Source organism: Stegodyphus dumicola, chromosome 3 (genome assembly GCF_044657685.1).
Source record: "Stegodyphus dumicola isolate Sdum_Otavi_A_Nest chromosome 3, ASM4465768v1".
Lineage (NCBI taxonomy): Eukaryota > Metazoa > Arthropoda > Arachnida > Araneae > Eresidae > Stegodyphus > Stegodyphus dumicola.
This window is the reverse complement of record NC_140770.1, coordinates 243354800-243498978: the sequence shown is the minus strand read 5'-3', so window position 1 is coordinate 243498978 and position 144179 is coordinate 243354800. Positions and strand designations below refer to the sequence as shown.

Below are 144179 nucleotides of genomic sequence, written 5' to 3'. Positions count from 1 at the left end.
CATTTTAGCCTAAACACCGATTCTCGCCGTACTTTCGTATGGGGAGAGCCAGGGACCCGCTACCTACCTTCCAATGTCCGCTAAATCAACAATTATCGCGGTGGCGGTGTAATGGTCTGGGCAGGCATCATGTTGGATGGCCGCAAACCTCTCCACGTCTTTGACAGAGGCTCTGTGACGGGTGTGAGGTATAAGGATGGGGTCTTTGTGCCCTATGTTCGCCTTTTTCGTGGTGCAGTGGACTCCGAGTTCATCTTACAGGACGATAACGCAAGGCCACGTAGAGCTCTTCTAGTCGACGAATTTCTCGAGAGTGAAGATATTCTCCGGATGGATTGGCCAGCCAGGTCTCCAGACCTCAATCCTATAGAGAATGGCTGGGACACTCTGGGGAGAGCAATTGCAACTCGCATTCCCCCTTCGAGAACCATCTAGGAACTGAAAGCAGCGTTGCTGAATGAGTGGGACCAATTGCCATAGGCACTGGTAAATTTATTTCCACTATGACATCACGCTGCGAGGCCTGTATGACTGTAAGAGGGGACCATACCCCCCTATTAACGCATTTTTTTTTGTGTGTCTTCTGCAACCGCTTTTTCAAAGCTTCAGACTCCCATGAGTATTACACACGAACATGTGTGTCTACTATAACTGCTGAATGTTTATTTTGTTCGTATTATATCAACCTATGTTCACACCAAATTTTATTAAAATCTGTCCAGTAGTTCTGGACACGGTAGATCAAATATGAAAATTCTCTTAATTTCTTTCACCAGTGTACAAACCGCTTGCTAATATTTCTTTCATTTTTAATGTTGAAGAACCTCATATATAATTTAGAATTCTGCTAGTTTTTTTTTTTTTTTTTTTTTTTTTTTTTTTGAATTCTTTCATTTTCCTCGAAGTTGAAAATTATCACATATGGGTGAAATGAGACAAAGCTGTAAACTATGCATAGGTGTTGTGAGCTATCTACAGTTACATGGCTAACCACTACAAACTGAAGTATAGTTTTAAAAACTAGCTTTTTATTAACATTGATTTCGAACTATTCTGTGCCTTGGTATTGGTCATAGAAAATCAAGATTGATGTACAATCTTGTAAACTAGGTTTTTATTAGCATTGGTTTCGAGTTATTCTGCGAAGAGAACACATTGGTAATTGGTCAGAGAAAATCAACAATGCCATTTCTCAAACATAGGCTTGCTGTGCCGTAATTCCTACAAATTACTGCTAATATTTACTTCCTTAACCATTAATATCTTTCTTAGATAAAATCTGTCAGAACATCAAAGACTCTAGCAACAGTGCAAACTCAAGATTGTATACTATTGCATAAATTATTCCGTAATACTCAAAAACTGCCACTCCAAACTTTAAACATTCACAAACAAAACATTTTGTACCATCCAAACTTTTAACATCATAAAAAAAACTCATTCCTTACTACAAGAAACTTAAAAAACCTGAATTATCAATGCACGTTCTAAATGTAATCTTGAAGACGGCTGAAATTTTTATCAATTTTAGCTAGCAAGATTAATTTTATCGATTTAACTGAAGAGTTCTGTTACCCGCTCATACGAGAACAGTCGATAGAGTGGTATGGCGTAAAATAAAAATCGGGGTATCAGAACCACCGCCAACAGGAGATCTTGGCTATGTTAACTACCACAGTCAACTCTATAATTAATTTTACTCATATTTATTTTAAGGGAAAACTATTTTTGACAAGTTAAACTTCGCGATTATAGTGAAAAGAAAAAGATCGACTATTTTGATCACGTGACTTTCCAAAACTGATTTCGCTTCAAGGCCATTACAAATTGACTCCATAGAAGGCGTCTGATTCTTCCGTGACATTCTTTGCTTCAAATTTGAATATGGGAGTTTCGTTTAATGTTTAGATTCTTTTGTTTTTAATAATGCCAAGTAATTAAATTCCCCGAGACTTACGAAAAAACGTATATAAAATTTCGTTATTTTTTTATAGTTAAGATTGTTAACTTAATAGGTATTATTAAAACTCCTCTTTATTTAAGGAATATTCATGAAATTTTCTATCCACTTTTTCACGATATGTTTATACTGTAGGAGTAATTATATTTTAGGATTTGCTGAAAAACAAAGTTTTAAAATAAATAAATAAATAGAGTTGTTATTTATTAACACAAATAAATAATTACAGTCTTATTAGTTTTATTACTAATGTAAATAATATTCTTTAATAAATATTCCGAAGTTCACGTCAGAATCTCGCAGCAGCGGAAATCTTTTTATCCAACTTCATTGGAATCGAAGAGAGCTTCTTCGACGAAAACGAGTTCACGAATTCCTTTGCCACAAAGGCGGAGTGCTTCCCTTTCGAAAAAGCAATTTAACATTCACCGCCTAGGGCACAATTCCAAATTATAGGTTAAAGCATATTTATGCTACATACACTCATCGACTCACAGTGATCTATGGTCTACAAACGAAACTTTTAAAAAGTCTTCAGCTATTAATGAAGCGTAAATATGAGCCCGTTCTCCAGTAATTATTTCGGAAAAAAAATATTGGAGCATTTCTGACTTGAATACCATATTCATTTTTTAGTTACTTATAACTAAAAGCTATGGAAAATAGTGCTCTGACTAAAAGATATTATGACAATTTTTAACTAAATACATGCGGGAGTTATATAATTTTTAATTAATGACCTAAATGAATTCCGTAGTTATAAGTACTTTAACTGTTGGACAGGATTATTAGATTTAAATCCAAAAATTGTTAGATCCAAAAATCTGGCTTATCTTAATCTTGTTAAATCAAAAGCTTCAAAAACAGTTTGGATCTATTTTTATTAAAATGACCGCATGGAAATTAACCCGCGAGCGCTCTCGCTGGGTCCAATGGACCCGCCCGATTAAAGAAATCTTTCTGAAAAAATTACCCTATTTTTAACAAGTGGTTGTGGTTCAGTGTAGTCTCCTCCAATGCCATCCTCTTTATGTTTCCGAAGTTTTTCGCCGGAAATTTGATTCGAAGTTTTGTTTTGATCGGATCGGATCTTTTGCTGTAACATAGTTCATTTGTGGTAGCACAGAAAGCTACAAACATGTCGCGTAATTTATCCTATAAGGAAGAAATATTACGTTTGAAAAAATTACTAGAAGATATATCAACTGTTGAAGACCCCATTGAAGAAACTAATCATGAAAGTTATAGTGAATTTTTTAGTTCTCATGGTTCTGATTCAGAAATCGAGATGCATTCTGAAAACGAAAATGAGTATGACATTTATTGTTTTATTGGAAAAGACAAAAAAAAAAAAAGTTCAGAAGAAAAGCCTAAAAAAGCGGTTAGGGTAAAAGCCTAAAGTTGATGTTAGAACTCCTGCTCAAAATATTATAAATAAATTGTCCCTGGAAACATCGGTAAGGCAAAATATGTGCAGACTCCAAATGAATCATGGGAACATTTCCTAAGTGAACAAATGCTGCTGAAAATCGTCAGTTATACACATACACTGGTTATATAAATTAAGAAAAATTCACAAAAACCACGATTACTGAAAAAGTTACATGTAGAATTTTATAAAACTTACCCACAATATACAACACATAGTAAGGTATCAAATAACATAAAAAGAAGTTACCAGACAATTATGGCAGTATAGAAATTAGCACATGTATAAAATGAACAAATCGAAGTTGTCAGTTTGCTATAGTAAAAGTATCTTCAATATGGAATAGAATCGCCTCTAGAAGCAATACAGCACATTCAGCGATGTGTGATACTTTCTATTATGCTGTCTATCAGTTCCATAGGAAGCGAGAGATATCGCTCTTGCAAAGCAATTGCAAGCGCGGCAAGGATCTAAGGGGGCGGATTGAAAGCAGCTAGACATCTCCCTAAAGCATCCTAAACGTGCTCGATAGGATTCAAGTACGGGGCTCGAGCTGGCCACGCCATGCGCATAATTGTTTCCTGATAAAGATAATCATCTACGATGCGAGCCCTGTGTGGTCTTGAGTTATCGTCCTGTAACAGGAAAGCATCACCTATTGCCCTGGCATATGGGCGCAAATAAGCATCAAGGACGTCATCTCTATAAACATGAGCATTCACGGTTTCCCTTGAAAAAACATGGAGGTCTGTGTGTCCACCCAAAAAGATGCCACCCCAAACAGAGACACTGCCTCTTCCGTATGCGTCTCTTTCACGGTTGTTTGACGGATGATAACGGGTTCTAGGTTCTCTCCATATCACATAACACCTACTATCGCTTTCTAGACTAAACCTGGACTCATCCGTAAAGAGAAAAGCCTTCCATAGCTCAGGCGTACAGTGGACATGTTGTCGTGCCCACTGCATACGGTCCCTTCTATGGCGTGACTTGAGCGGCACGCAAATGGTTGTTCGCCTCGCATACAGACCAACTTTGTGAAGCCTTCTACGCACAGTTGACGTTGACACCAACCTTCCGGTGGCTGCAGCAAGGGAGGATCTAAGAAGAGTCGGAGTATCGGTTCTATTCCTGAATGCACATAATGTCAAATATCGGTCATCGGCGCTCGTCGTAGCAGTTAGCCGTACTTGGCTGAACCTCCTAGGTGCCGAATCTGTGATTTGAAATTGCCTCCAAAGTCTATGAACCACAGATAGACTCGCATTTAGCCATCTGGCTACTTCTGTTTAACTTTGTCCTGACTCCAGTCTCCCAATGGCTCTCTATCGTATTTCTGCAGGCAAATGATGCCTGGAGGTCATTGTTACGAATTGGCTAACTCAGATTTCTGATGTCACTATCACAGTGAAATATGTGGGCTTGCTCTCAAACATGGACTTTTATGCTCCTTGCAGATCACGTATTCCGAGTGCAGCGCCACTAATTTGCCTATTGGAGTTTTACTCAGCTACTCTTACTTGGCAACATATTCAAATTTTACACGGTTTGGCTTATTTTTGAGGGAGTTATCGCTATTTTTGTGATTTTTCCTTAATTAATGATAATCAGTGTATTTATATTGCATCTATTCCTGACAGCTAAGAGAGAGAGAGATGCTCGTCACACAGCTCTAACTGAAATTCGCGCTTTTATAGGTCTTTCATATTTTTGTAACATAAGTCATCTCATGTAAATGTGTGGGATCTGTGGGCAACAGACGGAACCGGCTTGGAAATTTTCCACAAAACTATCTGCTACAAACCTTTTCTCTTTTTATCAAGACGTTTGCGTTTTGATGGCATAGAAACTCGCGTCACCAAGAAAGAATCAGATAAACTGCACCTATAAGAGAGTTTTTTAGTCCAAAGGGATTTGAATCCCGAAGGACTATTAGTTTCGTTTTGGCATTTTGCGTCGGACTCATAAATGTCGGTTCACTTTTCAAACTGTTGCCACAAAATGTTAGAGTCCTGCATTATATTTGAAGAAATTAAATAACGAAAAATCTGCATAAATGTATGTATATTTCTCGTATTGTGATAAAACAACGGTACATAGAGTCATCGAATTTTGAATAACGTAATCCTCCAACGAATATGAGCATGTGGAAGACCAAATTTGAAATTTGAAATTTGTTTTATGATCGATTTCCTATTTTTTAAAACTTTGACGAATTTTTGATTAACAAACTCAAGGATTTCAAAGCGAGCAATGGCAACGTTGTGCAGAAAAAACATTTTTATCTCCAGCGCGTGAGTCTCTGTATCGGAAATTTTAAAGATATGCTCGTTTTAAAACTATTTTGCGATATTGCTGTTGCACTGGATCTTATGGTTTAAGTGCGAGGAACATGATATTTAGTAAAGAAAGGTAACACACAAAATGTTAAAAAACGCCCCTTTGGACGTAATTTTGGTAATAACTGCCGAAAATATTACATTGTCGGTGAGTTCATAGAAATTGATGAAAAACTTGAAGATGTTCTTTCAGGCAATACATTCCTAATAAACCTCAATAATAATTCCTGAATAACCTGAATAATAATATAATGTATTCCTAAAAATTCTATATTAATATAATACTTTTTTATATTTCTTTAAAAACATATTATTTCATAAAAATATCACAGAAATTAAAATTTTAATTTTAATAATAATAAAAAAATGTGCAAATTTTTATAATTTGCATATTTTTTAAGTTTGATCATGATATTTTGGTATAAATATAGCACTTTTACCTGAAGCGTAACAGTTTTTTCTTCAAAAAATACGACCAGGGCCTTTTGGACCCAGGGCGTGCTCTCCCGGTTAATATGCAATGTTTATAAGCTTTCCATAAGCATAATATTTGATCATTTCAATAGGGAATCGCTGTTGTCCACAAACAAACGTTATTTTCCACAAGCGAAGTTATTTCAACCATTAAGTTTTTAATAGAGGCAATCTTTTGTGCGTAACATTACGATAGAAAATTAGATAATATTACTAATTATTAATATAATAGAATAGTTAGTTATATTTATAGTTATTAAATATAATATTTTTCCTACTAATTTTGAAAATTCCTGAACCTATTATTGAAAATAAATAGTGCTTTGCGAATAAAATGCTTCCTCTAATATCCACAATTAAATTGAAATTAGAATCATAGTTAAATAGAATATTTTCTTTTATATCCTTATTTACAGCAAAAAACGCAGAAGATATAGTTATAAGATAAGAATTGTCTGGGCAGAAGTCAAGCTACTGGCGCCAGTACCTTAAACTTCTGTCCAGCCGTTCTTATCAACTTTTGTCCTTCTTAACATCTATCCAACCATGCTTATAACCATATCATATCGTTCATTTGCACTTAGGCAGCTGAGGCGGATGGTTCTGTAGTTAAACCATCGAATTTAGTCCTACAAAATTTGCAAATATTACGTTGATTCTTGATGTTTGACTTCCCCAATAAACATTGTAATAATTCACTGCTCTAAACCATATGTTGTGAGAATTTCAATATATCATCAGAAATGTCAAATATGTTTACAGAGATATTACATATGCTATGTTTAAATTCCTTTCGGTTAAGTGGAAATGCCAGTTGATTATCTAAATTCGCAGATTTTTAGGTGTTGATTGAACGAATATATTTTTAGTTAAGCTATCTTCTTCTGGTGATGATAGGAAAACTAATTTGTATTTTCCCAAGCTCTTTACAGTTACTGATTATCTTTCAATCATTAGTAAACATCTCGAAGAAAATCTTTAGAAAATGTTGATTTCTTTCCGTTAGTGAATTTTGCGTTCTAGTAAGACATCCCACTTGAGGAAATAAATACTTGCAAGGCTCGAATGCAAGCATTCCAATGAAAATGTATAGCCACGTCTTGATTTATTGAGTCTGTTCTGTATTAACCAAGTGCACAAATCTCTCGTGGCATTAATTTACTCTAAACATAATACCACAAAATTTTTTTTCTGTCATTTGTCTATTGCCATTTTTGCACAGCTGATCCTTCATGTATAAATATTCATGCTTTATAACTTTAATTGATGGTGTACTAATTCTTAAACTAATATATATATTTGCTTAGTTTAAAATTGCTTCAGACTTTAAACTGAAATCTGAACAGCAAGATCGTACTGCAATTTCTTTTTAATTTTGTAACTTTTTATATATACATTACTTATACGTTATTAAATATATGTTATTTATGCATTATTTTTAAACTTTCGAAAACTTTAATCACACATTCTTCTACATCTTACACAGTAATTTTACATTTTCAGATTAGTATATTTTTAAATCTCTCAGATCTTATTGTAGAATCATTCGCTATAAGTCACCAGCTACTTTAAAAGAAGTCATTTTATAATACGGTAGTCTTTAGTGAGTAGTTCAATTTGTATGCTTAGTTGCTACTTTCTGAATAAGTTAAATGTTCCCCCAAGAGAAATTTGTAAGCTTATTTAAAATGTTTAAACAGCTATCCGAGTATCAAAAAACATGAAAATCTTCGCTGTCCGTGTAGAAATATACTTAATGCGCTTAGTACATTCAGTAAAGCGCTTAAGAATAGAGGTGAAACAGACACTTACTCCTGTAAAAGCACTTTATCCTAGTGAAAACTGCCATGTACAGCATTTACCGAATTGCGTTCTGTAAGCTTTTATCTATTATAAAGTTTTGTTAGGTTACTTATGTTTTATACTTATTCATATTTCCTGAAATGAATTTGCCATTTCAATGCACTCATTTTATAAAATATACGAACGTAAAAATGTATTTATAAAAAGTCTTTATATTGCATTGTTTACGTTAAATGCATTAAAAAAAGTATAGAAATATCTGAAGGATTTCAAATTTTAAATTACATCCAAAGGGGCGTTCTTTTAACGTTTTGTGTGTTACCTTTATTTATTAAATATCATGTTCTGCATACTCAAATCATAGAATTCAGTTCAACAGCAATATCGCAAAACAGTTTTAAAATGAGCATATCTTTAGAATTTCTGATACAGAGTCTCATGCGCTGGTGATAAAAGTGTTTTTGGTCCAAAGGGATTTGAATCCCGAAGGACTATTAGTTTCGTTTTGGCATTTTGCGTCGGACTCATAAATGTCGGTTCACTTTTCAAACTGTTGCCACAAAATGTTAGTCCTGCATTATATTTGAAGAAATTAAATAATGAAAAATCTGCATAAATGTATGTATATTTCTCGTATTGTGATAAAACAACGGTACATAGAGTCATCGAATTTTGAATAACGTAATCCTCCAACGAATATGAACATGTGGAAGACCAAATTTGAAATTTGAAATTTGTTTTATGATCGATTTCCTATTTTTTAAAACTTTGACGAATTTTTTATTAACAAACTCAAGGATTTCAAAGCGAGCAATGGCAACGTTGTGCAGAAAAAACATTTTTATCTCCAGCGCGTGAGTCTCTGTATCGGAAATTCTAAAGATATGCTCGTTTTAAAACTATTTTGCGATATTGCTGTTGCACTGGATCTTATGGTTTTGTTAAATTGCTTAAGTTCACGCCGGGAAATAATGTTATGAATCTTAATTCACGGCACCAATGTTATATGAAGTTTCTATACCACAGTTAAATAGCTTTACTTCAAGGTACCATGTTATATCTGAAATTCCTATATGTTAAATGTTAAATATGAAACTACTTGCCGTGAAAAGGTTTCTACTTCCTCTTAGGGAGGAAAACTAAACTCTTAAGAATTTGCCAACTAACAAAATTTTAGTGATCGTATAGTGAAACGTGTACAGCATTTTTGCGTTGTGAAAAAAAATGCATCCCGGGACCGCGCCGTGAGAGGATCGAAAACATAAGAAAAACATATACAAGAAATATAGGAAAAAACATATTAAATATATAAAGAAAACATACTATAAGAGGTTCCAGATTAAATATCAGTTTATTCAATTACATCACAATAAGAAAAATCTTAACCTCATCTGAGAGTCTTTTCATTTAAATTCATAAAAAAAACTTAAGGTTTGTCAGGTAATTTAAAAGAAAGGAAAGTTTGTACAAGATTTACAAATAGAGGAAAATAAATAATACTCTTTTAAACTAAATAATATTTCCAGAAGCATCTGTTTTTCCCCAAAATTAAAGCCTTAAAATAAATAATTCAAAATCAAATAAAAATTAAGATTTCCATAAATCATAAAATCATTCACATAGTTTTTATAACGCTATCAGATAATTTCTCTACATAACATTCCTTTCCCCTAAGGAATTAAATTTTGGTTTACCAAAATTTAGCAGACAGACACTTCTTGAAATACCATGACTCATACTGTGCAATAAGGCTAAAGGATAACATAATGTAACAATATTTCACACGACTCCTTGGTAACAGTGACGTTACTGACACATTAAATTTCAAGTCCAAAATGTGCAAGTAAGACAACAAGATTAATCAAAGCAATTACTAATTAAAATACTCAAGGAAGATCGTCAAAAACAATTAATCAAAAACATCAATTAAATCACTTAATTAATTAAACCTAGAAATACTCAGAACACATACAAAAATAAAAATAAAAATAAGGCGTTAATCACAAACAAAATATGTCTAAGATCAATCTGAAATTGATCTTAAAAAAATTTCTCTTTTTTTTTTTCAGTTCATTACATCACACTAGTGTTGCAGTCTCTGTGTGGCCACATTCCTGAACGTTTATTTATCTATTCATTCTTTTTCAGTCCATTAATGTAAACAATTTCACCTGAGGTCGAGCACATTCTACTATTGTGACAATTTCTGCTGAGCACAATCATGTAGTACATTAACTGAGTACGGAGTTGTCAATGCAATCGAGGGAAAACCCTGTAGTTAGAAATCATTGTGTTAGCCACTCCCCCCTGCAGCCTTCAACGCGAGAAAATGAAAGCAACCAACCCCGGAATGTGAACTCAGCACCACAATACTCCTTAGTAGAGGAACTTGATCTTAAAAGAAACCAGATTTCACCCTCCTACGTCTCACCTTCGACCAAGGAAGAACAATCACTCTTTCAAAGTTGAAGAAGACTTTATCTTTCAATTTTCCCCTTACGATAGATAAGCCACTGAATGTGTTCGGATACTCACACCCGAAGAAAGAAATAATCTAATCTAATTGTTCACACCAAAAAAATGAAATAAATAAAAATAAGATAATCAACGCGCCGCAGATACATAAAATACATTCCTGAGAAAATAAACACACTAATAATTCAAACAATTCCAAATAAAATATGTCACATGAACGTATTCAAGCCAAGAGTAAAGACCCCCTTAAGTACTACGAAATTGAATAACTTCCAGGAATGAATCCCAGACAATCACGTCTAAGAACAGAAGCGGCCTGATCAGGGCCAAGCATTAGAAAAGAAAAGAACGTTACAACACAAGGAACCTCGGAACCAGCCGAAAATACCCCACACAAAAAAAATCAGAAAGATAACGTGATTGCCCAAAAATTCAATCCAACCAAAATCAATTCCGAAAATAGCATCCAGAATACGCTGTGCAAATACAATTAGAATTTTATCCAAAACACACAAAAAAAATAATAATAATAATACAACCTAATGCATATACAAAATAACGTTTGGCCAATATTTACAGATACTACCAAGATACACATATACACATCAAATGAAAATACAATTAAACTGTAAAAATCTCGTACATAAATCAAATGAGCAATGAGATCCGTGATACTTAAAAAAAAATTTTTTTAAACTGCAATACCTAAACAAATACACAAATAGTCATTACGTTAAACCATATCAAGTCAAAAATATTTCACTGTAATTCAAATCAAGCCAAAAAAAAATCAACCAGCAAGAGTGAAGTGTCGCTAAAAAATTTCAAACCTCACGGTAAACACTAGTGAGTAACAACACCATATTTAAGTCCCCTTAGTAAGACAACGAAAATTTCAGTAATTCTAAAAAATCCCTTAGGTCCACAAAAAAAATTCACCTAGTCAAAGAAATCAATCAAAGCTGGACTGAAGCCGTTACTAGAACACTAAATAACATATCACAAATCAACAAAGTGTTCAAAACAAACCCCCAATTTAGGCAAAAACTGAGATCTATTCTGCATCAAACTTCCAAAACGTTGTATAGTAACCTAAGTAGCAGCCATCAGCAACGCCTCCAACCAAACAAAAGAAACAAAGTATCTCTTTACCGCGTCCATGTAAGCTGAGAAAAGCGCTGTATTATAAATGACAGACTCAAACTTTACGTATCAAGCAAACCCCCAGACACGTTGAAAGAGAACATAAGATCTCTAATCTCGGAAAGAAAAGTGCGCTGACTGAAACGTTACCATTCTGAACCAACACAATGAAAAAAGATACAACAATAGATTTCTCAGATAACAAGTTCCTGTTTGCCCCGGTGTAAGAGGTCAAGTGCCACCATGAAGTGCAAGTATTTACAAGAAAACGAGCTTTACAAGAAACAGGACATTACAACTTCACGCAAGACCTAACTGCAAGCAACAAATGCAAAGTTCTCAAAAGTGCTAAACTAAAAAAAAAAAAAAAAATACTCATAACTCGTAACTCAAAATCCCTAAAAATCACACAAATGAAATCCATAACTCAAATTCTTCTATTTTCCTATGACCACAGAAATCTCAATTCTTCCACAGAAACCAAACATCAGAGAACTTACATTTTACGGACCTTGGCAGAAACCACCAAAACAAAACAAAAATCTGATACAACTATCTTGATACTACCAATTCAAATACAAAACTTAAGCCAAAACAAGAATTAACCCCAAATTCAGCAACAAGTCCAACCAAGAAAGAAAATTCAATAACTCAAATCAATCTATTACGATTCACTAGCAAATTCAAGACAAACTACTTGTAATCAACAGAAAATTCCCACACATGAGTACAGAGCAAAAGTAACTAATCTTCTCAAACTTATCTAAAAATTTCCACAAAACAAATTCCCGTTGTCACCAAAATTCTCATTAAAATTCACTTTCTACAATTCACAAGACTAAATTTCTACTGTTTAAACAATTCTCACATGACAACTCTTCACAAACTTAAAACTCAGAAGATAACTAATCTCAATTACTCTGACTCATTAAACTAATTAGAACTTCACTCAAGCTGATGAATTCAATCCAAGAAATATTAAATAACCAAACATCACTATTGCTGATCTCAGGCAAAAATTCAAATCTAACCCATGTTCACTTTAAAACAGAATTTTGCAATTGAAAAAAAAAATCTTCAATTTTTCTAACTCATTCATTTGTATCATTATGCCTTAAGAACTTATAAAATTCATTGCTCAATACTAAATTAAATTTTCTAACACATTACACAATATACTGGAATCATATCAAAACAGTGTAATCAAAAAAATAATAAGATACTTGGTAAACTAGACAATCATGAAAACATTACATACATTTCACAAAAGATTATTCAATTAAGTCAAAAAATCAAAATTTCTCTAACGTTACCCCTCACAATTACACATTTCACAAGATTCTAGGTTAAAAAATCAGCAAAAACACAAAAAAAAAAAAAATTTCTAGCTACGCATAGCTATGGCTTGTCTCATTCAGTAAAATAATTAGAGTCTTTAATCTCTTTCTCTTAGAAGTGCTCAAAAAATGAGTCCAGTTTTTAAAGACAAGCACTCGAAACTTTATACAAGGATACACAAATAGCATAGGATTATCGTGAAATAATTCATTTTCCATCTTGTATCAGAAATCAGAAATCAAAAGTATACATGCAGAAAACACTCAAGGATTTTCAACAGTAAAAATGTACAGTACCTATTCTGCTACATTAAAATATATATTTTTCCTAATTTTAAAGTTCAATTCTGTTTGCCTAACGTTAAAGTCCAAAATTTTTGAAATTCACACACATTTTCAAACTTTATCACTCTCGTATTAACAAATAAGCAAACACAAATCAAAAACTCTAATTAATCCTAGCACATAAAATTTAACACCTTCTTAAAACAGTAAGTTATACGAAATAATAAATTCAAAAAATGAGTTACCGATTCGATCCTTCACTAAGCAGAGGTCACGGCACCAGTGTTAAATTCTGCCGTGAGAGGATTTAAAGTTCAAACAAAACAAAAAAAATATAAAACTTATCTTGAGTGGACATCTTGAAGGTCGACCGGGCTCATCGTTACACTGGTATGTTATTTTTCCACTGTAGAACAGAAACAGGAGCACTGCTGCCCAGGACGGCTATCCGCTTGGTCCTGAAAGTCCTATGTTAACACGCAGGTAACTCGTTCAAATTTCGCCTCTTTACCAGCACGCCGCAAGGAAGAGTGTTTATAGCTTCAGGCCAGAAACGTTTTTTCTAGGCAATTACGGCTCGCCTGTTCTTACTCATTCCAAGAGCAAGCTTCACGAGTAACGTTCCAAGTAAGTTCCACCCGCCAGTCAGCAAGAGTCTCTTAACCGCCAGTCGCCTCTTAACCCAAAACGCGGCCGGGGAGCATATTTGCCGCTCCCCGCCGGGAAACATCTCTCGTAATGAACTACATATTGTCGATCTCTTTCCAGCCGGTTTTCAAGAGCAACGTCCACAAGTCCAGCAAGCCCGAAAGTCAGCGAGTCCAAGAAGTGAGTCAAGGAGTAAGTGTCCAAAAGGTGAATCCAACTCGAATTTCCTTCGTCTCCTTCACAAACGCGGGCTCCCACTATGGCTTCACTTATCGCCCCCTTAATTATGGCAAAATCTTCGTTTTCAACTCCAGAATGCGGAAATAAGGGTGATCGCGCATGCGCGCCTTTCTTCACTTAGCCAACAACCGGACCCTCAATCGCCAAAACCTGAATGACTTACATTGAAAGACAAGTAGCAACCTTTCACCTTTCCGTCACGTACTTTCCTCTCTTAAGGTCAACTAACAATGAAAATTCTTTCTCGAACATTCTAAAGGACAAAGCGCGCGAAATCATGACTTGGCAACAATTGCCTCCCTTTCCCTGCTTCTTTCACAATGAATAAAAGTTTGTACAAGATTTACAAATAGAGGAAAATAAATAATACTCTTTTAAACTAAATAATATTTCCAGAAGCATCTGTTTTTCCCCAAAATTAAAGCCTTAAAATAAATAATTCAAAATCAAATAAAAATTAAGATTTCCATAAATCATAAAATCATTCACATAGTTTTTATAACGCTATCAGATAATTTCTCTACATAACAGTTTAAGTGCGAGGAACATGATATTTAATAAAGAAAGGTAACACACAAAATATTAAAAAACGCCCCTTTGGACGTAATTTAAAATCTGAAACATTTCAGTTTTTTTTTTTTTTTTTTTTTTTTTTTTTTTTTCTCGTACAGTGTTGCCATTGCTTGCTTTGAAATCATGGAGTTTGTTAATAATAAATTCATTGAAGTGTTACAAAATATGAAATCGATAATAAAACAAGTTTCAAATCCAAATTAAGGTTTTTACAGGCCCATATTCTATGGAAGATTACGTTATTCAAATTTTAATGGCTCTAGGTAGCGTTGTTTTATCAAAATACAAGAAACATACATACATTCATGCAGATTCTATGGCATTTACCACCAATCGTGATAATCCTTTAGGGCAAATTTCCCCTTTGAACTAATAATAAATAAATAAATAATTTTAAATATTTTCTGTCAAATTGGCACAAAAACCAAAAATCTTTGTTTTCGTAAAATGACAGAAATTAAATAAAATTATCGAAGAAAAATTTTAATGAATTAAATATTATAAATCTATTGTATGGCATTTGCCTCTGTAATTTTTTTAAAGTTTTCTTAATGTCACAGTCAAGTTCTTCTATAAAGTTTTGGTGACGTATGACTAAGAATGCTCTTATAGCCAAGAAATTTATTACATTTTTCCTTTTGGTGCGTTTAATTCAACTGCGTAACTCAGAAGTTTTATAAATGTAAGCATGTATGCATACATAAACACATACACATACATATGTGTGTGTATATTCATGTACACTCTGCCAAAATAAGAATAGAAAAAAAATCGGAGAGTACTATATCTCGCGTTCTAATGGACCGATTGCCGAAATTCAACGTATTTTTCATGTCTCGAAAGCGCGACTTAGTATATATATTAGATTTATATATAGCAATGTTCTAACATGGTTATTTTAACAAAAAACCGGTTTTATTCTGAAATGACATATCTATTTTTTATCATAGTTTGATTCTGCGAATGATATAAGGCCTTACTATTACCTTTTGTGAAATTCGGTGGAAATTTACTGAAAATTTCAACAATTTATCATCGCGCATTTTTTTCAAGTTGCGCCAAAGTATAATTCACTTAGAGAAATTCTTAATTTATAGTAACTTATTTTCTTTTCCTTTCATTGTGTACAAGACGTAAAAAAGAAGCACCTTTCATTTGTTCAAATAGTTTAAAAAAAGCGTAAACCACATTCGGCCATATTATCGCTTATAATAAATATACTAGGTTTCAAAACTCGCGAATACGTAAATTCGCGTATATCTAGCGAAATTTTGAATAAAATGCTCTGATTTTTGCAGGTACGCTTAAACATTAAGATCATGGTAAAAATATTTATAGGTTTTATTCAAAAGTTTTTGGAAAAATTTATAAAAATTACTAAAAATACAAATTTTAAAAACAAATCAGAAAGCAGGTGCGAATTTAATTTTTATTTAACCTAAATTATGATCTGAAAGACGGAATCAAGTAAGTTTAATAAGAAAACAGATATTAATAAATATGTACCAAATTCAATTATTATTTTGAAGATAAAATTTTGAAAGCTAATTTTTTTAAAAACTACTCATGAGGCATTTCCAAAACTTGGCACTTTGGCATAATTTGTGTCGTAGAACTGATATATGGAAAAACATAGGTGCGCCATTTCAGAAATCTCCTATTTTATGTCAGAATACCCACGTTAGAACATGCCATATATAAATGTAATATATGTCTTAAATCACGCTTTCGAGACATGAAAAATGCAAGTTGAATTTCATCAATCGGTCCAGTACAATGGAAGATATAGAAATGTACCTTTGCTTTTTTGGCAAGGTGCACGGATGTAATTAAATCTGACAGCTGAAGCGGAATGAAGTGTGGTAGAACATGATATTTAATAAAGAAAGGTAACACACAAAATGTTAAAAAACGCCCCTTTGGACGTAATTTAAAATCTGAAACATTTCAGTTTTTTTTTTTTTTTTTTTTTTTTTTTTTTCTCGTACAGTGTTGCCATTGCTTGCTTTGAAATCATGGAGTTTGTTAATAATAAATTCATTGAAGTGTTACAAAATATGAAATCGATAATAAAACAAGTTTCAAATCCAAATTAAGGTTTTTACAGGCCCATATTCTATGGAAGATTACGTTATTCAAATTTTAATGGCTCTAGGTAGCGTTGTTTTATCAAAATACAAGAAACATACATACATTCATGCAGATTCTATGGCATTTACCACCAATCGTGGTAATCCTTTAGGGCAAATTGCCCCTTTGAACTAATAATAAATAAATAAATAATTTTAAATATTTTCTGTCAAATTGGCACAAAAACCAAAAATCTTTGTTTTCGTAAAATGACAGAAATTAAATAAAATTATCGAAGAAAAATTTTAATGAATTAAATAGATCAAACTTTAATGCAGCTCAGAATAACGAAATAGAATGCAAATATCGCAAGATTTGTGTGTCATTAGAATACTATACATATGCAGGTGAACAGTAAAATTGAAATCAACACCGAAGTTCAACAGTACCCGTTATCAAGTAGTTATATTTCATGTTACGTCCCATTACATCAAAACTTTTTAAAGCAATAAAAAGAAAAAAATGCTGCAATACTAAGCGAAAAGCAGTAGTATGTCAGAACATAATGATTACAATTGAAATTTGAAATGAATGAAAAAATTGAAGAAAATATATACATACATGTGTGCATGAAGGAGAGAAATAAAGAAAGAATCACCTCTGAATTCTTCTAAATTCTTTTGAATCTGCAGTTAGGAAGTATCTGACGTCGCATTTCCTTCTTCGTGACATCACATTTCGTTCAACATAATATTTCACATGGTGTAAAACAATTCTAAGGTAATAAATTAAAGACATAGAACATAATATCGCATATTTAAAATGACAGAGCCAAATGCTAAGAAATAAAATCATACTACGATCAGCGTGATTTATCGATAGACTTTCCAAGACGTAGAAATGCATTTATTTCATTCATCATTTTCCTAGGAGCCTTACAACAAATAACATTTCTCTCAAGAGCAGGGACGGGTAGGGATGATCTCGCCGGACCAGTGAGTTTGAAAAGTATTGCCGGCACCTTTTTTGTAACCTTGTTTGCCAAGATATCGGAGTGCATCGCCATAAAGATACAAAGGTATACGGTACCTTTATAAAGTTCAGATTATATCACGAAGAATGCAGTATCCATCAAGATACTTGGATGCGCATGTAAAGGTCTTGGCGAATAGTCACCGACTTGTTCAAAGATATCAGCATACTGGTAGTATATCGTTGTAAGATTGTTGGGAAGATGAAAATTCCCTTCTTTATGTTACAAAGAATAAGATTAATGATGGGTTTAGTACGTTTGCCACTAGTTTAGGGCGGTGGGATGAATTAGCCATTAAATATTTTTCTTTCAATGAATTTATTGTTTTTTGCTTCAGGAATCCAACAATTATTATTAATGCTTCATCCTTTCTAAACCATCCATACCAAATGACATAGCAGCTCTATGGCCGCCTCTGCCTCGAAAAGCTTCCCAAATTCCCAATAACCTCAGTGGTATCTGCTCAAGATATTATATTTTGCAAAAGCTGTATATCCTCTAATGGAGAACAATATAATAAAACTTATTTTGAAATTCGCTGCGAATTCTGTAAATTATGACTATTGCAACAAAACACCATTTTAAACCTTTTCGACTCTCTGAGGCGGCAATCACACAAATCTTAAGATTAAGATACAATAACACGCCGAACAAATATTAACTTAGAAGCTAAACAACAAAAAATCAGAGTTATATTTTCAAATTTTCACAGGACTCCTGTCCAGGCTTTCTTTTTTAATTTCCGAAACAATTTACCGAACCATCATCCTCAGCTGCAAAAGATAAATGAACGAGGTAAGATATAATGACTAGATAAGATAAGAAAGCCTGGACAGGAGATAACTACTGGCGCCATCTGTTGATGAAACCAGAACTAAAACATAAATTCTTTAAAGACTAAAGGCAAAGATGAATTGGAATTAGTGTCGTTAACTAGAACAGAAAGATGTTTTGAATGTGAAATGCCTCTAGAAAATCCAATTCATCAATGGAAGATGTTTTTTTAAACAATTTTGGCAGCAGAAAGTGGAAAGTGTCGGAATTTTATGATTCTCCCATCAATAAAATTCCCAGTTCCATACTCAAGGATCCCATCCCGGATATGAATTTCTAGGGTATTTATAGGATTCCTTGCCAGTGTAGTTTAATTTACATTGGCCAAACTAAGAAAGCCTTAAAATTGCGCATTAAGGAACATGAGGCCTATGTTAGAAAAAAACACAGAAGTCTTCTGTTGCCCAACATTGTTGCTCCGAAAATCACACATTTAATTTTTCTGCTGCCAAAGTTATTCAAAACACATCTTCCATTGGTGATCTGGATTTTTTAGAGGCATTTCACATTCAAAAAAATCTTTCTGACCCTAATTCCAATCCATCTTTGCCTTCAGCCTTTAAAGAAATTATGTTTTAGTTTTGGTTTCATCAACAGATGGCACCAGTAGCTTACCTCCTGTCCAGGCTTTCTTATCTTATCTTATATAACCATTACATCTTACCTCATTTATTTACGATTTTGCAGCTGAGGATGATGGTTCGCTAAAACCATCGAAAGTAGTCCTGTGAAAATTCGAAAGTATAACGCTGATTTTTTGTTGTCTGGCTTCTAAGTTAAATCTTAAGATGTTTAGATTTATTGTTAAGTAAATAACATTTATTTATTTAAAATATCATGTAACTAAATATGCGAAAAGTATTCTCTATTAAACGAAGGAAATTTTAACCCAATTTTGTACAAAAATGAGGTATAGATATCCTTGTGTTTCTATCTTAATCCTTGTGTATGTACACTGTTTGAACAAAATAGATTTCGCAGAAGAGCTTTAAAAAATAATACCAACATTTGAAAAAAATCTTCGAGAAACCAATCTAAATAAAATAATTTGTAACGATGAACTCCAAATAAAAATACTAATTAATAACTACAAATAACTAAAAAATACTTATTTGCTATTCCCGAATATATTCCGGAATATCAAGTTAAAATTTTATTTTTTTGGTGCAAGTGCTTTTTTTTTCTCAAGCCAGAAATTGTCGTGCTAATGTACGGACGATACTAAGAGCAGTCAAGAACAATAGGTACAACTGTTTTGTGAGGAGAGGTTTAGTAGCAGACCATCGAAAAGAAAGACTGTAAAAGACGTATGAATAATACGTGTCTTCTAAGCATGGTCTTTCGCATCCCTTCTTCGAAAATTTTTATCCCTTAAAGGTATTGCTACTCTCGAGATGGGATTTTGAGTTGACACTGTAGACGCCAAAAATAAGATAAAAATAATAAATAAATAAGACGCCATTTTTCAAAATTGTGGTTACCAAATATTATCGTCCTGTATTAATTTTAAAGAAATTAAATAATGAAGAATTTGCATGTATTTATGCATGTCCCTCCTGTACCTGGAAGCTTAAATTTCGAAACTCTTTAACTATACAAATATGAAATATTCTTTATTTCATATTTGTAAAACTTTAATAAATTTGTTATTAACAAATTCCAGGATTTGAAAACGAAAGGTGGCAACACTGCTTGAAATGAAACATTTCGATCTCCGGCGAGAAAGGCCGGTGCCATTCGAAAAAAAATGTAAGGTGTTTTTTTTTTTTTTTTTTTTTCAGTTGTAATTAGCAGACTCGACTAAGTAACGTGTGTCGCGGCCTGAAAGAAAATATTGCTATGTTCCACGCGCTAGCTTGTTACCATTCAAGTAAAACCAAAGGTACTTTCAAAGTTAATCTAGACAATGAGTAATAAATTAAGCCATTTAAAAGCAATAATCGCAGTTCTTAAGAAATTGTTTTCAACTTTTCAATATGATTGATTGGAATAAACATGTATTAATGTAACTGATTTGAATAAATGCCTCGTAAAATTTCATGAGATGCCTAATTAGAAATATTCAGTACTTTATGAAATTACATTAGCTGAACTCATTAAAATCATTGTACGCTGTTTCTTTTTTATGATAACTATTCTAGACGGCCGGCCCCAAGCTCGGCTAAGTTCTTAATGAAATAGTATGTCGAATATAAAAGTATGTATGGCAACCTCTAACTCAGTGTCGGGAAATCTAAAAATATGCTTTTTTTAAATAGCTTTAAAAAAACATATCTTTAGATTATTTTTAAAGATGCGCTATAGAAGTGAATTTTAGGTTGCGTAAGGGCGAAGAACGTGATATTTGATTAATAAAGTTAACACTTAAAAGTTAATAGTAAAAAGGCAAAAATTATTTTTGCTAGCAATTCTTACTAAGAAAACTGAATACTGAGATGATGAACTGAGAAAAGACCGAAAAAATATAAAAATATATCCCAACCCTGCATTGGAAATTCTAAACATATGCTGCTATGCAGCTGTTAAAAATTTTGTGATTTTGTGGTTGAACGGTATGTAGCATAAGTGCTAAAAAATGATACTTAATAATAAAGACAAAAAAATTCTGGAAGTTTTCAGATTTTACATTACGCCCAACAGGGCGTTTTTTTAAAGTTTTCTGTGTTACCTTTATTAAATTATATTATTATTATTTAGTACAGTGTTGCTATTGTTCGCTTTGAAATCATTGAGATTCTTAATCAAAAATTCGTTAAAGCGTTAAAAAACGTGAAGTCGATAATAAAGTAAATTCCAAACCCTAAATATGGGTTTCCAGATACCCACATTCGGAGGAGGACAACGTTACTCAAAATTTAATGGCTCTAGACACCGTCGTTTTTCGACAGAACATACATACATATACATGCAGATTCTTCATTATTGAATTTCTTTAAATATAATAAAGTTATGTAATATTTGGTGGCAGCAGTTTGAAAAGGGAATCAACGCAGAAAGTGATTCGACGCAAAATGCCAAAACCAAATTAATAGCCCTTTTGAGTTAACACTCCTTGGGCTAAAAGAATGGGTTAGCAGGAGTTAGGGGCAAGAGTAGATTGGTTCACTGCAAGTTTGGATAGAGCGTAAAAAAACCTTAACAGGTCCTTTTGCACAACTGTTAAAATTTAGATACCTTTCAGAGTTTGTTTTTTTCTTTTTTTTGGATGGCAACGGCTGATAAAATTTCCTAATTTTGATAACGTTTTTCCATCAGATAGCGTTGAGCTTAATATTTTTCTTTCCAGAACATTTATTTTTGAGCAACAAAATTATATCGTACTTAACGTGCATGAACAGCATTTTGTTATGCTTAATTTTTAATGATTCAGTATTATTTTTAACGCAGTGAACACTTGGAATTGTGTGTTTTCTGACATGTATATTCCGTATTTATTTCCTCTGTTTTAGATAATAAATGAGTCTTATATTTCAGTCTGAGCTTTTAAATTCCTTAATTTTTTTCTTACTTCTCAAACATAATTTAGGATAAAAATTATCTTACCCATGCTTAATTTATTGCCTACGATTTCAAGCGGTAATTACTTCACTAACTGAAGTCTTTTTCCTACTTAACACTTCAATATTCCTTAGCTATAAACACTGCCAAATCTTTTGAATACTTTGATTTATGCACCAACTAATCCCGAAATATATTCCGATATCTAAACGTCTGCTCTCAGAAAATTTATGTCTAAGAGGAAACTCAATAAATCGTGCTATCTTTTAGTTTAATGGCAACCATGAATTTCAGGCTAAAGAGTTTCCGGCAGTTTTAGAGTCGTTTGCGGGCAGATATTTGCCTTATTCTACACTTAAGAATGGATATTCTTTTGGTATTGCTAAGCCATAACGACATCTTTATACGTCATCCCAGACGTTGCCATTACAAAATGAAGCAATAACTCAAACAAATTGACAACTGTTTTGGAGAAGAAATGTATATGATATGGTATTCCTTTTTGTGTTTTGTTTTGCTGTTTTTTCAAAATATAGCTCTTTGGAAGATGCATTTTAACTTCAATTACTCAATTAGAAACCCACCTTCCAATTGAAAAATACGCATAACTGGATGCACATGATCTCCTGGCATTGAATAAAAAAAATGTATATTATTGAGTGCATAGGGGTTCATAATAGATTGAATGCACACAGAATCGTTAATAGTTTGATGAAATTTATTTTATCCAAAGAAACACTTCACAGTTCTGGAACTTCCCGCAAAAATACACGTACAATTTTTTACAGTTTCACAGAGTGCTATCAGTAGTTACTCTTCAAACTATTAAGATCGTTAAACACAACGCAATGCAAAACGTATCTAAAACGGCGAAGTTCTCCCGGATATCTCAGTACGCCGAAGTCACTCTCAGCTAAAAACTACAACAACTAATAAGCTGATGCGATCTCCGGTATCCTATAAATATTTTCATTTAGCGACCGAGGTATTTCTAGTATTTTCTGCTCCTCGAAATTACTGGAAGGCATGTGAGGGACGCTTACAGTTAATACAAGATTCAATTATAGTTATTCAACCGCAATATCTATTACAATTATACAGAGACCGGGCTGAAATGTCGCCAAGTTTATCGACATTTGGCGATTTCCTTCGAATTTGGCGACAAATCAAACCGTTGTCAGCTTGGCAGTATCTCTCCAAATTAGCGAGATAGCCGTTTACTCAATGTTAAATAGTGGACTTGCCCCTATATTCTTATTTTTCGCGTAGAATATCGTTTCTCTAGAGCTTTTCGTGTTACATTATACAGAAAATACTTCACATATAAGTTCACTGAAATTATCTATCTATGTATAAAATTTGTAACAATACATATAAAACATATGTATAGTACATGCGCTTTTTTATTCACGAAATACTGTGTTCTGTAATTTAATTGCAACCCGCCCCAACCAACTTTAATAAAGTTTTATTGATAAAATTATTTATCTTCAGTCTCTCTCTCCCCTTCTTGAAAGTTTTCTGCAGATGCAAGTTTCCATGAAGAATTAATGCCATAGATTACAAAATCTGTAACATATATTATTTTACTAACCTATATGACAGATAATATTTGCCATAAAGGGAATAAAAGTATGTCATACAGCAAGGGAAAAAGCTATTTAAAATTACACTGCTTAATTATTACAGCATGTCTGTTGTGAAGATGTGGGTGGTTTGGATTCTCATTTGTGTCCCAATCTTGCATAATTTTCATAAGATAATATTTTTAGAAGTTCAGTTAAATTCTATATGTTCATAAAATTAACTACATAAATATTTGGAATTCTCTTTCTAGTTTAAATGTTCTCTTAATATTAACAGTTATAACCGTCTTTTTCCTGGAGACCAAATGCTGTTATATAATGACAAAATTTTTCTTCAAGATTTGATGGACTTAGAAATGAAACTGATTTTGATTAAGTTCAATACCGAATGCAGCCCTATACTTAGTTAAAAATGCCGGACTGTGCGGGCTAATAACGGATATCTGGTATTGCTAATAAAGACCCAAACAGTTATTATCCGTGCTGTAAAGGTTACTAAAACCTCAATCATTTATTAGAGTCTGTTTCTTTATAATAGACAATTCAAGATCATTTTTCCTTTTTGTCTTCTCTCGTAGCTATGGTAACGACCGCTGCAGAAAATAGCCAAGCTCTCTAACTTCCTAAAGTCCCGTAATATTCTACGTGCAGTGATGAGGTCACATATTACCATCGTAAATGGCATGAGAGTCTGTACGACCATGAAATGCCTATTTTAATCTAACAGACTATAGCAATGGTAACTCTTGTAAGTAAGCTATATACGCAGCAAGCAAATAGAAAAAGTGGTGTGAACGTTCAAGAGGGTAATAAATCATTTAAAAATCATTGTGCTCTTACAATTTGTCTTGTGTACGCTGTACTACAAGACAAATCATATTACGCTAAAAAAAAGGATAAAATTTAGACTTCAGAAACGTATAAAAAATATTTTGCAATAAAATATAGTTTTTATTTAAGAGATATATTTTGTATAATTTAATCAATTCTTAATTTACAGGTACGATGACCACGGTTAATTCAAAATCACGGTTAATCCGAGGACGATTAAAAGACTGAACAGAAGAGTAATTCATGCTATAAATGATACAAAAAAAATTACTTCTTACTTATATTTCCAAGCAGTTTAACTTCGCAAAAAAAATTAATTTGTGTATGTAAATTAAGTCAGTGTTTAAAACGTAAAAAGGAATATTCTATAAATAACGAAAAATAAGCAGAATTAGAAATGAAATAAACTAAATTTAAAATTTCCATGATGTCATCTATTATCCCCTCTTTTATCTCTCGTAGACAGTTTTGTTTTATTCTGATATGAGAGTAATTTTTCAATTATTCGCAATAAACAAACTTACGCTGTTTTAGACAGTTTCCAGTAATTCTCAGATCAATTGATCAGAAACTCCCGGTTCTAAGAAGTATTTTTCGCTGGCACTAAAATGTGTACATTTCTAGTTGCACGAATAAAAACGTTTAATAATCTCGGTCGGGTTAGGGAGTGATCTTTTTACAGTAAAATTTTTAATTTACTATAAACTATGTTCATGTGCTCTAAAAAATTGTCTATTCCTTTCTGATTTCTGTTAAAGAAACTGAAAAGCAAACATACTTAACTGTATTTAAAAATGAAATTGCTTTTTATTTGCCTAAACACACAAATCTTTTCAATTTCAAGGAAGTTAAAATGATATTTTATTCATGGATTTTAAAGCAAGTCGCTTAATCTTGTTTCTATATTTAGTGTAAAATATGTTGAAAAAACTAACTTTTGGTTTGCTTAAAGACTAAGTACACAGCCTTTTTTCTACATAATTAATATTAAATTAAGCTAGTTGTTGGCCATATTTGTTTAGAGGTTTTCTGAAAAGAAGCACTTCTTATACCAGTGCCAGTTAAGCCAGTTTAAGTCCAGTTAAGTCGGTTTACAAATTGAATATCTGCCAACATAAAATATTACTAGAAATACATATTTGCAAATAACGTGTGATAGCATGTTACTGATGTCTCATTTATGTTACGGAGTTTATGAAACGAATTTGTACAGCATGCTTATCGTCTTATAAATATTTTCTAGTCTAACCCAAAAAAATTATAAGGAAAGAGATTAATTTAACAGTAAGTTTAAATTCATATGATTCATATGTGGAGCTGATAGCTAAATTTGATATTTCTAAGCTCCAGGTTCACCAGCTGAATACCTTTATGTGGGGTGTTCTAATTCACGTATTCCAAATACCGAGGATTATGTTTTTGGGAGGGCTTTCGATTTCGGAATCCAATTCAAACTCGAATCACAAATTTAAAATAACTCTCAATGACTATTTACTTACGCTCATCTGCTATATTACATTATTTATATTACATAAATGTTAATAAATACCTATTCTTCTAAGGCTACATTGTTCTGGCACCGAATATTTCAAACATCGGGGCACGCTTTGGTTACATGTGTATTATTGAATAATGAAGAATCTGTACGTTTATGTATGAATGTATGTGCTTTCCTCACATTGTGGGAAAACGGTGGTATCTAAGGAAGCCAAATTTTGAATTCTCGTAGTCCTCCATCGAACATGTGCACCTTTTTTTTTTTTTTTTTTTTTTTTATTGAAAATTTTAAATCCTTGTGCACCACATAGTATTACACAAGGCTTACAGAGGTAAGTAAAAAAAACAAACAAATACAACAACACAACACAAAATAAAATAAACTTACAAATTCACAGATGATACGTAAGAGATAAATTTACAGAAAAAAGAGAAAGCCATTTTATGTTGAACAAAAACATGAAGAGGGGGAGGAAATGAAATATTCACAGAGTTTAACTTAGAAATGAGTTCCTTTCGTCCTTCCTTGAGCTTTGAACAATAGAACAACAAATGTTCGACATTTTGCACTCCCCCGAAACTGCATGAACACAAGTCTGTACTAGATAATCTAAATCTCTTCAGATATGAATTGAATTTACCATGTCCAGTTAGAAATTGAGTAACTTCAAAATTGCAGAAAAAGTGTTTATTATTCAGTCTGTGAGGAATGGAAGGAAAATATAGTTTAGTCAAAGAGGCAGTAGTAGAATTCCTGTATAGTTCATTCCACTCGAGTATTGTATCATCCCTACTTTTGTTCTTGTAAAATGACTTAGGAAGTATCATTGGAGTAATTACTTGAAGATGTGTAGCTTGTTTTGCCAACCAATCAGCCCGTTCATTTCCTAGATTGCCAGTGTGGCCACGTACATGAGAGAAGATAACATCAACACCTTTATTATTAAGGTCTTTAAGAAGAGCATGGGAAGTCACAATTAATTTATTATATGAGAAGATATTCCTAAGAGAAAATAAGGATGAAAGAGAATCAGTGCGAATAAGAAATTTAGCACTTAGCGAACAGTTGTTAGATATCCACTTAATTGACTCACTAATGCACAGTAATTCGGCTTGGAAAACACTGCATTCATTGGGAATTCTAAAGAGTTTGTATTCCAGTTCAGAACCATTATGGAAAACGACATAAGCTAATCCAGCTCGATTATTAATCTTACTGCCATCTGTATAACACACAACAGGGAAATTATCATCAACAGAATTGTCATAAATGATAGTTTGAATTGGCAAACGATTGGCAGGATGAGGAAGATCTTCAAACAACACCTTGGCATCGAAAATAAATTTGCTGATGGTATCTTTAAACTTTTTGTCATTCAAAACATGAAGGTCAATCGGAGGAAATCCTGAAATTGCGAAACAGGCTTCATAGCTAATTGTTCTGTAGCCACGCACAACTCTTAGTAAAATTCTTCTTTGAATTCTGCGAAGTATACGGGAATTAATCTTCTTTTCTAAAGCTGTTCCCCACACTCTAGAAGCATAGCAAATAAAGGGGACAATACCCTGCTTATAAATCATATCAATAACATTAACTTTTAAACCAAAAGTATTGCAAGAGACACGATTAAGTCCTCTAAGTATATTTTCACACTTATTGGATAAATACATAATATGATTTTTCCAACAAAACTTATGATCAAGAATAACGCCTAAATATTTAATTTCATTCACCGTTTCGAGTAAGGTATTATCCAAGTACAGTTGTTGGTTTGTATAGCTGACATGCTTTCTTTTAATAATCATAATTTTAGATTTATTAGGATTGAATTCCAATTTCTGTTCTCTGGACCAATTGGAAATAATAGTAAGGGTGTTTTGAGCCATATTAAAGAGAGTAATGGGACACTTCTCTTGAAAGCAAATTAGTAGATCATCAGCAAAAGCAATTGTTTTACAACTCGGACAATGTGAGAGTCTATTGAGTAGATCATTCATAATTAAATTCCACAATAAAGGTCCGGAAACCGAGCCTTGAGGGCAACCTCTTTCCAAAATGCGGAAGGAAGAAACGTGGCCAAGGGAGAGCAATGCAGATCTGTTATGCAGAAAATCTTTAATAAGGTGGTAAATATTACACGGAATACCAGCTTTCCTTAAAAAAACAAGTATCCCAGGACACCAGGCGTGGTCGAAAGCACCTTTGATATCAAGAAACACTAAAACTGTGTGTAAATTTCTCTTCTTACCTTCGTCCACTATGTCTTTTAAGTACAAAAGAGCCTCTTCACAACTCTTATGAGGGGTAAAACCAAACTGTGCTTTATTTAGCAGTTTTTTATTATGCAAGAACCAGGTAATTCTATTAACAAACAGCTTTTCTAGGCATTTTCCTAAACTGGGAAGAAGACTAATGCATCTCAAGTTATCTAAATGCGGGATACGAGGACCACTATTCTTAGGGATTAAAACGACATTCGCTGTTTTCCAGCAACGAGGAAATGAACTAAGCCTCAGACAAGTATTGAAGATTTTGGAGAATAAATTTGGAAACATACTATGAACTTGCTTCAAAATTTCGTTTGAAATAGAATCAAGACCAGGAGCTTTATTGCATTTAAGTTTTTCTATAACACTATTAATTTCTGACATAGTAAATGGAGGATCTGGATTAGCAACATAATTTAACGAAGCTTCAGCCCTAATCATTCTATGAAACGAATTATCCGTGCTAAAATGGTCCGTGGGAAAGCTTCTGTTAAGAACCTCATTAACAGTTTCTTCAAGAGAGTTTGTACAATTACCAGATGGGAGATAAATTCCACTGACTTCAATTCCTTTCATAAAATTTTTCTTTATACCATTCGTATATATTTTTTTCCAAACATTCCTTTCATTTATACTCATTAGGAATTCTCTCCAAGACTTAAGCTTTGCATCCTGGAGCTTTAAACTGTAACTATGCCTTAAGTGAAGATATTTTTGTTTATATAACTCTCTAAGAGTAGGGTTTCTCTAGGGTTACGATTTCGTTGAAACCTACGTCTAGCAGCGTTAACCTGTTTTCTCATACAATCGATTTCAGTAGTCCACCAAGGTACCTTATGAACCCGTGACTTTTTTAGAGGCATGGAAGCCTTAGATGCGTTATAGAGAATCGAGACAAAATTTTCTATTCGAGAGAAATTTTCTATTCGAGAGACAAAATTTTCTATTCAAAATTTTCTATTCTAACATGTGCACCTTGAAGCCCAAATTTTGAAAGTCCACCTTTTTAAAATTTATATCATACTTTACGTGAATTTAATGCACTTTTGATTAACAACGTCAGTGATTTTAAAAGCTTTGTTGCCACTCAACAAAAGGTAAGATATTTATGTTTCAAATTTAATCAGAATGAGATAGAAATGCGTTGCCACTGGGAAAAAACCAATATATTTATCCTTCGAATTTATAAATACCATTCTGCATAGAACAACAATAAAGTTTCGGAATAATAAAATACTAAAAGTTTAAAATAATGAAAACTAAACTCATTTTTGCTAAGGATTACATTATTTTATTACCATAATTGAGCTTTTGTTGCTAGTACAAAGAAAAGTTTAAAAATAATTTTTAGATTGGAGATAGATTCCAAAGAACAGAAAATTGTCTGCTAACAATTTAACTTTCTTTAACTAATTTGACAAAAATTTACCAAATATCGCTTGAGGTTCTTTTATGTGGTAAGGTCCGCATTTTGATCTGCAACTTTAAAAAGTACGCCAGATGTAAAAATATTATATTTATAAATATATACTAATTTTAAAGAAGATAAAGAGAAATTTGCAGCTTTTGACTACAAGATGTTAGTAAAATAGTAAATAAATAAAAATATAATTTATTATTTTACCTAAATGCTACAATAATATTGTATAAAAATAATAAAACCTAATATACATACAGTGGTGGCCAAAATTGTGGACACTTTTGGAAATTTTTATGTTTTTGAACTTTGTATGCTTATAGAAAACGTTACGTTTCACAAAATGCAAACTTGTATATATCATTTTAAAGAGAATTTATTACTGAATTCAATACAAAACACAAAATTCAATTATTTGCAATACAAAAAAAAAGTTAAACGATAATAGTTATCGATATATATTAAATAGTGATGATTGCAGTGAGTTATCAGTACTTAGTAGGGTACCCTTTATTTTTGATTACAGCTTCACATCGACGTTTCATTGAGCTTACAAGAGTTTTAAGCTCTTCTTTCGTTATTACATGATGCCAGGAAACAATTATAGCCTCAATTTTGATGGGCGCCTCATTCGGACAAGAGGTTTCAAACGGTGCCACAAATTTTCGATAGGATTGAGGTCAGGACTGTTTCCTGGCCACGACAACAATTTAATGATCTTTGTACGAAACCACTCTTTCTATATTTTGGCCGTGTGGCAAGGAGCAGAATCCTGCTGAAAAATAAACGAAGCATTGTTGGGAAACAGATCTCTGATGGAAGGTAGAAGTTTTGGTTCTAGAATAGTGTCAATGTATTTTCTGGCATTCAGTGTCCCATCGATGACATGAAGGCGACCAATACCATCTGCTGATATGCATGACCAAATCATAACACTAACTGGATTTTTCACAGTTGCTTGAATGCAGTCAGGATGTAGCTCTTCTCCTATTCTACGTCTTACATATTTTCGCCCATCACTACCGAATAACGATATCTTAGTTTCATCACTCCATATAACTTGTGACCACTGATTAATGTGTTTCTTTGTCCACTGTAGTCTTTCCTTTTCGTTGCTGAAAATTAAGATAAGGCTTTTTTCGTGGAATTCTACCTCTCAGTCCAACATCTGTTAATATTCTCCTGATTGTTCTTGAACTGACAGAAACACCAGCATCATTCAGATCACTTCTGATGGCCGCTGATGACATTTTCTATCTTGGAGACATAGCCTTTTTATTCTTCTGTCATCAATAGATGTGGTGCACCTTTTCGGCCTTTTCCTTCTTTGTTTTTTACTGAATTTGTCTCCTGATATCGTAAACAAAACTTTCAGACTCCACATGTAGTCACTGAACCACCCACCTGTCTTGCAATTTCAGCATAGGAAAGACCACTTTCTCGTAACACAATAATATTACATCTCTTTCTAGGTGTCCAATCTACTCTTGATTTGATGTCATTGCTTCTTGACTAAATATTAAAAATTTTTACAAAAATTCCTACTTGTAATTACATTAGAAATTACAAGTAGAATTGTATAAGAAACAGGTCTTCCCTCTACAGAACAAAGCAAAATAATGAATTGTTTCAAGTGTAAACAGGATGTCAGCTTCTACTGGCAGTTACTAACATTTGATTGGTTCTCATAACAAGAACAGCCTCTGCCCTTACACCTTGGAAAGAGGGACCTATCGCTTTTGTGCCACGGGTAGTTGACTATGATTTGGTACCTGCCAGTCACTCGGGCTGCCCGTCGGAGAAGGACATTAGACAGCGTACTTGAGATGCCACCCCAGGAAAGCGCGGGACACCACTCCGGGCTGCTACAGTCCTCAGCTCTAGGACTTGCCCGACACACAGGCCGACCAATAAGTGACCTTTCCGGGGCCTCCAGAACCACTAAGTTCGTAATTTGTATACCCCGTTACTGAAACTGCCTAGGTATAGATCTTAGCCAGTAGCTGCGTAGAGATCTCTACGTTGACCCCCGGGAAGGGGGACATGTCGGTGTATAGCATCTTTCAGTTTTGCCAAATTATTTAGATTATCAACATAAACAGTCCTGCCGTAAGCCAATTAAAGCCAATGCGACTTGGCATAACCTCACAAACAGTTTCGTTTTAGAAACGATTAAAAAAGTTTCAGATCGATATCTTTGTGTCTTACGGCCGAATTTAAGCTTCCAAAATCGCAAATTAGCGATGTGTAAGAAAACGATTTTTGGAATGCGCACTCTTTTGCGAATGATTTGCGATCTCACATTTTCTAATCGCTAATTTGTCGTTTTCATGGATGGATTTCTCCGTTACGCTGATGGCGCACTCGACTTCTATCGTCTTTAACGCCGTTAAATGGTAATTTGTTTAAGTCAAGGATTCTTAAGGGCATACAACATGTTAAACCTATGTAACAAAAGGGTAAAGTTAGATTCCGACCATTATTTCATTTAACAATACTGCATACTGCGGCATTTGTCCCTGGCGGTGAGGTTTTGACCTTTTTTTCCCGCGGAGAATAAATTCTCATGACCACCTTTACACGATTACCAAGTTTGATAACATTTGGTCCAATAGTTTTCCTGCTACGGCCATTTCAAAGTGGAACTTTAATTATAACCACCCTGCATTTTTATCTTCCTCTCGTGGTGTGTACGGTAAAGCGTAAGACATTTAATTTTTTTTTAATTTATGCAATTATTTATTAACAAACTAATCGATCTAAAAGCAATAAACGCAGATTCAGAATAACTGTTATTATTCAGAATAACTGTACTATCTGGATTGATACTATGTAAACTGGATTAATTAAAATCCTTTTGCATATCCTCTACACGTAAACAGCTTTGCCTAATATTGTGCTCATTACAATTACTGCGCTATACATTCTATAAAATCGAATTAAATTACTTTTTTATAAATGTTCCGTCATGAAAATCTGCAGGAACTCTTAAAACGTTTTGTTAATAAGTAATTTGTTTATTTAGACATATTGATTTCAGGGGCTTATTAACTATTTTAAAATTTTCATACTTCAAATTCACTTATAATTAATTGCTCTGTTAACAAAGCAGAAAGAAATTGTGAAAAATGTATTCGAGGATGTCATTATAGTGTTATTTTCCTAGGAAAGAGTAATTATTAATGCATTTTAAACAGCTACTGAAAGACATATTGGGATAATTATTCATCATCAAAATAAATAAATGTTGGCAATGTAAAAATGCATTCCTGAATTAATTTTCTATTCTGCAGCTGGAAATTTAGTTTGCCGAGCTTTATTGTTAAATTTCAAAAGCAGCAGTTTATCTAAGTAATTAACAAAACAGCCTTTTTAATCAACAGAGGAGGAAAATCATTAATAAGTCATTTACTTTATTAATAATACTTATTAATAAGTCCTATGAACGTAAAATATTTCTCCTGCCTACATAACAAAGAGAAATCGTTTAAGTATAAAATGCGCGCATTGTTTGCGTACTATTTTTATATAAGAAAAACATAAAACTTGTCGTGCAAACAATAATAAGGGTTTCTGTTGACTGGTTTCAGATTTATTTACCAAGGAAACGTGGCATAGAATTTTTATAAACCTTTTTTCACTCTTATTAAGCTTTGAGCCAGCATATTGTACTCTAAAATGACACGTTAAATGAAAAATACATTGTCTCTGTATCTACCAATGAAGGATTTCGGATTCAGATTCAAGATAATGAAATATTTTGCTTATTTCTAATTTGTAAACAAGTTGTACTCCTATTGTGAAGCTATTGTATTCGAACATTCCCACGAAATGTATAGAAAAATATGGTTCTCTTTTGTAATTTTAGAAAGTTTTAAAGAATTTTGTTTTAAAAAGTTACAATACAACAATAAGAATAGTCAAAGAATGGAAAATATACAACAATGGAGAAGGGAAACCAATAATAAGTTAGTAACGATGGCAATAGTTGCAATAAACTCATAACCAAGTAATGACTTTTAATTAATATTTAAGAACATGTACTTCTTCATCTTAACTCTCCTATTCTCATGTGGCTAACAACTGGATTGACGCAAAAATTCAGAAATTGGCTAGGGCTTTTATCTTCCACATGTCAAAATTATGAGGATGAGATTTTTAGTCGTTAATCCGGAACAAGATACCTCTTTCGACTTAATTGAAAATGAATTAATAAGTAACGCCTTTGAAGAATATGTTATATTTCAAGTATAGTGTGCTCTCAATTATTAGGGCTAACACTGAAGAAGCAGGTCACGCATAACGGAAAAACACAGATAATTCGAAGTATCAATTTTCATGCATATATGTTTATTTCAAACAAAAATCATTAATTTTATTTTGTTTTTGAGAACATTTGAATAGTTTCGAATTTCAACGTGTATTTTTCGAAGTGCTATTTTATCATTGTATTCTAATTCCCTTTGGTCGACGAAGTCCAATAGAGTTTTAACCGACGTCATTGCTGCTTTGGGTTTAATATAACTATCAGCATCTCGTCACTTGTATTTTGAATTATTATTATTATTATTATTATTATTATTATTATTATTATTATTATTATTATTATTATAAACGCACAGCCCCAATCCTCCTAGCCGGCACAGCCCGGCCGTATGATCAAAAAATGGAACTGGCCAGAAAAAAGCAAATACAAGAAAAACATATAAAGTCCAAAACCTGAGCCTCAGGTGGCGAATTTTAATTCTATATTTCTTTGTATTTATAATCTTCATTATTGTCTCTACAAAATCTTTCCAATTTGAATAGTTCCTATTAAAATCTTTCTTAAAATTCTTCCTATATTTATCTTTTGAACTACTGGTAAATGTACATTCATCGACGAAGTGCCTGGCGTCCCCAAATTTATCATATATTAAGCAATTTAAATAAACCGGAAAATACCTATAATTAGTCAGTACCGAATTTATATCAATATTATTTATAATATTCCTCTTCTTGTTTAACTTTATATTTTTCATTAACTCTTTTTTCTTATTAGATGAATTCTATCAAAAATTCCATTGTGTATAAATCCAATTTTCCATTTCAGCAATGGTCTTTTTTCTTGAATCTTGGATAGCAAAATTATCGGTCTTATCCCCAAATGCCACCATTTTAGCAAGGGTATCCGCTCTTTCATTTACGACAATTCCATTGCGTGCTTTCACTCAGTGTAATTTAACAATATGTTTTCTTTTAGTCTTTTTAAACAAGTCTTTTATTTCATTAATCAGTCAGTTTTTGTGATCTGGTTGGGCGAGTGCCTGAAGCACAGGTAGGGCATCAGTATAAATATTTATAAAACATTAAACTGTTAATTTTTTATTAATCTAATTCAAAGCTTCTGTCAATGCATATAATTCTGATTGATAAACCGAATGCATTGGTTTAAGTTTTATTATCACATTGTCTATCTCCACTCCATTAAAATAAATTACCACAGCGCTACCCACTCCCCCCATCAATTCCAGAACCATCTTTGAAAAACCAGAAGGATACTCAAGATCATAAAATAATCCAAATTGGGTCAAATGTCATTGAATAATACCCTCATTCTCTTTTTGAATGGCATTACTTGTGAGTACTTTTTCTCGAATTTCAGTATCTATAATAATTTTATTAGCTAATAGAAACTTTTTGTAGTATAATTTGTATAAAATTGAGAGGAGTGGAACACCCGCATGGACGCAAGCAACTTCAGTCGAAACAGTTCTGAAGGCTCTTGTAATGGCAAGCATCTATCCTCTCTGCAGGGTGTCCAATTTCATTCTAATCCTAAGTACCTCTTCTCCTCAAGCTCCAACTCCATAAAATATTTTAGGGATGATCACATATCTATTTTGAATATCACTCTTTGCCTCTTGTATTCTTGCGACGTATGAAATGTTATCCGCAGCACTCATGCACCGAATGTTCGACTCAACCAAAATCACCATCGAACCATACCTCGGGTCCCTTCCAAATACACATTTTAGAAGAATTAGAAGAATTTTAGATTTCAATTTTTTGTATATAGGATCAGTTATTGCTTCCACTTCTTCGCAATTAGATAAATCTCCGTTTTCTATATTAGGAAGAGTCTTTCTCCATGATCGAACCAATGTTACTGGTTTTATTTTCGACAAAGCTACCCCGTATACATGGCATCCAATACTCTCATGTTTCCCCAGAATTTCATTAAATCATCATCTTCCTCAGCACAAATCATGTGACGACCGGAACGGTAAAGAAGAAACTGCACTAGATAATCATTGAAACTAAACCTAAAGACTCAATTCAGAGATTTTTAAAGCATGCTCACACTCGGACGTCTTTGGTTTTTACACATTCTTACGCACTCTGGCGTTGAATGCAAGTGCATGGGCACCGCAACTCACGAATAATGTGAGAATGGAATAATACGCAGGTGGATAAACGAATGTACACTAATTAAAAGTTCACATACCATCAGAAGCTTGTAACACTAAAAACAAATTGCCTCCTAATCGTGTTATCTAATAATGTAAATTTTTATCAGTAATACAATTATAGACCTTAAAGAAATAAGATTTTTTGACACTTGAAAGAAACTTGAATCACACGTGTTATTTTGACTTTTATACTGGAAGCATTATTAAAATGTTTTAGCTGTTATAATTCTTCTTAAATACAATATCTCGTTGAATAATACGTTACCACATCCCTTTTCTTCACAAAAATAGTTTCTAGCAAAATTATACTTTTCTTCATGTTTTTCTATTTTCCCGTTTCTTCGAACGTGATCCACTGAAAATTCTGTGATAAACCGAACTGTGTTATTCGTTTTGCCAAGCGCGAAACGCAGCTGGACTAGACTACAAAAAATTCTGTACCATTTCAGCGCCCATTTCTTTCACTAATTGTTCCTAAGAGGCGATCACGCAAGTTCCTGAAAACGTTATTTTAACGCTGCATAATTATTTGATTGTTTAAGATGCTTCTATTCTTATCCTACAAAAAGTCTTCATCCTTAAAATTATGTTGTCTGTTTTCAAATTCTCAGTTTACTTTAGATGGAAACCGGATTACACATAACTCTGAGCGACTCTAAAATCCAGTATTCTTGCTGACCAAAGCACATGATCACAGTTTCCTCAGATTTTGAACTGCAAATCTAAATATTTAAAGATCAAGCTATTTCTAACATATCCTAAATTCAAGCTATTTCTAACTTTGTGATCCAACAGAGAGTAACAGAAAAAGTAAATATTTAACACTTCAAAAAGTATTGATTGTAACATGTTACGGTTTCAAAGTTTTCACATAATTAAGCAGAAAAACGCGATACCTCTTTTACTTCCTTGTACGAAGTAAAAAGGAAGTATTGTAATCGCGAAAAGTTTCAAGCAGCATATTTCAACGAAAATATCCATTTTGACCGCTATCGAATGCCATTTAATGATGTTTTTTGCATGACATTTGCACGTAAGGACAGAATAAAGGCCTCTTTTCCTCAAAACAAATTATAAAACTGCTTTAAAATGAATTCTGAAGAGAATTTTTCGTGATCTGTACGTACGTATGTACGTATGTATCTATCATAACTCAAAAATGAGTAGCCTCAGAACGTTGAAATTTTGTATATAGGACTGCTATAGCATGTAAATGTGCACCTCGTATTTTTTATGCAATCGGCCGCACCAAACGCATATAAAGATATTTATATATATATCCACTCTGTTACCCAGCTCAGTGATCTCAGCTTCTTTACTCTTATATGTTTGTAAATTGTGCATTTTTTGCTTTAAAAATGGTTGAATTATGTTGTTCCTATCTTCTGGTTAAGGTTTTTATGCCTTTAGAACATCTGCAAGCAATATTTGTAGAATTATCAACAATTTAAAAGCTGTTTAAGTGCGGTTACGCCTAATTTTTAAATAACATGGCGGAAATATTTGTTTACATTTGAAACAGCAGAATAGTAGATTTGTTGCCAATCTACAGAGACTAAGCTTCGCAACAACAAAGATAAATGCCTTCATTTGTTATTGCGAATTAAATCATGCTTAATCCTTTCTGGAATTTTTTCGAGGAAATAAGTGTTTAAGATTTACTTCAAAACTTTCAATACAGATATTTTGAGTTTTTATGTATTTTTGTCTTTTCGCGAAGTGAAAAATGAATTAATTGAATGAGAAATACTGAATCGTATGTAAGAAACTGTTTCTTTTATAGTTTTGTTTGCTTAATTTCTTTACACATCGTTCCAGATTTATTATTGAATAGAACATGTGGCAACGATTAGATCATTCTTCAAATGATATAAATTTTGTGCATTCTGAGTTAAAATATGAACGAAATATAACGCTGTTAAGTCAGCCTTGCGCCAGAGTGTCGCTATGGTAAACAAATATATAGTGAATTTCAAAGAGTGCATTTATTCTATTGTGGTTTATGAGCTATCGAAGAAGTAGATTTAATTCATTCCAATAGGTTTAAATGAAATAAAAAGAAGGAAAAATGCATATAATTTAATATTCCGAGTAAGGAAGTCATGTGGTGTACACAGAGATTTTAAAAATATAATGAAAACGATTTTATTACCGGAAAACTTTCCACCGACAAGTGGTTCTTCTGTTATGTGAGAAGTTCGTATAGTGGCTTAGCTCATTTCACAGCCAGGTTATGATTGCAAATGTTTAGTGTGACAAACTTCATAAATAAAAACTGGCTGGCGTGCCACCACATTCTACGCAGCATCAAAGAGACTGAATTCTCGTCTTTTGATGACGAATAACTCTTCTTAATACAGCCAACAACATTGGCAGGTACGCCTAGGACTTCACGTAGCCTTATAAAAATGTCACAAGATGTAAGGTCTCAATGTTATTTTGTCTGTGGCCGTTTTTGATTAAAAAATTTATTTAATTCAATGTCATAAAATAATTACCATGAAATGCCGTATAATGGTTAGTAAAATCATATAGATAAAAGTGAGAACAACCCATCAGTAGATCTTTGAAAATAAATACAATACTTAAATAGTTAAACTTTCATATATTTTTTTATCTTAAGTAGACAGTATTGAATTTTTAGGATATTCAGGATTACTTATCAAATAAACATAATCATTTTAAAGAAAATCGTTGGCATAAATTTCTGCGCACAAAATATATAAAATCACATATCTAAATGTAATATTATAATGATTATGGCATTTCGTATAAGACAGTTTACGAGCACAGTCCTTATTCAGAAAGATTAGAACACAATTCACTGTACAGAACACGGGGCAAGGGTACATTGATCCTATAATCGATGCAAGCGGTTGAAATTATTGTATACTTCACCTTGGAATATGACCTGCTAAATGTATTTTAATATTAATTTAGGTAACATGCAATACATAGAATCACGGTCTGTTTGCATTATAATAAAGAAGTTCTGCATTATTCTTCCAGTTTATCGTAATTTTGTAATAATGTATAATTTTAGGATAATTTGTAAACTATCTTCAATTTCAATAAATAAGAAATTTCAATAAATTATATTTTCTGTTACCTATAAATACTACCAGAACGTTTACGCAGTTGTACAAAGACATCTACAATGTCCGTTTGTGATATTCAAATGATTGTTCACTGGGCTAGCCTAGCCTGTAAATCGATTTATGAAAGCCAGCGTATTACTCTTAATCAATTAGTTTTATTTTCCTACATTTTGGAATACATTTCGATCACAGACTTAATCTGACCTAGGAGATGGGTTTACGTATGATTACACATCAAACCTTTTCAGGCTTCCAATATAGTCCTGTTCTTCTGCCGCAATCGTATGATAATATCAGTAAGAAAACTGAAAGAAGGTTTGCAATATTGAAATCGAAATATACGATATTGAAAATATTGAAAGTTTATGATATTGCATTCTATAAAACTCTAGACAGTTCTTAAGGTGCTTAAATAAGTAATCCCACTCCTAGTGTTCTTAGAACAAAAGTTCAGAGAGGTTGTCAATCTCTCGTTCATTTTAGTATTTATAATTATTTCCAGTTTCTTTATGATCAGTAATTGTTTTTAAATTTTTACGAATTCAGTATAACAACATGAAAATTCAAATAGATTTTAGATAGAAATAGATTTTAGAAAGCAGCGATTGTCAGTTTAGAATAACGCGAAGAATTTTAATAAATCACACACATTTAATGAAATATCAAAATGAAATATCAAACCATTGTTTTAAATTTTTATATTAGTATAAATTGCAAATAATAATGTAATTATTGAAATCTGAGAAACGGTATAATAAATTAATAATATCCGTGTTTTTTAAATTCAGATTTAAAATATAAATAATAAAATTTTAAAAAATCTGAAAGTTTTCAGATTTTATATTACGCCTATACGGGTTTTTTTTTAACGTTTTGTGTGTTACCTTTATTTATTAAATATCATTTTCTTCGCACTTAAACTATAAAATTCAATTAAACAGCAATATCTCAAAACAATTTTAAAAGAGCGCATCTTTAGAGTTTCCGATATGCAGCTTCGCGCGCTGGAGATAAAAATGATCCCCCCCCCGTACAGTGTTGCCATTGTTCACTTTGAAATCGTTGAGTTTCTTAATCAAAAACTCATAAATGCTTTACAAAATTTGAAGTAGATAATAAAACAAATTAAAATGTTGGGCTTCCGGATGCCCATATTCGGGTGGAGACATACCTAATTTAAAATTTGATGGCTCTAGGTACCGTTGTTTTATCACAATACGAGAAACATGCAAACATTTATGCAGATTCTTCATTATTTATTACTTTAAATATAATACAGGACTCTAATATTTGGTCGCAATAATATGAAAAGTGAAACGCCTTTTATAGTGAAATGCCACAAATTGCCAAAACGAAATTAATAGCCCTTCTAGGCTAACGTCCTTTGGGCTAATAATGGACTTTAATTATCCATCCGAGATAGACGCAGTGACGGATAACATCACAGAGAATAGGACGGATAATAGCAATTCCTCCTACCAGCACCACTTATAGACAGTTGATAATAAAGATCTATTTTTAGCGCAATACATTATATGCTACGGATAAACGTCAAAACTATGATTGATGATTCTTTGTATTATGACGCCTTACTTTCTTTTTATTAGGCACAGAGAAAAATAACATGGAAGAAAATTTAAAACATTCCTTTGCCACAACGCGATAAATAAAATGCATGCTATTATGCCAGAAATGGTGTTCACTTGATTATGGAGACACCTAATAGAGGGGCCACCTTTAACTCCTAATGAAAGGACGGTCAATTACAACCCTGCCTTTTCTGGGATTCGAATCCGGGCCCTTTGGAATCGCAGTCGGCTCCCCTAACCACTCTGCCACCTGGGCGGCAAATAAAGAGCCTTTCTTGCACGAGACCGTTTACAGCTATCTTTTAAATCATATTCCTAAAGGACATGATACCTCCTGTTTAGAGAATGTGCACAGTAATGTTTGGTCAAAAATTGTTTTTATAATTTTTATTCTCTACATTTCAGTACTGTAAGCTATTTTAGTCATTCAGTACTGTAAGCTATATTAATTGCTATTTTAGTCATTTTATGTAAATAAGTGCCAAAACAACTACAATTTATTACATAATACGGTTTATTTTGAATTACAGAATTTTATTTTGTTTCTTTTGTTCTCTTCATTTTGATGAATTTGTTCTGTTTATCAGACTATCTCAGTAGTTGACAAATAATAGAAACTGGCGACTAAAATAGTAATGGCTTATTGAGTTTGCAATCATAATTTATTTATGTGACGGTAAACTTTAAAATTTAATTGCCCTCTGTCAGTTTTAATTGATTATCAATGATGTGTTTCAGTCAAACCGCATGGGAATTTAATACGCTCAGAGGCGTTGTTTATATACTTTTAAAGAATTTTGTTTAAGCGAGCAACTGAAATTAATGAACCGTGCAAAATTAATTGAGTTCGCATTGAGAGATGAATTATTGTTCGCAGCAGTCAAACATTTTATGATTTAAAGAAACTCTCACGTAAATACACTTTGAATAGAAAGCTACTTTTTTTTTTTTTTTCTTTTTTCCCGAAGAAATATGTTCTATTTTTATTAATACAGAAACTGTGCAAATACCTGGAATAAAAATATCTAGTAGCATAATAAACACTATTATTAGTCATAAAAAGAAACAATTAGTAATCACAGGTTTCTATAGGAAATAAAACATCAAATTCGTTTAATTACTAACTAAAAGCGAATCACTGATAATCACTGTTTCCTACAAGGAATAAAATACTAGAGATGTATTTAAATGTAATAAATGGAACAATTATCAATCATTGTTTTCTGCAGGAAATATAATGTCAAATATTTATTAAACTAAAAACAAAGGGAGCAATTGTCAATTACTGTTTTCTTCATTTGCTCCTTTTTAATTATTGCTCCTTTTATTTTATCCTCAAATATTTATTTAAGTTGTAAAAAGGGAATAATTGATAATCACGTTTTCTATGGGAAATAGGATACCAAATGTTAATTTAATCGTAACAAAAAGAAAAATTTTTAATTACGCTTTTCTATAGAAAATATAACGTAAAATTTTGTTTAAGAAAGGTATTTGCTTCAAAGATCATTTCGAAAATTAATTATATGGCTCTAAAATTGGACTTATTTTCTCAAATAAAATAGTAAAGGATAATTTAAGTGAAAAACGAAAAAAAATGCATTTTTATTGTCCTTGCCTAGATATGTGGCATAGCATAAAGCCAAATGTAGAATTCTTTATGAAAATCGGTTGTCGAATGGGGAAAAATTGGAAACCTTTTTGGTTGTAGACGAAGCATGGTTTATACTCGTATTAGATGTAACAGAAAGCAGTCAGTTGAGCATATTAAAAGAGGAAAGGTTTCAGAGACATAAGGTTATTTCGAAACAGGAAACGTGAAAACTGAGCAGTGCGCTCGCCGGGAATCGAACCATGGGCCTCTCGAATACGCGTCGAGCGTGCTGACCACTATACCACGAAGGCATGCTAAGAAGGCGGGAGAAATATATTATAAGGTTGAAAAGCTTGGTTGTATAAGCTTAAAGAAAGTTTCCATGTCATGTTTATACTTGTTTTTTTTCCACACAGTTAAAAACTAACATTAAGATGAATAGAAAGAAGCATAAAAATTAACATTATGTTATTATCAGAGATATATTTTGGTTCCCATTTCTACAATAGAAGTAAAATTTCACCAGAGAAAGCCATGAATCAATTCCTAAAATTTAGAAAAAGAGATCGGTATTAAGTGTGACCTGTCTCCACGTTCACGTTCCACCAAAGTCTCATAGTATAATGGCGATTGATTACTACACATTCGGAATGTTAAAAAGAACAATTTCTACACACCAGTAAAATACAATTAACGATCTATGAATAACAGCACAAGAGATATAAGGAAAAGGCAAAAATTGCTTTCTTGGTATTATCCAAAATGTGGACTTTCGTCACAAAAACCACTTTTTTTTCCTCGAGGCATACTGAAATTTTACAAGTAGTGCAAAGCGTGGGATAAAGAACACAGTTTCAGTACTTAAAACAACCTAATATTCTCCTTTCTTACAGTGCTTTTGGAATAGTAGCATACTTTTGCAGTGGTTCTGGCTTCTGACGTTACTGGCACTCATGATTGGCATATGCCTTACAGTGCTAATCATATATATGTTCCTGTATGGAAATTATCTGTAAAGTATTACTGAATTACATTTCAAATTTATTCGCCATTCAAACTACTTGAGAAGAACTTGTTAGCTTCCTAGCATCACACTGTCGCGCGAATTTATTAGAACGGCTGCAGTTCGAGAAATTTCGCTCAAAGAGCTATACTCTGAAAATTCCTTGGTAATCATATTCAGTTTTTATCTTCTGATACTCAAACTCTTTGAAGTGTATCAGGGATTTGATTTTGCCAGTGTTATATTCTTACGTTTACAGCAATCTTCTCTTCGACACGAGCAAAGAAAGAATGGCTCTTATAGTAGAGCACCATCCTGAACCGCATTCCTCTGTGTTTACAAAAGTAAAGATTCGATGGATGATGACAAACATCTCTAAAAACTTTTTCCACTCGATTTTTCCTTTTTTCCTGCGTCATGGAAGAGTTTGATTGATTTTACGTCTCTCACGTGACCTTTTTCGGAATTGCTCTCCCAAAAGTCCTTTGAAGAGATTTTAATGCCTGCCGCCGACTTTCGAAGATCAATATATATTTCTTTCTGACTAAAATGATAAACCGATTCCTACAACATCTTAGAGAGGATTTTTTTCTTTCAGACCAACTGCATGAATTACCTATAACATATTTATACCAGTAAATAAAAAATATCAAGAATCAGTTTTGATATTCTGAATGATGAATTACTTCTGCAATTTTAAATGCAAAATTTTATGATATAAATTGGATTTATGGTTTTTATTTATAAATGTCTGGTTTTATTCATTAGGTAGTGTAATTAAATTTAATTATTTCTCTAAATTAACGACGAGGACTATCCATTTCAGCGACAATTACTGAATATGTGCTTTAAGAATTTGAACTACAGCTAAGACTGATTCGAAATCTGCTTCTCGCGTAATCAGAATGGTTTTATCCATTGAGACATCAGATTTAAGCAAATATATTGACTAGTTTTTGCATAATGATGAGGTTAGATACTGGGCCTTAAAGATGTAGTCTGTTGCTTTAAGCTATTTCATAATCCAAATGTGTTCTTTAACACTTCATAACTCTTTTATCCAAATGTGCCCCCGAACAATGGGCAGTCCTCTTACATCTATAAGCGTTCTACTGAATACCTTCACTCCGGTTAGAAAGTTGACTTCCCTATGCGTATAATCAGACCGCTCTGCAGAAGCAGGCAACCATATGCTTAATCATATTCGAAATTTAGAGTTGACGAGGCTATCTGTTGGCGCAAGTTCTTCAATTCCGTAATTTTAGTAAATAAACCCTTAAGTGGGCAATTTAACGTTTTTTTAAACAAATTAATTAAATAATATATCTAGTTAATAAGGTCATAAGGCATTTTTCTATCATTCCGGTATGCCTTCATGGTGTAACGGACTTGGCGCATATTCGAGACTTGGCGCATATTCAGACTTGGCGCCCATTCGAGAGGCCCAGGTTCGAGTCCCGACGAGGGCATTGCACGTTTTTCATGCATTCCTATTTCAAAATAAACTAATGACTCCACAGTGGTATCCGAATTAAAAGATTGTGGACAATAAATAATTCGTCACCACCAGCATTTGGCGATGGGTGCCTTAATCCCCAGCCGCCCTCTAAAAGGTAGAGTAATTTTTCCCCTTATTCAAACATCCCTTGATGTAATGGTAGCATACTTGGCGCGTATTCAAGAGGTCCAGGTTCGAGTCCCGGCGAGGGCATTGCATGTTTTTCACATCTCTTGCTTCAAAATAACCTAAGGACTTACAAGGCATTCGAGTAGAAATCAAATTAAGAAGTAGAATTATAACAAGTTAACTAATTTAACAGCTGTTTAAATGCATTCTTTGCAATAAACATCTTTTATTTAAGAAATCTTAAGCAACAAAAGTAAAGAAAAAGATAATGATATTAAATCTTTTATATTAACTAAATAAATTTTAAAAAGTAAAAAAGAAAAGAAAAAGAAAGTATTTATACTGTTAATGCTATTTCAGCGCATGGATGTTTGCAGCTATCGAACACTCAGTTATGTTACTTATATTGACAATACATAAGAATTTTTAAGAAGCATACTTTTTAGAACAAATTAAATTTCTTATTCTGTTAAATGCTTTAAGAACCTTCATAACATAATTTTATTAAATGTTTATTTCTGCTGTTGGGACTGAAATTGTGGGACCTTAAAATTCTGTTAAAGTTAGCTGCAGATTAAATATCGTGCTAATTAAATTCTTAAGATTACTGCAGAGTGAAGGATTTATTAATAAAAATCAACTACCTTCAAATACCATAAATACCATCACTGATATAAATCAGTAATAAGATTGTGATTATTAAGAGTAATTAATATTTAATATTTTAAGCAAAAAAATAATAAAAGGTGGTCTACAATAAAATGGAAAAATTAATATTTAAAAAAAATACAATAAATAATTCTGCATCCGCAAATGAATTGAAAGATCAAAAGAAAACTTTTCTTTAAAGCACAATATTTAATTTATGTTTGACATAAATAACAACTAGCAGTCAGATTTCGAATCCCAGTGAGGACATTGCGCATTTTTCATGTTTCATACAGCGCAGCATAGAACATCTCTAATGTACATTGAATGCAGGGTAATCGTTAATGATTACTTAGTAAAATCGAATGTGTCATGTAGCTCTGTGTGTTTAATACTACCAAATCACGAGGTTTCAGTGGAAAGTCATATGATTTCACTTTTGGAGACCTGGCTGACCATACGTAAAGAGAGTGACGATTTACAGTTGTAAGGTATTTTCTCTCCTTCCAAAATGCTGGATTTCCGATTTCGTGGTGTAACGGTCGCACACTCGGCGCATACTGGAGAGGTCCAGATTCCAGTCGCGACGAGGTCATAGCACATTTTTCACGTCTCCTGCTTCAAAACAGCCCACATTCTTTACAGTGGCGCTTGAACTGAAAGATGGTGATCAATAATTCGTCACCACCATGATTTGACGATTGGGTCCCCTAATCCACTGTTACCCTTTGAAAGGGAATTGTGTAAGATATTTACTCCCTCCTTCTAGCGTGCCTTCGTGATGTAACGGTAGCACAGTTGCTGCGTATTTGAGAGTTCCGGGTTCGAGTCCCGGGGACGGCATTGTTCATTTCTCATGCCTCCTGCTTCAAAATAGTCTACTAACCACACAGTGTCTCCAACAGTTAAAAGTAAGAACTATCCAGAAGCATGAATGTGTGATGTCACAAAATGTAGTATTTGTGTCTGCTCCAAGTTAATGTAGTCAGGACTTTGTATCTTTATTTACTTTTCTAAACATTAGTTATAGGTTCTTCAGTCACCTTTCTGCAGTAAATCCATGTTAATAATTTATCGAATATTTAAAGATAATTTAAATATGTTGCTTTCTCAAAACTCTCAACTCTGTAATGTCTTACTCAATTAAACTGGCATGTAGGAAGCAAAATAAAAAAAAAATAAAACGAAGTAAAAAAGCAATAAGAAAAACCAGCGGCTAAATTAAGAGAAAAGTATAAAATAGGATTAAGCAGAGTAAAAACAATAGATTTTTTATTGCCAATTTCCTACCCGAAGCAAAATATGAAAATCACTTTATACTACCAACGTTTTATTAACAGAATTAAGGCAAATTCTGAGTTCCACAAATATCCAATAAGAAATATGGGGGTTTTTGCATATTTTAACTTCTTTGCTTCCATTTGTATAGAAAATAAGAATTTATTTAAAATAGTGGCTATATTTTATGTATACGTTTTACATTCTAATTTTGAATTCGAAATCTTATTTATATGGACAGCTTTCTTCTAGTAGATCTTGCTTTAAAGACTTTTTTCCTTGCAAGACATATGATTTCTATTTGGAAAGTATTTGCACCAAACTTACGCAGCTCAATGGTATGAAACAAAAAGACATTAAAACAGTTTAAGCTGCGAAATAATATCTTTTACTGCGTAAAAATTTGTCACTTTTTATATCAAACTATACAAATAGGCGTGTGATCCTTCAAATGAAAATTATCTTGGAGGAATGACTAGATTTAATGATGTTTAAAGTTACAAGAGTTTATAAAATTTATTCAATTCAGTCTTCGTTGAGCAATGATTGTTCAATTTATATTCAAACTACAATGTGAAATATATTCCTTTATTTCAAATGGCGATGAAAACGAAAAACTGAATTCCGATAAAGTCTCGAAACAATTTGAATAGAAAGCAAGAAAATGTTCTATCACATATCGCTCTCAATGCTTCTAATACCGGATGGTAAAGAAAGTCTGAAACTAATAGAATGAGAATGTGATCTAAGCTTACATTAGCAGTAGATATTTACTAATTACAAAGTCTTTGCATTAAACTACTTCGTTACTAGTTAGGCACTGCCCACTTAATTAGTAGTAGACAGTTAATAAATTACACAGTCAAGTAATCTTGCCACGAGATAAAGTTCGAGAGCGAATTTATTTGCATAAGATGCTCTTTTTATACAAATAGCTAAATCTCTGTATGTATCAGTTAGAGGAATCCTTTTTCCATCAGCAATGAATTTTCTGAGTAATTTCATTCAGCAATAGCTAAGGAAGATAAGGTAGTTTGAATTAACACAGATCTAGCTTCCATTTAAAACTTTTAAGAAACAATTAGCCGAAATAGCAATAAAATCAATTCAAATTCGTATATTTTAACGAAAAGGAGATTTTCAGTCAAAGAATAGCCTACAGTTACACAATAAAACTTTCTCGCCCTGATAACATAAATACTGACATAAGTAAAATAAAATATCTTTCATTACAGCAACTGGACAAACAAAATTAAAACTAGTTTTATAGTTAGTTTTTATTTGTTTCGCCCGTTGTTGATGTCTAGTGTTAAAATGTGATAGAAGTAAACTACTTTTTACTGGTGTTAAAGTTTCTCTTGTCGTAGTGTTTGGTTAATTTTTACAGCACCTTTATCAACAGAAAGTCTTAAAATGCTCACGCATCTTTCGCATTCCAAACCTTAAACAACTAACTTCTAGCCAGGAAAGAATAATTTGGTCCCTGGCTTTTGAACATTATTTTTTAGTTTAAGTGTCTTCGGTTTCTTAGTTAAATTTCCAGAGCTTTAATTATTCTTTATTAGAGAGAGTTATATCTCGGCTTTCAGGTTCCTAAACCATTTTTAGTTATATAAATTTAAACAGTTTCCCCTTAAAAATAGCGCTGTTTAACTTTAAAATGACTTATTCGAAATTTAAGACAGAAAAATTTAATGTCGTGAACAAAACCTTAGAAAAGTATTAATTTATCGAAGGTATTCATTCTCTTTGAAACCAGTGTCAGAAAAACTAAATCTAAATATTTTAATGCTTTGTAATAAACATTTTAAAATTTCTATTTCTGTAAAATTTTATTAAAACGTAAATAAGAATGCTCTTTATTCTCATACATTCGATATAACTATCATACGTTCTTTAAGATACTCTTAAATGCTCATTTTCATCACTCTGTAAATCATAACAACTGCTACTAAAATTATGCCTAACTGAAGTTCAGTTTCTGTGTTCTAAATTTTCTAAATTTAAATACTTAATGCATAAAATTATATTTCAAGTGTGATTATTAGCCCAGAAAGGCTATTAATTTCGTTTTCGCATTTTGTGTTGGTTCATTATAAATGTCGGTTCACTTTTCAAATTGTTGCCACCAAATATTAGAACCCTGTGTAATATTTAAAGAAATTAAATAATGAAGAATCTGCTTAAATGTATATGTGTTTTTCGCATTGTGATAAAACAACGGTACCTAGAGCCATTAAAATTTGAATAACGTAATCTTCTACTGAATATGGGCATCTGGAAGGCAAAATTTCGAATTTGAAATTTGTTTTATTACCTATTTCATATTTTGTAACCCTTTGACGAATTTTTGATTAACAAACTCAACGATTTCAAAGCGAGCGATGGCAATACTGTACGAGAAAAAATTTATCTCCAGCCCGCGAGACTGTGTATTGGAAATTCTAAAGCTATGTTCATTTTAAAATTATTTTGCGATATTGCTGTTGAATTGAACTTTATGGTTTAAGCCCGAAGAATATGATATTTAGTCAAGTAAGGCAGCACACAAAACGTTAAAAAAACGCTGCTTTGGGAACAATGTAAAATCTGAAAGCTTTCAGATTTATTTACTTTTAATCTTTTTTTAATGGTTAGAAAATACTTTGATGGTTCCCGAAGAGTCATTTATCCACTCCCAAATGTAGCCAAAGTTGTTAAATGAATTTCTATTACTTCGTTTTATAGCCTGAAATACCAGCGTTTCAAATTACTGTGCACAGAAAATTTCTGTAAAATATTTCGTAAGCCCGAATGATGTAAAGTGGAAACGCAGTTCCTTTTAATTTACGCAGAAAAATGTAAAAAACGTTCTCCGATACCAAAATTAATGTGTAAATTGATAGCAATAACATACAAGATTTTATAAATTACTAATGTATAGTTAATGGGGCGTAATAAACAGAAATATGTTAAAATTTCTATTTCTGTAATATTTTATTAAAACGTAACAAAATTTTACAGAAAGCACTTGTGCTTTAGTAAAGTTACATCTTCCGGAATCGCAAGGTAAGAAAGCTACCAAGAGCTGTTAGTTATGAAGCTATTGAACTAAACTGAATGGTAGGAGATAAATGAAGTAAACAGGAAGAACAAGATAAAGAAAAAGGTCCATGTTATTACAGTTTGATCAGTCAGGTCAATAGGTCTGTGATCGTCGGCTATGATGTACAGGAACATTTTTGCTAATTTTAATAAGAGCAGGGGGGAAATCGTTAATGAACTGATTGATTAAATTATTAAACCTTTTAACTTAGCCCTTCTCAATCTGTTGTCTTCAAAGCTTGCCCTCGTGGTCCTCCTAGGTAGCCAAAAAGAGTAAAATTTTAATTTAAATTAACTGCCTGCAAGTTTAAATTAACTATAGCTGAAATCTCAGAAACTTGAAATTACACATGGCAATCGTCTGTCACGTTTTCTTATAATATTGATATTTTACAAAATTCCTTACCTGTCATCCTACCATGAAATTCCACTCTAGTTTTAGCACCAAAACATGTATTTAAAGCATTATTATTATTGTGCTTCTCGTCATCCTTTAGCTGCATTTGTAACCGAGCCACAGACCATCACAATACGTAGAAGTACCGGACCTTCTTTTCATGTGTTTACTACTTTATTGCTTTGGAACCATGTTGAAATCGCACCTACGTCAATAAACTATAGATTTAAAATGTTGAAAACTGAGTGTGCTTTCATGTTACTTTTTCCATTTGTACCGTATATTTCCGTATATAAGCCGATCCGTTGTGCTTTTCTTATTCAAACCTTTATTCAACCTTCAAATGCCGTATATTAACTGAAATGCAAAAACGTATCTTGTAACATGTCACCATGGTGAAGAAAATGTTGCTAAGCGGGTAAAACTTGTGGAATATTTTCCAATCAAATCATTGGAAAGTAAAATGCCGGACGCCAGTTTAGTTTCAACTCTGGCATCCCTGTCTTGAAGATTGCACATTGATACCAATTCTTTGTAGTCTTGCATACGATATGCAATATGTGTGCTAGTCTTATTTTCTGTGCCATTTTATTTTTGTCTGAAAGAAGAGCGGGAAGAGAAATTCTTACCTGGCAAATTTCAATCTACAGATAATCGCGGTTGCTGAAAATTCTGGAAACTGTAAGGCTGCTTGGAATTTCTCGGCAAATGAAAAAGAAGTCGGTGAGTGCAGAAAGATGCTTGCATATTTCACCAACAACAAATCAACATTTCGAAAGTATAAAATCCCATTTTCGTAAAACGAATAATTTATTTCATTTACTTTTTTTTCATAAACATAAGAAATACAAACTAAAGAAATACAAATTAAGATAGTCAGCAATTTATCACTTATACCTGGCTAAGGCGAAAAGTGCCTACGTTTTTTACGAGATTAGCAGGTCCATATATAAGCCGAACCCTGTAATTTAGCTTCAAAAAAATTTCTAAAAATTCTAAGCTTATATACTGAAATGTACGATATTTATTCCGATAACGAACAAGAAATTTTAGACTCTCCCTGTTTCATTATAAAGTCGAAACAAAGGTAAAACTTCCATTTAGAATATTTTACTATTTTTATTTTTTACTCAATAACACGTAACTTATAAGAAATTGTACTATAAATATACAACAGACATTATACAGCAATGTTGGTTTGTTGCTTGTCTGTTAGTCCAATTACTGTTCAAAAGCACTAGAAATCCTTGTCATGCAATAGACGTTGATTGTTGTTTCTGCTATGCAGTGCCCATTCTACGTAATTTAAAATTGACTTTGAACCTGATATTTGAAAGAAACCCGACAACACCCGTTTTCTCGGCAATGCTAATAGCTCAGAATCAGTGCCTCATTATGATATTAATATCACTACCTAGAGCTATTAACGGAACATCTGATGTCACGTATATGTGTTAAAAAAGCGCGCTTTCCTACGTAAGAAATATTTGGAATTTGGATATTCTTGATTCTTGATGTGAGAGCGAAGCAAAACTTCAATACATTTTGTACAGGGTGGCCCAGAAGTCACTTTACATTTTGAAAATTAAATAACTTTTTTTCTATTAATATATTTCTTTTTCTCTTTTCAGAATTAAAAAATATAATCCCTGGAAATTTTTGGCATTGATAAGTTTACAACAGAACAACCAGTGAAGATAACTGAATTTTACTTTGAAAATGGACGGTCAATTGTTGCAACGCAAAGATATGCGCCATTTTAATGGTCGACATCCCCGTAGTAGGCCTGCAATAAGGAACTTAGTGACGCGTTTTCAAGGTTCAATTAGTGCAATCTTTAAAACCAGCAGATTTTCAGAAACGAGTAAATTATGCTGTCAGGTTTCAGAGAACTGCAATAATGACAATGAGTTTATTCACAAGTTGATCATGGGAGATGAAGCTCATTTCCATTTGAATGGACATGTGAATAAGCAAAAAATAAAAAAGAATTAATTAAATGCAGTCATTTAAGAAAACGTTATTTAATTTTCAAAATGTAAAGTGACTTCTGGGCCACCCTATATCACGAACTTTAGTCTATTTTATGTTTGAAAACGAGTGTATGGGAAACCTTGACACTGAAACATAAGATGAAATACGTATGGGTAAAATGCAAACGTGCCCAGTTTTTTTCCAACGATGTACCGAAGAACTGAATAAAGAACTAGAAGTTGTTTCTAATAAAGGTTCCACAACTAAAAAGGCCTTAGAACCTAGAAGAGTTCAAGTCTGCACATCTCAAAGAGCAGGTCACGCCATTCTATAGGTGGGACTTTAATACTTCTAATTATAATTAATAAAAAGTTGAGTGAAATATTATCCAAGAGCATCGATTAATACCCTTCTTGAGCGATACAGTTACACGCGGAATTTAATCTAAGTTACATACCGAAATACTATGGCTAATAATGTAGAGTTGAAGGGAAAGTTATGGGATTTTACTTAATCTGGAATTGGTAATGAATCCAGAAATACCTAGGAGACGTGAAACGAATTATCGCTATATCTGAAAGTAACCATACAGTCGTTGAAAGGTTTAAACAATTTATTTAAACAGAATTTAGAATATAAACCATTGTGCTCAGGCACAGCTCGTAGAACAGTCAAAGTCAATTAAAATGTAACTAGTAGCGAAAGACTACGCAATTTAAATATACTCGAAGCTGCTCAGTATTTCTACCCGGAGCGTCAAAATCAAATTGTCGACAGCAAACGTACCGCAAAGCCGAATAATTATTATTATCAGAATTGGCAGGATCTAGCACTTAGCGTGCACGCGCAGACAGAAAAACATTCTCTTAACATATAAAACCCTCAATTTAAATACTCGCTATCAAATTTACCAGTAAAAACGAAATATAGTGAACTGTGCAACAGCGCTTTAATAACTATATTTCAGTTTACTTCTACGCATTTGTGTGAGAAAGGATTTCATCACTAACTAAAATAAAAACCTGAAATCAATTTGATATATGTGCCAGTCTCAGACTTAATCTTATCAACATTCATCCAATAGCTTGGATTAATTACATTTTAAATAATGCAAAAATCAATTAACATTTGCATTACAGCAGCAATGTCAAGCTTAGGCAAAGTTTTAAATTATTTGTCAATAATGATTGCTGTTATTTACATTGCAAGTACGTTGGTGTACATAAATATCTTCGCCTACCACAAGACAATTATTAAATCTAAATGTTATCTGAAGATTCAAATCAAAATGGCATAAAAGATTTATGATATGAGAACTAGATGGAGACAAAGCGATTGCTTGAGCTGTATTTGGAGCAATGGTGATAGTTAAATCTTCAGTAGTTAAAAGCAGTGAAATTAGTTCATGATAATGTGGGATAATGTTTTAAAGATGTCAAGATAGTGACTCTATCCTTTGTTAAATGCCCAATTTCAACAAGTCCATACAATATACACCATACTGATAAATTCGTACGTTAATGGGCGAATCAAGCCTGCTTTCATGTAAGAATAGACATCGGTGTTGAAGGCCATTTGAATCTTATGTTACTATTCCGATTGCTTCGCAAGTTAGAAGCTATTACTGTTAGCACCGATTTTAACAAAATATTGTCAAGAAAATACGAACTTTGTCGTTTAAGCTCTTATACATTTAAATATTTCATTTCTTGTTATTGATAACAGGAAACACTTTCTTAAATTCCTCAGTACCAAATATTGCATGAAGTTTTTTATTGTTTTGAAAATATCAATAAAACCGGAAGCGTTAGAATTATTGTTAATGTTGTTAAACGCACAATAAAGTTTAGTTTCAAACGTTATTATCGCAGTAATATCTTCTTGAAAAAGACATCTATCAAACTGCTTGTAAGGACAGCACATTAATATTACATTTAATATATTTACATTTTTACAAATAAGTTAATATAAACAGAACTGACTTTGCGATACACTTTTATTTACGTCTTTTTCGTCGTCATTCTTTTACTGCGTCTACAAACTAACTCATCTAACTGCCAAGTGACAAACGAAAAACATTAAAAGAATTATACGAAGAGCAATCTGTGCGCCATCTGGTGTCCAACACTGGCACTATATTATCATATCTAATAGCAATATACTAGATTCAAGAACAGGGGAAGCTGGTAGATTTCGCGCTTATTGGATTTTAAATTTTTCCTGTTTGCAAAGCCTGTCAAAAGTTGGCTTCAATTTTCTTGTGTACTTTCTAAGCAGCAAAAGATTTTGCTCAAAATAGGAGGGCAACCCTTTTTTATCAAAAGGAATAAGCGGAACAAATCGGAAGGGAATGTTGCTTCATTTGTGAAGGAAAATAGTAATGAAACGTGAAAAACTAAACTATATGATTTCCAAAAGTGTTAGAAACTGGATTGGAACTAATCTTACACCTAAAGAAGGTAAATTTCTACGAAAGCAAAATATTTCAGAGCTATTAAATTGGCTAGCTAAGAAACCCTTTTGGATAATGTTCGCAGAACCACCGAACAAAAATTGTAATTTAATTGCCCAACATGATTAATTATAGAAGATTAGTTTATTTCTCTTTTTCGAACATAAGAACCGTGTTAGTTGATGAGACATTTTAACGCTCTTTTAGTCTGGTCAAAATATATAAAACCACACTGATAAGATATTCTAATAATTAAAATCGTAGGTGGGAATTTTAAAAATTAAAAAGCAAAAGTTATTGGCAGGTAAGAAAATGACCTAAAAGACGAACTTCTGGAGAATTCGAGCAATTCTGTAACTGAAAGGTTAAAAGGGAATGATAACAAGGTTATCATGATTTTTTCTAATAGAGGAATTTATTTAATGAAATCTTTTTCATGTTCTGATGGCAAGATGAATATTTATAAAGGCTTCGTCAATGACTACAGGAGGAAAACATTTTTATGGCAAACAATTTCAAATAATAAATTTTTTGAGAATTTTGAGAATACAATGATTCGAAGAACAAGTATGAGTAAAAAGAAGCCATTTTCTTTTTGTTTGAAGAATGACGTAGTTTTTTCGAGGGGAGTTAATATTAATGTGCTTATGGTAACTATACACAAAAATGCTTTCGGTAATCAGTAACGTTAAATTTAAATTCTTTGCGAATAATTAGAAAATCAAGGATTTCTAAGTATTCGCAAAGAATTTAAGAAGTGAAGTATATTGCCCGATGAATAGACGTCGATACGCATAAAAACTTCATTAAATCTTTACTAACGTTTTGAAACATGAACTTGTCAACATTGAGGATTCAGAAATAAAAAGGCAGATTTCCTGAGCAGTTAATTTCAAAATATTGCATACAAATGTTAGCAAGGGCTGGACTGATAAATTACCCATATTTAGTTCTTCAGTTTGACTAATCATTTAGTAATCATTTTGGAAACCGAATTGGCTCTGACTCAACTTTACTGAACGAAATTATGATGCATTATTTTGAGATGAAATTTTTGTAAAACTGATTTTTAGTTTCTAGCTTTGTTATGCTGATAACGATTTTTCGCCTTTTGATGGTAGTAAAGAAATTTTAACTAAGATATTATCTCTTATGAATTTGATTGTTCCAGCTATTTAGTTAACCAATTAGAATTCTAATTATCCGCAATGAATGCGATTTTAATACCACTATTTAACGCGAATCTATTTGGATTTTTCTGCCTCCCCATATTACTAAATCATGTCACCCTGCTAAATAAAAAAATAGTTTATTTTTACTTTCGATACACCGCGCTCTCAAAATTTATTTTTTAGAATCGATGATTTCTGATAAAATCATTTCTTTGAAGTTAGTTTTTCGTTGACAGAGGATTTTTCTCCCGCAGTCACGGAAAAAAAAGTAACCCAAAACTTTTTTGTCTTTGCTGTCAAACAGAAATTTCGCTGTTAGAAATAAACGTAATAACCTTGCAGTCACTCTATTTCATCATTCTGTCTGTTATAAAACTGCTCGAATCCCCAGAAATGTAAGCTTAGATCATTTTCTCAACTTCCTGTTAAATTCATTCTTCGATTCTTAAAGATCCAAACTCTGATTTTAATTCTTGAAGAATGTATTGCGAATGCTGTCTGTGTGGCTACACATACATCTGCAAAACTAAAAGAGGGTTAAATGTTTGCTACAAGAAACACAAACATTGTCTTCGAAATGGAGAAACAAACAGTTTTCTATTGCTGATCATAGTTGGGCACTTAATCATAATTTTGACTTGTCAATTAAGTTTCTTCATTTGGTAACTTGGATTTCATGTTGTTTCACAAGTTCACAAAAATGTATCCTTATTAGTTATTAACATTAATTCCAATCCAGTTCTTCTTAACGCTTCCAGAATTCTAAAATATGTTAGAATAGCGAAACGTTTCCGCTTATGCAATATGATAAAGCCTCAGAGAGATTCGCGAGTTATTTTTCTCGAACATAAGTAAGTAAAAGGTGTATTCGCAATATAATTTGTAGTTAATATTGCAGTTACAAAGACGGTAACTGTGAAAGAAATGGTGATCTGATTCAAATATAGTTTTGTCTACAAGATTGAAATAACACCTGCAATACTTTTAGCTCTTCCCACCGCACACAAGTGGAGACTTTTATTTTGCATCTCGGATCCCAAGGATTCCTCCAATTCCCGGCACCTAAGGATACCATTTGGAAAGCGTTATTCTAGTGCAACTTAAAGACGATTTTTTTTCACAAACAGTAGACCTAGAATTAAAAAAAAAATAAAAGAAAGGAAGAAAGAATAGAAAATAAAAGAAAATGTTGCTCAGTCCTGTTTGCAAAGCTTAGATGAAGCATGTGAAAACGCAGAAAACCCAAATCTATCACCACTGTGCGCATAAGGTCGAAGCAATTACCAAACTCCTTATCAGAAAAGCACAGAACTTCGTTTCCTTTTGTATTCTGCGAGCAGAAGAAGGGGGGCAAGCAGAAAATAGAGAGAAAGAAATCCATCGGTCTTGAAGGAATGGTTTCGTTTATTTTTTTCTTTTCCTTCTCTTCTATTTTCCCCTCTACCCGTTATTTCGAAGGTACATCCGTGATTACGCACTGGAATCGTTCCACCCTTTTTGTGATAGTATCGCCTATCTTAATTAAACGGTATGTTATATAACAAACACCATTTATTCACTGTTTGTGCAAGTTTCTGTTAACATAACCAGAAATTTACATCTGATATCTTTACCTTATCAGACAAGATGATTTAGTTCGAAGGAAATTAGATCACGAATCGTTAAGTACTTTTCCTGATAGTTTAATTTGATTTTGTTGAGTAGCTTATACAGAAATTCATTTCGGGAACATATTTTTACAAATATTAGATTTGGTATGCAGTCAGACGATAATATACCAACCTATCGGTTAGTGATAATTTTAATGCGAGTAAGCATGCAGCTTCAAATTTATTATCACGTGGCTATATATGCAGATCGGAATTTCCAAACAGTAGGGAAGATATACTGCGCTATTTTTCCTTCAATCTTCGTAGTTTTTCTTTCTGTTATTTCTTGAATCAAATTGCCTCGATTTTCCTAAATTCAGATTTTGATTAAACTACACGGGCCTACAAAATTAGTTTCTGAAAACCTTTTTTTATATATACCTATATGTTTTTGGGATGCAAAAAAACATTGAAATCTTTTTTACTTTACCAATACACACATATTCCAGGGCGCACTGTTTTATTGCAATCTATTTTAATTTGTTCTTCTCTAAATTATTCATTTACGCTACATTTTAAAAGTAAAGGAATTAATTATAAAATAATAAATAAACAAAATACTACATACTCAGTAGAGATTGGTTTAGATTGGATTGTTTTGATTACTCCAAAGTACTGCCTAAGGGAATGGAGAACTTCCTAAGAGAAAATGGCTGATATTCATTTACACACGGGAAAAATAGCAAAAGGCCTGTGCTGGCAACCAGTTCGATAGCTTTGAACCCAGGTCAAACTATCAATATTCAGCGGTCGTATCCGCTTAGTCATTGGTAGTATTAGAATTATCATTATTTATATTATGGCAAAGCACGTGTTGACTACCTGCCACAAAATAAGAAAAGGGATGTCTTCGTGGAGAACGCTCTAAGAGAAATTGGTTCATATTTACCTTGCGCATAGAGAAAATCACGAAAGCTCCTGCGCAGCCAGCCCTAGATTCCAAACCGGGTAAAGCTATCAGTGATTAGAGGCTACGCTAGTGTAGAAAGAAACTAGTTACTTTAGAAATCTAATGAAACTCCTTTCGTATATGGAAGCTAAGTTTAAAGCATAAATTCTGAAAAATTACTATCTAGCAAAATAACCTTTTCGGTGTAGTACACTGCTGATGCTCTTCGTTCTATACATTTATCACTAGAAATATTATTTGCATAAAATATTAAAATATATTTAATTAAAAAAACTATTTCTTAGTAAAAAACCCATGCAATACTTTTATACCTTTTGCCATTAAATATCAAATATTGTTCTTTTTCTTGTGCGAGGCTTCTGAATTTTCCCTGTGCAAAATTCAGCAGTAATCTGCAATCTCATTGATTATTCCAACAACCCCACTGCCTATTCCTCCCTTCTTTAATCGCTTGATGGAAACACTTTTCTTGTTCAAAATCGTAAAAACAACCTTGTATTTAGCGTAGGTATAATGAAACACTCAATCGATTTCGAGGGCAGCTAAAGGTCCCTCCTCATCCGGAGAAAGAAATACTTAGAAAGAAGAAAATAAAGGAGTCACAGAAACACGTGGTCCTTATCAGCACTGCACGTGGTTATAACTAGATTTTTAATCAGAGTTGCACTGGCCGCCTACTTTTACTGAACCAGGCTATCTGATCAAGCATAAAGGACAAGAAAAAATTAGCGAAATTAAAATAGGGTCAAATGTACCTTACGCTCAAAATCTGAACTTCAAATAATGGAAAGCAACCACTGAACGGATTTTTATACCCTCTGGTAGTACCAAACGCGAGGAGGTAACGCCATCTATCGGCAAAAATAACTGAATTAAGATAGTAGAATTTTAAAGGCATTAGGAAGGACTGGATTGGACTTCAAATCATTAACTAAACCTGCTAAATCTTTGTGAATGTGAAAAGCCTCAAGAAAATCCAATTCACCTATGGAAGAAGCCTTTTGGATAATTTTTGCAGACCCAAAATCAAAATTATGGTTAAAAGTCCAACTATGATACGCTAATTGAAGACTTGTTAATTTCGCCTTTTCTGGCATAAGATTCATGTTCCTTGATACGAAACTTCAACGCTCTTTTTGTTTGGCCAATATATCTTAAACCACACTGACACGATATACTATAAATTCCCCAAAAATTCAAGACCGAAACGCAATCTTTTAGAATCGAAGGGTGAATTTTATTAATAGGGGAGAAACCGACTTGAAAATTGAATTTCTGTAGAATCCGTGCAATTTCCTAGCTAATAGAAGGATAAAATGGAAGCACGACAAGGTCATTAATATTATTTCTAACAGTGGAATGTCTTCTTTGATGGGAATCTGAAAAATTTTTAACGGCTTTATCAATGATCACGGGAGAAAATCCACGGTCAATCGCAACTGCTCTCAAATAATTAAGTTCATTGGTAAGCAAAGATTCAGAGGAACAAACTTTAAGCGCGCGGAATACATAATAGTAAAAAGAAGCCATTTTTTGCTTAACAGGGTGGCATGACTTGGCATGGGGTGGTAAACAAACTGCAAAGGGTTTACGGTACACAGTGGTGCTAAAATCAGTTTCATTGCGGATTATAAGAATATCGAGGAAGGGGAGGGAATTGTTGGATTCAATTTCAAGAGTGAATTGGATGGCTGGATCAATTGAATTCATAATAGATAGAATCTCGGATAAATCGTCTTTATAACCATCAAAAAGTGCGAAAGTGTCGTCAACATACCGAATCCAAAGACGAAAAGATAATTTATCAAATAATTTCATCTCAAAATAGTGCATATAAATGTCAGCAAGTACCGGACTGAGAGGATTACCCATAGCCAATCCTTCAACTTGACGAAAATATGCATTTAGGAAAACAAAGAAACCGATAAAAAATAGAATTTCCTCGAAAATGCCGTTTGATAGCATAAACCAAATCCGAAAAACTAATGGCCACGTGGTGAAACAGTAAAATATTCTCGAAAATGCCGGTTGATATCACAAACCAGACTAGAAGAGAAACACGCTAATGTGACAATCAAAATCGTAAAAACAACCTTGTATTTAGCGTAGGTATAATGAAACACTCAATCGATTTCGAGGGCATTTTATCGGTTTACCACGTGCACTATTTTGACTTTCGTTGCTTCTTTCCACTTGGCTAATTGTTTTCAGTATTGGATGTTTCTCTCCTTTTGGAATGTTTTTGTCATATGTTGATGAAAATTGTCTTCATTATTTATTGGTGTTTTTTCATGTTATAAGTAATTACTTGTTTGGACTTTCGGAATTTTATTTCTTTTGTTCACTTGTTTCTTGCTTGTGTCCTTTTCACAATATGTCCACTGACAGGAACCGATTTTGTAAGTTACGCCTTTAAGCGTACAAAATTCTTGAATCATCTACAGTTTCTACTTAAATGCAAACATTAAAATATCATTCCCAAATTTATACATGTGAAATGTAGCCTTAAAGCTTCCGTTCACGTTTCAAAAATTTTGCATAAATTCAAATTGGCACTTCTTCGTCACATTATAAGGGACACACGCAAACATTTATCTAAAACTGAATTTGAATTATATTACCTCCATTTAAAAATTGCTAATTCCACTGAAAATTTTTCCTCTTTTGAACATACATCCTGGTCTAGAACCGATACCGTTTGTCAACGGCATAAAAATGTACTTATTTCTAAATTCCTTAAACTCACATACCAGTCAGATAGTCCCAACTATCTAGCTGATCTTCCCACTGTAAACGTTAACCCCATCGTTAATATCTCCAATAGGAATCTTTCGGAGGATCAGTTAAAAGTATTAAAATATAATTTCAACTTTTCAAAGACATCTAAACCTTCAATTCCTCAAATCATCGCCCCTATAGAGAAAGCCTTTAAATTCACCAAAATTTCGGAAACGCAGAAGGATACAATCCGCCACCTAATTACTCATAACGTTAATTTTAACAACAAATCTTTGGGTTCGAATCGTAGCAAAAAGGAAAATGAGATCTTACGTGAAATTCATTCTGATACTAATATCATTATCTCTAAAGCTGATAAGGGCGGACAGATCGTTGTTATGGACAAACACACATACATTATTGGAGTCTCTAAACTGATAAATGAAGGCCCATACTGCTCGATCCCTAAAGATCCTTCAACTTCGGACCTCACGAAAGTAAAAAGTGCTATTAAATCTTCCCACATTCTGCCAGCTCAGTTGAAGAAATCACTTATTCCACCTATTACTAATTGCGCTAGACTTTATGCTCTTCCAAAAGTCCACAAAACCGGTATTTCTTTTCGACCAATTGTTTCCAACATAGGTACTGCTTCATATCCTTTGGCCAAATATTTAGTTTCCAGATTTTCTCCTCTACTTGCTAACAATATTCACACTGAAAAAAGTTCTGTTGAAGTCATTGATAAACTTAAAAATATTTCTCCACTTCGTTCCATTATGGTTTCACTTGATGTCAAATCTCTGTTTACTAATGTTCCGGTCGAAGGAGCACTAAATTGTCTTGAAACTAGGCTTCGGGAATTTCACTTCACACATACTGAAATTAATGAGTTGGTTTCGCTTACTCGTTAAACTTACTGGTTAAAGTTTCTCTAAGTCAAACCCACTTTGTTTTCCAAAATGCATATTTTCGTCAAGTTGAAGAATTGGCTATGGGTAATCCTCTCAGTCCGGTACTTGCTCACATTTATATGCACTATTTTGAGATGAAATTATTTGATAAACTATCTTTTCGTCTTTGGATTCGGTATGTTGACGACACTTTCGCACTTTTGACGGTTATAAAGAGGATTTATCCGAGATTCTATCTATTATGAATTCAATTGATCCAGCCATCCAATTCACTCTTGAAATTGAATCCAACAATTCCCTCCCCTTCCTCGATATTCTTATAATCCGCAATGAAACTGATTTTAGCACCACTGTGTACCTTAAACCCTTTGCAGTTTGTTTACCACGCCAACCAAGTCATGCCACCCTGTTAAGCAAAAAATGGCTTCTTTTTACTATTATGTATTCCGCGCGCTTAAAGTTTGTTCCTCTGAATCTTTGCTTACCAATGAACTTAATTATTTGAGAGCAGTTGCGATTGACCGTGGATTTTCTCCCGTGATTATTGATAAAGCCGTTAAAAATTTTTCAGATTCCCATCAAAGAAGACATTCCACTGTTAGAAATAATATTAATGACCTTGTCGTGCTTCCATTTTATCCTTCTATTAGCTAGGAAATTGCACGGATTCTACAGAAATTCAATTTTCAAGTCGGTTTCTCCCCTATTAATAAAATTCACCCTTCGATTCTAAAAGATTGCGTTTCGGTCTTGAATTTTTGGGGAATTTATAGTATATCGTGTCAGTGTGGTTTAAGATATATTGGCCAAACAAAAAGAGCGTTGAAGTTTCGTATCAAGGAACATGAATCTTATGCCAGAAAAGGCGAAATTAACAAGTCTTCAATAGCGTATCATAGTTGGACTTTTAACCATAATTTTAATTTTGGGTCTGCAAAAATTATCCAAAAGGCTTCTTCCATAGGTGAATTGGATTTTCTTGAGGCTTTTCACATTCACAAAGATTTAGCAGGTTTAGTTAATGATTTGAAGTCCAATCCAGTCCTTCCTAATGCCTTTAAAATTCTACTATCTTAATTCAGTTATTTTTGCCGATAGATGGCGTTACCTCCTCGCGTTTGGTACTACCAGAGGGTATAAAAATCCGTTCGGTGGTTGTTTTCCATTATTTGAAGTTCAGATTTTGAGCGTAAGGTGCATTTGCCCCTCACTCCCTATTTTAACTTCGCTAATTTTTTTCTTCTCCTTTATGCTTGATCAAATAGCCTGGCTCAGTAAAAGGAGGCGGCCAGTGCAACTCTGATTAAAAATCTAGTTATAACCACGTGCAGTGCTGATAAAGACCACGTGTTTCTGTGACTCCTTTATTTTCTTCTTTCTAAGTATTTCTTTCTCCTGATGAGGAGAGACCTTTAGCTGCCCTCGAAATCGATTGAGTGTTTCATTATACCTACGCTAAATACAAGGTTGTTTTTACGATTTTGATTGTCACATTAGCGTGTTTCTCTTCTAGTCTACTTTTCTTGTTACTTGTATACACTGAAATTTTGTGGGAAAAGATCTGAGAGTTCATTTTAAAAGTGAAATCTTTTGGTTATGACGCAGCTTCAAGATCTGAATTTTTGTCACTGAGTTTTGTAATCGCAAGACACAGTTATTCTCCTTAATGTTATAAAATAAACTTAGTAAGGTCATTTTTAAAGCAATCGAAGGTTTCTTTTCAAATTTTTTCAAAAAAGCTCAAACATTTTATGTAATATGAATTTTTATGTCTTATTTGAAGAAAATACCTTCTTTCAGCTTAGTTTCCAATAAGAGGGGAATAGTATAGAGGTGCTGAGAACTATTTCTGTTTTGTGTCAATGCCTTCAAAAAATATTTCTTGAAACTCAGTTTCACGAGAAGCGTACTACAAAGAATTTTCAATAGCTAACAAGGCCCTGGAATAAAGTGTTTTGTACCTGGCTGAAAAGATTTCCTCAGTGCTCAGAGTTCTTACTGCCCTTGTTGAAGTTATGCTTTCTCTCACTCTCAAGTACGAAGCACAGGAATTTGATCGATCACCTTTAACCAAGACACAATGTTTTAAGTACTTCGAATATTTCCGTTCAGAAATATTCTGTTCTAATTATGTGAAGACTGATTCCAAATCTGCATTATTTTATCGAAAGCTGCAAAATGATACAGGAGCAGGAAAATCAAGTAGTACAGAATATTGACAACAGCAGAATGGATTAGCTGAAAAAAGGTTTTAAAAATTCTTAAATTTAAAGCTATATATATCCGTATTCAGAGCACCAAAATTGTTAAATATTAGTATACTAGTTAGCGTTGTTTGCTATTATCATCAACGAAGTATTAGAATCTAACAAAATTGAAATAGGGGATGAAAACGATAAAGAAATGATGTGGAGAAAAAGTGTTCCTTGCAAACCGATATTGTTCGAAAGCTGTGGATATACTTAATCAATAGCTTGAAGCTGAACATCTGAATTTCATTAAAATCATACAGTTATCAAAGATTATAATTTTAACTTAATTCCAATATGTAAAAGCCAGACATTGCTGAGAATTTCATAAATTATTTTCAAAAACTATCATTATAAAATATTTACATCTGATAAGATTTCGATATACATAAATATGCATTAAAACTTTTTATGCTTCCATTTTTTAGTTCCTTGTTTATTCACTTTAAAAGAAACTATTTTTGCAGTTTTTAATAACGCAGAAATTTCAGTCGACATGATCCATTAATCACTGTATACAGTTAATAGCATCCTCCGAACATGAGATTTGAGATTTCATTGGTAAATATTTTGTATGCAAATATAATGCAATCTTTCTTTTTTGTAAATTGTAAAAATGTATATATATTAAAAAATATAAAAGGCTAATTTTATAAAAATGAAGTTCAAACGTTTTTACCCTTAAGGGGACTGTATATTTTAGAAACAGATATTTTGATCTAAAACTCCTTTTTTCCCCTTATCCTCGATGAAAGTCTTATTTATGTTTCCAAAACTGTTTGAATTTTGTTCCTACGTTCAATTAAACAGGAGTGATGATGCTTTATTTGACACCTTGTCCTCGAAAATCATACCGGAAGTGCACAAGACGTAGATATTTAAAAGGCCAAAGTGAGAGTGTCAGAGTTGTTTACTTTTGTTTTGGGGGCTTAAAACTTTATTTAATTGCAATTTAAAGACCAAAAAGTATTTTTATGATTGCAACAAAACAAAGTTCTAGCATACTTTCAAGCTGTGTGTTATGAATTCACTAACGCATTTTCGCTCGTGTTGTTTACATTGCTGATAAGCGTTTTATTTTTATTTATTACTGAGTAATATTCATCAATTTTTATAGGTATAGATAGATATTGGTATAGATTAGGTATAGATATGGTAAATTAGTTATAGATATTGGTTATTACACTGCAAACGAGTATGAAAGGTTTGAAGTTAACCGTTATCCACAATTCGAAACGACATTCCATGTTTTGACTTTAAAAAGCAGAGAAGAGTTTTAAAAGCTGCGAGAAAGCAAAAAAAAAAAAAAAAAAAAAAAAAAGTAAATTCTGAAAAACAAGAAGGCATTAGATATAAATCAGGGTAATTTTAAGTTTACAAACTGATTAAAAGTAGGTAATCGAGTGTGAATTCTTTAAATGCGCTTATCTCGTTTTTTATTTTTCGTGTTTTAATGCTAACAAGAAACACAATATATTTACAAATTATGATTGAAATCTTATGCAATTCGGTATACATCTTTATAACACTTAATGTAAGGAGATATACTATTTACTAATTGATAAATGCATTTTTTATAAAGTTCTTATGTGTTAAACATGAATTTTAAAGAGAAAATATGCTTTTTCTTTGTTATATTACACATTCTAGCTTAAAAAAATGTTTATTGACTTCCTAGCTTTAAAATAATAGTCTACCTCCTTGAGAACATCCTTATGATGGGTTTGCATTTTACAAAATATGAAACTATATTATACTTTTTTTAATACAGTATTTCTAATTTACTGTAAATATTGCTGTTTTTTTTTTTTTTTTTGGCTTGTTTTCTTACTTTACTAATGTTTGTGCATTTACTACAAAATTAAATGCACAAACTTAAAATTAAAAACAAAAGTGGTCGAAGGTATACAGACCCCTTAACGGATACATTCTTAATTTGCTTTATCATATTGAACAAGACAATTTTGTTTTAATGGAAGTACTGTTAAGAGTAATATTAATGAATTTTGAATTTTTACTTCCTTAGACGAGGTAAATCAAGTATTCTAATCCGGAAAAATTTCGAATATCATATTTGAAACGAAATATCCACTCTGACAGCTCGCGAATCCTTTTGGACGATTTTTTTTTTTTTTTTTTTTTTTTTTTTTAATTATCTGAATGTACGTATAGAATTAAATACTTTTTTTTCCAAAATGGATTGTAAAATGGATTTAAAAGGGAATTTTTTGCGACATCTGTACGTAAGCGCATATTTATCTACCATAATTCAATAACGATTAGCCGTAGGTCATTGAAACTTTCTTAATGTTGTGCACTTGCAATCACTTGTATATATATATATATATATAATATATATATATACATGTGTGAGAGATAAGAATATATAAATCAGCTTTGTAATTTAATTAAAGAATAGGCTCATAATTCATTTTTAAAATATTTATTGAGTTTATTATTCATTGCGTCATTAATTCATTTATGTATTTCCCACTCGTAATAACTTTTCCGCACTGCCTCATTTCTAGATCATTTTGTGTCTCATGGCATACATAAAGTTGATGACGCAGCTTATTCGGAACTTAACGGAATTGAAACCTTTCTAACCTTCTCTTGGTGAACTTCCATATTGAATAACTGCGCACTTTTAGCTTGAACCTCTGTGCTCCTTGAACGATATTTTGCTGTGCTCTCTTTCTATCGCAACAGTATCTAGCAAAATAAACGTAGCAAGCGTAAGTATCTAAGCGTAGTATCGTAAGTGCTACTTTATAAGCGTAGTATCGTAAGTATGTAATAAGCGTAAGTATGCAAATTTCCTGGAAATAGGCACGATTAGAGTACCAAGTGAGTACATCAGTACTTCTCTCATTTTTTATTACATATATATATATATAAATATATATATACAAATATATGCATATATATATATATATAAAGAAATAAAAATAGGTTAAAAATTAGAATTAAAAAACTTTTTAAACTCGTCCTGCGCAATAGCTGCATTATTGAAGTAGAATAAACTTAAAGCATCTAAATTTATTATTAAATTGTAATAAAAGCAAGGCAATTCCTCTATAATATATAATACTTGCAAATATGCATAAGAGGTTTAACACACTATCAAAACAAATACATAGTAGAAGAATTCATAGTAGAACAAACTCGAGAAATAAAAATGCAAAAGTTAAAATATACAAAATTATACAAATAAAAATTAAACTCCAATTCAGAACTATGAAATTATGGGAAAATGAATTAGAGCTTCATAAAAGCCGATTAATATATTTCGAAAATATGCTTCGTTCTCCTTGTCCATTTGAAATCAAAAACCGTAAAAAGATTTCATCTTAATTTTAATAAGGAATTAATAATTTTCATCTTAATTCTTTGCTTTAATTTTTATAATTTTTAATAAAGACATCTTATTTTTAATAAAATGCATATAAAACTGAAAACTCGAATCTCAAATGTACCAGAATTTTCACTACACATTTTCGATACAGTTTGAAAAAAGAATATAACATAACATTGTGCCAAAAAGACAAATAAAAAACCATGGAACTTTACATCACGTACATTGAAATTCAAAAAAACAAATTGGTCTAAAGCCAATATATGCTGAAACAAAATCAAAAGCAAGTGAGAATAAAGGGCAGAACTAATAGCCATTTAAACAAAACTAAAAATATTTGGAGGTCTCCTGATTATGCTAAAGTAAGCTTTTAATACCAAGAAAACAAGAAACTGTACATAGAGATTTCTATAAATAAATAAAAAGTCAAATCTGAGTCTTAAACAGCTAAAAGCTGAAAAGCCTATTTGAAACAGTAATTGAAAAAAGTTGAAAAACACAATATTACTGAAATCTCAACACGATCTTCTATGCGTAATCAAACTCTGAATTCTAAAGATGACCAAACGGTGTTCTTGCTGAAGAAAGTAGAATTCAAACTGCTTTGGAGAAGCCGCTATTTTGAACTTCTTAGAAAAAGTATGCGATAAGCTTTGGAGTGTCCAATAGCAGAACTAAGTATTTTAACATGTGTTCAAAATGTCTTACCCTGTTAAACTTTGTGTGTAGGGGTGTCAATGGTTGAGTGCGGTCTGTAAAAATTATTACCGATGAGGAGGGGAGTGATCATCAACCCAAAATGACGGCGTAAGAAACTTCTAAAAGAAGCTGCCCTCTGTAAAATCGTAGAGCGCGAAAACAGAACTGGCTCAAAGTTGCGGAAAAGGAAAAATTAGAAACTCTAATTTCCCATTTCAGAATATTTACATTTTTTATACTGTTGCGATAGGAAGAAATCAGAGCGAAAAAGCGTCCAAGAGGCAACACAAGTAAAAGTGAGCAATTATCCAATATGGCTCCATATATAATATCCAATCAGCAAAGATGACTTTAGTTTAGGCTACTTGTTAAGAGAAACGTTTCAGTTCTCGAAATTTTGTGTTCAGGTTCCGAATCAGCTGCGTCATCAGAGTTGCGCAAGCCATGTGACATAGACTGATCAAGAAATGACGCAGTCCAGAAAAGTATTATTTCAAAATTTGCGATTTTAGATGTCGTTTAGAACTTGTCTTGTAACTTCCATGTCAATAGCTCGTCATCTCTGAATCGCTCCAGTTGGCTCCACAGAAGTTTGACTTCCTGCACCTTTCCCATTTCCTCCCTGCACTTTCTTAGTTATTCACCAGCTGGAACCAGCCCCATTCTATCGTCATTTAACGGCAGCGCATCTTAGCGCTTCTTCTCCATATACAGCCACTTACTTAGGAGCAAATCCAAAGACAGGGCCACAGTGGCTAAATGCTTGTGCACCACCTTGTTCCACGATCAGGCTATAGCAACTGTTCACGTGACGCTTGTGAAAAACAAGGTTAAGAAACTGATTCCCATATCCCTCCCCAGACATCAGGGTAGACAGCTAAGGAAAATAACATCAAAACTCTCTAGATGCTGTAAAATCGTGTGCCTAGAATGCTCATAGTCAAAACTGAAATCTTTGGGATCCCTTCTAAATCTGAATAATAAGTTTTTCAAGAAAGCAGTCGCCTGCAATTGATAAGTTATTCTTCCGTTTTTAATGTGAAATTTCGGAAATGATAAATCGCTATGACCATTTGATTGTTCACTTACTAGGAGATGAGGACTTCGTTATTTAAACTTTTGAACTGTAAACCTAAATATTTTTAATAGGACTTTATTTTCTTTATTTCTTTTTATTCATTTAAACATTTTTGTGTTTTCTCTATTTTGCGAATGCATTTGTCTGCTACAAGGACTTGACTCTGGACGCTCCTGACCTCGTGACACTGCCTTACCTGGTCTCACTGGGATCTGTCATGAAATACCTCCTCACTGCTCCAGTCTCCCATGGATCACATGGGAACCAACCAATCATTAAGCTTCCAGCAGTATGTATCATGGACCTTAGTCCATGAAGGTCACGTCACGCCTGCGGTTTCTTCCTTCCACCAAACTAGCTTTGCTGCCTTTTGAGTAACGTCTTTCCTCTCTTACCAGGTTCTCACATATCGTGACAATGGATCAGGCTCTTCCTTTTATCTTTTAAGCTTCCGTCTCTACGGATTGTACTTTCACGGTTTATGCAATGTCAAGCACCGAAGAGCCCCTACTTCATCTGGGCTGGTGGTACGAGCAATAATGTATTTATATTTATATTCCTATATTCGTAGGCCATAGCAGCTGAGTTATCATTTGTTATTAGATAAAAATATTTAAGTATTCGATTTTTAATGTAACCATTTATAATGTTTGAAACTTCTGAAAAAAACTTCTAAAAAAGATCTAAAAAATGTCTTCCGCTCAGTAATTTTTATACTGCAATTGTGTTGCGTGGTTTTAGCCATATAATACTTACATCAGGTAAAAGTTATATAAATTGTGTAGCATACGTAGATTTAAATATATGGTGCGAAAACCGATAAATTTACATTAGGAGGTGACCTAAAATGCTAAAAGTTAATTTTTCTACTCAACAAAACCCTTTTTTCGAAAAACTGAGGGCAGAAATATAAAAGAGAAATAATTATGTATAGACTGAATGAGGCCATGGAAATTCGATGGATTAAGGGAAGAGGTAATTTGTAATTTCCGATAAATAGACTCTAGCAAGAGGCTTGTGTGAACAGATTTCACTGCACGTCATAAGAATCGTGAATACGTAAAACTGACCTGATTATTTGTATTAAGGCAAAGAACACGGGAGTTGTCTGCCTAAGAGAAAAAGTGCGTTCCTGTAGAATTTCTTTAAATGAAACTGGCTCTTATTTTCGTTACATATGAGGAAAAACATGAATGTTTTCATGCAGCCAAACCCTTTTCGCCGAGATCTGATGTTGGGTCGAATTACTGTAATTAGTGATTTTACCGCTTGGCAACTTGTGAACCCAAAACCATAGAGCTAGACTTCGTCCTAAAATATTCAAACTATAAAAATAGAGACCTGTTTATAAATATAAAGTCATAATTTAAATAAAAACTTAAATATCATAAATGGAATAAAATACCTCTTCAGTACACACGTCTTTTTTAAATTACAAGATCTGATTTGCCCCCTTTCTGCGATATAATACTCAAACATAATTTTTCCCTTTTTTGGGAGTAAGGGTTTTTCACTATGTTCTAGTCATTTAGTCTGCGATTTTTGTTCCTTTTCGTTAGAATGCTTATTTTGTTTCTCTGCTGTTCTTTTGGAACATTTGCAGTTACAACCCTTCTCATGTTCCTTTTTGTATGAACGCACAATTTTATCACTTGTGTATTTTGATTAGAGGAATTCATTATGAGAAGTAAGAAAAAGGTATATATAAGAAATAGAAAAGAATTTATTTTTCATATATTATATTCAGTACGGATTCCGATCCATCTTCCCTATTTGAGAAGAAGGTATTCACTGATAATTTTAAGAAACTGTTGATGAATACATCTAAGGAATCATACACGGAATATTTCGAAGCAATATTCCGTGTATGATCACCTCACCACAAGGAGAAGTACGTTTTTGAGGACTGCAGGAATTTTCTTAAGAAAATAAATCTTGATTTAGCGGAGACATTTTATGAACTGAATTGTAAGACTACGCAGACACTGTACGTTTTAGCGATGAAATAATCAGCCAGTGGAAAAAAACACTTAGGAAAATTTGCATCGCAATCTAATACCCTCATAACGCTGGAAATTATTTAGATTAGGCAAAAGAGTCATTCACAGAGATTTTACTATCCCACAAGCTGTTAAAAAATAAATAGTAATATGGTCATTAACATAAATAGCAATATGGTTATTAAACGCAAAACCCAGAGGAAATAAAATCTGCTGGATCTGGCTTAATTACAATTTGAGGAAATGATTTATACACCAATGGTGCACTATTGGAGTATGTGTAAGATATGTTCTTTCAAGATCTTTTTAAATGAAGTTCATATTTTTTAAACTTTGTAAACTATTAATAAAGCCTCGAATATTATAGAAAAGGCTCCATGTTTCTTTTGTGTCTGAAGACCTTTTGTGGGATTTTGGAGACTGTTCAGATAAAGCATCGTTGGATTGCGGACAAAATTTGACTTCAAATTATATGAAAAAAGTACTCTTAATGAAAGAACATACATTATATTCACAAGTACAAAATGCTTTCATTTTCTTTATGAACATTTTTCTAGATTAAGAGGAGAAGGAGTTTTTCCAAGTATGTCATTTTATGTCATTATACCTGGAAGCAATCATTTCTTTCTTTTCTGCACAAACACTCTCTGATTTTCAAGAGGAAATGTTATTGCGAGAGTTCTGGAACTAAAAAATAATCTCAGATTAGTTTTTGACACATAGGGTAAATACACATTTTTCTGTTTATTTATCCTCTGATTGAAAAAATAAATTTCTGACTGAATATACCTCTCTTATAGTGTTGCCAGAAATGTTTAAGATAAGGTAGCAAAGGGGAAAAAAAGAAGAAAAGTAAAACAAAAAGTAACACATGACGTCGGAGATCACATGAGTTTTTGTGACGTCAACGTCATAGAAACTGGCGTTCACATAATCTCTGACATCACCGAAAATTCAGTTCGCGTGTGCCGTAACTTAGAGAGCAAGGAGTAATAATTAGAATTCTGTTCATTCCAAATCATGTAGATTAGTTTTGATCAAAATCTTAAAGTCGTGTTGCTAGTTTTCCGTTATTTAAATCTCGATTTCCATTTCTAATTCATTCGCAGTTAATTTGGACCGATCCTTTTCATTCAATTTATTCAGTTCTGTTATTAGGTGCTTTCACAGGTTTGGATTGTAATGATTTCTTTTGAGTTGGTGACTTATTTTTTATGTACCTTCAGCATGCATTTACATAACTTGGAATAAGCTTTTGTTTTGTTTATTTTCATTCTTCGTAACCATCTCTCACGCAAGGGTTCTTTTAACAAGCAATTTGAAAGGTACTGTTCAGTTTTCTCGTTACTCATAATTCATACTTTATCTTATAAGCTCATGAGCTACGATCAGACGATTGCTCGTTGCCGTATTTTACTTAAGCCTAAAATAACTGTTACCTTTTATTATAAATCAGTTTTAATAGATATTGTATTAACACACATGTATTTTGCAATATATCAAATATTTTCAAGGCAGCGAAAATTAGCCAGATAGCTTGGACATATGTTTTAGTAACACACATTCGTTAAAATTTGCAAATATGTGAAAAATTACATGATCTGGTACCACTGTTCACGTATCTCGCAGATATTTTTAGTGACTCCATGAACTCAGATTTCAAATGCAGAGGTGTAGTATAAATATCATAAAGCTCATTGATTCCTTGAACATTGTTGTGAGGAATCTGGAAAACTGGAATAGAAAAGTCAGCTATAAAAATATTTCACTGTTTGAGGAACATTTATTAGTTCTTCATACCAGCCTGAAAAAGCAAAGGTTGTATAACTTTATAAAAGAAAATTTGCAATATTTGATAGCTTTGGAGACTGAATTTAGCTAGCATTTTCCTGAGTGACGCAGGAATGTATTCTCTTATTTAGTTGGAGAAGTTTCCCTTGAATGTAGGATTAATTTTAAGACCAGCTTTTAACATAAAGAACGTAATATTTCTTGTTTTCACTAACAGGGAATGCTTGACGTACTTTTGCATTGCAAGAAATAGTGTTTGCTGACAAGTGAAACTTTCCTTTCTTTTTGAAACACCTCGTACCCATATTCTTCATTTTTTTAATTCATTTTCAATTATTAAAGCCAAACAGACAACGGATGCTTATTTATACGAAGGAACCTTTGCAAAATGTATTTTAAAGAAAACTGGCTTGTATTCTTATACACACATGGGAAAAAAGTGCCGATGCAGCCAATTCGTACAAATGCGATTTAAACTTATGCCTATCCTCCTAAGTTCAACGCTCTTAGGCTATTCGGCCTCTAGTGGAATCTTTATTTATTTAACTCCTTTATATAATTTTATGAGAAGCATCGTTTATCTAATACATCAATATTGTGATAAAGGAACAAAATTATGAAATCAATTCTGTGTAGCTGTTTTTAGTCAAAAAACTGTTAAAAAATGAACAGCATTTTTAATAAAGCTACGAAGACAACATGCGAAAAATTACAACGTCGTGATTTCTAGTGTATTCTCCGTACGCAATACATGGGTAGAATACAGATTTAATTAAGTCTACTTTCCAAACTGTGTTAATTCAGGAAATATGCTTTCATTAAGAATTTGTCGATTTTCTCGCTGAAAGCGCTCTTTTACCCTCCTCCTCCCCCCTCCCCGCATCCAAATAAAAATTTTTGTTTGACCGTTTTAATGGTGGGGGATTTTAGGCAGCCTACGCATGCTTTGACTGATTTGTGTAACCCAATTTTATTCGGAGATATTTAAAATCTCATTAGTAGTTTATAAGACTGAAAGGTCAGAAATGAGTTTAAAATACTTCTCATGATTAAATTTATCTTAATAAAACAATGTTTTTAACTGGAAACATTAATTGAACTAATTAGTTTTTCAGATTTAAATAATAACTCGCTTAAGTTAATTATTCTTGAAGCAGGTTATTCGCCTTAGTAAAATTTGTTGCTCTATCTATGGGGATTATATAATTTCAACCTTTCTAATAAGAAAATATGAGATTTTCTTTATTATCTTATGGATATTTTCTTACATGAGTCACCATGTATTAAAAATATGCTCTTTTTACAGCAAACGAAGATTGGCAAAAATGTTATAAGAATAGGTTCTTTTCTTTTCTGAATCTATTGTGACTTTAAATAAGTTCTAATTTTTATCATATTTATATTTAAAAGAGCTCATTAATGACCGAGAGGGTAAGAATGCTAAGCGCTGTCAATTGTTTTAGGCTGTTCATTATTATTGCTTCATCAATCACAGCTCATAGACCCAAAATCTACAAGCAAATCAATTAGTAAAACGAAACCAGTCACTGCCTGAACGGATCCATTTTAAAACTTAGGAACCTCGCTTTTTAAAAACTTTGAAGAAGAAAATGTTACTTGAATATTTAGAAAACTTTCAGTACTTTGTCCTAAGACACAGGACAAAATACTATAGTAAATACGGTATTTTGAATTAAAACTGGAAATAATTTCTGAAAACATTCGTGAAGTTTATACATCACAATTTTTAAATATTTGAACTTTTGTTTAAATCCTAATTCTGAAATATTCCTTCATTTTGCATACAATATTTTCGGAATTTTGAATATACTGTCTGAAATTTCGAAGTTTATATTTTCGTACTTTTTCCCACAACTAGATACATGCAGGCACAACTACAAAAGAAACGAAAGGGATTCATGAATATGCAACCATAGCGATGCAAAATATGCAGCCCTACTGATAGCTTTCGTAAAAAGCGGTTTAAGTTTTCCCTGGTCCTCGGATTCCCTTCAATTTCGAGAAACCAGAAAAGGTTACATTCAGAACTGTTTGCTTCAAAAAACTACTGATACACAAATATAGTAAGAAATGCATTTTCTTGAAAAAAGAAAGTAAACTGGGTTTTCATTTCTTTTGTTTAATATAAAATAAAAATTTGAAGTGCACACAACATGACTTCCTTGTACGGCCTGTTAAATTATACACATTTTTGCTGTATTTCATTTAAACTTTTTATCTGCTCGAATTTCATTAGAGGTATATTTCTCATTCAATCAATTAAGTTCTCACTTCGCGGCAAGGTAAAGGTACATAAACACTCAAAACATCTTCATTAAAAATTGTAAAATAAAGAAATACATAAAACACCAAATACAGTTAAAAACAGTTGAAAGAAAAATAATTTTTAGAATTAAAATTAGAGTTTCTATACAAAAACAAGCAATTCGGCCAACAGGCAGAATGGCAGAATGACTGATTTTCCGGTGCATAAAATTGAAAGTTTACGTTTAGTTCCATTCGGCAAAAAGACACTTGGTGCAAAAACTGACTTGTAGAGACATTAAGTAGAGACTATATGACTGACTTGTAGAGACACTGTGTAGAGACATTAAGTATTTTGGAAGCAGGAGAGAGGAAAAATGAGCAACGCCTTCGACGGGAATCGAACCACGGACCTCTGGAATACGCGCCCAGCGTAAAGACCACCACACCACGAAGGAACGATAAGAAGGCAGGAGAAATACGTTATAACTATTCTTCTAAGAGTTTCAAATGTAAACAAATGGCAGAGTCGTCAAGTTTAGTACCACTTAAACAACATTTAAATTGTTGCTAATTCTACAACTATTGTGTGCAGATTAACTAAAGACATAAAAACTTTAAAGGGAACATAGAAACAACATAATTAAATCACTTTTAAAGCAAAAAAGGCACAATTTGCCAACGAGAATTAAAAGACTGAGCTCAGCTGGGTAACAGAGTGGATATATATATATATAAAGGGAAGTGTGCAATTAATATAGCAGTCCCTTCTATCGGAAATTCAATGTTCTGAGGCTACTCTTTTTTAGTTATGTAAGATACATACATACATAAATACGTACATGCAGATGCCACAAAAAATATTTTCTGAATGCATTTTAAATCCATTTTGAAATCCGTTTTGCAAAAAGGAGTACTTGATATTGTCCGTACGTAGAGATGTCAGGCAAAAACATCCTTCAAATATCTATTTTCTTTTAAATGTGATACCCGAAAGTTTAAGCGATTACAATACTTCCTTAAATCGTACAAGGAAGTAAAAATGTACGGCAAATGTAAAAAACATTGATTTTCTAATCATTGTTTTCGATGTGATTAAACAAGATTTAAGATCAAACGTCAACGTAGCTTTCACATTCGTCTCTTTGTCTCTTTTCTTTTTCTCAGCTCATTTATTCTCAGCTCATTTATTCAGCTCTAGAAAATGATGGTACCCTAAGATTAATGGCTAATTTTCTAACTACAATGTAGAATATCCGATTTTTATTAAAATGGAGGAAGATAAATATTTGGATTATTAGTTGAAAATGAGTTTGCAAAGCTAGGGATATATTTTGGAGATTAAGAATTAAAAATGATAAACATAGTAAAATTGTTATTATTACGAATACAATAGTTTATCTGATTTCATTTGACTTATCTGATATGCATTAAAAATGGTCTGTTGTTTGTTATACTTATTTTATTTTAGAGAATAAGAATTAAATACAATAGTAATCTCAATAAACATATTCTCCCCATGACAATTATTTTTATTTCCTATTTCTTATTTGCTTTGCATTAAAAAAAACTATCCTGTTATTTTAATTTTTGAATGGCAATTTACAAAGATTTACTTCACGTGCTGATCACACATCAAAGAATAATCTTACAATACAATTATATGTATTCCTGAACACTTTTTTAATTTCCAAAATGGCTACGTCATTTTTATAAATTTAAAGCTTTGTGATTTCGGTGAAATACTGAATAAAATCATTTATTTTTCATTTACAATCAAATCTTCAAGTATCATGTCATTAATAATAACCGCATATATAGCAAAAGATAAAATACAAAATAAGTTTCATAAATTTAAAATTACATATTTTTATGTGAATCACATAGGGAGAGATATCTTTAAAATCCATACTTTAATTATCATACTATTTCAGTGTGTTTTATGCCTAATACATAAGGGTTATAATTTTCGATATACAAAAAACGTAATTTGAAATTAACAAATATAAAAAAAATTTATTTAAGTCAGTAGACTGAAATAAGAATCCAATACTTCAGTTTACCCACTATCATTATAATTTTGTTCCTCACTTTTTGCAGTTCTTATGGACATTAAAGTTATTTAATTAAACTACATCTTACGTGGCTTTCTTTTACAGACACAAATCTGTTACATTTAAATTATTCTAAAGACATGAAAAGAACAGTAGGGTTAAAATAACTAGTGTAGCCTTGTTTTAACGACTAGCTGAAAATTCTAAATAACTGACACTATTTTAATTTTAAAACGAATTTTGTACATTTAACAAAGTAAATTTTATTAAAAAACAAACACTACATAAAAGAATTATATATGCCAAAATTAATAAAAATAACATGAAAACATTTTTACTCTGGGACGAGAGGAATGGTTATGCCCATGCAAATCCGTCGAATCTCGAACTAACGGTTGAGTTGTTAGTATTTTTTTAAATCGTTTTCTGTTAAAACTTTTTCTGACTGTTGTTATATATTCTTAGATTTCCCCAAAGTATGATAGCCATTTTATTCAGACCAACGATTTCTAAAATACACTACTCGACAATGAAAATGCAAAACCGAGAAGGATTAGCTCGAAAATTATGTAAGTTTCAGGGTAGACTCAAGTCATCGAGTTATGCGAATGATGTAAATGTGCAGCTCCCAGCGCACGTTAAAGAAAATAGATGGGAAGGAACCTGCAGAATGTTCAATTTTTGTGCCGTTGTTTCTTCTAGGGAAATCATGGTAGAAATTTTCTGCTTGTTTCAGAAGACGCGTGTGTTAGCAGAGAATTCCAGGCAGTTGTCAACGGAGGCAGTTCCAGCAGACAGATGGTTTTACAAAAGGCATGGTGATCGGACTGAGAAAGGCAGTTTGGTCCATACGGGCAAATGTCAGCTGACAGACACTTGGACGCGTTCACAGTGCACCGACTGTGGCGACTATGGTTAGATCAAAGAAATGTGGTGCTGGTTCATCCAGAGTGTGGTGTTAGAGAGGTGCTGGTTCCTCCAGAGTGACGTCAGCACTTGTGGATCAACGTATTAGCCTACAAGTGGTGACGCACCAGCAAGCCACTTCTACCTCCATTCTGCAGCATGTTCAATACACTTTGAATGTTCCCATACTGACCAGAACCATTTTTTTTACATTTGTCGTACATTTACCGTCGATTGGTGGCTAGTGACCTGCACTCGTGGTATCCGTTAAGAAAATTGCCATTGACCCCATATCATAAAAGCCAACGTCTACAAGGGTGCCGGGCTCGAGCGATGTGGACGACGGAATGGCACAGGATCGTGTTCTCGGATGAGTCACGCTTCTTTTTCTCCAATGACAGTCGCCGCAAGCACGTGTGGCGCTGATGGGGAGACAGGTTCAATCCGGCAGCAATTGTAGAACGCCTAACCTGGTCTGGGGTCTGGGGCGCAATTGCGTACGATTTCAGGACACATCTAGTTCATAATCAGGGCACTATGACGGCCCAACGATACGTGGATGATATGCTGCGGCTGGAGACACTCCCCAACCTTCAGGGAATGTCCAGTGCCTTTCATCAGCAGGATAACGCCCGACCACACACTGCTCACATCAACCAACGTACTCTGCAAGGTGTACAGATACTTTCCTGGTCCCCGTTCTCTCTTGATCTCTTACAAATCGAACATATTTGGGATGTGATTGGACGCCATTTGCAGACCCTGACATTCCAGCGTTCAGAAGAGGAACTGTGGCAAATGGTTGACAGGCAATGGAGAGCTATTCCTCAGGACACCATTCGTAGTCTCATTGACTCTGTACGTGTTGCTTCGCGTATCGCCGTACAAGGTGTTCCTACAAGCTAATAATCTGACGCCGTTATCGCTCTGTGTTAATAATATCATTCCGAAATAAAGATCATTTATTGTTCGTCACTGTCTCTCTCTGTTTTCCGAGTTTCATCACTTTCTCGCCATTCCTTCTTCGTGTTGCAATTTCGATTATCGGGTAGTTTACTTACTGTGGAATTAAAACGTACCTATGAACTAAATGTTGACGATTTTTAATGTTATATATGTTAGTTAAACGCACAAAAGATAAAAGGAGGTATGATGGTTGATATCCGTAACTTTCATTCCGTTGTTTTAAATTTTGGAAGGTTGTAGAGACACTAGGTTAATCCGAAGCAGGAGACATGAAAAAGGAGCAATGCCTTCGCTGGGACTCGAACCTCGACCTCTTGAATACGCGCCGAGCGTTCTGACCATTACACCTCGAAGGCATGCTAAGAAGGCGGGAGAAATACCTTATGTACTCCACCTTTTAAAGGGGACTGGAGATTATGGAACCCAATCGTCAAATCCTCTTGGTAAAGAATTATCATCTACCACTTTTTTTTACTTCGGATACCACTGTAGAGACGTTAGGTTAATTCGAAGCAGGAGACATGAAAACTGAGCATTGCCTTCGCCGGGACTCGAACCTCGGACCTCTCGAATACACGCCGAGTGTGCTGGCCATTACACCATGAACGCACGCTACGAAAGCTGGAGAAAATAGTATAAAAACGTATTCCCTGTCAAAGAATTATACTTGCCGTACGTTGAAATTATAGAATTTTAATGGGTGCTTTCCTTGAGCTTAATAAAAATTGATGAACATATCATGTCAGACTATGACACGTTAGTAAACCATATGATGAATCAGATGAAATGTGCTTGACTGGTACCACAGAAGTCTACTTAACAGTTCATTGAGTCAGGTACTTGGCGGCTTAGTAAATTATCCAGGATACGGTGCTAGATTCCTGTTCCAATCCAATCTTTCACAGCTATATTCCACAGCAGGTTTCCATATCTTGAAATTCGCCACACCACGGAATAATTCATGGATGCTGGCCACATCGATAAGACACACAGTCTTCACCATCTTCGGCAGAACGCACAGTCTTCATTAACATCATAAGGTTTCTACTGCGAGATTATATACTTTTCTTCTCCTGCTCAGGGCAGCCACATGTGAGAAAAATGTGAATTTCTAATACATTCGAAGCATTTTAATAAGTTTTTTTTTTCTAATGGCAGATTGTGAACAGTTGCAGTGTAACCCAGTCCAATAATCTATGCAAGACCAGATCTGGTGGTCACTTTATTATGGAGGCACATAATAGGTGGGCCACTATCGCTTCCTATAAAGGGACGGACATTTACAACCATGCCTTCTCAGTTATTCGAATTCAGGCCCTTCGGTATCGCAGTCAGGCTTCCCTAACCACTATACCGTCTGGGCGGCGCATTTTAAAAAGTTAATATTTGGAAACGTTGCGACTAGGCTCGGGATAGAAATTCGATCCTTCGAAAAATCCTTAATGTCTTTCTTGTAATTAGGTATAAATGCAAAATAAGAATAGCTGCGATCTGATACTTTCTATATATTCTATATTTTCTTTGTATTACTGAATCTATTTAGGTGGCTTATAAAACCTTTATTTTAAACAAAAACTAAACATGGCATCTCCCTTTTTGTAAACAATGTATTCACTACTCAGGCTATCGTAGTCTGGACAATGAATATTTTTATTTGCTTTGCAGATCATTTTAGTGGTTGCATCATCATCTTGAAGTTCCTTATGTATTCGCAAAACCAGTTTGTGGCATTACAGTTGAGTTTTACTAACAAATTTAATCTATATCTTTCCTGTAAATCTCACTTTTGTTACTGACTCGATTATTCCGTAGAATTATGCAGATTTGACCGGGAAGCAGTTTTGTATAAAATTAAGGCAAGAATTCGTAACGTACGAGTGTTTAAATAAATGTTTGGTCGATTTGCAGCACATTTGGCAAGCAGTGAAACCACTGTTTGAGAAGAAATTAGAATCTAAAGACATCAGCTTAGTTAATAAGTCAAGATTTGACCGTTAAGTGACAATTTGCTTCACAGTTAAATCCAGACGACGTTTTTTAAAATATTCATTTTATCTCTTATACATTTAAGTTAGATACTTGTGCTTGTGGGTTTTCCCGATTAAGTTAAACTATCAGTGGTAATTCTTAAAGTAGCTTTTAAATAAAATTTAATGGATGAGAGTTAAACTTGAAATTACTGGTAAATAGAAACAGCCAAATGTGATTGTTATAACTTGAGAAGAGGTTTTGTTAATACATAATGACTGGAGGAGTTAGAGGAGCTTTATTTCTTACGGAGGGAACTTAATACTACAATTATTTACTAGAATTGTGCTGTTATAGAACTCATATATATATATAAACGCTGAGTGAAAATATATAACGTTCAGCATTCTCAGTTCTCCATCCTTGCTTAGAGAGAGAAATTGACTGACATAGTGGTAAATAACTTCAGATCATATACTTTAGCCGATGATTAAATTTAGATTAAACTATTTAAGAATTTTATCCTTTGGCTTGAATTCTGCTTGATTATATATAGCAGGGTTGGCCAAACTTCGTGTCAGTAAGAGCCGCACGTTTGAGTTCAGGAATGTTCGAGAGCCTCATCTAGATTTTCTAAAAGCCACAAGTTTATATTTACATCATCATAGAAGTAGTGGAGGAGGTTTCAAATAGAACGAAATTCCTGATAACTTTGTAAAAAGAGTCTAAACTAATTAATTACTTCCTTTTGGACACTGAATAGTTTTAGTTTACCGTATTTCATACACATATTTGTATGCATAATGAGCCGCACAAATTGCCTACGAGAGCCGTATCAAGCTCGCGAGCCGCACTTTGGCCACCCCTGATATATACACTCATGTCCATAAATTAAGGATAATTCGGAGTCACGCGGAAATCGAACTCTAAAATAAATATATCACCTGTAAAATCATTACACATATCTTCAAGAATCATATGCAAATTTCAGGAAGTAACCAGATGATACCGATGGTACGTCACAATGACGAGAGTGCAAGAGAGTGATATATAACGAATACAGGCAAAGAAGCAAAATTGTTCTCAAGCGCTTTATAAGCATTTCAGTGCAATAACCGAATAGTTATGACACAAAGGACGCATTTGGAGGATTTTTTACGTGGTAGAATTGTCGGCCGTCTGGAATGTGGGCGTACGCAACTGGAAGTATCAGACGAACTTGGAATTGCCCAGAGTGTCATCTCCAGGCTTTGGCAACGATTCCAAGATGATGGTAATGTGAGTAGACGTTACAGCACAGGCCGCCCCAGAGTTACAACGCCGAATGAGGACCGGTATTTGCCAGTTACTGCCAAAAGAATCAGGCGGAGCACAGCCTCAGACCTGTCTTGTCAGCTCTCTTCAGCCAGTGTTACGACAATTTCAAGGCAGACCGTGTACAGACGCTTAGGGCAGATTGGTCTATATGCTAGTAGACCTGTCAGATGCGTTCCACTTACTGCAACTCACTGTCGCCTCCGGTTAGCCTGGAGTAGAGAGTATGCATTGTGGACACCGCAACAGTGGGCTTGTGTGATGTTTTCCGACGAGTCCAGGTTTAGCTTGCAGTCTGATTCTCGCCGGACTTTCATATGGAGAGCTCCAGGTACACGTTACCACCAAAAAAACATCACTGAACGACATCGTTACGGTGGTGCAGGAGTGCTCGTTTGAGGTGGAATTATTCTGTGTTCCAGAACTGACCTGCATGCTCAAATTGGAACCATGACAAGCCAAATCTATCGGGACGTCATTCTGGAACAAAATGTACGTTTGTTTCGGGGCCGCATGGGCATACAATTTGTGTTTATGGATGACACCGCCCGTCCTCACCGTGCAAACATCGTAAGCGAATGCCTTCAATCGGAGGATATCACCCGTATGGACTGGCCAGCATTCTCACCGGACTTGAATCCAGTAGAGCACGTGTGGGACATGCGTGGCCGACGAGTTGCAGCCCTTCAACCTCCTCCTACATGTCTACCGGAACTTTGGAGAGCATTGCTTTTTGAGTGGTGTAATATACCCCAAGATTAGATCGATAATTCGATACTCAGCATGCCTAGGCATTGTACGGACTGTATTGCATCGTCTGGGAGACATACAATGTATTAACAATCATACCAACCATGTAATATTGGTTTTTTGTAAATAGTTTTTAGTCCAAAGGGATTTGAATCCCGAAGGACTATTAGTTTCGTTTTGGCATTTTGCGTCGGACGGATAAATGTCGGTTCACTTTTCAAACTGTTGCCATAAAATGTTAGAGTCCTGCATTATATTTGAAGAAATTAAATAATGAAAATCTGCGTAAATATATGTATATTTCTCACATTGTCATAAAACAACGGTACATAGAGTCATCGAATTTTGAATAACGTAATCCTCCAACGAATATGAGCATGTGGAAGACCAAATTTGAAATTTGTTTTATGATTGATTTCCTATTTTTTAAAACTTTGACGAATTTTTGATTAACAAACTCAAGGATTTCAAAGCGAGCAATGGCAACGTTGTGCAGAAAAAACATTTTTATCTCCAGCGCGTGAGTCTCTGTATCAGAAATTCTAAAGATATGCTCGTTTTAAAACTATTTTGCGATATTGCTGTTGCACTGGATCTTATGGTTTAAGTGCGAGGAACATGATATTTAATAAAGAAAGGTAACACACAAAATGTTAAAAAACGCCCCTTTGGACGTAATTTAAAATCTGAAACATTTCATATATTTTTTTTTAATTTACTCCAGGGAGAAAAAATCGCTAATTTGTTTAATAATATCAAAGATATGGCATCTTTTTTTTGCTCTTTACCTTTTGTTTAGTAAATTAGCTTTACAAATAAGTCAAACTTGTTTTGCTTCTAACTCTTCCTTTGCCTGATTTTGCATTATCCTTAATTTATGGACATGAGTGTAGAAAAGAAAAATTTCTCATGCGATATGTTGAATGCTGCTTACCACAAAAAGCAATTTAGTTTTTCTTTCATTTATCATATTTGAAATTTTTAATAGGTATAGTTTTGTCCTCTCTTTCTTCTTTTTAATATAAAAATAGATTTATTTTTAAAGTTTTGCAGAAATGATTAAATTTTATGTGAGGTTTCATGAGCTGAAGTGTTTCTCTTAATAAAAGAACCTGCGTTTTATTAGAAAATCTTAACCTCCCCAGAGACAAACAGCTCCAGCATAATTTGCGTAACGAGTAAGAGAAAGAATGCTCACAGATGTGTAAAAATGGGAAAATTTGCTTTGTGCATAAACTGAGAGGGAAAAGGAGATTCGAGAGCCATATGCTTAAGGCAAAACACATATAAGAATGAGAAAAGCAAGATAAGAGGAATTCAAATAGTTAATAGCTCCTCGCTGATTATTTCTTAACTTTGTTGAGATATTTTTCAGGTATTCAGTGAATATTCTAGTACTACATTGTAAAGTTTAACTTAAAAAGTGGCATCTATTTTTCTGAAATGATAGAAAAAAAGGCACTGTACTTAAAATATTGGTGTTAGTTTTAATTTGTCTGTTTTTTTATAATACATTTTAGCATAAATGCCGTCAAACACAATTCCTTATAATTTAAGGACATTCAATTTTTTGCACAAGAGAAAATGCAAATAATCAGTTATATCTCGCAGGGATTTGAACCACAGATTTTCTAGCTGCCGGCTGAACGTACAACCACTTACATCCCAAAAGCACACACAGAAGAATATATAAATTCCTTCTATAACAATTATGAATTATGTTTAGTTTAAAACTTTCTTAATTTTAGATTTTTATTGTAGTATAATGATCAGTTAGTTCCAGACAGACGTAAACTTTAGAGCAGATCCAAGCAATTGTACGATTCCTTGAAAATTATAGTATTTTATGAAAATTACGGTCACTCTAGATATTGAAAATTTCTCTTTATCGACTTTAAAGTTAGTAACTGTTTATTCCACAACCACGGCGTTGTTTTAATAGGAAAAATATTCCTGATATCAGAAGCTAACTCAGTCAGTACGGATATGCAGGGTGCGCAGAAAATGTATACACAGTTTGAAGTGTCATAGAAAATTTAGTTTACAACCGACAACGTTAACTTTCTGGTCAAAGTAGGGCTACAGTCCAATATGAAAAATAAGTATACTCTCTGCCCATACTGAATGTTCCAAATGGTATTAAGTAAATGTTCAAAATGATTGTCTTCAGCATGGATATATGACTACGAGTAACGACTGATTCCGTACTTCACACCAAAGTGTCTAATGGGATTTCTGCGCACACCACTTGAATCTCATCCGAAAGTGTGTCAGACCTACGATGGTGCACTTCATCTTTGACGCATAAAATAATCGAACGGTGTAAGGTCTAGAGAGCGCACAGAAAACTCGATTGGTCCCCTGCGTCCTATCCACTGGCCTGGTACATTTGATCCAGGTATTCTCGCACGTCCCTGTGATAGTTCGAAGAGGCGACATCTTGTTGACAATAAAACATGGCTTTACCTTACATTACCGAATAGCAGGAAAAAGGGAATTAGCAAGCATTGTTAGGTACTTTGCTCCAGTTACACTGCTGGGCATGGAAATTCCAACACAAGAAAGGAATGATATGACGAGCATCGAAATCACATGAAAGTAGAAAGAGGTTGGGATATGCAAATGATTACTGCTTCAGCGCATTTAGATGACGCAGGAGGGAAAAATCACTTCTGAAGCACTGCATAAAACAAAAGTAGTGTAGAGATTTCTCATTCAGAAAGCGCTTTGTACGGTCGAAGGTTGCTCAGAATAAGGTGTTATGCCTCGAATAATAAGAAGAAATGCTTACCAGCTAATGTCAGATTGCGATAGAGGAAGATCGAGAGTGCTTATCGAGAGTGTGCTATTGCCCGTCTTACTGGTCGACATCCAAACACTATCATGTCAATATGAAATCAGTGGGTTGCTGAGGGTCATACTGAAAGGCTTGCAGGATCTCAACTGACAGAACAGATATATTATGAGCTCAGCCCTTCAAAACCGTACATCCAAATCACTGAACATTTATTCACGAAATGGGCATGTTTGCAGTTCGTCCGGTATTCGCTTGAACGGTGTGTCGACGTTTGCAGCAGCGTGGACTATCACCACAGCGATCATTACTTCCGCTTTCTTTTACAATGCAGCATAGAGAGAAACGGCGAATCTGGTGCGCCGAACGACAAAGCTGGATGCAGGAGTGGTACCATGTCGTGTTTTCAGACAAGTCCCGGTTCTGCATGCAATATTCTGATGGCTGTATACGTGCCTGGAGGCTCGGACCGCAAGTGGCCTGCTTGCATTTGATATCGGCATAAGGGCCCTGAACCTGGTGTGATGGTTTGGCAGCCATTTTGAACATGACATGCATATCTCTAATTCCGATCGACGATAGTTAAAACACAGTTCGGTACATTTCTGACATCTTACGTCCAATGGTTTTGTTTTACCTTCGAGGCCTGCCAAACGCCATGTACCAACAAGATAATGCAAGATCACATGTTGCACGTCGTGTTCTGACCGTCCTCGATACACAGGGTGTTCAACTGCTGCCCTGGCCTTCACGGTGTGCAGATTTGTCGCCCCTTGAAAACATCTGGTAATGAGTTCCTGAGCGACTGGCCCGCCACCGCTCTCCAGCTAATGCGGTTGATAAAGTATATCATAGGCTTGAAGTAGCATGAAATGAGTTCGCCTTTCTGTCACCCAGACACAGTTCGACTCCATGCCTAACCGGGTAAGAGCCGTTTTAGCTGCCAGGGGTGGCGGCTGTATCTACTGATTATGCTCCCCTGTAAACCCCCAAACCGTTTACAAATTTAATCATTTTGTCTTTATGCCGTGCTGTTTACATACAATAAACATTTTTTGTAATTATTTTCCTTCATGATGTTGCAGTTTTAATGACCAGCAGTGTACATAACCTTCAAACCGAAAAGCTCCACCAATGATTACCCTAGGAGACAAACCACGCTAAACTTTTGCACCAGGCATATTCACAGACTTTTTCACGTAATATGAGAATTATCCTTAACACAGTAGTACACACAATTATGCATACTGACAAGTTTAAATTGCGTTTCATCCGACGAAACAATGTTACCCATAAATCCCAGTTCACGTGTAATCATCTCCTGAACCTATTCACGAATTTGGACCCGAACGCCATTCGATTTTTTTATGTGGCACAGTAAAAGCTGTCGTAAACCTTGGCACACTTTGGGATGAAATTCAGGCGATGTGCATAGAAATCCTATTGGATACTTTGGTCCAAATAACGGAATTCTCATTCGTACTCAGAAATGTACCGATGCTAAAGCTTACTGTTTGAACATTTACTCTAAAAACCATTTAGAACATTCAGTTTGACCAAGAAGTATACTTATTTTTCAAATTGGATTATAACCTTACTATTCAGAGATACTGAACCTTGCAGGTTAGAAATTTATTTTCTATGAGAGTTAAAAGTGTGTATACATTTTTTGACGCACCCTGTATAAATAAATTCTACCAAAGTAATCTCTTAAATGAATTTGACAAAGTGCGGGAATTAAACATTTAAATTTTAAAAAATTAATGATTGGAAGGGCTCAGAAGTCAGATGTAAATGTTATGTAAACATATGTAGACAGATGTAAACATAAAGTTATGTTTACGAAATAAAAAATATTTTTTAGTTTTCATTCACATATTTTACGACTCTGTGCATATGTTTTTGGAACATTTTAAGTTACAGAAAACTTATTAGGAAGTTATTAACCGTAACATTCATGAAAATATTTTTCTTTACATTCAGATGTAATAATTTGTGTAAAATATTTAATTACATTCCGCCTTGTCATATTTTCTCTAATCAAGCTTGAAAATGAAATTTAAAAACAAAATGTAGTGTAAAATCAAAAATATCTAAATTTATCTTTACAAGCATAATTCCGATGTCTCCAAAACTGTCGAAAAACGATGAATGAATTTATTTTGGATGATGCATAGCGTCACAGAATTAAAATGCTAGACTCAATTTCTAATATAAAAGCAAACAAACACAAACCTCGAAAAGAAAGACAAACAATTTTGATGATAGTAAAAGACAGCGATCTCTTCTAAATTCATATGTATATGTATATATATATATATATATATGGATAGATAGAGAGATAGATAGATGAAAGATTAAAAAAAATATATCAAAGTGCACTGCGTCATTTCGAGATTGATCCATGTTATATGACTCTTACATAACACTGATGATGTAAATGGAACTAAAACGCAAACAAGCTAATAATAATTTTACAGCAGTATTAATTATCCAATAAAATCCATTTGAGAAGAAAACCAAACTCATTTCTGAGTCAAGATTTCGTTTGAATAAGAAACACAAATACTTTTGATTTCTACACTTCGGCTTAGCTGTACTGCTGCATGCTCTTCTCGTCTCACTGCAAAGCTATCAAAATGTAACTATTTTAAAATAAGTACAAGTAATGGGTCAAGTTGTTTGTAATCGTAACAGGTTTTTTAAAAATAAAAATGAAATATTTATTCTGCCTCCACTGTCATATCCACTTTATTATGGATCTACAACTACATTATCAATGGTTTTACAACATCATTACTTCTGAGTCTATAACTTCTTTATAAGATTCTAAGTCTATTACTTCATCGCATATATATATAAAAATGGCTAAACAGAGTTTGGAAAGGAAATTACATTCATCCACAAACATGCTTTTCAAGACTCGGAGATTCCTAGATGGATAATTTCACAATGGAATAGCTCTTCCAGAAAAGATCTAGGAGTATCTAAGTTATTCAAATAATGAGATTTGGTTGAAGAGTTTATTTGGATGGCTTCGGAATATTTGGATATGGGTTCGGTTTATTTTGGATGGTTTTGCTCGACTTGGTCGCACTCTATCATCCAAAGAATGAATCTCAGATCCACAGGAATCTTTGAAAGCGTTAAGTTATGATATCTTTTGTATTAAATTTTAATTTGTACGTTGTAATCATACAACTAGCTAGGTGTGTTCTATTGGGCGTCAATAAATCTCGTTGACGTGTTTTCGCAAAGCGACAGTATTCATGCACAAAAGAACACTGAATAAAATTTAAATTAGGTTTAATAATTCAGAAGTCAAACAACAAAAATCACTGTTATATTTTCAATTTTCACAGAACTAGTTTCGATGGTTTTACCGAACCACCATCCTCAGTTGCAAAAGCGCAAATGAGCGAGATAGGATATAATGATCAGATTCACCCAACATTATTAATCAAGCAGTTAAAAAAGTCCCATCTCAACACACTAAAAGGCAGACTCTTGTTTTAGGAAATTATAAAAATTATGTTGTCATTCCCTTCTTTCCATCAATTATTTATAAAGTTGGACACATTTTGCAGAAATTCAACTTTCGGGTCGTTTATTCTCCCATCAATAAAATTCCGAGTTCCATACTCAAGGACCTCATTTCGGATATGAATTCCTGGGGTATTTATAGGATTCCTTGCCTTTAGAAGAGATCGCTGTCTTTTACTATCATCAAAATTGTTTGTCTTTCTTTTCGAGGTTTGTGTTTGTTTGCTTTTATATTAGAAATTGAGTCTAGCAATTTCATTTCTCTTACATTGGCCAAACTAAGAGAGCCTTAAAATTTCGCGTCAAGGAACATGAGGCATATGTTAGAAAAAAGGAAACACAGAAGTCTGTAGACAGAGAGAACGTGATTGCTAGGAATCTGAGCTGAACACACTTGCTTAGCAATCAAATTGCTGTTGCGATGGACAATTAAGGAAATAAATCGATTTTTAGACGTAATTATGTTTCTACCGTGAAACCGTCTCATCTTACGATTAAATCTGTGAGACATTGTTACAGTTTTTTGTACTGCTTCCAGAGAGCAGAGATTGTATGTTTTCAAACATTCATCTGTTCATCCGTCTTTTCGCTTCTATGATTTCTTGCTCGGCTTCTAAACGATTAGCAAAGCTTGGCCTCAAAGGCACGTCTAATCAGTTTCATAAATATTGATTACACTCCGTATACACTGAGATCAAAAGATCAAAATAACACACTCCGAGTTGAAAGTGTTGCAGAGCTAGGTTTCCGAAGCGAGAAAGGTGAAAATCAGCTTGGCCGCCCATACTTGAGTCATGCATTTTCTAACTGTAAGTTTGATGTGTTACCGGTAACACCATGAAAGCATGCACGTAAAAGACGGTAATGCTTTGCTTTCTTTTACTTTTTAAAATCGACTGGAGAGGATGAAAAAGATCCAGTCCACCAAATCCAGGTGGTGTTGAATTATCATCCTCCACATTTTAATCTGAATCAAAATAAAGACATCAGTGATTTTCGGACCTGTACGTGAAAAGGCTTCCCCAGAACTACAACCACAGAACTTTAGACTGTTACCCACACTTTCTATCACTTACACCACGATATTATGCAAGGAGCAAAGCGACCTCTCCTTATAATGTTAATTGGTAAACAGTTTGTTCAATGCGCTTGCAAAGCCTCTGGATGATGGCATGCCATTATTCGCATTTCAAGAACAGATGGATCACTTTGAATAGGATAATGATAATGATGATTATTCATCATTATCATTATTTTTAAGCATGTTATGATAAAATTTTATAAAAAAGTAAAATACATTGTAAGCTTTTAAAGATCAGGATTTTCATTCCGCCCGTATAAATACGTATTATATACTTTGCATAAAGTATGTACACCTGTGTGTATTTAATTTACACAATCATCAAAAGAATTAATAAATCAGAAAAAGAAAACTTTCCTCAAAGATAACATGTCGTCAGAAAAAAAGGAGTATAGCCTTGGAAGCTTAACTCAGCATTTTACGCCAACATAAATTATTCATTGTTATTTTACTTTTCCCGGTGATTTTTAGTCCAGAGTATTAACATTAAATATTTAATTTGCTTATAGGTAATAAAACAAATTAAACAACTTATATCTAAGCAAAAGAAAATGCACTGAAATTTTGCTACGTTCAATCCTCAAGGGGAACATGATTCAGCTAGTCTTGATACAACCTAAATATAACGATGACATTTAGCGAGTTCCTCATTTCTATATAAAATTGGATTTAAATAAAACCAAAAAAGTAAGTACATGATCAAAACTCGATATAGATCCATGTGAGGACGCTAAAATTGATCGAGATCTTCAAATCCAGTTTGCTGAAAAAAGTTAAAGAAATTTTAAATTGAAAAGAAAACAGAACAATTCGCATATTTCTTATGTCCCAATTTTACAAAATTTATTTTCAACTTTACTCACCAGTGATGGCTTTCAAACGAACAAAGAAGCATATCGTCAAAGAATCATTATCTTTGAATAATATATCATACACTTAATGCGTCGTAGTTAGTATGTCCTTTGCATAAAAAAATTCTATTTTACGACTATTGTTTACTAAGGAGTGACAATGCTCAGGAAATCAATATATCTCTTTCAAAAGAACTTATACTCTGGAAAAAGGTAACTCCTAACTTTAAAAGACTTCTAAGAAAATATTTTTTGCACTTTAGAATCAACATATGGGATTCATTTTTATGGGTCCGCGTTGGCCGCGTGTGTCGACAAAATTGTTTTTTATGGCAGAAACTTTTGAAGAGAGTTTAATGTTCACTTGAGATTAGATTTGTAAACATTATTTGAAAGCCCGATTCTATATAATTTTTTTTTCGTACGCAAGATTTATTATTCTTTTGAGCCTGAACTGAAAGACGAACAGTTTTTTCCGAGCATGATAGACGTATTAAATTAACCGGAAGCTCAAACAGAATTTTTTAAACAAGTTTATCTCTTTCACCTTTTTCAAGATGAGACTGATTAAAACAGATCAGAAGCAGTGATAAAAAAATCTAATACATTTTATTTAAAGAGGCGAAGAAAAAGATCCTTCTCTATTGGGAATCATACTGTAACGCAAGTAATCGTGGATAGGAAGATATAGCTATAATTTTTTAGCTCTTATTAATTCTCTCATAAAATACATAAAAAATAATTGCCAATAATTTCTTTTGAAGTTATTTACAGGAAATTACTTAATATGCATGCATAAATAATTTCAATTTTTTTTTTAAATAGTGTACTTAATTTTTATCAAATGTATGCGCCACGAATGTCAATCATTTTATATGATGGTTAGCAAAAGCGGCTGCCATATCCTTAAAGCATAGGACTGCATGGTACTTCTGACAGAAAAGCTCTGTTGAGTGGCAGTGTGGTGAAGAGATATTTAAATGACCAAAGGGTTCGACAATTCTTGACTAGTGCTTGGTAAGAAAATGTCTGGCCAACTGGAATAGAGTATTATTATGAATTTCCTAGTTCTGTATTAAAATAATCTTGCTAGAATAAGCTGTTAAGTAATACAATTGCAGTATAATTATAATAAAATCAAAACACAGTAAACAATTTTGCGTTTGTCAGTCTTTAACTTTTGCTTTCATTTTGCCACACAACTTTGAGCAGGAAGAAGCTTTTTAATTATCTACAAGTGATTTAATAATACTCTTGGATTGTTTCCCACTGGCTCAAATAGTCTGAAATGAATCATGTATACCTTAGCACTAGAGTTTAGGAAAATGTATTCTACCCTTCACCAGAGTACTTCTTAATTTTGAGCATCGGACCTACCAGTGGATGAGCGGTACAGTAACTGGGCATTGGTGGCTCGGTACGGGATGCGAATTCCGGGGAATGGGCCAGCTGCATGGATGTTCTCGTGTTTTCCCCCAATGTAACGCATATACGAGCCAGTTTCCCTTAAAGAGTCTTCCCCGAAGGAATCCCTCCCCCTAGGCAGATAGCTCTCAGGTGCTTGGCCATAATTAAGTAAACCAAACCATGCAAATTTTGTGTATCAGCTGTGATCCCGTGTGCCCACTGGTAGTGTTGTAGAGACATAGATATTTTAAGCAAGTGTTAAATATTTGCATAATCGCCTGTAGTAACGGCAACCACCGGCAATAAAAGGAGGTGCTTTCCTTGGTGGCACCGCAGTTCATTTTAGTTCGAGTCAGAATAGACCTGCCAGGGGGAAGAAGCCAGGAGATGAGAGGTTCCGGTTCCCGTCCTGTTCCGGTTCCCGTCTTGTTCCGGATCCAGTCCTGTTCCGGTTCCCATCTTGTTCCGGTTCCAGTCCTGTTCCGGTCCTGATCCAGTCCTGTTCTAGTTCCAGTCCGGCCGTTTAAGTCCAAAATACGTAGGAGCGGAAGTCTGAATCCAGCGAATCGAGAGATATGCCGAAAGGGCTAGATGGATTCTGTCTTTTAAAGGAAAGTGTTCTTCACCGTGCCGGCATAGCTGTTACTTTAAAGCACTTTGAATGTTTCCAAATAAGATGTTACGTTTTCGTTTATAATGTTAAGTTTCATCATTTTTGAAGTTCCAGTTAAATAAACCTTTAAGTTTTAGACAAGGTTTTTGTGTTCTTCAGAAAATTTTAGATTCGAAGTCAGATATATCACATAGGATTTAGCGTAAAAATCAACATTTGGCGCCAAGCGACAGGACATTGTCTGCAAGGTAAGCGACGTTTTTATTTTTGAATCATGGAAGTCTTAAAGTTAGCACGAACTCAATATAGAAGACTATTTAGCAAAGCGTGTAATGAATTTGACAATGAAGAAACTAAATTTAATCAGGAAGAAAATTAATTAAAATAAAAGTTATTGCCGAGAAAGCTAAAGTTTTGTTTGATACTGAAATGAAAATACGAGAATTAATGTTTAAAGAAATTGCAGATGAGACTTTACTTATTAAGGAAATAGATGAATTAATTAAGGAATTTTATTAAGGAAATAGATGAATTAATTAAGGAATTTTATTAAGGAAATAGATGAATCTGAATTATATTTTGATAGGTGGAGACTTATAGAAAGTAAACTAAAAGATCTTACTTCTGGTACCCCGAATGTAACTTTAATTGATCCATCCTTTGTTCAGAATAAAATGTTACATTATCCGAAGATTAAATTGCCTATCTTTGACGGCAACGTGAAGAAATGGCTAGGATTTTGGGGGCAATTGCAAAAGATTGATAAAGATCTTACATTAGATAATAATGATAAATTTGCTTATTTGGCACAGGCTATGGAGAAGAATTCTCCCGCAGAGGAAATAGTTAAAAGCTTTCCGCCAACTGGCGATAGTTACAAGAGTGCAATTGAAGCATTGCAAACGCGTTTAGGTAACAAAGAATTACTAACGGAGATTTATATTCGTGATTTGTTAACCCTTGTTATTCAAAAACAAGGTACACACTCTTTGAGGAAACTATACGATGAACTCGAATCTAATCTAAGAGCCTTGGAGATATTGGGAATAAATAGAGGCAAATATTGCGCGATATTATATCCATTGGTAGAATCAGCATTGCCAAATGAAGTCTTAAAAACATGGGACAGACTTAGGTTTTCCCGTAAAGGATCAGAAAGTTTAACCGGCGAAAACGCCGAGTTAAGAGAAAGGGAATTTGACCTTGAGCGCCTTTTATGTTTCTTGCGCGGTGAAGTTGAAAGTGAGGAAAGAATTTCTTTAGCAGCTAAATTTTTCAATGTTTTCGATCGATTGGATCACGGTAATAAGAAAGGAAATTCGGGTTTAAAGATAAGAGAACCTCACTTGAAACCTACGGCAGCTGAACTGTTGACTTCTTCTCATGAAGCTGGAAAAGGCTGCATATTTTGTTCCAGTATAAATTATGGTTCTGCGGAATATTTTCAGGCGCTAACTTATCGTTGTCGGAAAGAGAAATTTTGGTCCAACGGACACGCTCTTGTTATCTGTGTCTGAAATCTGGACATTCTGTCAGGAGGTGTAGATTAAAAACAGTTTGTTTTACATGCGTAAAAGGCATCATATTTTTCTATGTAAGGGCCATTCACAAATGAGTGAGACAAGGGCAACGGAACAGCCTCCAAATCAGGCTGAAATACTCGCCAACATTTCTTCAAGGTCTCCTAAAGTTTTGCTGCAAACAATATGAGTAATAATTAAAGTAGATAAAAAATCTCGTTCGGCTCGAGCTATAATTGATACTGGTTCTCAAAGGTCATATATTCTGCAAAGCACAGCTCAAGATATGGGTTATAGGTATACGGTGTTGGAACTTTTCATAGGATAGAGGGCGCTGTTGTGCCAAAAGAATTCTGTGTTTTTTACATTATGTAACTGTAGTTCGCCATTGCGATGTATGGGTATTGCTGTGATATATTTTGGTGTTTTCATTAAATATAAATGAAAGATATCGTCATGAATGTTTTGTATCCAAATCAAGATCAAATTTACCACTGATGCATATTCGTCGGAACAAAATTAGCGTTCGAACAAGAATCGTCAAGTTATTACTAGCCTTTCGAACTACGCATTAGTATCGTTATTCGCTTCGTAACATACGGTAAAGGAATACTTTAGCCACGCATTATTTGGCGGTACAACGACCAGTTTGTGTGAACATAAAGTTTACAAAATTCATTTATCTAATACGTCTGGCTCGTACAGCTGTAATTTTAATACGTTAAATCAACCTGTTATTTGTAATAATATACCTTCTATTGGACAAGGAATATGGCTTAAAGAGCTTGCTGACTGTGGAATAAGTTTAACAGATCGCTTGGAAGGACTTGTTAGGAAGTTAACAGATCGCTCCGATTAAAATTTCTCCTGCAACATCGGCTCCTATTAAAATTTCGATAGAAATTTTAATAGGAGCCGATGTTGCAGGACGATTATTAACGGGAAATCGTAAACAAATTTCAAACGGTCTTGTAGCTATTGAGACAAAGTTAGGATGGACGGTTATGGGAAAAACCGGGGAGTTGAATAGTGAAGGTTCAACATTCTTAGTTACTTCAATGTTGAATAAAGAGGCTTGTATTTCTGATTTATGGGCCCTCGACTCACTTGGTATTACGGACCCATCCGAACAAAAGAGTAAATTGGAATTTTATGAGGCTACCAGGCAACATTTTCTTGATACTGTAAAAATAGAAGATAACCGCTTTGTAGTGTCTTTGCCTTGGTTGGAAGGGCACCCTTCCCTGTCGGATAATTTTGAGTTATCGCTTAAAAGGTTGCACGGTACGATTAGGCAACTTGAACTGGATCATCTTCGCCAAGAGTATGAAAATATATTCCAAGAATGGATCAAAGAGGGCATTATAGAGGAAGTACCCGTAAATAAATTAGATTTACCCCATCATTATTTGCCACATAGACATGTTGTTAAGGAACATAGTACTACGAAGTTACGGCCAGTATTTGACGCTTCGTCTAAAGCAAAGAGTTCTCCGAGTCTCAACGATTGTCTTGAAAAGGGATTAAACCTTATTGCGTTTATTCCTACAATCTTAAATAGATTTCGCCAAGAAAAAATAGGGGTGATTTCTGATATTCGTAAGGCCTTTCTACAAATTGGCCTGAATTCTAGTGACAGAAACTTCCGCCGACTTCTTTGGATAAAGGGTGAAGATGGCTTGAATCATTTTCGTCATTGTCGTGTCGTATTTGGTGTAACCAGTAGTCCATTTTTACTTGGAGCTGTTATTCAATATCACCTAAATTCAATTCTAGAGAAAAATGATGCAGATGTAAAATATCCTTCCAACATTATTGTTAAATTAATGAATAGTTTCTATGTTGATAACTGTGTAACAAGTGTCGGAAGTGAAGATGAATTACAGCGCTTCATGAAAGTATCTTCAGATGTTATGGCAGAACGAAAATTTGAATTACGGGGTTGGGAATATACCGACTGTAGTTTAGAAACCGAAACTATTGCGAACGTATTAGGTTTGTTAAGGGAAAGACAAGGCGATACTCTTCAAATAAATGTTGCTAATTTACAAAATCTTTGTTTCGAGAAAGTTACGAAAAGAAGTATTTTGGCAATAGCCCATAAAGTATTTGATCCCATCGGTATAACATGTCCAGTCCTTATATTACCCAAGATGTTATTACAGCGTACATGGGAAACAAAAGTAAAATGGGACGAAGAAGTTAACACTGAAATTAAAAGTAAATTTTTGAAATGGGTAAAAGACATTTCTCTTTTGAAAAACATTAAAATTCCAAGGTGGATACGATATCAGCCAAAACAGTGTTCAATCCATGCTTTCTGTGACGCCAGTCAAGCAGCGTCTGCGGCAGTAGTTTATATTCGTGTAGAAGAACCTGAATCAGTTAAAGTCCAGTTGCTTCAGGCTAGGTCTAGAGTTTCCCCTTGTGGTTAAAAGGAAACGACTATTGTAAGATTAGAATTGTTAGCAGCAACTATTACATCTCGTCTTGCTGCAGACGTTCTAAAAGACTTTGAGGTCAGAAGTACATTTTTCTGGACAGATTAAACTACTGTCCTTGCATGGATAAAAAAGGAAGAACCATGGGGGACATTTGTACAAAATAGAGTACAGGAAATAAGGCTTTTGACACGTGGAGGATTGGAGGCATATACCTGGTCACCTTAACCCTGCAGATCTTCCAAGTAGAGGGTGTTCAGTTCGCCAACTCTCCCGGTCAAAATGGTGGGAGGGTCCGAGCTAACTTTTAAAATCCCAAGAAAATTGGCCGAGTATATTGTTATCCAAGAAAATTGGCCGAAAATTGGCCGAGTTTATAACTGATGAAGCGGAAATAGCCAGCGAGAAAACAAAGGCAGTGGTTTCATCTCTAGCGTCTACTGAAAGGTTTAGTTTGAGTGAGCGATTTTCTAGCTATCGAAAAACAGCTAGAGTTTAGAACATCTATAATATTACCAGGAGAACATCCATTAGTTAGGAATTTAATTATGGAAGAACATAAAAGGAAAGGACATGCAGGTGTACAATATATACTGAATACCTTAAGGGAAAGGTTTTGGTTGTTATCTGGCAGAAGAACTGTGCGTTCTGTTTTGAGTAAATGTATTACTTGCAAGAGATTCTGCTGTACCTGTTGACCACATATCAGCTCCACCGCCAATAGAGCGAGTAAATGATTCAGCAGTATTTCAAGTAACGGGTATAGACCTTTGTGGTTCTTTATTGCTGAGAAACAAAGAAAAGGCATGGATTTGTGTTTTTACATGCGCCGTTTATACAGCGGTCCATTTGGAGTTGCTGACTTCTCTATCTACAGAAGTGTTTCTTCAGGCTTTTCATCGGTTCGTGTCGCGAAGAGGTAAACCCACAACTGTGTACAGTGATAATGGAAATAATTTTGTAGGAGCTTCAAATGCATTCAAATTAATAGATTTTGAACAAATTAATCAGCAAGCAGCCAATGAACGAATAACATGGAAATTTATTCCCCCTGGTGCTCCTTGGTGGGGTGGTTGGTGGGAACGTCTGATCGGAATGATGAAGCAAGTCCTTAAAAACGTTCTTAAACATGCTTGTTTAAATTATGAACAAATGTACACGATACTGTGTGTCTGTGAAGCGATTCTTAATGACCGACCGTTGACAGTAATTCCTTCCGATCCTGAATTTAAAGCTTTAACTCCGGCCGACTTTTTAAAAGAAATTAGAACTAGTAGTTTGCGGGATATAAAATACGGTATTAAATCAATTAATTTACAAAGAAGATTTCAGTATATTCAAACTGTACGAGAAGCATTTAAAAATAGATTTCGTAAAGAATATTTAGGAATTTTCAAGGTTTCGCATAAAAGAGCTGAAAGGAAAGTTACTATTAAATTAGATGATATTGTTTTGATCGGTAGGAGTGACAAAAGACTTTTTTGGCAACTTGGTCGTGTCATAGAACTACTTCCAGGACCTGATGGAATAAATCGGCTAGCAAGAGTAAAGACCCGAAATGGAATTTTGCTTAGACCGGTTACAACTCTGTTTCCTTTAGAGGTAGCGCAAAATGATGTACCCGTGAAGCTGCAGAATGAAAAACAAGATTCGTTGTCTGAACTTAAACTCAACGTAGATGATAAATCTGTAAGATCTGTAACACGATCTGGTAGAACTGTAACTCCGCCGGACAGACTGGCATATTAAGGCTCTTTACAATTGTTTTACTTTGTTGTGAAAGTTCACTTTTTTTTTTTTTCCCTTAGATGGAAGGATGTTAAATATTTGCATAATCGCCTGTAGTAACGGCAACCGCCTTCAATAAAAGGAGGTGCTTTCCTTGGTGGCACCGCAGTTCATTTTAGTTCGAGCCAGAATAGACCAGCCCGGGGGAGAAGCCAGGAGATGAGAGATTCCGGTTCCCGTCTTGTTCCGGTTCCAGTCCTGTTCCGGATCCAGTCCTGTTCCGGTTCCCGTCTTGTTCCGGTTCCAGTCCTGTTCCGGTCCTGATCCAGTCCTGTTCTAGTTCCAGTCCGGCCGTTTAAGTCCAAAATACGTAGGAGCGGAAGTCTGAATCCAGCGAATCGAGAGATATGCCGAAAGGGCTAGATGGATTCTGTCTTTTAAAGGAAAGTGTTCTTCACCGTGCCGGCATAGCTGTTACTTTAAGGCACTTTGAATGTTTCCAAATAAGATGTTAAATTTTCGTTTATAATGTTAAGTTTCATTATTTTTGAAGTTCCAGTTAAATAAATCTTTAAGTTTTAGACAAGGTTTATGTGTTCTTCAGAAAATTTTAGATTCGAAGTCAGATATATCACATAGGATTTAGCGGAAAAATCAACACAAGAGAGATGAAAAATGAGCAATGCGCTCCCCGGGACTCGAACCACGGACCTTTTGAATACGCACCGAGCGTGTTGGCCACTACACCACGAAGGCATGCTAAGAAAGCGGGATGTTCCCTCTTTTAAAGGGCGAATGAGGTTTTACGGGACTCAGTCGCCAAATCCTGGCGGTGAAGAATTATTATTCACCTTCTTTTAGTTCGGGCGCCACTGTAGGGACGTTACGTATTTTTGAAACAAGAGAGGTGAAAAATGAGCAATGCTGTCTTCGGGACTCGAACCACGGACCTCTCTAATACGCGCCGAGCGTGCTGACCGCTACACCACGATGGCATGCTAAGAAGGCGGGAGAAGTACCTTATAGTGTGACCTAGGTTCGAACACAGGCTAACAGGCAGGCTGCAGGGTTGGTTTTAGTGGTTTTCCATATGTGCAATGTGAATACGAACCAATTTTTCTTATGAAATTCTCCATGAAAGGCTTTCCTTTAGTCAGATAATCCTGCTGTGTTTTGCTGTATTCAAAGGATCCAACCTTAATATTAAACTTCCTTAAATATTAATATCTGTGAATAGCAATATATACTATTTACGTACGACAATTTCAGCAGGATAAGTAGCATTTTCTAATCCAGTTAAGCAAAAAGCAGTACATCATCTTTTACTTGTCGTGTGTGAATTTCAAAACTCATTTTACTTTTGAATGTGCCCTTTATTTCCCTATAATTAAACAGTTAATTCCGAAACACTGCGTGCAGTTATTTAAGATATATTATAAGCCTATTTTTATTCGAAAAAAAATGTTTATTAAAGCGCTGTTAAATATTCTAAGATACTTTTTTATTTTGAGTTTAGCTTCGCTACAGTAAAATCGCAGCTTTCATTTATCTAAGCAGTAATGTAACATAACAATTGAATAACAATTGAATAATGGTACACCATAACTCTATATTTGAAATGAATTTGTACCCGAAACTGAGAATAAGGTGTTCTGATCATTTTTTGTAATATATTACTAATTATAAGCAGTACTTTAACAAATAGCATTAACCCAATCAAAAATTGGTATATGATGTAGCAGCCAAAATAATGAAAACTTAAATCTTTAACATTTATCTCACTTTAAGTTAAAGTTCTCATTTTGATGTTAGTTCAGTGCTCGCTAATGGATTATTTTACTTTGTCTTATTTTGCAATTAGCTCCGTTACAGTAAACTCTTAACTAATAAATTACCGTAAATGAGGATAGATTTTTCGCCAAGTGTTAAGGAACTTCTAGGCAAATAAATATATTGATGGTTGCAACAAGAATTCGATGTTTTTTTAATCGTATTCACACCACATTATTTCTAAAATCCAGATATGTAATATTAATGCGATGCATGTGCACGAAATTTATCATAAATAAATTGTAAAATTATCCGTATCAAAGCACAGGGAAATATATTTCCAAAATTAATAGCTGATTATTACTGACCGTTATAAATTCGAAGTCTGATGTGGAATAATTGTTTCGAATTGAACATATTGTAACTACTTATTAGTACAAAATTGCGTGACTATATTATTTTGAGTTAAACCTAAATGAAATGTTATAGCAATATGATGTGAAAAAAATGCACACCAAATAAAACTGAGTATAAATAAGCAGTGTTATCTAAAGATCAAATAATGTTATTTATATATCCACAAGCCAATTGTGGTTTAGACATCGATAGCTTAAAATAAATGATAATACTACAAATAGTACGTATACATACATATCTTTTATTTTAGTTATTTTGTAGAGTCATTAGGTTAATTGGAAGCAGAAAAGATTTAAAATATGCAACCGCCTTCACCGGGAATCGAACCACGGACCTCTGAAATACCGGCCCAGCGTGCTACCGTTACACCACGAAGGCACGCTAGGGAAGTGGGAGAAATACCTTATAATTTAAAGCAAAATAATTCAGAAAAGAGAAAATACATTTTGGGGGGATAAAGACGAGGCCTCTCGAAAAGCATGTAATTCAGTGTCAATTCCGAATCTATAAAAAATATAACTGAGGAAATATAGAATGCTCATCATTTTCAGCATTTACCATTCTATTGCTCACGTTTTCAATCAGACAAATGTGTCCGCGAAGCACCTGGGATACAGTGTTTCAACTCTTGAAGATAATTCAAAAATCTTTCTTCATTTTATCATTGGAATGAAAATTAGATGTATACCGGCTTTTAATAATAAACTGTTAGGAGAAAACACAATATTGATTGCTATCACAAGCCATCAGAGTAAATCAAAACTTCTACAGATATTACAAAAGGAGAAGATAATGTGTAAGGTAACAAAGTGATGGAAGGGGATGTCATAATATTTACGAAATATTTTTATCTACAAGAGTAAGTAATTTAGTTATACATAATCTGGAATAAATAAATATTATTAAATCAAACTTAAAGAGAAGTACTTCAGTATAAAATTTATATTAGGCAAAACAGCAGCCTTAATTCCATATAAATTTTGAATATAATTGTATCGATTTCGAGAGCGATCAGACACAAGTCTATCTTCCTCAGAAAAAAAAATAAAGTAAAAAAAAAAAAAAATCTGCAAAATGACCTGTCTGACTTGACCATAAGATATTTACAGAAAAGCTCCCGTTGTTTTATACAAAGTTAGAAATTTAATCAGTAAAATGCAAAAGTATCTGTAACATGTAAACAAACGAGACTGGTCACAGGAAAAAATTCGACAGTGATATAAATTTAGATTTCCAATAATATGCAAAAAACGCGAATTAAAGAAAAATTATGCTTTTTCAATTGGATAAAAGATTAAATGATTTCAGTATTTGCTCGACAGGGGATGTTTTTTAGTAGTAAAAATCTTTGGGCTGAAATAATGGAATTCTGATAACATTACACAGAAAAACTTCATGGATTTATTATGCATTTAATTTGAAAAGAAGAAGTGGATGTTTTTGGTAAAGCTAGTCACTGCTGTATGGGAAGATAATTTGAGAGCATTGTTTGAAGTTTTGTCAGAACCCGTGGTCTTTCTGATCTTTAACTTGTTAATAAATACTTAAAAATAATTGGAGGAGAATTACGTGGCTTTCTTGTTTCAGTTAATTACAAATATTAAGTTTATTGTATCAGTTTTAACCTCATCATAAGAAAAAGCTTTGTCTTGGAAAGTGTTTTCAAGTGTGCCAGATAATTTGATTTTACGGTATCTGAGTAGACAAGACCAGAATGTCCATGAAGTGCAAGACTTTGTCTATACTTAGTCGCACGTTTCTGACTGATATTGTATAGGAGATCATTATCATCATCTTCTGTTAAAAAAGCAAATTTAAAATCCTTTCCATATTTTTTGCTTAAAGATATTTAATTCTCTCTTGAATTTGTTCCGTAGTTGATTGTAGATAATTTTGAAATTCGGATCCTCCGCTATCTGTCATCTCTTGATCGATGATCTTGGATCTTTCATATTAATGGTACTAAAAGCCTATAATGCACTAAGCGATTTTACTCATATATTTGTAATTAATGCCTGAACCACTGATAATGTTAAGAGTGAAGCGCAAGAAGTTTCGCCAGTAGGCGTGAACTGGATAATTAAACGCTGAGTGAATGTAGATATTCACTGAATGGAAATTAACAAAAAAGATCCTAAAATAAAGAAAACATAAAAGTATCCTAAAATAAAGAAACCAATGTCCTGTCTTTGCAAATAAAAATAAATAATGGAAAACAGTCAAATGGTCAAAATGGAAGAGAGCTACCATTTGGCATTATAATATATCATTCTTAGACGCTTGACAGTACAGTAATTTATAGGGTAATAACTAATAACTGCAGTCAGCAATTTCAGAATAAATGATGGTGTACATACTATCATAGAACTGGTGCAAATGCATTAAAATATAACCACAAATATTTGGTGTGTCGATATCTTGATGAATAACAGAATTTCGAACCAACGAAGAAGCACTTCCCATGGTGCCGTAAGATCATATTTTACACAACTTATATTTTTCCTTCTAAGTTTAAGGGATAATTGCCCATGCAAGAACTGTATAACTAAGAATTGATCGGTTGAGAGTTGGATAAAGAGTTCGCTTGACAGGAAGATGTAATTTGGATTTACTTCCAAGATAGAAAAAAACCATAACAACTGCATTGACAGCATGAATTACTTGGTCTTTAAATGTAAGTTTTTTCTTCAAATGTAACACCTAAATATTTATATGACTGAAAGATTTTAGGAACTATTCCATGAATGTTAATTCTAGCCTTAATCAATCGTAATAAACGGAACACCAATAAGAAGTAATGTTAACAAGAAGTTATTAGTATGGCATTTTGAAGATTCAAAAATCTCGAAAGGACTACAGAGTTGTGTGCATAATTAAGAACTGTGCAGCAAGTGGTTCCAGAATGCGACTAATATTAAAAAGTGGAGGGCCTAGTACAGAGTATTGTGGAACTCGTCTTGATGATATTTTTAGTGGAAAGAGCATCAGCAATACAAACTTGAAAAGTCCAACTTTTAATCATTTATGAAGGAAAATCGTGAAAGCTATTAATCAACTTCATAAAGTTCGATGAATGAACTTCTGCAAGCTTGTAAATTAGACCTTGATACAAAAAGCTCTCATAGGCCTTCTCAAAGACTAGAAAGATTTCTGGAATTGACTCCTTTTTGTAGAAAGATGCTGCGATAAATTCAGTAAGATTCAAAATTTAATGACATGTACTATGCCATTTAAAAATGCCAAACTAGTTCTACTGAATTGTAAATTATGTTTAATAGTTATATTTTTCTACATGCTGTGTGATTCTTTTCCAAAAAATGTTTCAAATGCATTGCTAATACAGCGTAAAAAGCTTATAGGTCCATAGCTGTAAGGGTATTTTGGATCTTTACCATGTGCCTTTAAATCCAGCCGTACCTTTTATTTTAAAATTGAATCTGCTGACTCCCTTCCTTTCCTTGATATTACTCGTATAATTATTCAGAATGAATTTGATTTCAGCATAGTTGTTTACAGTTAATATATTTTTGTTTATTCTCCTCCCTCTTCTAAATCATTCCACTCCTCTAAAAATAAATGCTTTCTTTTTACTTTTATATATATTGCCCTCTCACAATTTGCAACATTGTACTTTATACACACAATGTATAATGCGGTAATTAATCATTTGTTTTCTAAGGGAATAAAGGCTAAATTTGAAATAGCTAAATTTGATTTAAATTTAGTTATTTCAAATTTGAGTTAATAATGAATTTGAAATAACTAAATTAACTAATATTAAAGGAACATACTATATTTACAAAGTTTTGTATAATGACAGTCTGAGCCATTGGATAAATTAACATTTTAACAACTAGTTTTGTATGTTGACAATCTGAGCCGTTGGATAAATTAACATTTTAACTACTAAATTTGAAATAGCTAAATTTGGCTTAAATTTAATTATTTCAAATTTGCGTTAATAATGAATTTGAAATAACTAAATTAACTAGCATTAAAGGAACATACTATATTTACACAGTTTTGTATGTTGACAGTCTGAGCCGTTGGATAAATTAACATTTTAACAACTAGTCTGCTAATTCAAACATTTGAGGTCACTTTAAAAATATATTATCATAAATGCATTTCGAGCTGTTTAAAGAAGGAAAAAATTTTCTTTTTTTTTTCATATTTAATACTTAACCTTTCGGTATGTAAATGAAAAAATTCTGCTTTTCAAATCAAGCTCATATATACATATATAATGAAAATTCTAAGTAAACAAGTAATTATGAGTAAATTTAAAAAGCCGAATACTTGGAGTAACACGCTAACATCGCATTAATCTCTCTAATTAAATTTATGTTTCTTGGAGATGATAAAGGAAAAACATATCTAATAATAATAATAATAATATATAAAATAATGTAATATATAATAATATATATACGTATATATATTTGTGTATATATAATAATGTAATATATAATAATATATATACGTATATATATTTGTGTATATATAATAATGTAATATATAATAATATATATATGCAATGAAACAATGAAACTGTGGTTGGATGACACGACATGAATGATTTGATCATGAATGCGGTACAAACTTGCACCATAATTTCCGATGAAAGAGGACTTTCACTGTGAACATAGCTTAACAAACTCGTGTAGATTTCTTCATAATTAGAACAGGCTGAAGAATGTGATGACAGAACAGTTTTGGAGACATTAAAATACGAACACTAAGACGTAGATGCGTAGAAATACTAATTGCGTAGAAGCTTGATGCTTAAAGCGTCCATCCATTTTGAAGAAGAAGAAATCGAACCGGATTACATTCCTTTTTTTTAATTTAAATTCTAATTTTGTGGCCACAATTCACTTGGCACTCTACTCGTGCCTATTAAAGAACATTTACAATTTTGATATTATTGCCGTAGAAGCGACAGTAGCAGCACACAGATGATTGCAGAAAGGCGTCTGGCCAAGAGGAAAGCACAAGCAAAAAGTGACGCATCAGTTCATAGAAAGAGGGGATGGAGTCAAAAGTTTTAGTTTTTAGTTTTGGTTTACAATTTGGTGAGTGGTCAAGAGGCATCTGCATTAAGGAATCGCATGATTAATTTTAATGACGCTGTTTAGACTTACAGCGCTATTTTTAGGACAAATAGAAGATGGTGTGTGTATTTATGGTGTATTTAATTATGGCAAAGCACACTAGGGTTATCTGCCTAATGGGAGGGATGCCTTCGTGGAGGACTTTCTAAGGGAAACTGGCTCGTATACACGTTACACGTGGGGAAACGGGATTCGAACCTCAGACCGAACTACCAGTGTTCAGCGACTTTACCGCTCGGCCGCTGTGGGCGGACAAATAGAAGAAGTTCACAAAGAAAATAAAAAGTAAAATAGGTTATAGTGAATTAAATTTAGAAGTTTGCTTACATATTTTTTATCTTGCACATTCACCCCTTTCAAAAAAAGAGAAAAGGCAGAGCGATTGAGAAACCTTTTTGAGAGAAAAAGCATTAGAGTAGCAAAACATGATATATAATTTTGAAACATACAAAACATAATATTAGCTTTTGAACAATAAAACTATAGTGCGTAAAATTTTGAGTTCAAGAATATTTTTAAAGCACTATGAAGATTTGAATCCAATCTGTAGAAATGTCGTGTTTCTGGCACATTCACATCATAATTTTGATACTTCAGGGAAGGATTTCCAAAACGTTTTACACACCAGATCACAATTATAAAAATTTTATATACCCATTAGTTATTACGAATGATTATAAATCTTTAAATTTACACCAATTTTCACATTTCTAAGTAATACTTAACATCTGGAATAGCATGACTGAAATTATGGTTTTACCTTTTATTACTACATTGTACAATTTTCTTATTTTACACAAACTAGAAGCCCCACAGCTTTCTTTTAGTACACACATCCAGCTATTTGGGCAAATCCACTTTAAACAAACTCATGTATTAAATTTTCATGAGTGGTTAGCGAACTGTGCTACAACATTCCATAATACTGGAAAAAATCACACTCCATTATATGAAAAAATAAAAATTCTGTATAATAAATTAGATAAAATGGGAGCCTTCAAAGTTTATATTATATGAGGAGGGTAAGAGGAACAATTATGCAGAGGTAAAAAAGGCCTCTGTTTCTGAACCAGTACTCCCTCATCATACTTCATATTTAACATACAATTATTGATAATTATAACATTCGTTTACCATAATTTCAAACAATTTTTAATATATTGTATTCTTAATTAAATTATGATATAAATTTTAATACGATTATTCAATTTCTTAAATCTTTGGTATTTGAATATTAATGATTATGTGTACTCTCAAACAAAAAAAGTTTTGGACTAAAATGCTGAAAAATTCAATAGGAATCTAAAAATTAAAAATTTATTTCAAAAATTGATATTTATAAATTATATTTTATAGGATCAAAATTTTATGATTTATGTGTTTTTTTAGTTTGCTAGTGCTTTAACACTTTTTCTTTAAAAAGGCTTCTCTATAGCTAAGCCTTTTTCTTCTTGAAGGGGGGAATATGTAAGAAAAATAAAGAATATGTAAAAGGTTAAATTAGCGGAGTAAATTAATTTCCCTTCTCTATTCTAAAATTAGCAACATCTACTTGCACTGTGTCATTTCGAGAAAAATCTATGTCACATGACTCTTACGTAATTCTAGTGATATAAATTGCAAAACTCAGGCAGCCAATAATAATTTTACAGCAATATTAACTATCCAATCAAAATGCTTTGAGAACCAAACCTAACTAACTCAGTTTGACTTAAGATTTCATCCTGAACATTACGCACTTTCTTTCTACGCTTTGCCTTAGCTGGACTGCAGTCTGTCTGCTTCTTTTTTGCTGCAAACCTATCAAATGTAAGCCTTTTGAAACTGGCACATTTAATGTGCCGACTTGTGTGTAGCCGCAACATGTTACTGAAAATAAAACTGAAGATTTATTCTGCCTTAGCCTCCAATTCTTTAGTCATTATGGATCAACACTTCTACGCCATCAAAATTCCTGTTCCTGAATTTATTACATATATATATATATATATATATATATATATACATACATGTACATACACAAACATGTATGTATGGGCCCTGTTGGTGGAATCTTTTAAGTTACTCATTCATCATTCAATGTTAGAAATCCGGAAACTCGCAGTGTATGCCACCAAGAGATAAGTAACATAATTGCCTTGTCTGTTTAATGGTAGACGATTCAATAACATTCAGTTACTTGCTAATGTCCACAATTTTTTGAATTCATCATTATTAGAATAAAAAATATTGTTAGTCTTGTTTTTCCGCTAATCATACCGAAGTTTTTAAAAGTTGACATTTATCCCATTATTCATAACTGAAGAAACCTTTTTCCTAGCTAGCTAACAGTCTCGCAACGGAATTCGTATCGTATACAAATAAGCCAATATAAAGCTTGTTTATAGATCTAATATTAATTTACCATAGATTAAGAACGGAATCCCATACCTTGTGCGCTCGCGAAAAGGAGGAATAGTCAGTACGACCCCACTGGAAAATTTATTTTTTCTTAATGCCTATAAAATATGCACACAATAATTACAATACAGGATTCTTTAGTCTATTCGTGAATTCTAAATAAAAAATGAAATTAAATTTATTTCTCTATAAATGCAATTATTTCTTTCCGGTTCTCCCCCGAAAATTAACGCCCAGATCCAGTTTATTTAAACAGAACTTTATTTTAGTTATTAGTAAGCGGAAATCCATATAAGCTAAATGCACACTAGAGCGTTGGCCTGAAAAGTGGAAACGGGGGAAAAAAAGCTTTTCATGAACTTTATTTCACCCCAAAGCAGAAAATTTATCTTTAAAATTTAGCACTTGTATAGACTAGATCACTTCTCCTGACGGAAACCTAGGAAAACGTACTTATTTCTCCTTTTCACCTTAATATTTCGCGCAGTGTTTATCTAAATCATTTTCGCTTCCAAAGCTTTTGGGTTTTGGTAAAAATGCATTCAGCTTGATGTTTTGATACTATATGTGCGCTTGACGTGACGCGAAATATATTTTTGTTATTACAAGAACCTCAAATTTACATAAATGAAGTACATTACGATCATAGCCTAATTTTCGCAACTAGAGGCGAGGATCAAAATCTATTATAAAACTACTCCGCTTCCAATAATTTCTAAGTAGTAGATGTCCCCAATGTGAATTATGTTACATGCAAAATGCATTTCATGTGAAATATTTCAAAAAAAAGCATTATAATACAAAATTTTTAATTAACAGGCATTTTAACAAGGGGAAATGTATATTTACCTTCTTCTATACTTTGTTTTCACAACTTGCGTTTACTATGTGTTGCATAAAATATAAACTTACAGAATTCAACTTTTGTTTTGAACTTCTTTTGTTCTTGGGCGTATAATAACTGAAAAAAAGAAAAAAACCTGAAAGATGCATATTAATCTTACTGCACATCTTAACTAAGTTAAGAAGATTTAATGCAATTATATTCTTTATTAATTCAGTTATCATTAGGTTCTATCGATGCAGGAACGTGAAAAATGTACACAGCCCTCGCTGGGGGTTCGAACTTCAAACCTTTCGAATACAAGGCTAGCATGCTTTCAGTTACACTACGAAGGCATGCAGAAAGGAGGGAGAAAATACCTCATACACTAACCAAGTATATGTGTTCAACGTAGAATTAAAACTTTTTTTTTTCTTTGAAACGTGAAAGGAATAATTTCTTTTTTAAAAGCTTAACCACGGCATTTAATTCCTCATCAAATTAATTTTGTAATTATAAACTTAACTGCGAACAAATGCCCTGTGTTTGCCTTTAAAAATAAAACACTAAACTAAACTCAGTGACGAAACAGCCCTAATTGGCCAAGGCCTGCAATGCTCGAAATCTGCTTTCTTGACCGTGGGCCCCGGGATGCGTAAGCATATGCCCTGAACAAGTGATCAGCTTGTAGCAGGACCCGAGTGTTTAGTCCCCAAGCGAACTTGGCACTCATTTTATCGATCCAAGTGATGGAAATCAAGGGATGAAAGGCTGAGTCGACCTTGCCCAGCCCGGGACTCGAACTCCAGACCTGTGGAGCTGCTCCGCGATGCGCTAGCCACTGCGCTACCGGGCCTCGCCTTTATAAATAAAGGCATAAATATCAAAATATGAAGTTTAACATTTTATTTTTTCATTAATTTTTGTATTCCTCTTGATACATTTCTGAAATATAGGATAAGCATTAGATTAATCACCTTAATCTAATTGTTTTGAATCTAGAAAATTAGATTTGGCGAACGGAATTTCATATTTGCAGATAATACAAACTATGAATTCTCAATTTCGATATCCATTGTATCCTTCCACTTTATGCAAGTATGTAATTTGTAACTTGAGGCTCATAAACACCACCAGATGTATCTCCTCTTCTACTATGCTAATTGAATGCAGACGTGTAAACAAAAGCTACATTATGCAACAGCAGGAGAGCAAAATGTATATGGCAGAAGAGATTAGTGAAATAGTTGCAGTCCTACTGATTCTATTATATACATATCTGCATTGTGTATTACCGAAGCAACTGCTTCCTCTTCTCATTGTTAATCGCAATTAGACTGAAAATTATGTTTGGGTACAATATTCGATCGCTTTACGCCGATGTTATTTACTTACACTAATTTATATTTGAAATTACTTTATAATACACTAAATTACAAATTAAATAATGTGAATTATATGCGGATTTGTATGTAATAAAACCTCGTTTATCCAAACTAATTGGTATGGCACAGTATCAAATGGCACTTTTCAGAAAGAGGCTTATTTTCGTAAAAATTACGATTCGGGAGAATGCTTTGATTCTTAAGAACAGAGATCTGAGTTGCTTGAATATCTTGAAATCCGTAGAAGATAGTAATCGAAATAGTAGGTTCTAAGAAATTAACACCCAATTAAATTTTTTGGTTATTGTTACGTGAGTAATAGATTGAATGCACCCAGAACCGATTGTTTTGTGTTAGCTGAAAGTACTGTCGTCAGTCTGTCGGCGACAGAGGAGAATGTTTACAGGTAGAGCATATGCATTAGAAGCGGCGCTGAATCTTCTGTGAGAAACTGTTTCTTTTTTATTTGTTTAATTTCTTTTTAGATTTATTATAGCTTGAATAGAACATGTAGCTTCTTCAGATGACTCAATTTTGTGCATTCTGATTTGTGATTGAGACGTAACGCTGTTAAAGAGCCTAGCGCAGAGTGTCGCTACGGCAAATAAATATAGTGAATTTTTTAAAGAGTGCGTTTTTTCTATAATATGTGTAGTATTGTTCTATTGTGGATTAAATTCTATCGACGACGAGATGTAAATTCAATTCACCGACGGTAACTTGATAAAATTTATTTTACCAAAAGAAACTCTTCGAAATTCAGGAAATTTCCACAAAAATGCTCGAACAACTCTAGTATCACAGAGTACAATCAGTAGTTAAACTACTAAGAAAGTTAAACACTATGCAATTCAAAGCTCATTTAAAGAGCGAAACTAAGACGGATATCTCAATACTCCGAATTCAGCTCTGAACTAACAACTCCCAAACTGATACGCTTTCCGGTCTTATATAGTGTTCTCTCGGTCGCCGAGAAATCTCTTGTACTTCTCGAAATTACTGGATGGCATATGAGGCCCGGATACGGTTACAGTTACACAGAGCATCAGTTAGAATTATTCAACTGCAATCTCATAACAGTTATACAGGGACAGGACCAAAATGCCTCCAAGCTTGACTACTTTTATCGATTTCTTACCAAATTTAGCGACCAAATTTAGTCGCCAAAAACGTGGCCAGATTAGCGCTATCTCACGAGATTAGCGAGATAGCCATTCACTCAAGGCTTAATAAACTTGCCTCTGTATTCTTGCTTTTACGGCAAAGCATCGCCTCTTTAGATTTTCATGTTATATTACACAAAAAAATTACTACAATTTCATATATAGTTTTACTAAAGTTATCTTAATATGTACAAATTTCATAACACTGTTTTGACTTTAATATTTATACGCTCTTTATATAGCTTATATCAAAATGGGATGTTTTTGCTCAATATCGTTTTTTCGACAATAATGATATTTTAAATGCTTTTAGAATCCCTAATAATTTTCATATTTAAGAAATAATCCTAAAAATTTCCTGTCTTAACTTATTTCATTAAAATAGGCATAATATAAGTTATCATTATAAAACAAAACGTTAAAATTTTATAGCATGGTTCAGATAAACGATATTTGAATGCATTTCTTCAGCCGTCTTGGATGAAAAAAAAAGCACTACTCATTTCAAAATATAGGAACTCATTTCGTATGCACTGAAAATTCTTAAATTAATTTATTGAAATGTTTTAATGTTCCGTTTTCTGGTAGTTCATTCAGTTTTAGAGAATTCTACAGAACTATTTGAACTAACATTATCTGTCACTGAACAATGCTACTTAAATATTACATTTTTTTTCACCTATTTAAATATTACATTTAGCACATTCGTTGCCCAATAATAAATTTTTACAAAGTCTGCGAATAAAACAAAGTTTGCTATGGTTGCATCATTTAAAGTTGCACATATACTTCCAGTTCACATGCACACACATAAAAAGGATGATAAAAAATTAAAGAAGCAATGCTTGCAGCATCGAAAGTTCAATTTTGAGAAGCTAAAAATAAGAGTGAAATCATGTCAGCTATCTAAGATATCCAGTTACCCAGAAATTCTGTCACTCATAGAATAAAAGCTATGTCTAAAATGTCAGAGGACAAATAAAATATGATTTATAAAAACGCGTTTTCTTAAATTACTTTCTTAAGTTCTTAAGTTTTAAGTAGTTTATTTCTTTACAGTATGATGAATCAACAGATTTCTGCAATGAAGCTCAGGTAAATATTTTTATAAGGATAATCTTTAAGGAATGCTCATAGAAGGAATATATACTGTCAGCTTTTCCACAGAAAAGCAGTACACTCGGATTGGGCATATACCAAGCTACAAAGAATCATGTAATGGAAAATAATTCTTCGCTCCAAAAACTTACGTCCATAACAAGAAACGACGCACCTGTCACGATTGGTTTTGCTTGTCGGTTTCATTTGTTATCTAAATAATGCGGACTTTCCAGACTTTTTCATAACCACTGCACAATACAACAGCAGGAATTATATACCATAGTTTTACATTATGAACACATCAAAAACTGTAAATTCTTTTCATGCCAGAACATTTTAGAGTGTAATATTTATGTTATACTCTGAAATTGGATAACTAAATAAGGAAAACATCCTACAACGAATTTTAGAGCTTCTTTCAGAAATAAAACAGCTTTCAAAATTCAGAAACGAAACTTATGAAAATAAATAATAATATCTGATTATCCCATTTAGCCTAGCCTGTTGTTGGGTTAACATAAAGTACAAATGCAGTTAAACTAAAATTAAATTTGTCGAGATCCCAATTAAAGGAATCTAACTTTTTCCACCTTACAAATTTGAAGAACCATAGTAATAAATATAAGAAAATTGAAGCAATTGGGAACATTCTGAAAATCTCATCAAGCTTAAAAATAACTTCGAAATTAGAATTTCCAATTTTCATGAAAATCAGCCATTTCTTCGTTCATTTCAGATCCATTTGTGGATACTAATATTTCCAAAATTTCGCAACATATTGCAAATACTATATTAAACAAAAAAATCTAATGATCTAAAAATAGAAATAATTGATTTTCAACTTGATCCACAATTGAGAATATCACAGGCAGATTTTAAGAGAAAAAGTATCGCCGTTTAAAAGAAACTTTTAAAAGGTAAACTCCTGCTTTGGGTCAACTTACCTTTGCGAAAGAGATTCTCCAACAATTTACTTGTTCAAGTCAAAGTTATTATCTATCTGAATCACTGCATAAATTTAGCCATAATATTGTACGTACCAGAGTACAATTAACTCGCTGAAGTATTAGGTTTTACGCTAAAATATACTTTTTCAGAATTTAATTTGCATCCCATTCAATTTTTAATAAATAGTAATATATAAAAAGCACATAATTACACTTTGTTTTACGTATGAACCATATAGTTAATAATTGAAGCATTAAAAATTCAATATATAAGTGTGGCTTGTGAAACATTTTTTTACTTCTAAATTGGCTCGCTTCAAGTAGGAAGTTTTCTGCAAAACGATGAACTGTGCCTGAAAGAATTTGCGACCAGAAGTGACTGAAATGAACTTCGAGGCTGTGCTTATATTTGACGATATTGCCTCTCTGGGTTAAGTCCATGGATTTGGATGTAAGTGATAATGATGTGGAGAAGTTAGAAGAGAAATACAAATGACTAAGATGGAATAGTAATACAGATAGCTAAGGTACAAGGTTAAGATGGTCACATTCTCATGAAGCTCACATGAGAATGAGGTTAAAGAAGACCTTACTTTATCAGTCAAGGAAGTCGTTGTCAAATGGATGGATGTCAAAACTTTGCGAAGATTTATCATCCCAGCTAAGCTGAAACAAGCCGTAATAGCGCTGTTTCGAATGACTGAATAATGTCACATTTCAGAAATCTGAGGGAAAGTGTAGAAGCAAAGTTCTCTGGACAACTTTTTAGTAAAGGTCAGAGCTAGTGATTGTCAGACCAGGTCCGAAGAGGGTGCCTAATAACAGGAAAGAGAGAAAAAAAAGATAAAACAATTGGTAAAGTTCCATTTATGTTCATCGCATATTTCACCCATTGCATTTGTATTTTAGCATTAAAACGTACTGCAATAGCTAAGTAATAGGGCTTTTGTAAGAACGGATTAATTATTTTCTCTTTATTTCGTTTGGGAAAAAGTTCGTTTAGTATACGTCTCGTTAGGTTATAAGTCCAAAGATCAAAAACAAATTAATGACGTACACCAAAATACCAGTGTATATGCTATTTATATCGATATTATTATTGGTTCAAGAAACATTGTGTGTGATGTAATTAAGCTGATGGATATTTTACTAAGTCGAAGTAAAATATATAGATTTTTGAAATTGCAGCAATTAATGACGTTAATTACATGCTTATTTAAGGTTTTTATAACATTTTTAATTACTATTAATAATTCAATAATCATGCTGCATCATGTTAATATTTTCTGTTATAATTTGTATTTTTCAAAACTTCTACCGTTATTTTTCCAGAATTTCTGGTAATTTTCAGGATTAAATTATACCTATTGAACATTTGTTATATATTGTAATATTAACCGTTATACTGATAAATAAATAGCTTAGAATTTCCCCATTTTTATAAGGTATAAATAATAGCATGCTATTAATAACGGTGAAAATTCATTTTACTCCGAGAAACAGGAAATAGCATTTCAATTCAACCCTTACCGTCAAGTAAAAATACCTTTCAATTCTACAGGGAAAAGAAGGTAAAAGTATTCATTTAAAATTCATTAACATAAGGCATTAGACATTTCAAAAAAGACGGTGAAAAAATTAAGCTAATTAAAATACCAATATTAGTTGTTTTTTACACTTTTGCACTGTTTTATGACTGAATGTTCGAAATCTTCTACTTTAACAAGAAATAGTTCGGTGTAATCAAAAAAAATATTTTCTCTAAAAAGATCTTTTATTCCAGTCCAATAAATTTTCAAGATGCTGTGAATCCTTTTCCTTTTTCTGTACGATATTGAGCCTCTTCGAGTTCCGTAATACTATAGAGTAGAAAGAGGAAAAAATGTCACGTTGAGCTCTGATTTTTTCTTACTGACGTACATTGTTAGAAGAGTTACAGAACTCACCTAATCAACTTCACATTCTTATATTAGAAATGGCTACAGAATACGTTTGTTCAAATGTATTTTTCTGTTGTCACGTAAAAATTTACATACTTGTTATGCATTATAAATATGTGTAATTAACTAAATTAATTTTTGTGCGGATATATTGTTAGAAATTGAGATTTAGAAACACATTTTTTGATTCTAGAAACATTTTCTATAAAATGGCTCTGTTGTCAAATTATCAGCAAACTTTTAAGACTGTAAGTTGTATGTTAATTTTATAACAGTAATTCTTAATTTTGAAATCCTTTCCTTTCAATTCTTGAGTCCCACTTACAACTCCCTACCAGAATGAGGTTTTAGAGAATCGCGTTGAATGCAAATGAGTTAAAAGTAGTATTTAAAGAAAATTCAACTTACTTCGAAAGAGAGCGCTTAGGAGTCCTCAGTGGCGTGTGGTTGCCTTCAGGCTACTTCGTTCTTGAATCTGTTACACTCGGCCGTATTGTAAGTGCCTGTTGATATTCACTGACTAGTTTAAATTAAGGGCCAACTGCGTTAGATATTTGTGTCTAGCTTCGACTAAATCTATTTTAGTAAGTATTAAATTAGTTTCTTATCCTGGTGTAAAGACCCGAGTGGAGGCTTCCTTGTAAGCCCAAGAAGGGATCAACTCGTCTTATTTGAGTGAATAAAAGAGTATTTTAACCCTTCTCGAGTCTACGTGTTAAGTACTTGAACTCAGTGATAAGTCGCTACTTAGTTGACTAGGTTCCTCAACATTTTATCATAGACAAAATAATGAGGATTATTACAAGGCATATTAAAAAATCACGAATTTTTTCAAATCTTCCGCTACTGTTAAAGGGTATGGAATTACAGTAATTTCTAGGATACGTCCACATGCCATTTTTTACATCAGAAAGTAGCTACTTTCTTTCCGTTGAGTCAATTTTCAGTTTTTTGAAGGAGCATACTACTTTAATTATAGCTTACTGCTTCTTATTTTCAATATGAGCTTCAGTATAATAAGCTTCTCAGTGTAATGCTCAAAACTCTCAGCTCTACTTTTAATTTGTAATTTGGAACAGAAAATTATAGAATTTCTAATCCGATGGTACATTTTTTTTCTTAATTTTAGAAAATAAAAGTAATATTTTCAGTTTGCATTTTTTTATGATCTTAATTTTAGATTTAATAATATAGTTGCACTTCTAATTTTTACGCAGTTTTGTAAGCCTTAATTTCTAACAAAAAATTATGTTTACGTGATCATCTTTTAGTCATAACTAAGAAAACAAATGCAATGAATGATCTTTGTCTTTTTTAATTGTCATTTAAATTATAGAGTCTCACATTCTTTAGTAGCATAAACTCATGTGCTGTAGGAAGACTACAGAGGAAATAATCCTCTTGTCTTAATTTATAGACAGAGTCAGAAGTCAGAAGAAGTGGAGTATGTAAATTGCCCTTTTATTTGATTCACACAGAAGTAACAATGACCCAACTTGGGTTTACACAAGCCAAAATTCCTGACTTAACTTAAACAAGTAATGTTGGACTAAAATCAAATGTAGTTAGATTAGCCTAGCGGCTCACATGGTAAAATAACGCGCAGGAAGGCTCTGGTTTGTATGAAACCGGCGACACAAGCTTAATGGCTAGAAGCACTCAACGCCACAGAATCAAACGGCTATTCAGTCACAGTTAATAACGTTGCGTCAAGTAGGCAAAACATGCTCTAAACTCAACCTTCTCTTAAATATCACTTCTTTCTCCCCCAATTTGAATAAATGCGTGCTGTCTCATTTACATTCTGGCATGAAAAGCACGGGTTAAAAAGAGAGCGACAGGAAAGTTTAACTCAAAATTAACTGTTAGTCAAAATTAAATAGTAAATCTTCACAAAATTCTAATAGATCAACAAGTAAACATTTACTTTTAAACAGCTAGAAGTGGCTTTCATTTCAAACCTTTTCATAATATAGTTATTCGCATTCTTTTAATGCGTACTTATCATTTTAGAATACTTTGACGGAAATCTGTTCATGTGTTAACCTTTAAAAAAATGTTTAGGATTTTAAAGAATTATCATTACCTTGAAGCTGTTTGTGTTACCCTTACTGTTTCAAAATATGTTAAATGAAAACTCATATTTACTAGATGATACATTCTTGCTCAAGGCAATGCTAGATTTAAATTTTATATTATCTTTCAATATTTTATAAATGGCATTAATAAATAATTGTACAAAATTTTCAGCTTTTATATTAGCTTTTAAAATCGCATACTCTAAGTGATTTACACAGGAGCAATAGCGTTGAAAGCTTCGGGCTGCTGAAAAATAGCATTTTTATCTCTCAGAGCATCTAAAATGTAACACAAGTCAAAAATTGTAATTCTTCGAACTTGCAGGTCCGCTTTAATCTGAACTTTAATCTTTAGAAGCTTTTCAAAAGGGGTGTAATAGATAAAGACTTAATTCAGAGTCTTATCGGAGGCTGTACCTTTATTATGGAAATAAAATATTACTGTTAAAATGTCTAAAGCTCGTAATTGCTGATCGTATCAAAACACGAAGATTACACAAAGAACTATCGATCCGTTTTGTTAAATTTATTATACAGATAAGCTCTTCATAAAGCTGTAAGTTCTATATCCATGTTTTCTCTTCTCTTAAAATATTAAAACTTCTTTCTTAAATAAAGATTTTTAAGCTTCGAAGAGTTAAGTCGTATACAAGATTTAAACATATTTACCATGAGAGACAGCTATGTAATTTTACTACAAAATATGTTTCTTGAAAATAGTTTCAAAAGCACAAATGTGTTTATTTTTGCATCAGTTTGCGCAATGATTACAACTTAATTAATGTAGTTCCTTACTGCAGTTATAGTGCTCCTCTTTTAGTTAGAAGAATCTTAGAATGTTATCTGATAAGTTTAGTTAAGTTTGCTTCTATTTAAAAATAATAAATAAGTTTAAAGTATTTTAAAAGATGAAAGATACAGTGATTTAATTTCTTTACCATTTTTAATTACAGTCAGTATCATTTTTATTCTAGAAATTTTATCTGACGTGTTTTCATAAACGTCATACTTATGCATCATACTCCTCTTGTGAAGACTGCAACACTGTGAAGGAATCATTGGAACAAAATTTATAACCTGGAGTGACAAAAGAAAAGATTAAATTTACGGAGCACTAAAATGCCAAAAATTAGTACTAGTGAAGCTTCCATGTGCTACAAAAAGCACGTACTCATCGTGACGTTGCAATAAACAGTTTTGAATATGTACCTGCGTAATAGTAATGAATATTACACAGTTGGCTATTAAAATGTTTACACAATGAAGGTGGCATGCAAAAATGTCAATATTGTATGAAAGGTACTACATGCTGGAGTATGCAAATGACTAGCATACCAGCGTATGCTCAAAAAGCAAGTTATGAGTACCATCATCTATCAATCTATACTGCATATAAACGGGGAATTATACAGCTGTTTCACATTTGGAAATTGCTTTCGAACATTAGTTGTTTGTGTCAAAGTCATGTTACGCTTTGTAAAGGAGTCCTTCTAGCAAGCATCGGAATTCAGTCACTGCTGGATCCTGGCTTGTCGAGAGTGCGGTTTATCGTTTCGCAACGTTGTTGCATGTGTTGGTCGGAATCTCATGACTGTCAGGCGAATACTGAATCGATGCGGCTAAGAAGGCAATACTAAGTGACGTGCAGGATCTCAGTCGCCTCAGGTCACCTAACGTTAGAGAGGAGAGATATGTTGTCTTCTTGATTTAGCTGAAACGTACAGCATTTCACGTACCCTGAGTCAGGAACTTGGCCTCGTGAGCAAAGTACTGATGGTGCTTTGGCTTCTTTTGATGCTGCACCAGAGACAGACGTGCCTATAATTGTGCGATGAAAGACGGCAATGGACACATGAGAGACACCACGGCCTCTTTTCAGTCAAATCTCCCTTTTGCATGCAGTATCAGGGACTATGTGTATATGTCACGAGAAGAATGAATGTTACCAGCTTGCATTTGTTATCTTTATACGGGCCCAACATCTGGCATGTTGGTGTAGGTCTGGGCATACTGGTATAAAACGTCGACCTATAATGCCCATGCTGCCTTATCTTCTTCGATATGGGCTGTGTTTTTATATTCGTATTGTGCCAGCATGATATCATCTCGCCATGATATCAGCCTCGTCAAGAGCGCCGACTCGAGCCACGATTGCCTTTATTTCGTGCCAAAGCTATAGCATCACTTTTTGTTGTTCAGTTTATGAAGCAAGTTAAAAAATCCTGTATAATATATATATATATATATGTAAGATATAAAAAAAATACGATGGCTTTGCTCTTTGCGAACCAGCAACCTTTAATTAATTTTCTGCAATTCAGGATCTTCCCCTAAACCAGTGCCTTCTAGAGCATTCGCACCTATTACATAACCTCCTCATATAAATGCTGCGTCATAAGTTTTTCTACATTTTTCTAGAAGCTACTCTGTTACATAACCTTTCATATAAATGCTGCGTCATAAGTTCTCCTACACAGATACCTTCTCGCCTTCGTTCTGCTAACGCTTCCGCTATGCTCCTCTTTCTTTGTTAGAACGTTATGACGTATTAAAGTTTAAAGTCAGTCATATCTAATAGTTCAATTACTGAATAAGTTATTTGATTAACTTCATCTGGAAAATCTGCTCCAAATTAAAATAAAGATATGCTTGCTGTTAAAATTGAAAAGTCCTGAGTCGTCATTTTTCTCCGTGATTCAATCATCCCAGCTTCGTCAACCATCTGCCAGAACGTGTAATGGAATAGCCTCACCATTCGCCCACGATGTGTTTGAATAACTGAAAACATTACATATATATATTTCAAGTTTTGAAAAGGAGGGGGAGTGATCTGGTGAAACGGGCACATAAGGAAAATTGGTTGAGAACCCTTGGTCTCACCTTTTTCATACCATATCCAGGTTTGCACTTCCAACAAATTTCAGTAATTCTTATGATTTCTTCACAATGTAGTAGTTTTTCATAAATAGATGTATATAAAATAGGGAGCGTTTGCACATACAAAGCATTTCTTTAAATTGCTGGTGACAAATATATGATTTTTTATTTTTCCTCTAAAACTAATATTTTAATAATATAATAAACTAATATAATATTACTCCGAATAATAATAATAGCCCGTTCCAGTTAATTTGTTCTTAACTCGCTTCTTTTGTATTCTTAATGACAGGGAACGTAAGTCTTAATTCTTATTGACAAAGACTTTTAATAACTTGATAAGGTATTTCTCCCGCTTTCTTAGCATACCTTCGTGGTGTAGTGGTCAGCACGCTCGATGCGTATTCGAGAGGTCCGTGGTTCGAGTTCCGATGAGGGCATTGCTCATTATTTATCTCTCTTGCTTCGAAATAGCCTAATGTCTCTACAACTTAATGAAAGGTTCATTTAAAAAACTAATAAATCAGGCATTCAAAGAGCTGTCAAAGCTAAAGTGAAAAATGTTAAAATAAATGTAAAAGTTATATGTTTTTGAGTAACAAGCAAAATTGTTCATTGGACAATAAATCAAAATTTATAATGATATCTAAACAAATAAATCAGTCAATTATGCTTTTATTCATTTTCAATGAGAAACCTAAATTACGTAACTTCTGTCGTTCCTCTTCTTAAAAGATTTTTCTTTAAGAATTTGAAAATTTGACGTTACAGAGCGTAACTATCTAAACTTTGTTTTCAACGGCAATTGTTTCCATAATGCAAAAAAGCGTTTTAATATGTGCATAGATTCCCTACGAAAATAATGCAAATAACAAGTCAGTAATACAGTCGTTTATCAATTACAATAAGCAGACATTTTTCACGTTCTTTAATTTCTTTATACAGCACTCTTAAACGATTGTAATTCGATTCCATTGTAGAGACATTAGGTATTTTTGGAAAAGCCGGAGAGATATGGTCACTTTACTTAACCTGTTCCGCCAAACTAAATTAATGGCACTAAGTCATCCTAGTCATTGCTAGCAAGCTGACGGTTAGGCCGCCTTTCTACATTTTACATTAATTTGTTGTTTCTTGGATATAATTATTTTCATTCACTTGCTTCATTATCTCTAAGATGCCCTTGTTGCACTAGTCCGTGAACAGTCTATTCACAGGATATGTGATGTAGTCGGAAGGAAAGAACTGCTGTCGAAGGTGCTCTGTCAGAGGGCAGGAGAGCAGGTAATGAAGTGCGTCCGCGTCTTCCCCGCGAATACCGCAAGAACAGTTGACGTCCCGTCTGAGGAATCGTCTGCAATACACTGGGAATCTCCCGTGGTTGGTACAGGCTTGGAAGAAGAGTCGGTTGCATTTGAGCCTCTTGAGAGAAGGTATTGGGAAGATGTTGTAAGTAAATCTTCCTGTCTCTTCTTCCTGCCATCGTGATGACCTTGTCTCTTGAAATATTTTCTTGAGGAGCCTTTTTGCAACTTCTGCGAAAAGCGGAACTTCCTTGTCAATTTTACAAGGTTTGAGAGCTGCAGTCTTAGCTAGTTCATCCGCTCGTTCGTTGTCTTTCTGCCCAATATGCCCAGTTGATGTTTAAAGGTATGGAAGAGCCTAACGTCAAGAGGATCTCTCTAAGTGCTGCCGTGTGCGGATGCTTTGGAGGAGAGGAATTCAGCGCATTCAGAACGCTCATGCTATCTGTGAAGAATGAAGTGTGAGCTGCTGGTTGCGTACCTAACCATAGTGCTGCTTCTTTGAGTGCTAGGGACTCGGCTTGGAAGACTGAAGCATGGTTGCTTAGACGGAATTGTGCTTGATAAATTTCTTCATTTTTCGAAAAGACCGTGAACGCTGCCCCTACTCGTCCTAAAATTTTTGAAGCTTTCTATGCTCGCATAGGATAGATGTAAATCTTTTTTAGTATGAAGGTCCTCTTTGTAATGTAGAAATCGATAGATTGAGCTTTCTAATTCTGCTTTTAGGACGAGTGGGAGCGTGCCAGCTAGAACCTGAAGTGCTGCGGTTGATGTGGTGCACTGGTGATACCCACTGGTGATTAGCAACGCCTTCGCCGGGAATCGAACCACGGACCTCTGGAATACCGGCCCAGTGTGCAGAACCACTACACCACAAAGGCACGCTAGGAAAGTGGAAGAAATACATTATACCATATCGGATCTACTTCTAACTATAAATTTTTATTCCCGCTGATTCAGGTATATTATTTAGCTCCATATATATCCCAGCCTTCAAAAATGAGTAAAATATTAGTTGTATCATCTTCAAATTATCTATAACAGTTGTTTTTCATTTTTAGCTCCATTTGGTAAGGGAGTAATTCAGCATCTTGACCCTCCCTTCTAGTGCGAACTATTAGCACCATTTTCCGAAGATTATGTTATTCCGTGTTCTAATAAATTATTTTTATGAATTTTAATTAATTGTTTCTTGTTAGTTTTCAGTTTCAGCCTTCATAGAGTTTGTAGAAAGAAAGCGGTGAAGATAAACAACAGAACATGCCGAGCTTCACCGGGCTCACCAGCGGCCGAGCGGCAAAGTCGCTGAATACTAGTTTATCGGCACAGGGTTAGGATCCTGGAAAACGGACTGGCTGCATTGACGTTTTCGTGGTTTTCCCCGTGAACGGGTTATATGAGCAAATTTTCCTTACAGTATACTCCACGAGGGCATTTTTCTTCTTAGGTAGATGGCCCTCGAGTGTTTTAACTAAATTAACCGAGCTTCGAGATTTAAGAAACCATACAAAATGTTACTACTTTGCATTGCATTAAATGGAAGCAGCATGAATTGTGAAAACATTTGCAGTGTTCAAAAACAAGTGTTTCCAATTCAGACAAAACTGAACGAAAATATAAATCACGCAGTATGACATGTTGTTGAAATGTAGTACTTTAATATAGTGTTTCATGTTGAAAGAACAAATATTTTTTATTTGCAATGGATAGCAATTTCATGGTTTATCGTTTTGTCGCCTTCATTTTGACCCTTCTACTTCTTCGGCGCCTCCAGTTGACTAAGTGTTAAAAGCGTTGAATATTGATAGTTCGACCTGGGTTAAAGCTCAGACGAACAGAACTACTGCAGGGTTTGTTATCGTCTTTTTTCCCACGTGTAACGCGAATACGAGCCCTTAGAAAGTTCTCTGTGTATTGCCATATTCAAATAACCTAACCTATCTACTTTCTTAAAAAAATGATGGATTGAGGTTCTTCTGTATATCAGAAATCGTTATGCTTTTAGTGTATTAACATTTGTCAATCTTATTTCTCATAGACATTTTTTAACTACTTAGTTATTTTAAATTAATTTTATTTGTAATGTGAATAATCATTAACATTTTATAAAAGAATATGTAAATATTATAAGTATTAACATTATGATTAAATGTTTATGCATTTTAACTTAAACAAGCTTTTATGTGATTCTTCAAAAGGTCAAAGTAAGAATTTATACACTGCGTCTCAAAAGGTCGTTTCCAAACTTAACATGCTGGTCTATCCTACCATGACAAATAAGGTTTGCATAGGAACTTATGTCCAAAAATACGAACGGCGATCGATAGAGGGCAATGCTCGCAAGCGTAGAGGGGAAGAAAGAAAAGATGTCGATAAAGGTGTTAATAAATAACTTTTATTAAAGAACATGGTTAAATCACAGGTGTTTAAAATTCTTTCCATTCGCCACAATGCATGCCTCACAACATCGGCGCATGGATTCACGAACCCGTTCAAAATGGGCAGGTGTGTCACGGACACTTGTCGTCGCTTCCACTATCCTGGCAACCAGATCCATGCCCTGTCGTACAACAGCGATTTCATGTAACCATAAAGGTAAAATTCCAGGGGAATCAGGTCGGGGAGTCGCAATGGCCACGCGACTGATCCGCCTTTGCCGATCCAGCGATCAAGCTATAGTATTCCCGCACACTGTTGCTAAAATGCGCAGGCGCTTCATCATGCTGAAACCAAATGTTTCGGCATGTAGCTGCTAGAACGCAAACCATAATATCCGGCAAAACTCTTTCCACAAAATGTTAAAAATAAACTCAGTAAACCGAATCAGCTTTCTCCTGCAACGTCCTCACCTGAAATGATCAAACTTCCCACTCTCCTATAAGCCTGGAAACACTGTCCTCTAGCGGTCGCCATTCGCATTTTCAGACACAAGTTCCTGTGTAAATCTTGTTTGTCACTGTATGTCAGACAAAAATGTTAAGTTTGGCAACGACCTTTTGAGACATCCTGTATAAAGAAATTCAAAACCCAGTTCCTAACGCTACATATCCTGCTAGGCATTTAACATACTGAATTGCTCGCGCAAAATAGGTAGTATTTTATTAATGAGAAAGTTAAACTCTTAATCGGATCAGATTTTTAATGGAAACCATGAAGGGGAAATTACTTAGACTTTTCCCTGCCTTTAGTCGTTATTGAGATGCAACTGGAATAAATGAAACGCAAACAACATCCTATTCTTAATTCAAACACTCAACGAAATTTAAAACTTGAGAATGTCCGACTCCATTCGAAAATCTGAGGAATTTAAACGGCTGGGGTATGAAATGGTAAAGGGAGCGATAAACTAGATAATGACATTTTAGATTATTTTAACAATTTATCAAATTTAGGAAAGGCCAATTTGAAGTTAAATTCGGAATGAACATTCATCTGAACTGAAATCAAATTATGGAAATGTCCAAAGTTAATAATAAACTGATCAAGGAACTGAAAAATGACCTTTTGTTTTATTAATAATATCAATTTGTTTTATCAGAGTATTTGAAAAAAAGGATATCGCTGAAGACATCAATTCAAATCTTAGTAAAACGAGTATTATCTCACCAGTTATTAATTTGACATGATATTCTTGTAATGGTTTATTTAAGATGTGCCTATACTAATTTCAAAAATAAATTTGCACTGAATTATTATCAGTATCCTGATTTTAATTAACTTTTATTAAATTCTTTAATTAAATTTCGATATCATAATAAAGCATTTACGAGTACTTCTGCCATCCAACAACTTCTTATTTAATTTTTTCTGTTATTAGAATGATAAAGAAGCAGTGAGATTTTTGTGAATATTTAAACTTGTTGATAAAAATTTAGAATCAAAGGCGAAAGGGATGAGAAGAATTCCTGTTTTATTTCGTGCCAAAGATAATGACGGTGAAAACATGACTAAACTTGCATCTTAAGAATATATTGAGAAATATTATCTTCAATATGCGCAAATTTATAACAAATTATACTTATTTATCGAAGGATTTTCATGAACAGGAAAACTGCGAGGTCTGGAATGTTTTGAGGTAGAAAGTATTAGAATATAAATACAGTTATAAATAAAACATTTTGAAGATTTGTTAGTTACTAGTGATATGCCTTCATAAAAAATAGTTGAGTTACGAATGACACATAAATACATGATATAGTTGTTAGATGAAAGGGTCAATGTTCTAGCTCAAATTAAGTCCTTTAACTGCTAGAACCTAGCGCAATTATGTAGCGATTATTCGCTAAGTTCTTATGCGTAAATAACAGCTCCGAAAAAGGGTTAAAATACTCAGTTTAATTCACAGATGGCATTCACAGATGGCATTGTACAATAAACCAACACTTTTGCCTTGAACTTAAAATAGAAAATGCTAAATTAAACTAAAAGGGACTAAACAGCTTCTGCCACGTAGTTGGCTCTTATCTAAACATCTTCGGCGTAACGTAACATGTACGTAATAGCAAGCTTTAACTGGTAGCAATAACGTGGCTTATGGGTAGAACACGCTCTCTCTATCTCCCTAACTGAAATACCTCAGACTTCAGCTTAAATAGTAGTTTCTTCCCTAGTTTGCATAAAACGAGAATCTGAAACCTCATTGTTGTAGGAAAGCATAGATAGGAATATAAGGAAGAATAGGAAAGCTGTCTTAAAACAAAAATAACTAATAGAAAAAAAATGTCAGGCAAAGTACAGCATATTTTCTTCCAGTAACTAGCACAAAAGTAATTTAACTAAACTTCTAACTTTTTATCTTGTTAAGATATGACACATATATCACACACAAAATGATATATATGTTTATCTCTAATTCTAAAAACTATTATTAAAATTTAAAACATTTTTTTCTTTAAGCTCATATTTATATTTAAGCGTAATTCCTTTTTTTTTTTTTTTTTTTTTCATTGTGCATGTGTGTGTGTTCAGCATGAACTGAAAACAGACAGAATAAAATCTCAGTACTATAAAGGGAGTTTGTTAATGAAGGTATTTTCGAACCATCGTGGCTTACTCGGCTTGCAGCTCAGCTACATATCGAAACAAATTAAATAATTAGATTGCCCTTTTTTTCTCTAGGCCAAATTCATTGTCATGTAAGTAGGAGAATTTTATTTATTCATTTATAGCATTTAATTCAAAAAGAATTATTGGGGCTGCCCAATCAAGGAACTTCTATAACTTCTATGTAAAGAAGGAAAGGTTCCATGGACGTAATGTAAACCAGTTCGCTAAGCGAAGGGGAAAATTCGCCATGGGATTTTGCGACGGAACCTGGCGGTGAGAATTTCTTCTTCCACAATGTGTACAGGAAATTGAGGAACACGGTTAAGAAGAAACATTCCTTGATAAAACGGTTCTTCTTTCACTTTTCTCGATAATTTACACTCGGATTTTGTTACTTTTTTTCCTTTTTTCTCAAAATAATTAATCCATTAACTAAGTTACTTGCGAGAAAAAATATTCTCTTTTCTTTTAAAGTTCAAAGAAATTCAAAATATATTCGTTTTATGAACTCTTGATATACGTGATAAATAGATGGCGAGAGGCATTTCGCGCACGCGCAGCTGATTCCCTCTATGTTGGGACGGAACCACTCCCTGTTGTGAAGAAGGTTTCCTTATTAACAATGCATATTAATGGCCCAACTGTGATAGTAGTAAGCGACGCTGACTGCCGTGCCAAAGGGCCCGGGTTCGAATACTGGAGCAGGCATCGATGTCTGTAAATGCATAGTGCCTGTACAAGCACTCTAAATATGCGGCGAGCCGAAAGTCCTGCCGGGAGGTTGTAGTAGGAGAAGGAGGGTAGGAGACCCTCGAACCCGTTTCCCGGAGTGCTCACCATCAATATTGGGGGCAGAACTGAGCAAAGTCGTACTGTCACCTTTATTATGCTCAAGGCTCTTGCCAACGACATTATCTTGCTACATCTCAGTTATTATAACTTAGTGATTCTCATTCTCAGTTATTATAACTTAGTGATTCAAAGGCTAAACAAGACTAATAATCTGTACAATGCAGTACTCGAGTACTTTTCCCTTAACGTTTCAGACTACATACCTGCCGAACATTTTAGAGCAAACTGCAAGTTGGCCATTTATTAAACAGATCCTTACCATTGCACGGTATTTCGTCCTGACATGTTTTTTATACAATACAAATAGATTAAAGTATAATATCAAAAATCATAAATAAATTCAGAATTTGCCTGACAAAGAAAACCACCAAAGAATTCATTGCACAAGACTTCTTGCTCTACTTAAAAAAAGAGTTAAACGATAGGACGCCCCGAAATGTAAGGGATAACTCCAGGTTTTAGTGCAACATTCTACTTCAGTAAATCCTGAATTACGGATATGTTTATAAGGTATTATCTCCTTTCTTTCCGCATGCTTTGTGTTGTAATTAAAATCACGCCAGATGCGTTATTCGCGAGATCTGGATTTCGAATTTCGAATGCCGGCGAAGGTGTTGGGGAATTTCTTCAGTTTTCTCACTTGAAAAAATTCTAATAACTTCACAATGGCGGCCGAACTAAAAAAGTGAAGGAAGATAATTCGTCACGACCATGATTTTGCACTTGGGTCCTCTCATTCTCTGTTTTCTAAAAGGGGAGGGTATGTAAGGTATTTTCTTCCTTTCTTGCAACTTTTCGCATGCCTTCGTGCTAGCAGCACGCTTGACGCGCATTCGGGAGTTCCAGATTTCGAATTTCTGCGAGGGATTGCACATTTTTCACATTCCTGCTTCGATATGACTTAATGACTCTACATTGTCTGAATTTGCAAATTATTGGCATAAATTGTAACAGTGCCTCTTCTTCTAGTTATGGTCTGTTTGTTCTGTCAGACCTCGCAGAGATTCATTAAAAAGTCGAACAGTATTCGATCAGCTGTATATCCCGAAAGAATGGTTTCTGAAATAATTTTTGGCTTGTTAATTCAGAAGCAGCTGTTACTTGGTACAATGGATGCAGCTGTTCTAATTCTTCTTTAAAATTATGAATTGGCTGCTTTGAAATGCATTGTAAAATGGGATAACAATGAGAAAAATGCAGCTCATGGAGAAAGCACATTGACAGCAGATTTTTATTGACAGCTATCTGTTTACATATTGCCCAATCGCATGTTAGATTTAGAATGAAAACAATCCACCTCTAAATACCTATAATAATCTATTAGGTGATATTCTCTTTAAAGCTGTTGCTATTTTCAGTACAAGATATTAAGGAAAGAAAATTCTAAAAAAATTCAGAAAGGAAAGTGTTGTCGAGTCTGCTGGAGAAATAAAAATGGGGAATATCTTTCAAATCACTAAGTGCTGACATGTTGAAAGATGGAGAGACTGAATATTTTATTATAAAGCAAAAGAACTTTAGTGAATTCATAGAATATGTATTGACTGTGAACACTATTTTTGTATTCCCGAGAAACATTTACCATTGATATCTCTTTAAAGAAGGAATTTCACATGCCAATCACGAGAAATAATGTCGTAGAAATAATGTACGATTTATTGATAAATTCAATAAATCGTACATTATTTCTACGACAAGAGAATTATACCTCTGTCAGAATGGGTGTTTATTTTGGCACAACAGCTACTTAACTTGAAGGTTTTTGTTTTTGTTGTGACTTATCTCACTTGTTTGACAGCAATATCAGAACAAGCCCAAGAAATTCCTCGTAGCCAGGACTGCAAGATTGCGCCTGTCGTTGGGAAGAGCCTTGAGCATCATACAGGTGGTAGTACCACTTTTTTCAGTCCCCCCCCCATTTCGATGCATAGCATCCCAGGCTGACGGATCTGTGGGTCTTCCACCCTCCTTTCCCTGCCATTAACCTCTCGAGAGGACTTTCAGATCACCGCATATTTAGAGTGCTCCCATGCCTCACAAACACTATACATTGGCAAATATCCATGACTTCACCGGGATTTGAACCCGAGCCCTTCGTTAGTCACTAATCAATATCGGGTTGGACGGCCCCAAGATTTTTAAATGTAATTTTACAGTTAGAAACGATTTTATTTAATAGTGATGAAGGATGCAATCAATAGAAGGTAAGGAATCCGAAATTCTCTTCTATATATGTCGAATCCGAGCTGAAGGAAACGCATAAAAAGTTATCTCCAACTTTTGCAAAGCAAATTAAACTAAAATAAAAAGGCGAGATTGCTGTTCAGCAAGGAATCTAATAGCTAAAAACAATACTCCAGTATTGATAAATAAATACCGAAAAATAAAATCAACTTTCTAGAAGCACGAGCTTTAGCTGGAATTGCAAAAGAAGAAAAAAAAGCTAAAACAAAAATTACTCCTGAAACCCTCAAATAATTACAATGAGATCACATTCACTCGCCGATAATACTCAAGGGAGAAATCTCTGGTACGACCATGATATTCGATGCTTCACGTGGCAATTAATCCGAAGCTGATTTCTGGCTTTGGCAGCTTTTACACCTGAGGCAATCTCAGAATTGCACTCGCTAAATGCTTTGATTTTGATCTCTTTTGTTTCAATATAAACTTAAAACATTAATTTTTTTACTGTAACCTAATTTTCCGTTTCCTCACGGTGTCATTTAAAAGTGCCTTTCTTGCCTCACACTTGGCAGTAAGTTCTTAACAATAAACGTACATATCCGCTGTGAGAAAAGGAGTTCTGAATTCGATTTGCATCCAAGCCTAGGTTTCTTTATCCCATTTTGTGAGTTATGATATGATCTTAGAAGACGCGAAGTTGTTTTTAATATATTTGTAATATTATGTTCTGAAAGTTTCGTATGATCAATAGTAGCTGTGCTTCATGAAAATGTTCTTTGTTGAGTCTAACTTTAGTCTCGAAATTAGTTTGGGGTTCAGATTTTTCTCACTTTTTCTCAGCTTCTGCCCTTGACATTTATTTAAGTTTAATTTATTGATGCTATAAAAATCTACCCAACCTTTTCGATAGCATGACCTAACTTTTTTTTTATTTTGGATGACCCTTCAGTCTCGTCGTGAGACAGAAAAATATTAATCTTTCAACTGCGTGTTTGAAAAAACTGAAATTTTTATCATTCATTTTCATACATCTAAAACTTAATAACGAGATATTTATTGGACTACTAACTTAGCTTTTTGAACATATACTATAAATAATAATACAACTGAACTAAACATTCACCAAAACTGAACTATCCAATCAAAAATCATTGCCTTTATTAATGCATATTTTGAACCGGAATAATTGTCCATCTTCAAAAGATGAGCTGATATTATTTGCGCTAATAGTATAATTAAAATAATTATTACTTATTCACAGAATCTCGATGAGAAAGAAATTATCTGGTTCAACAGTGACTGAGATTAGTGTTTATTAATTAATTGTTATTTTATTAATAACAAAAAAATCTTATTTTATTGCTTCAAAAATACAATTTTAATGACAGAGCTGTTTCCTTTAACTAAACGATAAGCACAGGTAAAGTTTACACAAATTTATTCTTCACAATTTAACAAAATTTTCTGAAACCCTTCCAAATTTGTAAATCCTTTTGCAACACAACATTTTTTTGCATGCTGTATTAATGCTGCATTCATTCTTATTAACATAACATTATTATTTGTCACAAAAAGGCCCATATTGTTCTTTTCCATTCAGCTAGGGCTCTTAATTCCTCTTTTTTTCCAGTGTGGAATAAGAGAGAAAACAGATAGTGATATTTACTGCCGCCCCCGACCGCCCAGACGGTATAGTACAGGCATGGCCAAACTGCTGTTCGCGAGCTACTTGCTGCCCTTCGCTCTCAGAAATGCGACTTGTTTGCAACAAACAGTTGTTTATTTTTTGAAAAATAATTGCTTTTTGAAATAAAATCCATGCAATGGTACGCTTCTTTATTAATCGCTAATTTAATTTCTTATATGTATTAATTTAATCGATTTCAAACTGTCCGCCGTAGAATTATCGTCAAAGTAACAAACAAAATTGCAAAAAATTTAATTTCTGTCAATTGCTATCATGGCTTGTTACTTTTAGAGCAGATAATGGCCGTAAAGAAAAGCCTAAAATTTTGAGACAAGATGTAATTTAAAAAGTAATCCTCTCTATTTTTTCTCTCGGGTTAATTTTATTTCAGGCAGTTTCTGCTGACAATGCTTCTGTGTGATCCCCTTGTTTTACAACAGTTGTAATCCAATGCTATTCTTTGTATTGATACTTGATTGATTATTTAAGATTTGCTATTCTTTGTAGAATATTACATTTATTCAGTCCTTGAATGACTTGGGCAATTGAAGAAACCTCTTTCAAGGAGGAAGATCGCTGTCTATGTACGGCTTTTCCCATTTTGGGAGGAATTCCAAATCTGGGGATTTTAGGATAGGTAAAGTAAATTTGTCCGCTGTTATTTGGTTTGGAGACTTGCTCAATTTTCTTATGTGTGAATGTCCTTCAAAATTAAGTCCACATCCCTAAGGAAGTCAAAACAGTTTTAATCAATTTCTTCACATATTTCGCAACATCTCACAGCAATATGCTGCAGTTAACATGTTTTCTCTTGAAACTCCACCTTCCGTAATAATTCCTTAGTAATCCTAGGGAGAAATCATAATTTATTTCATCAATGTTTAAGCATACTAATTTTTTTTTTTTTTTTTTTTTTTTTTTTTTGAGATTTCGGGGGAAACCTTTTGTTTGACAACGATTTTAATTCTGCTCAAAGCTTCCAATTCACGTTTTGTCAATTGCTGTCATTCAAGATACAAATCTTTCAACTTCTTCATCATGTTTCATCAAGCAATGAAGGATCAACTGGATCTCTCTTCTATAAAACTTCTGTCAAAATACGGCATACTGATGCAGATAAAATCGCTTTAGCTTGTGCTAGTTTCTCGTACGTTGCTTGACAAACTTCTGTCTTTCTTTGTCGTCACAAATATTGCACTAGGATAGAGACGCTTTTTGCCCCCCCTCCCTGTACTTCTAAAATTTTTCACCCGTTAGTTCTGCCGCTCAGTGACGTCACACCTGTTACCCCGGCTCTGGTCCCGATATTATATTTCTTTAAATATGTTGATATTTTTCATCTCCTTAATCTGCTATCAACGTGCACGTCTGACATGTCCTTCCCGAAAGCTCTATAGTTCAAAGGAATGTTGCAGTACTACGATCCACTGCCTGATCCCTACAAATTTCAAGCAACGTAATGTGAAATTTTGTTGGATTTACATTCGTTAACTTTCAGTTGCGCAGCCTCACACACCTACAGATTTCATTTCAAAAATTCATTTCAATCTCCATTTCGGATTTTTCTTCCTTTACACAGGTTGTGTAACCATTAGGCTGAAGATTAAATAAAGAACGTTTTATTTTATTCTTTCCTCTGAGTTGGAGTTACTTTACTTCGAAATTTAAGACAAAATGATAAGTCAGTTAATAGTCTTTATACGTCCAACAGTTAATAATTTAAATACGATAGATTAGTATATATGTGTAGCAAGAACTCGGGATCTAAACTGTCGTGTGGACATCTCCTATGCCTGTACATGTCCATAGAAATTTGAAGAATTAATCTACCATATTTTATTTGCATTTGTGAAATAAATTCATCATAGTAGTTATAGGTACGTTTTCTTTTGTACCATTACTTTTCATTTCCCTTGTATTTGAAATCATCTCAAAATTCAACAGACATGGCTGAAGAGTTCGACAGATAGACAGTTGAAGTATGGCGTACTAAATATATATATGTCATGGCATGAACTGCTAAATTTATCAGCAATAAGTCATCTATGCTCAGAATTATTGGGATAGTTTCGAGAGTTTTCAGCGATGCGCAGGTGTAATAATTACGTAAAAAGTCTCGCAGATTTCGTTGGATGCTGCACGAAAATAATGTAATACTCAGAGCCATCAGGAGCAACACTGATGATTCAGATACCATTGCAATCGCGCTTAATTTTTAGTTAATTTTTCTACACTGGGCATCAGTTAACTAGTCATTCCAAAGTTTGGATTTAAAATGTTTAATGATTTCTAAGTTTAGGATTCAAAACATTCGAATGATATCAATGTTTGGAACTTAAAATTTGTCTGAAAATTTCTGAGATCTGAAGATTCGAATGTCTGTAGAAGAATCAAAATGTAACTTGTAATCCATTTAGCATATAATTAAATAATTCAATTATTTAAAGCTAGATTTGGTATCAGTATTGGCATGCCTTCGTGGTGTGGTGGTCTGCACGCTGGGCGCGTTTTCAGAGGACCATGGTTCGATTCCCGGCGAAGGCATTGCTCATTTTTCATCTTTCCTGCTTCCAAAAATTACCTAATAATGTCTCTACAAATGAAAATACCTCTACGTAAACTAAACATATAAATTTTGAAGTTGAAGTCATAAACTAGTCTTCTTTCAAGTTTGAAAGAACAGTAGACTTGTGAATATAAAAATTTGCAATTTTCATTACGCATAAGTTTCAAAATTCAATTAAATCACATATACTGATCTCTAAAAGAAAAAATAGTCCCCGAATGAAAGACAGTTGATAGACAACGAACTTATGTTTTCAATATTTAAGTCTTTTCATGAAAATATTTGCCAATTTTCAAGAGTTAACTTGAGATACATACCGACGACACATTTTTAATTAACACTCAATGACTTTTAACCAGAGAAATGAAACTGCAAACTTGTTCTGACGCAATTTGAATAACGTAAATTAGTGCGGCTAAAGTTATTATTTACTTATAATCAGTATTTGCCTAATATGAATATTCAAAATATGCTGATCTAATGAAAACATGAATGCAGTAAGTCGCATTGATAACAATAGTATTGACAACAACTAGAAAATTTAACTCCTACCCAAAATTCGATTTGTAATAAGAATGACCTTTATTTGCTTGAGTGATTATTTCACTTCATTTTTCTGCAAAATTCTGATTTTGTGAATCTGAAGTTTATTCTGTTGCATCTTACCAGAATTTATTTCCCCCATTATTGTATCAATAAGAGTTTGGGATATAGATATATATTATACAATTTTGAGTTACCTTATTTCCTTGTATATTTTCCCCCTTTATTTTACAAATTTTATCTTCCGAAAAATCGAGAAGGGAAAATTATGCGAATATTTTAATTTACGAAGGCTCCAAATCATCCATAAATAATTAGAAAAGATGAATGTACAGCTGAGTGACGTCGTGACAGATTGTCAGCAAATATTTGCTTCGTTATGATTAGTCGGTTCTTGTATTAGGCTGTCATGAAATTCAACAGTTAAAAGTTAAAGATACGGCGTGACCTTCGCAAGTAGTTTGTCTTTTTTAGTGAAAGAAAAACAATCATCACGTGAACGAATCCATTTTAAAATTTAAAGAAACTCATTTTCTGAACACGATGAGAGGGAGGAAAATTGAGGGGATAATTTTAAAATTTGGCACTAAAACACTGCGGGGTTGGGGGAGGTCATAAACGCGGGAATATACGGTATTCTAATTTTAGGATGCAGCAAATTCTGCTCTTTAGTTAAATCCATTCAAATCACATTTTATAGATTTTTGAACAGTTCTACTTAGGGTAAAGTTGCCTAATTATGTTATGGGCCTGTTCCTTCGCTGAGCCATCTCCATTCTTTTGTAGTTATTGACAATAGGCGCAATAGTTTGAATGATTATTGTCCTGCATCAAGCTTGAAAACCGATTTCTTGTCTGTGAATTGGTTCACCCTCAAACAAAGTTGCTTTACAAGAGTGTAGGATTTTTATACTTATTATTCTAATTTATTATACTTATTCTTCTAATTTATCAATGTAAACAAAATACGGATATCAGTGAGACGTTAAAAGTGTTTTAGTTATTACTGATAATATTTAAAAATGTGTTAAATCAGAGTTATTTGGTTACATTATAGCAATGATTGTTTACTTCGTTATAACCGAAGTCACGAACGTATTACACACCGACTTCAATGAGCTAGCGAGCGTTTCTATGAATGAGCTGGTGGCCCAACTGTGAAAACCATATGGAGGCTAATATTTTGCAAGTTTTTTGCATTGATGAATAAAATGTCAATGTATCTGATTTAGAAAAAGGCTAGCAGGAGTAACTATAATTAGATTATAATTAGATTATAAGGTATTTCTCCCGCCTTCTTAGCATACCTCCGTAGTGTAGTGGTCAACACGCTCGATGCGTATTTGAGAGGGTCGTGGTTCGAGTCCTGACACAGGCGTTGCTCATTTTACATCTCTTCTGCTTTCGAAATAACCTAATGTCTCTACAGTGACGTCCGAACTAAAAGGTGGTGGATGATGATTCTTCACCACCAGAATTTGGCGACTGGGTCTCCTAAAACCCCAGTCGTCCTTCAAAGGGGAGAGTATATAAGGTATTTCTCCTGCCTTCTTAGCATGTCTTCGTAGTGTAATGGTCAGCACGCTCGATGCGTATTCGAGAGGCCCGTAGTTCGAGTCCTGACACAGGCGTTGCTCATTTTTCATCTCTTCTGCTTCCGAGATAACCTAATGGTAGTGATCAAGGTAGTGATCTTATTTTCTTTGTTATAAATGTTTCAAAGTATTTTCACTGGTCTGTGTTGGGTTCTAACCAGCATTTCATATTTACGAATCGTGATCAGAATAGTTTTAAACATTTTATTGACTTATATTAAGATAACATTTTGTTAAAAAGAAAGTAGCTACCGGCCCAATGAAGGCGACAGGTTTCCTTCATTGGGCCAGTGGCATTTATTTTTATTTTTCTAATATTTACTGACCATTTCGTAATTGTAATGCCTATTTCTAGATATGTGTAGTACTAAAAGCAATATTTACATTAACATATACAAAACTGCAAAATTGCTAAAAATGAGGATTTTAAGGACCATGTCATTTAAGTGGCCCATCGATAACAACCTTACATTATATTTTCTCTATCCGTCTCTTCCAAAGCATTTAAAAAGTGATACTGGTGGATAATGCCAAGATACTTACTTTTAAACCAGTGATCATTATTGCCATAAAATGTTTTCAAATTCCCTTTCCGTACAAAGTTAAAATTAAGAACGCTTTTCTGATTATAAAGATAACGTGAGTGCTTGCCGAAAAAGTAAAAGACTATTTATTGCATAAAAGTTACTACAGAATTGATGAATTATAGTAATACAAAACATGCCACACTCTGAAAAAGATTCAGCTAAGTTTAATATTACAAAGCACATAAGACACTGTAAAAACCTTTAGCTAAGTTTCATATATCTTCCGTAGCGCTCAGTTTCCGCCTTTGGAAATAAGCCCTATTAAAAATTCCTAATATAGAAAAACAAATTATGCGATATTTCAGCCAAATTATAGTAGGAAAACTTTTAGACCATGAAATCCTCAACTTAATAGCGCTCGAAAATATTTAATAATGCATGAACAGAAGTAATTTCCATAATTCACGCCTGCAGTCTCGGGTGAAGAAGTCAATTTGAAATTTTAATTCTCTGAAAGAAGCTTAAAACCTATAAATTTTGAAAGAGAACTCATGAATCATTCTCTTTTTCTCGTTTGAGAATTAGAGTAGACTTATGAAGATCAAAAATTGCCATCTTTCATTAGGCACATGCTTCGGAATTCACTTAAAATCCATCTGTTTCATCATATTTCTCCGAAGCAAGAAAAAGATTCTGCATGAAAGCTTTAAGAAAGAATACACGCCTTAAATTCTTAGGTCTCTACATTTAAATGTTTCGCTCGATTAATAATTTTCAGCACTTAATATCTCAATAAAAAACGAACTCTCACTATTAACATTTATAATTAACTTTCTGCTTCAAGATTTATGCCAGCCATTTCTATTACTTCATAGAAGAAGAGTTTAAGTTTAATTTGCAGCTTTCCAAAAATGGAGTGAGTAATATATTTTTCTTAATGGAGATATATTTTCAATTTTACAGTCAGAGTAGTATTACTTCAATTTCCGATTTCATTTTTAATTTTAATGCAATATTTTATGTTGATATTTATCTTATATGTTGCTTACTTGCGTATTTATTTCATATTTATTTTTCTTATATTTTACGTACATTTTCCATCTATTTTATTTTTGTTGCAAATGGACCACACCAAAAGCAGTAATTTGCATCTTGCATAAGTCTTGATTATAAATGCATTTAATAAGCTAATATTTTGTGAGATGGGTATATACGAATTACTGTTAAATATCTCGACAGAAACCTCTTCAAAAATGTTTCTTGTTTTTAGGCCACGGATACCGCGTCCTGGTACGTTGCTCCTTAAGGGAGATATTTGTTGCAAAACTCGTGGGCAATTAATCCTATAAAATAAATGCTCAGCTATGTTTTGAATAATTAAGCGTTTTCGTTATTAAATAGCACAAGTTTTCATGTAGTCATTAATTTATCATGAAATAATATCAAGTTTATCCCCCTTACTATCTGGCACTGAAACTTTTTATCAGCTCTTTTTCAACACGATTTATTTAATGTATTTTGAATTTCTGAGGAATTAATTCTTAAAGTAGTAATCGTAACTGTTCACCTTAAGTATACTTTAAGCGTTAAACATGAAAGAGTGTATGAGTTTCGAATTGCTGTTTTCAGAATGTTTCGATTTTGCATTTTTTAAATTTTTCAAGGTTTTGTTAGCTTTGTAAGATTTTGGTAATAATATCTTCAAGGTGTTTGGCTGTAGTCTGAAAATTTCAGATTGCTATATCTTACGCAATGGGTGTTGTTCATCCTAAGATTGTACATTAACTGCACAGAGAACACATAAATAATAATACATAGGATTCCTTTCCACAATCATTGACCAACCAGCACTTGTCGCTGGCTACCATAAATCATAGTGTAAAGATATAGGACTAGCATGATAGCGCAAATTTGTCTAAAACATTCCGAAATTCGTCTGAGTGTCCATCAATGGAAAGCATTCAAGTGTTTTGTGCTCCTCCCGCCTTCCTATACTACCAATCTCTAGAAAATACTTTCATTCAGCCACAAGCTTTTCAAAATGTGTGCAAATGTCCGAGCTATTACACCGGTGAAGGCGAACCTATATGACAAGCGAACCCATTTTGGGTAGCGGCATTCATGAAGCACCTTCAGAAACATCAGTGGGAGACAAAAATTGTGTAGTACAAAACTATTTCTCTCATGCAATGGCTCGTCATTGTCAACAAATGCTGCGCTTACTTCGGACGCGTTCGCGTGCATTGTTGGCAGACGGAGACACGGATGATTCTATAGATCAGTGGTGGCCAACGTTTTTGTATATAAGATCTACTTTTTACCTTAAAAGTGTGTCGCGATCGACTTGTTATCACAGGTGTAGTCTAAGGGGGAAGAAGTGTGTAAAATACGTACAAATTTTATACACGGTATTCCAGTATAAGGTACATTCCAGTGAGGTATGAGTAGATAATTAAAATATATATTCAAACCTATTTTTTAATTTTAAAATCACTTATTAAGTTTTCGAGATATAGGCTCATGAACAAAATAAATTTCCAGACCCAACTTTTAATAGCAGCATTCCGTACATGTGGTACCTAAAAATTTGATTTTCCTACACTTTTTCAAGATAGATTTTCACTAACTTGAAATGCAATTTAATTTTTTTATCTACTACCATGTATAAGTTGTTGTATTATTTGTTCGTTAATATGAAAAAGTTGTTATAAAAATGTACCATATGGTTGATAATTTGATTTCAGTATTTCACTTTTGTATTTTTTGGACCAGGAGAATTTATCATGAAAGAATAATATGGCTTTTTTTTTTTTTTTTTTTTTTTTTTTTTTTTTTGTTAATTTATCAATAGCTCGCTGAACATACCTCGTACTGAAGTATGGATATAAAGTTTATCTACATACGTAAAAAACAACAACAAAAGATCTCAAAAACTCATGTCAAAGGTAAAAACAATTTACATTATTTATTAATTCAAAGAAGCCACAGGTAAAGACAGATTTAGAATTTACTTTATTGCCTTAACATCAGTATGAAGATTGATTTTCATGTACCTAACCAAAGAATCATAATTAGGTGTATATCCTGACAAAGATAATAATAATGAGTGTTCAGTATGGGAATCAGTCAGAACAGAACGTTGTTTAGTCTTCGTCGTTAGTTTCAAGTATGAAAATGCCGATTCGCATAGGAATGTAGATCTGAAACAAGAATAGATATATTCGCTACATTTGGTGATACTGGGATGTTTTTCTCGTTTGACATATTTTCAAATATCTTCTTCATATTTTCGGGCTTGTAAGATTAAGGTCATATAAAATTATAATTTCATTTTCTAATGCGTTTTGATCCATATGAAATATGTCTGAAATTTTTTGGCTAATGCGTTTCACACTTAAATCTATTTTAAAAGAAAAAGATGTGAATTCCACAATTTTTTTAAGTTTTTCAAAATCCTGAAATCTTATCTCAAAATCTTCAGGTACTTTTTATATTTTCACGACATATTTGTCGATCTTATAATTCGTATTTTTATGTTTTTGTAGGTAATTCGTCATATTTGGAAAATGTTTCAGATTATTTTGTTGCAGATCTTCTATTAGCAAAAGGAATCCTGAATTGCAGCAACAATTTCACTCTTGTTCTTAAAATCGTTAAAAAGTGAATCTTACATTTCTAAAAAAATTTCCTTTAGAAATTCACCGTCGGAAATGGCTTACAATTTGTTGCTAAGAGGTAGCTTACTTTGAATGATGCAGGAGCTATTGCTTGTAACTTCAACCTTTTTAAAAACGCTTTATTGATTTGTGAATAGAGTTTTGAGATCCCTAACTTTGTGCTTTCTCAGTTAAGAATTTGGTGGATAATTTGTTTGATACTTATTTATGTAAACCTAAAACATATCTCTCCATATTAACCTTTTTAGCAGTGGCTACTGAGGTAAGGCATATTAAATAACAGTATTTATCATTCAACATTGTAAAAAAGTAATCCAGTTACCCTTTTTCATTGAAGTGATAAGTTTTCGACTTCTTCAGTTTACTACTCATGTTCATGGGTATACTAGAATGCAAAGAAATATGACAATTTAACTAAAGAATAAATACTGAATTAAATATTTTTCTAGAAAATTCAAAACTCATGAACTTCGGCTATTATCTCCGTTACATTGAAAGAAATGATAATTATACTGCATGCTACGATAGGACACAGCAATACAAGTGTATTCAAATCTAATAAAGATATTGTCAAATTTACAATACGGTTTAAATGCTGAAATCTTAATTTAAATAGAACTATTGTTATTCCTAACGTATTTAATAAGTTAATTCAATTACTGTAAGGTATTTCTCTCGCCATCCTAGCGTGCCTTTGGGTGTAGTGGTTCTGGACGCGGGGCCGGCAATTCAGAGGTCCGTGGTTCGATTCCCGGCGAAGGCGATTGCTAATTTTTCATCTCTCCGGCTTTTCCAATTAACCTAATGTCCCTACAGTGGCGCCCGAACTAAAAAGGTGGTGGATGATGATTTCTTCCCACCCAGGATTTGGCGATTGGGTCCCCTAAAAACCCCAGTCACCCTTTAAAAGGGGGAGTATATAAGATATTTCTCCCACCTTCCTAGCGTGCCTTCGTGGTGTAGTGATTCTGCACACTGGAACAGTATTCCAGAGGTCCATGGTTCGATTCCCGGCGAAGGCACTGTGTATCCTATGGAGATAATCATGTATGATTAGAAACTCTCAGCTATAAATTTTTCTAACTCAGTTTAACTAAACTTTAACTGATTATCTCAACTGTAGCTTAGCAGATCCAATCTGTCTCAGCAATTAATATAGGACCACAGTATCACCAAAGCTATAGTTGGCTCAAATGTTATGTGAGTAATAAGGTAATATCTTCTTAACAATTTATTTAGTTGGTAATTTTCATAGTTGTTGACTTAATGGATGATTTATAAGTAATAATTGGCAATAACAATGTAATCTAAGGATCAGACTATTGATTATGATCTCTTGAAGACTAAAAGAAACTTTAAATAATTACATTATTTACAAGAGTATGTTCTTCTTTCTTCCAGCATGTCTTCATGTTGTAAAGGCAGCTCCCTCGGCGAGTACTCGAGAGGTCCAGGTTCGAGTCACGGCGACAGAATTGCTCTTTTTTCCTGTAATCCGGCTTCAAAATAACCTAGTGGCGCCCGATCTACAAGGTGGTGCTCAATAATTTGTAATGACCAGGATTTGGCGACTGGGTCTCTAAACCCCAGTTGAGGGGAGTATATAAGGCATCTTCTCCTTCCTTCCGGCATGCTTTCGTGGTGTAACAGTAGCGCAGTTGGCTCGTATTCGAGAGGTCCAGATTCCGGCGATGGCATTGCTCATTCTTCTTGTATTTTTCATAATGACTTTGCACCTTTAGCTAACAAGTATTTTAATAAAAAAAGATTTTCAATGTGATACGATTTGTTCATATAATTATTGGTATAAATTATTCTCACATGTTTCTCTGTATTTTACGCTTTTGGTTATTTTAAAGACTCTCGCAAGAATCATGATCGAACAAGTGTCACGTGATTCTGGCTTTAGGTAAGATCACTTTTGCAGATATCATGCCCAGTATTTTATTTTTCCTCTCTTTTTGATGAATGATTCTGGTAATATTAAAAGCAGGGTTTTAATTCCTAAACAGTTCCATACCTAAATGTTTACCAATTACACGTTTTAAATGTTTTTTTTTTTTTCAGAAATATGTAACTTTGCTCCTAGGTAAAGATTCCGTAGTTTATCCGTATATCTCTCCATATATAAATATTTCTTCATAAGAAAATGGTATAAAATATGAGAGCTTTCTGCAGCAAAATGCTTACCGAAATTAAAGAAAGTATATATGATTGGTTTACAAATAAAGTTTTCTTTTATCCTAAGAAAGCTAACAATATGCTGAGATATAAGTACCAGCTAAAAAAGTTAAATTTTCTGGATCTGCCATTTCTTTGAAAGTATAAACATTCTTCACTAATGTTTAGTAATATTAAAAGCACTGGCGGTTCTAACATATTTGCGTAGATATTTTCAAAACTCTTCCGACAAAACAAGTCTCTTTTTAAAGATAATCTCAGGACACCGAAAAATAAGCAAATACATAGTTGCTCAGTTTCTTAAGCTAATTTAATTTTCATATT

At 33.5% G+C, this 144179-nt stretch overlaps 1 long non-coding RNA gene across 1 annotated transcript; it reads right to left on the bottom strand.

Moving 5' to 3' along the window:
* Positions 1–47925: 47925 nt before the first annotated feature.
* On the bottom strand, positions 47926–142060 carry LOC146998306 (uncharacterized). The gene is made up of 3 exons (XR_015040059.1): positions 141997–142060; positions 110223–110334; positions 47926–48044 (listed from the first exon to the last, which is right to left on the bottom strand). It is a non-coding gene; the product is annotated as an uncharacterized LOC146998306 (long non-coding RNA).
* Positions 142061–144179: the final 2119 nt, after the last annotated feature.